The sequence below is a fragment of the Lygodium microphyllum genome, unplaced genomic scaffold (genome assembly GCF_053477565.2).
Source record: "Lygodium microphyllum isolate KBCC unplaced genomic scaffold, Lygodium_microphyllum_v1.1.10 scaffold_127, whole genome shotgun sequence".
NCBI lineage: Eukaryota > Viridiplantae > Streptophyta > Polypodiopsida > Schizaeales > Lygodiaceae > Lygodium > Lygodium microphyllum.
In genome coordinates, this window is record NW_028229610.1 from 59243 (window position 1) to 203421 (window position 144179).

The following is a 144179-nucleotide window of genomic DNA, read 5'->3' on the forward strand; positions in this document are numbered from 1 at the left end:
CTAACAAAGAAGAAAGTAAGGATCAAAAGCACCAACTCATGATAAAAGAGATTTTATCCAAGGAGATAAATTATAAGTTCAAGTTCAAATATTTGAGCTTCCTTATAGAAGGAGGGCTTATGTACTTCAAGACAAGACTGTGCATCCCAAGAAGTCAAGATCTCAAGAAGAATATAATTTGGAAAGCCCATGATTCCCCTTTCTCAAGACATCTAGGCTATGCAAAGACTCTCAATATTCTAAGAAGAAGCTTTCATTGGGAAAAACTCAAAGGGGATGTTCTTAAATATGTCATTGAATGCTTGAGTTGCTAAAATGGGTAAAGACTGAGCACGTTAATATGCCAAGAAAGCTGCAACCACTTGACATCCCGCAAATGAAGTGGGAATTTTTCAACATGGATTTTTTGGTTGGATTACCTAATGTCCAAGGAGGATACAATTCAATCCTAGTCATTGTGGATATTCTAACTAAGGTTGTCCACCTTATGCCTGCTAAAACCAACTATAAGGCTTTTGATCTTGCAAGGATTTTTGTGAAGGAGATCTTTAGACTACATGGATTTCCTGAAAGGATCATCAGCAATTGTGGTTCTCTTTTCACCTCTCATTTCTAAAAGAGCTTATTTGAGGCCATTAATACCCAACTTTATTTCAACACCACCTATCACCCAAAAACTGATGGGCAAATGGAATGGGTTAACCAACTGATTGAAGACATAATTAGAGCTTACTACTACAAAGAACCTAAGTGGTGGATACAACACCTACCTCTAGTGGAGTTTGCTTACAATGCATCCTATCAACAAAGCATCTAGATGAGCCCATTCAAAGCTTTGTATGGACAAGAATGCCTATCTCCACTAAAATTTTATGACCCTACCCTTAAGGTGGAAGCTTATAGAAGATGTTTGAAGAGATGAATGAAAAAGCTAAGGCTATTAGATAAGATATCCATGCCGCCAAGGATCAACCACAAGCATATGCTCATCTAGAAAGACAAGAACAAATCTTCAAGAAAGGAGACATGGTTTTTATTCATGTCCATCTCAAGAAGAGTTCTTTATCCTTGGAAAAATTCAAGAAATTAAGCCCAACATATTATGGGCCATACAAGGTTCTCAAGTGCTTCTTCTTCTTCTTCTCTCTCTCTCTCTCTCTCTCTCTCTCTCTCTCTCTCTCTCTCTCTCTCTCTCTCTCTCTCTCTCTCTCTCTCTCTCTCTCTCTCTCTCTCTCTCTCTCTCTCTCTCTCTCTCTCTCTCTCTCTCTCTCTCTCTCTCTCTCTCTCTCTCTCTCTCTCTCTCTCTCTCTCTCTCTCTCTCTCTCTCTCTCTCTCTCTCTCTCTCTCTCTCTCTCTCTCTCTCTCTCTCTCTCTCTCTCTCTCTCTCTCTGTGTGAAGCAGCAACTGGCCATGAACAGGACAAACATTAGCAAGCCTTTGGCTCAGGCTTTATAGCCTTAGTCTAAGGCTAACTAGCCTTCTACAATCATCATACATTGAAATACACTACATTCGAAGGTATCAGAGCATGTAGTGATGATGTCAAGACATTCTCTATCATCACGCAACACCGCAAGTTGAAGTCGATATTGTGATCAATGGCAGTGTGAACAAGAAGAGGTGGCGGTGTTTCGCTCAATGGCAGCTCAATCTATTCAAAGAAAAGTTTTCTTCCCCTTTATTTTTTTTAAAGAATTTACTAAGGCTTTTATAACCTTAGTTAACCATCCCTTATATGCCCTTTCACATGCAGGTCTTTTCGAAAAGCCAGGGCATTACACTCTTTTAGGGGTTATAATTTGCATCCATAGTTTTATTCATGGAGTGGTTGCTTTCCTTCATCATTAAACTACAATTCCCTACTAGTAGCATGCCCCTAACCCATCATCTTGCCCTCAATCCCTAATGTTTTTTCCTATTAGGATTCGACACCTTCAGTAATAACTCACTTTCATCCCTTAGTTGGGTTAGAGGCTTAACTCAGCAATTCCCTACTGGGCACCATTGGAGTGATCAGTCTAAGGATCCCATCTAAGGCACCCCCAATCCCATTGGCCGATGGTAGCCTCTTGTTGTATTGAGCTTCCATCTAGAGAGGGGGTCATATTCCTTGGTTGGTATTCATCATCGATGTACTTCATTGATTGTGGCACCCTTCTAGGTACCAATAAGGACCCATTTCTTATCATTTGTCTTAACAAGCGACCACTTAGGCAAAACAAACAAATATTTCATGGGCAGACAAACTTGGTCTGATATAGCTGGATATAGCTAATGTCGGTCATACATACTGACAGGAGAGTAATGGGAGCTTGATATTCTAACACTCCTCCTCAAGCTCAAATCATCTGATGAACTCCAAGCAGCTATCTGAAACTACTAAACTTATCTTTACCCAAAGACTTGGTAAAGATATCTGCAACATGTTCATCAGTCTTCACATGCATAAGATCTACTCTCCCTGCAAGAACCATCTCTCTAATAAAATGGTAGTGTATCTCTATGTGTTTTTTCATGGCATGGTAAACTGGATTCATTGCTAGGAGTACACTACTGAGATTGTCACATAATAAGGTCACTGGAGCATCCACCTGAATATCCAAATCAGCCATAAGCTTGAGCAGCCATGAAATCTCACTTGCTGCCAATGCAGCACCCCTGTACTCTGCCTCAGTGCTAGACAATGCAACCGTTGGTTGCTTCTTGCTGCTCCAGCTAATCATGCCACTTCCAAGGCCAAGAGCATAACCACTCGTAGATCTGCGATCATATGAGCATCTTGCCCAATCCGCATTTGTGTATCCAACTAGTTTACAGCCCATAATCTACAGTGGACTTAACATATCTCATAATTTGCCTAACAGCATCCAAATGTGGCTTCCTGGGCTTCTGCATAAACTAACTTATGAGCCCAACTGCATAACTCAAATCCGACCTAGTGATGGTCAAGTAGATCAGACTTCCAACCATTTGCCTATACATAGTCACATCCAGAATTTCAGCTCCAGTGCTAATGTCTAGCTTGACATTCTGATCAAGGGGTGTATCCAATGGTTTGCATTCAGCCATGCCATACTTCTTCAGCATTTCCATGGCATAATGTTTCTACATCAGCCATAAACCATTTTCAGCCTTGATTACCTCAATACCCAAAAAGTATTTCAATTCACCTAGATCTTTCATGTCAAATTCAGATTTCAGCATCTTCATTACATGCTGTATGCCCAAGTCATCATCACCAGTGATTATCAAATCATCAACATATATGACCAGCACTACCAAGCCACTGTCGATCTTCTTTGTAAATAGGCTATGATCAGCCCTACCAGCAATAAAACCCAACCTCTGCAAGTAGTTACTGATCCTAGCATGCCAAGCTCTCAAAGCTTGCTTCAGCCCATACAGTGCCTTTTTTAGCTTGCATACATAATGCTGAAAATCAGCGTGAACATACCCTTCTAGCTGAACCATATAGACATCCTCTGCTAAGTCACCGTTAAGAAATGCATTCTTAACGTCCATTTGCTGTAATTTCCATCCTCTAGCAGCAGCCAAAGCAATCACAGTGCGTATGGTTGCCATTTTGGCAACAGGGCTGAATGTTTCCTCATAATTAAGTCCATACTGTTGGGCATACCCCTTAGCAACCAGCCTAGCTTTGTACCTTTCCACACTGCCATCTGACTTGCATTTGATTTTGTAGACCCATTTCCAGCCAATGGTCTTTTTTCCTTCAGGTAATGGCACAAGATCCCATGTTTTATTTTCAGCCAAGGCATTCATTTCTTCATCCATAGCTGCACACCAGTTCTCATTTTCCACTACTGCTTCAGCATATGTACCTGGTTCTTTGATCTCCATCACTTTTGTCATGTAAGCATAATGCTTTGCAGTGTAGCCACTATATGTCAACCTGTCAATAGGATATCTAACCCTCTGTGAGTGTCTAAGCTGTGGTATACTACTCAATTCCCCTCTCTCATGAGGCGGAATGTACCTACTCTACCTTGCGCCAGGCGTATAGACAGTCGAAATACCAAGTTCACTATCTAAAATGTCAGTAGACTCATATCCAGAAGTCATCCTACCAGGTGTCATCATCCCAGAAACATCCTCAGTAACTTTCTCTTTTCCTTTGTCGACGACCATATCTCCCCCTCACTGACATACTGGTGTCAATGGACAGTGAGCTCCTCAATCTCCCTATCCATGGAGATACTGTATAACTACTAGGTCTTGTCATAGCAGTGCTCTGCTGCATATCACCTATAGATACATGAATGGAAGACATATCTGATGGCACTGTTGCCGGTGATACATACCAAGAACCCATCTCATCAAAAATAACATCCCTACTCACCAAGGTCTCCCTGGTAGAGGGATCATAGCATTTGTATACGTTCTTCTCTTGCAAATATCCAATGAAGACACACTTATGCACTTTTGGATCCAACTTCTTTCTTTTTTCATTTGGAATATGCACATAAGCAAGACAGCCAAAGACTTTCATGTGACTTACATCCGGCTTATAGCCATACAGCTTCTCAAATGGTGTCATCTCATGAATACCTGCAGTGGGAGTCTGATTCAAGATATACATAGATGTCATAGCAGCCTCAGCCCAATAATAGAGTGGCATCTTCTTCTCATTCATCATGGCACGAGGAGCTTCCATCAAGACCCTATTCTTCCTTTCAGCTACCCCATTTTGCTGAGGAGTGTAGCTGCAGGTAAGCTCCCTACGTATGCCATTTTCAGCCAGAAAGTTGTCAAACTCATTTGACACATACTCCCCACTGCTATTTGACCTCAAGCAAGAGATATAACAGTCAAATTCCTTTTCAACTTGCTTTTTAAATTGCTGAAAAACAACAAACACCTCATCCTTTGTCTTCAGAATGTAAACCCAAGTATAGCAACTGTAATCATCAATGAATGTAACATAATACTTCGAGCCTCCCATGGATGCATTATGGGCTGGCCCCCAAATATTAGAGTGCACTAACTGCAACGGACATGTACTCTGCCTTACATGCCTGACAAATGGCAACCTTGACTGCTTACCAAACTGGCAAGCATCACATACATGACCAATATCTGAATATTGGAACTTGGGTAAACCTGTAACAAGCTGGTTTTTTTGCATAATTTGCAGCCTTTGCAAATTCACATGCCCCACTCTCTTGTGCCAAATTTCCAAGTCTCTGATAGTGCCAGAACCATGGGCAAACATGGCTGAATTTAGCTCTGACAAGGTAGCATCAAGAGTAAACATTCTGTCATTCTTGTGACCATGAGCTATTAACTTGCATCCATTACCAAACTCTTCAATAAAGCAATCATGCTTGTTGAATCTAACCTGCAAGTGACCAACAGACAGTAGGTTCTTTGTAATCGAAGGAACATGCAATACATCATGCAAGTTTTTCTTTTTGCCATCATGAACCACAAGAGGCACTTTGCCTTTATGCTCAATGCTATGATGTGTGTCATCACCTGTACAGACATAGCCATTTTTTTCAGCCACCATATCAGTGAACCAATCACCATGAGGAGTCATATGGTTCGATGCCCCTGAATCAATATACCAAACTGCATCATCAATGAATTTTTCAACAACTCTGTCTTTTACATACTGCATGGCAAACAATCTATCTCCTGAAGTATCATCTGCCTGACTAGATGTAGCAAAATGCCCATGTTGTTTGCCTTTCTGATGGCCCTGCTTCTTCCGGTAGTCCTTGGCAATATGTCCATACTTTTCGCAGTAATGACAATCCTTATCCTTGTTCGGATTGTCAGATGGACACTGCTCTTGCTAGGAGCCTCTACCTCTAGGGCTAGATCTCCCCCTGTCTCTAAAGTTTCCACCACCTCTTGCATTCAATATCTGCTGATTGTTATTGCCATAGGATGCATTTTGCTTGCCTCCTCTGCCAAATCCATAGCCTCTACCACGGTTTCCATGGCCACGTTGATTGGAATAGAAAACTGCATCCTTGTTTTTAGAACTACTAGATCCTGCAGCCAAACCAAGCTTAACCTCTTCATGGATAAGCAATGCAACTAGCTCATTGAAATCACGCATTTCAGCCCGCACAGACACAGAAGTGTCAAAAGACTTATACTCATGCCCCAAGCCGTTCAAGGTCACAACAACCATGTCTTCATCTTCAACCTGTGAACCAATAGATGCCAACTGATCCGCAATGGTCTTAATCTCTGTGACATAATCCTATATAGATCTACTCTTCCTCTCCATGTTGTTGAACTTCTGCTTCAACTGTATCTTCCTAGCACTTGTGGTTGTGCCATAATACTGACCAAAATGTCCCATGCATCCTTAGGAGAGCTGCAGTTCATTATCTACATTACCATGGCATCTGAGATACATAAAGAGAGCCCGTGCAAGACTCTACGAGCTCTTTTTGTCCAAGCTCGATGTAATCGTCTCTGATCAGCCATAGGTCGATCTGGGAGCTTAGGTTCAGCTTCCGCTCCAATCACCAACTCGCAATAGCCTTTCCCTATTAAGAAGTTCTCCATGCATAACTTCTATATGGCATAATTGTTACTGTCAAGCTTTTCCCCCACTATCTGGGTTATGTTGTCAGTCCTATCTGCATTTGCCATGTTGTACTAGACACTATTTAGTCACTGCCTGACTTCCTGCAAGCCAACAAGTCACTCTGACCAACCTCAGTCCTTGACTGTTTATGACAGTTTTTTGCAACTATTCTCTGCAAAAAACTAGGGTATTTCAGCCCTTTACAACCTCAAAAACATCCACAAACATGTGGTATAACCCATAGGTACATCAGTCAGTACATAGACTTTGCAGGTATTGTAACTCTGTGTCATGCAAGCTTATTGCAGTAAAGAGAATACGCAGTTTGAAACTTGAAATTTTTCAGTAACCAGCAGTGAATTTACTGTCAAAAGCCACTTTAAAACATGTCATACATGCTCCAAACTTTCCCAAACATTTGCTAGTATATGTAGGCAATAGACATAGTCATACGGGCACAAAACAGTGCATATCCAGCAAGTACAGGTGACATAAATCTGCTCATAGATTGTATACAGCCAATAAACTTTCAAACCAAGATATATTTCAGCCCAATAGATCCTCAAGCCACTTCATACATATGCCACTATGTGTAGGGATCAATACATAACCATACGGGCATTCGCGCAGACTCTCTGTCTTCAAGAAGTAATGTCAAAAAGTACATGTACTGTTTATGACCAGCCAATACACTGTCCAAGCATTTTTTCTATGATTCAGATTTTAGTTTTTAAGAGCCTTCAATGCTCATCTCAATGCTCATAGCATTCAACAATCATATCCCGTACCATACAACTCCCTGTAGGTAACAAAAGGCATGTATTTCTTCAAGTCAATGAGTGTATGATGATGACAGTTTTATGACAGTTTTTAGCCTGTCATAAAATTTCAGATCTGAATATTTTATCAGTAAAATGCAATCCAAATGCATCAAACTCAGTACATATGCTTCATGAATGAACCCTCAGTTCAGTAGAGCTCAAAAAGCTCATCAAATGGCTTCAATGCTTCAAAGACTGATCAATGTATGCTGCCATGTTTCAGTAAACAGCAGCCTGTCTTCAATTTCAGATCTGTACTTCAATATTCCAGCTCATTTATCAACTCCAGACCAAGCATTGACATGTCAGATCATTAATATGTCTTCCCAAGCAAGCATACAAGCTCTAGATCACTCAAGTAGTGATTTATGTCTTCAGTAGCAACAGGACAACCTTCATTTACAGCAGGCGCAAACACGCCAGCAGCCTTGGCGGTTTCAGCAGAGCAAGTATACTCCACAAGGATAGTTGATGCTTGCTCTTGAGTGCTCAATGAAGCCTCTACAATGCTTCAAACAGGCCAGGACAACCCTCTTGTATAATGACAACCCAAAATGACAAAATGCATACCTTCACAGATACAATGACAGCCTGCACACTGTCAGCTTGCTTCTCTTCAACCACTGCCCTGAGTCTTCAGGTTGCAGGTCTTTCTCATAGCTTCATGCCTTCAAGAGCCCATCCATGATGGCTATGATACCAAGTTGGAAGAGAGAGGGAGAGAGACAATGAAATGGAGCAGCAACCTGACCTTCAGGTCGTTCATCATCTTCCATTATTTCATAGACTACTAACATAACATAAGTGTATACAATAGTACTAAGGTCCGTAGGACCATTCACACTGGGTCTAACACCACCGAATTATTTAATATGCTGGACACAGCTAATGTTGGTCATACATACTTACAGGAGAGTAATGGGAGCTTGATATTCTAACACAAGCTACATGGGTTACCAGAAGAATCATTAGTGATTATGATTCTCTCTTCACATCACACTTCTGGAGAGCTATCTTTGAAGCTATTGGGACTCAACTCTTTTTTAGCATAGCTTACCATCCTCAAATTGATGATCAAACAGAGCGAGTCAATCAAGTTATCGAGGATATGCTTGGGCACGCTGCTGTCGTGAGCCAAAAAGGTGGATTCAAAACTTGCCTTTGGTTGAATTTGCCTACAATGCTTCTTACCAACAAAGCATTCAGATGACCCCTTTTCAAGCATTATATGGTCATGACTGTTGAAGTCCCCTAAACTTCGCAGATCCAACCTTGAGGGTTGAAGCTTCAAGGCAGATGTTGGAAGAGATGGATGACCAAATAAAGTCAATAAGACAGGACATCCAAGCCGCCAAGGATAGACAAAAAGCATACGTGGATTTGAAGCGTCAAGATAGAATCTTCGAGGAAGGAGATATGGTCTTCATTCGCGTACGTCCAAAGAAGAGTTCTCTATCCTTAGGAGATTGCAAAAAGCTAAGTCCAAGGTATTGTGGACCATACAAGATCCTTAAGTGCCTAGCACCTAATGCTTATAGAATGCAACTCCCTGAGCGCCTAAAGGTTCATAATGTATTCCATATTAACCTATTGAAGAAGTATGTACCTAATCCTAACCATGTACTTGATTACCAACAAGTTGTAATGCCTAGTCAAGGAGTCCTTGAACTACGACCTGACAGGATCTTAGATATTAGGGAGAGACAACTGAGATCCAAAACCTTGAGAGAATGCCTCGTCCAATGGAAAGATTATCCCGAAGAGGATGCCACTTGGATAGATGAAAGCACTCTCAACCACCAATATCCCCAGTTCATCTCGAGATCAGGACATCTCGATTCCTCTAAGGGGGAGAGAATGTAACAATTCCGAGCCCTAACACCGCACTCCTCACAACAACCTCTCTTACAAATAATCCAAATGAAAATTGTTGGAACTATGGTAAATTTTTTTTCCCCCTTTCCTCCAGCCGACAGTCGAGCTGGAGGAGACGGGAATAGCAAGGGTGAGCAAGCTCCTTTTGCTGGAGCTTGTTGAAGGGGCAAGGGCATGCAGGATGCCGCATGGGGGCATGAAGGTCCCCTCCCTCAGCTATATAAGCTACTATTGAGGAGTGGGAGAAGGAGAGATTAACGTCGAGTGTCTGAGGTGAAGGCAGGGAGGTGGTCACCGGGAGGAGAGAACCGTCAGATTTTTGACGCTGCCGTTGAGCACTACTGTTGAGAGGGAGGAGCCAAGCACAATCACGCCACCATCTGCCGCCATTACGCTACCATATGTCGCCGTCGTTCCGTCATTACCCCCCAGCTGCCACCCTTTGACTGTCATCCACCCTTTCTCCATGTGGGCAGAAGCTTCTGGAAGCTTCTTGAAGCTTCCAAGGGGGCTCCCTAAGCCCCCTTTCATATTACACCCCCCCGCCCTCCCACAAATTTTCCTTGTGGGCTTCCACCTAGCCTTGTTCATGTGGGCTCGGTAAAACCTTTTTTCCGCCCACACAAAAACTCCTCTCTAAGATCTTTCACACCCCTTTTTTTCCCCCCCTTTCCTTTCCACCAAAAGAAATTTTAAGCCACCCACCCCCGAGATCCAAAACCCCCCTTTCCCGTGGACCCTCTCCAAGTTAAAAAAAAGCCATTAAGCCTTTCTCCCCCCCCCCCCTCACTTTCTTACTCAAGGATCATTTCAAACCTCAGGGTACCTTAGAACCCCTTTCTCTTGGCCTTCACAAGACACCCTCTTTCCCCCCCATTTCCATTTTACCAAAGGGCCTTTGAAGAGCTCACTTAACCCGGGAGTTAAGGCTTTTCCCCCCTTTTTTGGGTTCTCCACAAGCATTCACTAGCCCGAGTCGAAAACCCTTTCTGTGGGGCTTTGTTACTGCCTCTCTAGTAGGTTTAAAAGCCCATTTATTCCAAGACAAAAAGGCCCCATTTACGATGGCTCCTAAGAAAGCACAAGACGCAGCCGCAGGAGGATCATCTCCTAACATCCATGTGGACATTTCACCACAAGTCCAGGTTTTTTTCTTCCTAATTTCTGATTTACGTCATTATAATCGAATCGTGCATGGATCATTTTTGGAGATAAGATGCATCTTTCAATTTAAATACTTTGACTAATTTAAAGGAAAGAGCTCACGATGGAAGAATTCAGTCATTAGTCTTTTTCAATAAAATGAACAAAATAAAGTGAGCATAAGATTTCTATGCATTTCTAGCAAGTGGGTTTTATGCATTAATTAGATTAAGTAATGCCCACCTTTATAAATGGAATTATGATAGTACACTTCAGCATGGAAGGAATAAACCGCATATCATATTATTGAACATATTTTCTTCGAAATGATTCGTTATAGAAAGTTGCTAGAAACCATAGGAAATTGCTAGGGCTACATTTAACTCTAGGCAAGTGGCCTAAAAACTTAAATCAACAAAAGGGTGTGTAAGTTCAGCATACGACAAATTCATTTGGAAAATAAAGTAGAAAAAGGCTGCATGTCAAAACATAAAATCCTAAAGCTTAGTAGCATGAATCTTGTTTGCATGTTATAGGATGATCAATTGGAATTATGCAATAACTTAACCTATGCTTTGATCTTAACCCGAAAAGTTAGGGTTTATAAATCAACTTATACGTAGACAATGAATCATGTGGTTACGAAAATGGTAGTGTTATTATCTTCAAGATTAGACAAGTTAAATTGGTTTAAAACTAAACACCTAAAAATCGCGAGAAAGTCGTTTAGGAAGGGCTAATTCAATGTAACATATCCCAAAGAGCTAACTAGGATTTAACACGTTGAGGACGTGACCTAGTCGCTCGTATTGCCAAAGCTGAAACTCCTATACCCTAAAGACTTGCCCACATTCACAGAATGTAGGGACATTAGAACATACATGCAAGAAGTGATCTAGGGTTTTTCCTAAGAATCTCTCGCTAAAAAGATGAAACAATGTCGGCCTAATGCAATCAGGAATGGATTGTTATATCTAATCATGATACTGTGATTAGAAGACACCGTTGATGGGTAGAATAGTCCCACAATTGATGCAACACTTGTGCAACAAGTTGCAGAGTCGCATGATCTTGTGATTTGATCACAAGGGAATGGCCAATTCCTCGAAATGAGATTGGCAGATTCTTACGCAAGTTTATCTTGCAAGAGGATGAATAATTGTCCTGATATAGTACCTTTCTTGGGTAAAGTGACCAAGATACGGGGATTAGATTTTTGCTTGGAAGCAAAGGACCAATTAATAAATTGAAATAACATATTTACTGCTAATAGCACTTAAGGTTTTGGTTAAGTTGTGTTAGTAGGGTACGGCCCTTACCCAAGGATACAAGGGTTAACAGTCAAAACTCTTGGGGATATTGCCAAGTCGCAATTGATCCCGGATCGAGTGCTGGGATGCATTGGGAAAGAAGGATTCACTCTTTAGCAATTGGGCAAATAACGACCAATGGAAATGATTGTGCTTGTAACAGTTTTAAGAGCACTGTTTTGCTTTGTTTGCTCAAAGAATAAAGGATAAATGGATATCTAATGTCTTAGGTTGAAGGCCTAAAGGGAGAGGCAGCTTCAGTTACCCCCGATTTCCTGCTTGACCCTAAGCAAGGGGGTTGTTAACCGCGCCGAGAAGGTAAACCGAACCCGCCGCGAGAGGTCTCTCTGTTGAGCACTACTTGGAGCAGGAGGACTCTTGGGTTCCAGGGGGGCTCTGGCCGTAAATCCCTCACCTTACGGGCCCTGTACAAGAGGCCAACGTGACTCGGGATTGGATCTCGAGGCCCGCATACTAGTCTATGGGCAGAATCTTGGATTAGTAATCCCTGTGGATTGTTGGATAGCCTTCGGGCGGATTATGGATAAGCCTACAAGCTGGACTTTATGTATTTCAAAGATAAATATGATAACATGTTGAAAAGGAACTTGTTTGACATTGTTTTCTATGTCAAGGGCTATGATTACGTGAAGGAACCAGTGCCTAACGGGCTAATAAAGGAAGCTGATTGATACATGTCCAACTAAATGTGTTAGGTAATTAAATAACTAAAATAACTTGAGGAAAATGCGGAGGATGTGGCCATAGGTCCGTCCTATGGATGGGTGGTCTCGGTTGGCCAGGAACTTTTCTCAATCATGATGGATAGCGAGAATATCATTTCAAAGGATACGAACAGAAAAAGGGCGCTGACCTAGAGTCTAAGTTATAAAGGATCCCGATTTACGCTGTTTTAGGGGAATGGAATGGGACTATGCCTTATGGCAGAGAGGTTGAGCTTCCCATCCCTCTCGTTTCCCATTCTCCTTGAACCAAGTGCAGCGTGAATCCTAGAGTCTAAGTTATAAAGGATCCCGATTTACACTGTTTTAGGGGAATGGAATGGGACTATGCCTTATGGCAGAGAGGTTGAGCTTCCCATCCCTCTCGTTTCCCATTCTCCTTGAACCAAGTGCAGCGTGAATCCGCTTCGGACCTGGCGTTTCTGCGTAAAGTAGTTCGCTCGGGTTCGACTCTAGTTGCCGTTAGGAAATGACAATAGAGAAAACTCTAATTCAGGTCGGTCCTAAGTGGGAACGGCCGGAATATTTCCGCTACATGGCAGACGCGGAAAGTCCTAGATCACAAACCCCATAACATTCCATGGGAGTGCCGGGGCGGAGCTTTCTAGACATCCTTTCCGATGGACTACTAAGACATGTCCTGAAGATAACAGGTGGACACGTTACAGTTGGTATCAGAGCAAACCAACAAAGGATTTGTTTTTATGAAATCTTAATGAGATGAAGTAAAGCAAATATTGTTGTTCCAAACATTTTCTTACTTTCAATGCTGTCTTGCAGAACTATGAAGCATGAAACACGTTCTCAGTATTCCGAGTCATGTTTATGACTGCGATGCATTCCCCGGATTATCGACAAAGGGTTGAGATGATGAACATCCTAGAGCGTATCTATAATCCATCGCCTTTGTACATGGAACAAAGATGGACGGGTACCTTAGGAATCTACTATATAGCTGCCCACCGGTTTGCATACCTATAGACCAACCTAAAGAGGATCAAGTGGTTGGAAGACCTAAAAGTCGTGAAGCTATTCATTTTTGTGGAAGCTCACGTAAATTCAACTTTACATATTCGAGGTCGGAGGGTTGAGCTAAATATATATATGAGGAAGTGACCCGTGCAATCCCCGCCGATAGGATCAAGGTGTTGGGGCGCCATGAGAAGAATGGGTTCCAAAGGAAAGGATATCTTGATCTTCCAATGTCTTACCGATTCCTGAAGATCCATGACACGAAACCATACTATTATCCAATTCTTGTAGATAAATGTAATACAACACTATTCTCCCCAAACTAAATGTAAACAGTTGCCCTATCATCGCAAGAATGTTGTATTCCGAAAGGGCTATGCCCATATAAATATAATAAGACTTCTTTTTATCAATGTCTGATTGTGCATGAGAATTGATAAAAATTTAAGTGGTTAGATTGCTTGGTTGATAGCTGAAATCGAGATGAAATATAAATCGTAACGATTATCGAGCAATAACGTTAAGAAACCTTTATCTAGGCACAACCCCAAGTACAAATTCCCAGTTCACCTCCTACATCAAGTACTGCTGTAATCTAGGAGAAGAAGTTTCTTCTCAAGCAGATTAAGCCGTCCGGATTTGACAGGAGAGGCAGGTCCGTCCAAGCAGATGCTGAAATTTGGATTGAGTCCATGGAGGATTACTTTGAAGCAGCTAGTACTACACCCGCCAACTAGGCTATGCTCGCCAAGCTAAAACTTACCGGCGAAGCCAGGCTTTGGTGGAAGCAATGGTGCAGAGATCAAGGGATCGCGGAAGAATCCATTACCTGGGAGAAGCTGAAGAAAGCCGTGCAGGGAAGATACTTACCACCTACGTATCGCATGCAGAAAATGGATGAGTTCTACGAGCTAAAACAGCTGGGACTCACTCTTGACGCATACTACTCTAAATTTGTCTCACTTCTTAAGTATGCGCCACAGATGGACATGACATAGCAGGTGTCAAAATTTTGTGATGGTTTAAACCTACCAGTGAATATCCGTCTCGAATCTATGCACCCATCAGATCTACAGGACGCACTCATTCGATCTGTGCCTATAATTCAGGAGGTGCAGGCTAGACCAAGAGGTAACAAAACTTGGTCTTATAATGACCCGAACAGAGGAACATTTAGGCCTCAAATGAAGAGTTCAAGGTCAGAATCAGGGACAAAGAAAGAAAGCAAGGACTAACAATGTCAACAACTTTGTTCCTACTCAAAGCAATGGCCGAAACCTCCATTGTTTCCACTGCAACAAGCCCGGTCATTTTAAAAGGCAATGTCCCAAACTTGGAGGAGGACATCACCAAGCACCTTTCCAAGCAACGTGCCGTGGTTAGGGAGCTGCTACCCGAGGCAAAGGAAGAACCGCCTGCATTGCCAACAGGGAGATCTGCGAAGAAGAAGAAGATCCGACCATGGAAGCAGAGTTTAAAAGGGCGACAGTTCATGCCGCTCTTCACAAGAAAGGGCCGAATCGCCAGTTCTCGATGATTCAGACACCGTCGGACTATCAAGATAAAGGTTTCAAGACCTTGATTGATTGTGGCAGTACACATTCCTTTATCTCACCAGTTTATGCAAAAAGATTAGGAATAGCCACAGTAGAAGCACCTATCTTGCTTGTGGATTTGGCAAATGGTCATGAGGTTACCTGTACCAGGCAAACTGCTAAGGTGAAATTCCTTCTGGGTGGAAAGACGACTTCGATCAAATTCAGAGTCATGAATTTAGGTATCCATGAGTGTCTACTCGGAATGGATTGGTTTAAACCTAATGACGCCCACATTCATTGTGGAAAGGGCCAAATTTCCTTTCAAAACTTTGAAGGGGATTTAGTCACAACTCAAGGTGAGGCTGGAGTGCCAAAAATTTAGTTCGCCAAAGCATCTTGGATTATAAAGGGAGTCAGAAAGGGACTACCTATCTACCTGATTAAGCTCAACAAGTTAGATCAGAAGCAGGATTGTAGTGAAGGACCTTCATGGCTATAGGAATACGCGGATGTATTTCCTGAAGAGTTGACAGAAATCCCGCCTCAAAGAGAAGTGGATCATGAGATTAAGCTAGTACCAGGAGCTGCGCAAATTGCAAAGAGACCTTATAGAATGTCCATACCGGAAGCAATTGAGCTGAAGGAACAACTCAAGCAACTGCTAGATCAGGGCTACATCCATCCTAGCAGCTCACCATGGGGAGCTCCAGTATTGTTCCAGAAAAAGAAAGATAGAACACTTCGACTATGTATTGATTACAGAGGGTTGAATCAATCAACTGTCAAGAACAAGTACCCTATTCCTAGAATAGATGAGCTTCTTGATCGTCTTCAAGGTGTGAAGATCTTCTCCAAGATTGATCTTAGGTCTGGTTACTATCAGATAAGGATCAAGGAAGAAGATATCCCAAAAACGGCCTTCAATACAAGATATGGACACTTTGAGTTTCTAGTTATGTCATTCGAGCTTACGAATGTGCCTGCCACCTTCAATAGGTTAATGCAAGATATTTTTAGGTCATATCTTGATGACTTCATGCTCGACTTCTTCGACGACACTTTAGTCTATTCCAAACAGGAGGAAGATCATGAGTCCCAACTTCGAATTGTCCTTGAGACAATGAGGGCACATAAGCTATATGCTAAGATGAAGAAATGTGCATTCTTCAAGCGTCAGATTGAATATCTGGGATTCATCATATCAGCGGAAGGAATCTCAGTGGACCGAGCTAAGATCAAAGATGTGCTAGAATGGCCAATACCAACAATTGTCAAAGAAGTACGCAGTTTTCTTGGATTGACAGGATGGTATAGGGTCTTCATCAAAAACTATGCCTTGATTGCAGCACCTCTGACGGACTTACTGAAGAAGCAAACTTCCATTGCATGATCAACTCCCGAACAAACTAGCTTCAAGAGATTGAAGCAAAGTTTGGTATCGGCACCTATCCTAAAGCTTCCAGACCTCAGTAAGGCATTCGAGATAGTCGCTGATGCTAGCGCACTTACCTTAGGATGTGTGCTCATGCAGGAAGGTCATCCTGTAGCCTACTCTTCAAGGAAACTGAAGAGTCATGAGAAGAATTATGCTACCCATGATCTGGAATTGTTAGATGTCATCCATGCTCTAAAGCTTTGGAGACACTACCTGTTGGGTAACAAGTTTACTCTAGTAACTAATCATAAGAGTCTCAAGTGGATCTTTACCCAAAATGAGCTCAACATGAGGCAACGTCGGTGGATTGAAGTGCTAGAGGAGTATGACTTTGAAATCAAGTACCGACCTAGAAAGGAGAATGTAGTTGTCGATGCACTCAATCGCAAGGCATTCCTTAATTCCCTAATCTTGCAAAACGCATCAACAGCTAGATCTCTAGCCACAAAGGTATCCATGCCAAACAACCCAATACTTGAATTAGCTAGAGAGGAAGCATGCCATGATCTAGCCTATCAAAAGATGCTAAGGGAGATCTCTATCAAGGATCAGGACCAAAAGCTGCAGGCTAAGTATCATGAATTCTATATCAATAGTGGACTCGTCTACTATAGAACAAGGCTATGTATACCGGAGAGCCAGTCACTTAAGCAGAAGATATTGTGGGAAGCTCATGATTCCCCTTTCTCAGGACATCGTGGCTATGCCAAGACCCTCAAGGCAGTTAGGAAGAGCTACTATTGGGAGAGGCTTAAAGGTGACATTCTCAAATATGTCACTAAGTGTTTGTCTTATCAACGTATCAAAGCCGAACATGTTAAGATGCCAGGGAAGTTACAACCACTTGACATTCCCCAAATGAAATGGGAATTCATCAGTATGGACTTTGTTGTTGGCCTACCCCAAGTTCAGGGAGGATACAACTCCATCATGGTTGTGGTTGACATGCTGACTAAGGTTGCATACATTATTCCAGTAAAGACAAACTATAAAGCCTCAGACATTGCAAGGTTGTTTATCAAGGAGATATTCAAGCTACATGGGTTACCCAGAAGAATCATTAGAGATCGTGATTCTCTCTTTACATCACACTTCTGGAGAGCTATCTTTGAAGCTATTGGACTCAACTCTGTTTTAGCACAACTTACCATCCTCAAATCGATGGTCAAACAGAGCGAGTCAATCAAGTTATCGAGGATATGCTTAGGGCACACTACTGTTGTAAGCCAAAAAGGTGGATTCAATACTTGCCTTTGGTTGAATTTGCCTACAATGCTTCTTACCAACAAAGCATTCAGATGACCCCTTTTCAAGCATTATATGGTCATGACTGTCGAAGTCCCCTAAACTTCTCAGATCCAACCTTGAGGGTTGAAGCTTCAAGGCAAATGTTGGAAGAGATGGATGACCAAATAAAGTCACTAAGACAGGACATCCAAGCCGCCAAGGATAGACAGAAGGCATACGCGGATTTGAAGCATCAAGATAGAATCTTCGAGGAAGAAGATATGGTCTTCATTTGCGTACGTCCAAAGAAGAGTTCTCTATCCTTAGGAGATTGCAAAGAGCTAAGTCCAAGGTATTGTGGACCATACAAGATCCTTAAGTGCCTAGGACCTAATGCTTATAGACTGCAACTCCCTGAGAACCTAAAGGTTCATAATGTTTTCCATATCAGCCTATTGAAGAAGTATGTACCTAATCTTAACCATGTACTTGATGACCAACAAGTTGTAATGCCTAGTCAAGGAGTCCTTGAACTACGACCTGACAGGATCTTAGATGTTAGGGAGAGACAACTGAGATCCAAAAACTTGAGAGAATGCCTCGTCCAATGGAAAGATTATCCCGAAGAGGATGCCACTTGGATAGATGAAAGCACTCTCAACCACCAATATCCCCAGTTCATCTCGAGATCAGGACATCTCGATTCCTCTAAGGGGGAGAGAATGTAACAATTCCGAGCTCTAACACCGCACTCCTCACGAGAACCTCCTCCTACAAATAATCCAAATGAAAATTGTTGGAACTATGGTAAAAAAAATTTCCCCCTTTCCTCCAGCTGACAGTCGAGCTCGAGGAGAGGGGAATAGCAAGGGTGAGCAAGCTCCTTTTGCTAGAGCTTGTTGAACGGGCAAGGGCATGCAGGATGCCGCATGGGGGCATGAAGGTCCCCTCCCTCAGCTATATAAGCTGTTGTTGAGGATTGGGAGAGGGAGAGATTGACGTCGAGTGTCTGAGGTGAAGCCCGGGAGGTGGTCGCCGGGAGGAGACAACCGTCAGATTTCTGACGCTGTCGTTGAGCATTACCGTGGAGAGGGAGGAGCCAAGCGCCATCACGCCACCATCTGCTGCCATTACGCTACCATATGGCACCGTCATTCCGCCATTACCCCCCAGCTGCCGCCCTTTGACTGTCATCCACCCTTTCTCCATGTGGGCAGAAGCTTCTTGAAGCTTCCAAGGGGGCTCCCTAACCCCGTTTCATATTACACCCCCCCCCCCCCCCCCCAACAAATTTTCCTTGTGGGCTTCCACCTAGCCTTGTTCATGTGGGCTCGGTAAAACCTTTTTTCCCCCCACACAAAAACTCCTCTCTAAGATCTTTCACACCCCTTTTTTTTTCCCCCCTTTCCTTTCCACCAAAAGCAATTTTAAGCCACCCACCCCCAGGATCCAAAAACCCCCCTTTCCCGTGGACCCTCTCCAAGTTAAAAAAAAAGCCATTAAGCCTTTGTTTTTCCCCCCTTCGCGTTCTTACTCAAGGATCATTTCAAACCTCGAGGTACCTTAGAACCCCTTTCTCTTGGCCTTCACAAGACACCTTGTTTCCCCCTGTTTCCATTTTACCAAAGCGCCTTTGACGAGCTCACTTAACCCGGGAGTTAAGGCTTTTCTCCCCTTTTTTTGGGTTCTCCACAAGCATTTACTAGCCCGAGTCGAAAACCCTTTCCGTGGGGCTTTGTTACTGCCTCTCTAGTGGGTTTAAAAGCCCATTTATTCCAAGACAAAAAGGCCGCATTTGCGATGGCTCCTAAGAAAGCACAAGGCGCAGCCGCAAGAGGATCGTCTCCTAACATCCATGTGGACATTTCACCACAAATCCAGGTTTTTTTCTTCCTAATTTCTGATTTACGTCATTATAATCCAATCGTGCATCGATCATTTTTGGATATAGGATGCATCTTTCGATTTAAATACTTTGACTAATTTAAAGGAAAGAGCTCACGATGGAAGAATTTAGTCATTAGTCTTTTTCAATAAAACGAACAAAATAAAGTGAGCATAAGATTTCTATGCATTTCTAGCAATTGGGTTTTATGCATTAATTAGATTAAGTAATGCCCACCTTTACAAATGGAATTATGATAGTACACTTCAGCATGGAAGGAATAAACCACATATCACATTATTGAACATATTTTCTTCGAAATGATTCGTTATAGAAAGTTGCTAGAAACCGTAGGAAATTGCTAGGGCTGCATTTAACTCTAGGCAAGTGGCCTAAAAACTTAAATCAACAAAAGGGTGTGTAAGTTTAGCATACGACAAATTCATTTGGAAAATAAAGTAGAAAAAGGCTGCATGTCAAAACATAAAATCCTAAAGTTTAGTATCATGAATCTTGTTTTCATGTTATAGGATGATCAATTGGAATTATGCTATAACTTAACCTATGCTTTGATCTTAACCTGAAAAATTAGGTTTTATAAATCAACTTATACGTAGACAATGAATCATGTGGTTACGGAAATGGTAGCATTATTATCTTCAAGATTAGACAAGTTAAATTGGTTTAAACCTAAACACCTAAAAACCGCGAGAAAGGCGTTTAGGAAGGGCTAATTCAATGTAACATATCCCAAAGAGCTAACTAGGATTTAACACGTTGAGGACGTGACCTAGTCGCGCATATTGCCAAAGCTGAAACTCGTATTCCCTAAAGACTTGCCCGCATTCACAGAATATAGGGACATTGGAACATACATGCGAGAAGTGATCTAGGGTTTTTCCTAAGAATCTCTCGCTAAAAAGATGAAACTCGGAACCCTAGGACTGACAATGTCGGCCTAATGCAATGAGGAACAGATTGTTATATCTAATCATGATACCGTGATTAGAAGACACCGTTGATGGGTAGAATAGTCCCATAATCAATGCGACACTTGTGCAACAAGTTGCAGAGTCGCATAATCTTGTGATTTGATCACAAGGGAATGGCCAATTCCTCGGAATGAGATTGGTAGATTCTTACGCAAGTTTATCTTGCAAGAGGATGAATAATTGTCCTGATATAGTAGCTTTCTTGGGTAAAGTGACCAAGATACGGGGATTAGATTTTTGCTTGGAAGCAAAGGACCAATCAGTAAATTGAAATAACATATTTACTTCTAATAGCACTTAAGGTTTTGGTTAAGTTGGGTTAGTAGGATACGGCCCTAACCCAAGGATACAAGGGTTAACAGTCAAACTCTTGGGGATCTTGCCAAGTCGCAATTGATCCCGAATCAAGTACTGGGATGCATTCGGAAAGAATGATTCACTCCTTAGCAGTTGGCCAAATAACGACCAATGGAAATGATTGTGCTTGTAACAATTTTAAGAGCACTATTTTGCTTTGTTTGCTCAAAGAATTAAAGGATAAATGGATATCTAATGCTTCAGGTTGAAGGCCTGAAGGGAGAGGCAGCTTCAGTTACCCCCGACTGCCTGCCTGACCCTAATCAAGGGGGTTGTTAACCGCATCGGGAAGGTGGACCGAACCCGCCGCGAGAGGTCTCTCCATTGAACGCTACTTCGAGCAAGAGGACGCTTGGGTGCCAGGGGGGCTCTGGCCGTAAATCCCTCGCCTTCCGGGCCTTGCACAAGAGGCCAATGTGACTTGGGATTGGATCTTGAGGGCCGCATACTAGTCTACGGGCAAAATCTTGGATTAGTAATCCCTGTGGATTGTTGGACAGCCTTCGGGCGGATTATGGATAAGCCTCCGGACTGGACTTTATGTATTTTAAAGATAAATATGATAACCTATTGAAAAGGAACTTGTTTGATATTGTTTTCTATGTCAAGTGCTATGATTACGTTAAGGAACTAGTGCCTAACGGGCTAATTAAGGAAGCTAATTGATACATGTCCAACTAAATGTGTTAGGTAATTAAATAACTAAAACAACCTGAGGAAAGTGCGAAGGATGTGGCCATAGGTTTGTCCTACTGATGGGTAGTCCCAGTTGGTCGGGAACTTTTTTCAATCATGATGGACAGCGAGAAGATCGTTTCAAAGGATACGAATAGAAAAGGGGCACTGACCTAGAGTCTAAGTTATAAAGGATCCCGATTTACGTTGTTTTAGGGGAACGGAATGGGACTATGCCTTATGGTAGAGAGGTTGAGCTTCGCATCCCTCTCATTTCCCATTCTCCTTGAGCCAAGTGCAGCGTGAATCTGCTTCGGACCTGGCGTTTCTACGTAAAGTAGTTCGCTCGGGTTCAACGCTAGTTGCCGTTAGGAAATGACCAATAGAGAAAGCCCTAATTCAATTCGATCCTAAGTGGAAATGGCCAGAATACTTCCGCTACGTGGCAGACGTGGAAAGTCCTAGATCACAAACCCCGTAACATTCCATGGGAGTTCTAGGGCGGAGCTTTCTAGACATCCTTTCCGATGGACTACTAAGACGTGTCTTGAAGATAACAGATGGACACATTACATCATCTCATGTCTCGATCTAGCATCCTCACTAGCGCATCTCAACTATAACAGTTACAATCTTGTGTACTCCATTTTTTATCTCTTTTCTCCGTCTTCTTTTCTCACTCCATCTTTGTGTTCTTTTTGGTTGTGCACTCACACATCCACAACTGCATCATATACAGGGGTCCGAGAGAATTGCTAGAGAAAATGGTAAGTGATGTGATGGAACATGTAGGATGGATGGCATCCTAGAAACCATCCTTTGGATAGGTTGTTTTGGATCATGGCTTTAGTTTCCTCCTTTTGTGCAAGGTCCTCAACATCGATGTTTTGCCTCACCCATCAAGATATCATCTTCTATGAAGATGGCCTACTTGATGAAGATAAGTCTAATTTCAAGTTAGGTAAGATCATAGATTGAGAGGACATACAAGTCCAAATTTGAAACATGGAGGACTTCCATTCCAAAGCTCCACTATAGACAATCAAAGAGTAACAATCCACACCACTAGGCACACAATGTCACCTACGACAAATAGCATGGTGCCCACACCACTAAGAGGCATGAATGATATGTCACTTACAATGAAGGAACCCTCCTAAGAATGAAGTTCTTTGAGCCAATCACACTTGTAAGTCATGTATCTCCAGGCACCACTATCCACAAGCCAACTTCAACCACATTTAAGGCTTCCTAAGAAGCCAAATAAGAATCATCCACCTAATGGATGTGAAGGGACATGAACTCAATCTAAATGTCATGTGAAGAGATAGACTCCTTCACTCCACCCTTTGCACCAAGATGAAGATTGAGGGTATTTTTACGACATTTCTCCAAATGTGAGGTCATCCTACAAGAAGGATACTTTGGAAAACTCTTACGTTTTTTCTCTTTATCAAAGTCAAAGCATGATTCCAATTTGACTTTCTTTCCTTTCTTCTTCTTTTGTCCTTTCATGGAAGGATTAGCCATAAAAAACAAAGATGACTACACGTGCTCCATCTAAACCCTTGAGAGATGCATCATGCTAAATCAAAATAAACTCCTCCTAGGTGATGGTATCTTTCCCTCATGAGATGAGAAGTATTACATAGAGACATCATATTTCAATGAAAGAGGATGTGACAACAGTGTCACAACCATGTCCTTCGACTAGATGATCTTACAAAAGGGGGGCTGTCATCTTGAATCAGCCCCATCACATTAATGTGGTCCTTCATAGTGGGAATCTTCGACACATTCCAATCATAGCCTCCTCGTGATGATCATTTGATGACCGAATGTCTTGACCTAGTATAAGGATGATAAGAAAGTCCAATTCTTGGTAGCATGGGGATGTATCTGATATGCATAAGAACAATCACCGTAGTTAAAGAAAAGAAAGAAACGAGCATAAAATTGAGCTTCTCCCCAAGGGTTGGTGAATTTTCCGAAGCATGTTACCAAAATCCATAGTAAGTTTCGAGGATCACATCAATCTTGCATGACTACATGGAGTAATTTGTCGCGTTCAACTTCTAGTTAGGAGAGAATTTGGAAAGAACCAGCACCTACACTTGAGGTGCCACAAGAGTGAGATGAGGATGTGTCACAAGAATGTGAATTTGTTATTCTTTGTTTGGCATTTAATTAAGTTAATATAAAGTGCAAATATGAGATGCACACAAAACTTGGCAAAGCTTTCCCATACAAGTAGAGAGAAGGCTATTGCAACCTAAGAGGAGCTCATTCCAACTAAGGATAACTTTTTAATGGGGGACATTGGAATATTAGAATGGCAACATGACAAAGTGTGCACGAGAAGGAGAGAGAGCTCAAGTACAAGAAGAAGATATTGCTTAGTAAGTTGCTCACAATCACAATTGGTACACTCTCTCTTACATTGAGAGTGACCCTTAGGGCTATTTAAATAGCCTCTGGATGGCTAGGGTTAGGGTTTCCCCTACCCCTACTCCATTCACACTCAACTACCCTTATCCACCCTTGGATACAGTGGGTTCACATGCATTTCTCTCAACACTCCCCTCAATGCTAGAGTGTCATTGGATTAGAAGACATATTAATGTTCCCCCCTCCTTCCCCCATCACATGGGATGCCTTTATAAATCATGCTACAAGAGTGCTTATAGGTAGAGGATTTAGAGATTTAGAAGAGTCGATCAGCAGATGCTATGAAGACAAAGTTGGCCTCTAATTCTTTTGGTACTTCAAGAGTGGTAGCGCATTTAACTAGTGATATGCCATGTCTTCTCACATTTTTTGCACTTCATTTTGTCATTATATTTCTTTCAGAAATTACTTACAATATGTTCCTTTTTATTGCAAAATGAGCATTTAATGGAAATGTTAGAAACCAAGAGTTGCTCACAAGCTGTTGAAGTAGATGTTTGACTAGTGTTTCCTTCTTTCCGATTTCTTTTCTCCTCATTCAAATAAGATTGGATGGTGCTTTCCAAGGTTGGATTAGGGAATTTGTAATAGTTATAAGGGTTGGGAACACCTTCTTTATAGCTTTCAAGAGAATTGCAATGGCAGCTTCATCATGAATTGGAGCTTGAATTGAGGATAGTTGTGCCATGAGCCCCTTCATGTGAGAGATGAACTTACCCAAGGAAGTCCTTGCTTATACTCCAAGCTAAAAAAATTAATCTTGAGGAAAAAATTAGAGTTCTTTCCTCTAGCCCCATAAAGCTTTTCAAGCTCATCCCATTTCTCTTTGGTAGTGGAGAGTTTGTTAATGTGATAAATCAAAGATTCATCTAGTTGAAGCATGATTATGGCTTGGGCTCTTTCATAGTCATCTACATCAATCGGGTTAGATGGGTCAATAACTTTGGTCCCTTTGATGAAGGGCTAGTAACCCCTTTTGTACTTCGCTAATATCTACCATGGATTAATGTTTTTCCATTGAACTTATGAATGTGAGATCTGGCATCGACATAAGCCATGGCCATAATAGGAAGGTCTTACTAATTGCACTAGGCAATGGTAGTGTCCAATCATTTACACAATGGCCAATAAGTGTCAAAGCAAATGAAATGATGTTTACATTAATAAGTAGCAAGCTCAATGTAATGGTCTACAAGATGAGATAAGACATTATGACAATGGTTTATGTGTTTATAACTAATGCATGGCCTTACAATGATCAAATGGATGGTGATACTTAAGCACTTATGGAATCATGCTTAAGGTCTTGAACTTTTTTTATTTTGGAAAATAATCAACAAGCACCGATAAACAGATTTATTATCAGTGCTAAGAAACACTCATTGCCAAGAAGTGAAGCACTTAACATTAACCCGATTGTACCCAGCTTGAGGAGTCACTTTTGGTTGAAGACACTCTAGAGTTTAGAGCTTTCAGGTCTGCAATGAACTCTGCAAAGGCTTAATTAGTGATTAAAATCACTCTTAGTAACTTCATTGAGAAGAGAACTCAAAAATGACTAGGCTTTGAAGCTTTGGCTATGGTTGCCTGCAAACACACAATTAGGGTTTGCTCTATGTGAGCAACAGACATGGGATTAAGAAAAACTGTCTGAGGTGAAGATAGCCCACTTGGGGGGCTACAAATGCCTATGGTGGCCTCCCTAATTGTGCCTTTAGCAAGTCGTGCCATCGAGCCACAGTGCACGCTACAAAATCTACACCAAATTCTACTCCTACTATAATGTCAAGCTCCACATGCCACAATGTTGGGATTTGAAGTGCTAGGCCATTGCACCCTGAGCTGAGAAGAGGTTGCCAAAAGAAACTAGGATGTGATATGCTCTCTTTTGCTCTCCCCAAGTCCTCCAATAGAGATGGGTATGGTAGTAGGTAGCTATGGTGGTTAAGAGGTATGACGAAGAAATGGCACACTCATGTGCACTTAGTGTGAGCTGGAGTTGAAGGAAGCTTGTTGGATGAGAGATGGCTCTGATATTGTTGGAATATCAGAATGGTAGCATGAAAAAGTGTGCACAAGAGGGAGAGAGAACTCAAGTACAAGAAGTTCTTTCTTAGTAAGTTGCTCACAAGTACAACTAGTACACACACACTCTCTTTGAGAGTGACCTTTAAATAGCCTCAAGATGGCTAGGGTTAGGGTTTCCCCTTCCCTCCGGTCCATTCACACTTAACTAGCCTTATCCACCATTGGATACAGTGGATTCATATGCCTATCTCTCAACACGCACACTCACACACACACATACAGACTGTGGATAGCAAATTCCAACCAGGAGGGGTCAAATGCAACCATCCAAGCGCATCCTAAAAGTATGCAATAGCATTTTTAGGCCTTCTAGGTATTGGTGGTAATAGCCACATCAAGGCAACTATATTTCTGGTGTCTCCAAGCTTCAAGCTACTTAAAAATTTGCTATTGGGATTAGGTGCCAACTTATTAGGCTTGGTTTTCACGACAAAAATTGGATATTTCTCTCATCTCGATATTCTCTCTTATTCTTCAGCCATTCCTCCAAATATATTAACAATTCTCAATCATTTGCAACAAAAAATCAGTCATTTAAGGTGGACAATAGTGTGTTTACTATTGTGAACCCTAATCTATAGTGATAATTAGGGTTTAGCAACTACCTTGGGACATGTGCAAAAGATTGAAGTCTTAGTACACTAAAATCAACAAGTGGAGTTCAAGGAATTGCTAGAGATTTCAAAAGCCAACACATCCCAATCAAATTTTGGGCTAGATTTAAACTACCAATGGTCGCAAACCGTAAATGAATCAAGGGGCAAACTGATAAGAAGGATTGTTGGTCATTTGTGCACGCAAGAGGCATTTGGATTAGCAAAGGAGGTTGAAGAATCTCAGTACATTCCATCCATTTGCAACTTAAGCTAGAGAAATATCACAAGCAGCACCAAGGTTTGGGGCTAACCAAGTATAGAGTGTCCAAGATTAAGTGGAATTTTTTGCATTTTATACTATGTGAATTTATTTGCTTGTTCAATTAGAGTTAAATCAGATCATTACCACAATTTCTCTAAAGTTTGGTTCCAATATGAGATGTCTCAAAAGATGATGGGAGAGGGAAACATGGATGGATAAGGAACATAAGGGAGTTTGATCATGATCAACATCTCAAATCCATGTCACAATCATGTTGATATTGACACCTTGATCCACACAATCATGCCAATTGTCCCACTTCCACATTAACTCCTTCAAAAACCTACAAAGAAAGAGATTTGTGTTTGATGAAGATTGCTACAAACAATCGCCAACAACTGAGTCCTCAATAAAGCCTCTATGCAAACGATCACAAACAAGCTGAACGAAGGGCTAAAAGAAGGTAAAATGTAACAAATTGTGGAGAATGCAACAAGTTGATTAATGTGTACCAAAATACACTTGGCAAAGGATACCATGTGAATGGGCAATACGGAAGCAAGGATACATAGAAGAAAAACATAGATGAGAATGGACACAAAAGACTAAGCGAATTCAACATAAGCAAAGCTGAACAAACAACCCCTTCATGTTGGACTGGCCAAGCTAGTGAAGATGATGAAACTGTTGAAGACGAGACAAGAAATCTAACTTAGGAGAGATGAGAGAGAATATAAATGATGGTTGACTTCAACAACGAGTGTGCTCTAATCACAATGAGCAAAAGAGTTAACCCTATAGATAGGGGAATAAAAGCTAAATGATTTATCTTGCAACCCAAAAAGAACTGATAACAATAAAACCAAAACATGCTTTGTAAGTTTCTTTCCAAATGAGATAAAATAAGAAATGCAAGTTACGAAGGGATTTCTAATCGTCGATGGAGATTTCATTTAGTTCTTGGACTCCATTACTCTAGTATTTATTATTGTCATGAGAGTTGATTATATGACTTGAGTCTAATTAAAAGCTAAATGATTTATCTTGCAACCCAAAAAGAACCGATAGCAATAAAACCAAAACATGATTTTTAAGTTTCTTTCCAAATGAGATAAAATGAGAAACGCAATTTTTGTCATAAAAGGATTTTTAATAGTTGGTGGAGATTTCATTTAGTTATTGGACTCTATTACTCTAGTATCTATTCTTGTCTTGAGAGTTGACTATATGACTTTAGTCTAATTTATGAGTTATCCAAGATATATCATGATTCATTTTGGATTTTGACATTATCACTTTGCTTTGGAATGAGAATCGTGTTGTTGCAACTTGACCCACTCCATATTGTACCTGGCCTATGTAACAGATAGGAGAGAAAACAAATGCTGCTGTACCATGTGGACTGCCAAGCACTATTGTATGAAGGGCTAGGAAACCATAGTCTCCGATGGACGTGCCTATGATGAAGGCTGCTATCACAAGGGGACTGTCCGAATGTGTCAGAGCTTCACACAAACTCACCAGACTCTTGCTGACACTCACAAACAGGAGATGAACTCAGAAGAGGATAGAGAACACACGTCTGCTAACATTCAAAAGATGTTTGACTCCTAGGCAGGTGGCTCATCATCAATACTTACATGAACCATGACCAAGCAAGCTGCAATACATGACAACGTTTTGTGCCTATCGAGTTCAAGATGCCTCAAGGCTTCATGAGAATCAATTCTCAGAGATAGTACCACTTCTTTGCAGTACCCAGCAGCCACTCCAGGTGACAGAATAGTGGGCAAACATTAGGAGCAAAAGATGGCAGATGTACCATGCAGCAGGTCAGCCAGTTCGTTGATTCAACTTAAGTCTGGTCAGCCAGGCCACAGGTCTGCTAGCTCACAAAGTTCAACCAGATATGCACTGCCCAGAGATTGAAAGTGGGGTGGAGTGTGTATCCTCAGCTCACTTCCAAGAACGCACACACTTACATGAAAAGATTCAAAGGCATCCTATTATCTGGAATCTGGATACTTGTGTCACTACACCAACGGGGTCACTACACCATCGGGGTCACATGTCAGGGTCTAGACCTTACATCTCATGGAGTAACAATGGCCTAGCCAAATATCTTGGAGATTGTAGACAGTGCACAGCTCTGCTTCCTCAGGTGGAGCACCAAACAAGCCAAGCAAGCCTCTGCCACAAAGCATCACAGGTGCTTTATCTACTTGCCTGTCACATACACTAATGTGGCATGTCATCAGCTATGTCCTGTATAGTACCTCACAAAAGCTTATAGTATATGCAGCATTGCATCATGGTCTGTTTTCAGTCTTAACATTAAAACAAAATGTTGGGAGAATTGGGGAATTAAGATGTAGGAAATCTCCCCCACACCACCATTGGTAAATAGATAGATGTGGGAATCAAGATACATGTGACCATGGCAAGGCTTGGAACGGCTTGCAGCTCTCATCATACCAAGTGCCAGTATTAGGAATATTGTGGGGCTTGCACATATCCACTTCTCCACATGTGGCCAAAAGCACTACAGTGCCAAACCAGTATTCTTGGTAGTTGGATCAATGGGAATAAGCTGCAAGCTATTGCAGGTACGAGGCTCATGCCCCATCACACAACAGAGCAGGTTTAAGCCAAACATGGACTTAAGAAGGGGATTATTTTGCACTCTCTTTTCCTGAAAGAGAATGGACAGCTACCCACATCCAATACAGCTCCAATGCAGAAGGAGCTAGGTTATCAACAAAATAGCTTGAGACAAAAGCCAAGTGCACTTCAAAAAACCTTGACCGTTATATTAAGACAATTTGAACAATCAAAAGCAATCATAGACCAGTTGTATGATACCATTCAGATGGTCTAAATCAGAGTGACACCTACATAGTAATCTGCAATATTTAGCTCCTCCACTTTATTTTGGTAATTGTAATTCAGACTTGCTGCTAGAGCCTCCACCAAAAACCTCAACAAGTCACTTCATTACTCAGAAAAAGGGAGCAGTGTGCTTTTTTAAGAACTGCAGTATCTACGGTTGATTTCAAAGAAACAATGCAGGTTGAAGCAAAGAAACGTTTGTATGCTGCTTATGTAATCTTCTTTAGATGCCACCAGACATACTCTACCTAGTTTTAATATCTATGCTGGTTCCCACTGTTTCACTAGAACCAAACAGATGAGCCATAACTCCCGTGGATCCTACAAGAAATACATCAGTTTTCCAAGCAAGGATTCAATTGAAATGTTTTCTTCAGCTGATTAATGGGCATTTTCCCATGGAATGTAGTAGGAAATGACGAATAGTCCCCATCTTTGTAATAAGCTAAATTGCAAGACAATATAGGAGGAAAAGTTGGGAACAATACACTGCACAAATCTCAGTTATGTATCACACATTAATACTCCATTTGACATTGAGAAAACGACTGATACCAACAATTGAGCACAAATGATTATAGCTAAAAGGTTATATCATATTTGGCATGAAATAAGGTTTACCTTATATACAATGAATGAAGGTGAAATATAGTCCCATCAAGGACAAAGTTTTATGCAAACATATATGTATCATTACCATTTCCTTCATGAAAATGCTGCTTCAGCAGCCAATTTGGAAATGCACATTGATCTTCAAAAAAATCATCTGGGTTGGTTGCTATACTGAATGTCAGTTAAGTACAGGGTAGTTTAGCTGTGATATGGATACCCCAACAGGTGTAAACACCTCGTCTAATGTTCAAATGCTTCACAACCTTAAGAGTTTCAGGCTCAGTATACACATTTGTGAATTGTGACGCCATTCTAGCTTATTATGTATATGTAAGACAACCCTGTATGCTTTGTGCAGTTTGCCAACTCCTGATGAGAACAGTAGCCAAGATGCCACTTGTATACAATGCTTGATATTTCAATGATCCACTGAAACTTAGCAGAAAATGAATGTTTATTTACAACAAACTCAGCGGAGAAATAACTTTCTTACAAATCTGATAGGTTGTCTACACAAAGGACAATTTGGTTTCTTTTGCTTCAAAATCCTGCAAAAGGAAAATACAACATACTCAACTCTCTCTCTCTCTCTCTCTCTCTCTCTCTCTCTCTCTCTCTCTCTCCATGCATGTGTGTGTGTGTGTGTGTGTGTGTGTGTGTGTGTGTGCATGCGCGCGTGCGCACATACATACATACATACATATGTTTCTTCTCAATCAGTAGATGATACTCCAAACAAGGATTTGTTATATATAAATTGTATCTATTGAGCTAAAAATGCATTAGCTTTACTAAAACAGCCCTAAAACAGCCCCAAAACATGCGTTCCTAGAGAGTGTCTGTGTCCCATAAGCACAAACCCACTTGGGAGGGCCCAAACTTTCTATAAATAAGTATGATGCCCTCCATTCAGCCCTCAATCTCGTTTTTGCAAGTTTCAAGTGTTTTCAGCTTGCTGCCCACACCCCTCTCGCGGAGGACATCGCAATCTCAACTGTCCCTTGCTGTCATCTACAGTCTGGCGCCAATTTCCAGCCCTTCACCTCCCGTTTGCTGCTGTTTCCAGCCAGGCGACTGTTGCTAACCACCTGCACAGCTGTCGTACAGCCTGCCACGTCAGCATACTGCTGCATTTGCAGGCCCCAACTACCACCAGCATAGTTTTCTCTCTCGACTGCTCTCACTGCAGTTTTCTCTCCTTAGCCTATCGCAGCAGATTTTCTCTCTCCACTCCTGTGTTTGCTGTTTTCTCTCTCCTACAACCTGCTTTTAGTCTTTCTCTTTCCTCACCTGAAATTTAGTCTCTCTCTCTTCTGCATTGTGGTCTGCATCAAATCCGGCCTTCCTTGGTTGTGTTTGCTAGTGTTCAACGTCCGGAGGCTGCCTTGCTGCTTTGGGATCCGTTCGGAGTACGACACACTCTCCAACTCATTACTCCTGCATTGATCCTTGAGATACAAGAGTTCGAGGTTCAGTATTCATTCACTGCATAGTGTGTTTACTACATGAGTATTGTATATTCAATAGTCATATCATTTCATTTATTCATTGTGTTCATTGTCTCTGAGTTACCCTAACTCTAATTGTGTACTTTTATCAATCTGAGCTTTGTCGTACGATTGTTATTTGTGTTTTTGTGTCAGGGTATTTCTTTACATAGTATCAGAGCCTAGTACTCTTTGAGAAACTTAGGCCTTTGATCTGAAAGCTCTTTGCAGAAGCAAGAATAAAAGTAGGTTCAAATGACTTCGAACACAACACCACCGATTAAATCTCCAGAACCAACTATGCCGAGAACCGAGCCAGAGTGGATAGATCAACTTGCTCCACAAAGTTCCAACATGGTGGAAGACACTTCGGACCAGACAAAAAAAAAAGTTATACAAGCTGTCCACTGAAGAATATCATGTGATCATGGCTTTTAAACAAAAGAAGATTGAGGAGCTTAATCAAAATATTGCCCTTCAAGAGAAGCTACTCAATGAAGGTATGCATGAATTTCTCTCTTCAAATGTTGTGCATAAATATGATGATATTGCAAGGCCGACGAGACCATCAAGGATGGGACTCTCTTGTTGGAGAAAGAGATCCGGAGTATGTTCCATTCTTTCATCCTCTTCTGTCCACTCCGGTGCAAGGTACTTTAGATTTTTCTTTTGTTCCTTCTTCTTTTACTTCTTCTGCTTTGCAATATACTGATAAAAATCATGAGGAAGAAAGAGTACAGTCCAGTGACTATGGAAAAGATTCTCTTGAGGACCAATTCTTGAATGTTAACACACATCGTGGGGATTATAAGAAAAAGCCAAGTACCTCTTCTTCTACCCTTCCTTCTTTTTAATTTACTTCTCAAGATCAGAATGAATTTGGTGTTCCTATGTCTACATCATCTTCATCATCATCATCTTTTTCAATCATTAAATGGTAAAAATGAACAAAATGCATTTGCACCTTTCACACCACAAAATGCATTGGGACATGGAAGCATTACCTAGTAGACCTTCTAGTCATTCTCTTGTGCCCCCAGCCAAACTTTGGACAGGGCTTCCATGTCCCAATGCCTCCATCTCCATCAACACCTTATGCAAACATTCATGTTCTGGTGCCTCCGCCTCAATCTGCACTCATTGGACTCTCACAGCCTGATTCTATTTACCCACCTCTTTCCCTTCTCCTTCCTATCAGCCACCTCCACTACCACTCACTTACCCTTTCTCCTTCCTATCAACCACCTCCACTACCACCCTCTTACCCTCCCCATCCATCTTACCCCACGTTCTTAACATCTCATGATTCTACCTCATCCTTAGCCAAGTATGCATTCAATGATAGACTCGTTTCAACAGATCAAACTTTACCACGTAGTCGAATCTAATGAGACATGTCCTTGACTCACAGAACCTATGGGATCTTGTGCAGGGATTGAGACCCCAACCCAATCCCACGCTTGTTTCATATGAGGTCGTCCACTCATGGAAGGCTAGGAATGTCTCTGCTATTATCAAGCTAATGCAACACCTATTGCTTGAGTTTCATTCTCAGCTTTAACATTTTGACCTAGCGTCAGAGCGATGGGTACACTTGACTGACCGTTATGCGGCTTGGGATAAGACTCGTCATAAAAATCTTAACCATGAGCTTTAAAATTTTAAAATCTCTGACCAGGATGACTTGAAAGTCCAATTGGCTGAGTATTAACGTCTTCTTGCCGAATTCTCCACTACGGGGACTCCCAAGTCCTCTAACGATCATGTCACACTATTTCTAAACAAACTCCCCAAGAAATTCTTCAATTTTGTGGAAAGTACAATTTTCTAGCCCACCATGTCCACTTTCTATGAATTTGAATGTCAGTTGTTACATTATGCACGGTTGTTCGATCAATTTCATATGAATACTACCTCAAGGGGACTCTTGTTGCTCATTCTCAGAAGGGGCAACAAGGGAAGGGTAAACAAAATCAAACTTCCACTCGAAAACAAAATCAGTCCGAGGATTCACAAGGAAACTCCCAATCACAACTCAAACACCGGTGACAAAATATACCTAAAAAGACTAGATATTGTCAACATTGTCAAAAGGTTGGCCATTTTGACAAAGAGTGCCAATCAAAGGCAAGAGGCACATCACCAAAACCTAAGTCTCAAACCCCCACCCCTCAATCGGGCAACCCCCAACAGGGGAGGCAAGGTGATGACAAGGGGCATTTTTAAGTTCAGACTCATATTGCCACCACTCAACCATCTCAATCGACAACGTTCTCAACTCCAGAGGGCTTGTCTGACTGGTCTGCAGAGGCCTACATTGTCTCCGTAGAGAGATCATATGCACGTCTCATTCATATCTGTGAGTTTCTTCCCGACGAGATTACCGCAGAGGCCCACTCCTCACAGTCGAGCACTTCAGCTCCTCTCTGGATTGTGGACAATGAAGCTACCCATCACATGACTCCTGTAGAGGACATCTTCCCTACCTGAGCCCCTGCGACCGCGCAAATCTGCATAGAAAACAACTCCTTGGTCAAGATTCAAGCTCAAGGTTGCATCAGTTTTGCCACTGACAAGCATCCGGATGGCTTCACTGGACAATGTATACCATGCCCCTGAGCTTGGGGTGAACTTGTTATCTATTCAACAGCTTTGCTAACTGTGTCGAGCTGTTTTCTTTAAAGCAACCACAGTTGAGGTCCTTGACTCTCAAACTGGTTTAGTGATTACTCGCGGTGAGGCACTGCCTAATGGTCTATACCACATGACACTTTCTGACCGAGCCGACAACCGAGGGTCCATGTTCCATAGCTTCCAAGCATTAGCCACATCTCGAGAGCTTACGAACAATGAGCGTCTTTGGCATTTTCACTTAGGGCATCTTGGTTATGACTCTCTTTATGAGTTGTCACACTGTGTGCTGGTTGAGAGCCTTCCATGCCTGAAGCTAGCTCGAGATGTCTGTAAAGCATGTCAGCTCGGAAAGCAGCACCATACCCCATTCCCTCAGCAATCCACACATCATGTTGAGGCACCTCTTAGATTGATTCATGTTGATCTTTGTGGGTTGACATCCACTGCCGCTTTGAACAGCACGCTCTACTTTTTTATAGTGGATGATCATTCTAGATACATGTGGATGTACTTCCTCAAGCATAAGTCAAATGCTTTCATATATTTTTTTGCTTGGGTACCGCTGGTTTATAACCAAATTGGACATCGTCTTGGTTGCATGAGGACTGATAGCGATGGTGAGTTGGGTCACGACTATTAGCATTTAGTATGCATCCTCAAGCAGTGCCCGACTACGGTTCTTCCTCAAAAGACCCTGTATGAGACATTCTTTGGCTCTCGGCCTATCATTTCCCACTTCAGAGTCTTTGGGTGTTGTGCCTACACACACAGACCTGATGATAAGATAGGCAAGCTCACCCTCCGAGATGATCTCCTTATCTTTGTTGGATATTCCTCTAAAGTAAAAGCCTATTCATATATTTTTTTGCTTGGGTACCACTAGTTCGTAACCAGACTGGACGTCGTGTTGGTTGCATGAGGAGTGATAGCGATGGTGAGTTGGGTCAAGGCTATTAACATTCAGTGTGCATCCTCAACCACTGTCCGACTACGGTTCTTGCTCAAACGACCCTGTATGAGACATTCCTTGGCTCTTGACCAGTCATTCTCCACTTCAGATTCTTCGGGTGTCGTGCCTACACACACAGACCTGATGATAAGATAGGCAAGCTCACTTTGCGAGCTGATCTCCTTATCTTTGTTGAATATTCCTCTTAAGCGAAAGCCTATCGATTATTCGATTCTTGGACAAATAAGGTGATCATTCGAAGGGATGTCATTTTTTACGAGAGAGACATCGTGCAATCCTCTATATCGGATTCGGATCCGATTCCTCCTTCCACATCATCGGAGATTGCGCCTACTGAGCTTGATCTACTTCCCACTCCTGGCATTCCTGCAGATTCTTCAACTCCCAAGTCCCCCTCCACGAGACCCGTTACCTCACTGGTACCAGCAGACCATGCGAGATTCGGGAATCCTACCACCGGATTCCACTCCAAAGAAACCTAGAAGATCTGCCTGGCTTGCTCCTCAAGCATCATTTGCATCGCTATTTACAACTGACTACATGGTAGGAGGCTCTTCAGCACCCTCAATGGCGACATGCCATGGAACAGGAGCTAGAGAATATTGACCAAAATGCGACTTGGACATTGGTGGATTGTCTGAGCCACAAGAAAGTCATTGGGACAAAGTGGATTTTTAGGACCAAGCTAAAAGCTGATGGGACTTCAGACAAATACAAGGCTCGCCTTGTAGTGCAAGGGTTTCGACAGAAACATGACATTGATTATGAAGAGACTTTTGCCCCTACTACGCAATTAACATCTTTTTGGTTACTGCTCGCACTAGGCGCTCACCATGGTTGGCCAATATATCAGATGCATGTCAAGAGTGCCCTCCTCAATATATTTTTGGAGGAGAAAGTCTATATAGAGCCCAGGTTTTCCTTCACGGTACTCGAGGGCTAGGATATTCCGCTTGCAGAAAGGTCTTTATGGGCTAAAGCAAGCACCGCGGTCTTGGTTCCACAGGATGCACGAGTTCTTATAGACTCACAAATACCATTCTACCCCTTATGACCCAAACTTATATGTTCGATCTAATGCAAAGGGGGTCAACTATATCCTATTGTACGTTGATGACCTACTTATCACAAGCTCAAATTTTGCTATCATAGCAGAAATTAAGGCCAAGCTTAGTGCTACCTTCGAGATGACAAACCTTGGTTTGTTGTCTTATTTTTTGGGAATGGAGGTAGTTCGATCTAGGGGCTGAATTTTCGTGTCATAGTAGAAGTACACACTTCAGCTCATGGAACTGTACACTTTGGATTCGACATGGCCAGTGACCTCGCCTCTTGATCCTACTGTCCACTTATTGAAATATACCCTAGGTCAGCCCTTTGATGCACATACCTATTGATCTGTTGTAGGGAAACTTCTTTGATTAATTCAAACTAGGCCACATTTAGCTTACTCAGTTAGCATACTCAGTCAGTATCTCACAACACCTAAGACGTTACATTGGACTGCATGTCTTCGTGTGTTGCATTATTTACAGTGTACTTATTCTTATGGCCTGACATATGGTTCTGGTTTATATTTGCAAGGGTGCACTAATTCGGATTGGGCAGGAGATCCTGACACCCAGCGTTCCCATTGCCGCTACCTCTTTACCTTGGGCACGGCTTCCATTTTGTGGTCCAGCAATAAGCAGGAGATGGTGGCGGCTTCCATGGCCAAGGCGGAGTATTGGGCTCTCTTTGATGGCACCACTGAGGCCATCTACTTGAGGAGCTTACTCGCAGCACTTCATTTTCCTTGTGACTCTCCCATCGTTATCTATTGCGACAACCAGATTGCTATTGTCCTTGCGGGCAATCCGATTTTACCCCACGAACGCGGCATGTGAAAGTCCACTTCCACTTTTCCAGAGAGTAGGTTGAGCTAGACACTATCCACCTAGAGTTTGTGCATTCATAAGATAATTTTGCAAAGCCGAACAATTGTGGCGTGAGGCCATGGAGAAGGGAACTGGATAGTTTTGGTTAAAATGGGACTTGGATGGATCGTCCTCGTCACAAGCCAATCATCGAGACAAAGTGGATTTTCAAGACCAAGCTAAAGACTAATGGTACTTTAGACAAATGCAAGGCTCACCTTGTAGTGCAAGGTTGCAAGCAAAAGTACGGCATTGACTATGAAGAACCTTCATATCTAACTCTTGGTTGAGATCATTTCGCTTATTGTTTGCACTCGCTGCTCACCATGGTTGGCCAATCTATCAAATGGGCGTCAAAAGTATGTTTCTGAATGGTTATTTGTAATACGAAATCTCTGTGGAGCAACCTGCCAACTTTTCTTTCACTGACTAGACTGGTAAGATATTTTCCTTGCGGAAAGCTCTTTATGGACTGAAGCAAGCGTCAGGGTCTTGATACCACAAGATGAACGAGTTCTTACAAATTCATGAATATCGTTCTATTTCCTATGATCCAAATCTATAAGTGCACATCACTAGCGCGGGGATTAGCTATATCTTGCTATATGTTAATGATATCTTACTCACTAGCTCCAATTATGCGGCTATCGCAAAAATTAAGCCCATAACTTTGCACTGCATTCAAGATGACCAACTTACGACTGTTGTTTTATTTTTTGGAAATAGAGATTGTTAGATCTGAGAAAAGTATCTTTCTATCACAGTAGAAGTACGCCCTACAACTGGTGGAATATTATTGTACTGATCAAATATGACCACTTGCCACGCCTCTAGGTCCCACTATCCATCTGTACAAGGATACCTCGGGTCAACCTTTTAATACATACTAGACCAGATCTGGTTGATTTATACTAGGCCAAATCTTGCATTCTCAGTCAGTTTGCTTAGTCAATATTTCAATGCACTTCAAATGTCTCATTGGATTGCTTATCTTTGAGTGTTAAGATATTTAAGGTATACCTATAATTATGGACTAACTTATGGTCATAGTTTATGCTTGCAAGGGTATACTAATTCTAGCTAGATAGGAGATCTTAACATCCCGCATTCCCATGGAGACTATCTCTACACCTTGGACACAGCACCCATCTCTTGGGCTAGCTGTAAGCATGAGACAATGGCAACTTCCATGACTGAGGTAGAATATCAAGCTCTCTTCAACGATACTGTAGAGGTCATCTAATTAAGAAACTTACTAGCCCCACTACAATTTCCTTGCAAGTCGCCTACAAACATCTAATGCGACAACCAAAGTGCCATTACCCTTGCAAGTGACAATCCCATCATCACCCCTCAGACATGGCATGTGGTGGTTCACTACCACTTCAACAGAAAGCAAGTTGAGCTAAGTACTATTCACCTACAGTGTGTTGCGTATAGTGACAATTTTGCAAATATTTTAACCAAAGAGATTCTACAGTATCTTCTACCACAGATTAGCTTGGATACACCCTTCTCTACTTCTTAAGATTAACAGGGGAAGGGTACTTCCCTTTTATTTCGTCTTCTAGTTTGAGAGGGTATAGTTGCCTTTTTGTAATAATAACAATGATGATATTTACATTTTTTCTCTCTTTTAAACATTTATTACTTTGTATTATATATTATAGACACTTGTAACTTTATTTGCATTGTCAAGATGACATGATTGTAAAAGGGCACTTGGGCAAGTGAACAATTCCCCTGCGAACAATTCCCCTACGAGAGCATTGTCCAAGTGACACCATTGCATCACATTCTATATGAGCATAACTACTTGCATTTCCTTTGCATTTCTCTATACATCAGCAATCTGTTTATGTAAACATGGATTTGTGTGCACTATGCATTTATCACCTTACATCACCCTTACAGTGGTCAACTCCGAATCCACCATACTCATAGCACTGCACATGGCAATCTCCAAAGGCAAGTTTTTTTCCCTTTGCTTGCATACTGGCCTTACTTATCTTGCTTGCTCTGGGCCACTGAGCAGCCAATGAGCATCCTTTGTCCGATGCCTTGGCCTCTCCAGGGTGATCACTTGGACTCCCTTGATAAGATAACCATTACCTCTATAGTCTTGGTAGACCATTAGGCACCCAATGTGCACCCTGTCCTATGTCCTAGATGTCGTGGGGTTGGACACCTTGGGAGAAAAATGGGCTTGAGCTTCTTAAGTCCCTTCCTAGTTCCAATGTTGGACCTAAGAGGGGTTGTTGAGCTAAAAATTCATTCCATATTGATTAACTCTTTAAAACAGCCCCAAAACATGTAAATTATCAAAAGTTTCATTACACATTTCTAGAGAGCTTTCGTATCCCACATGTAAAACCCTAATTTGGGAGGATCTTTCCATGTCTACAAATAGACAGGCCTCCCACCATTCAGCCCTAGCTTTGTCTTGTAGATTTCATCTATTAGCCCTCTTCCACTAACTGTCCAGCACCCAGTGGCTACTGCTATGTGGTCTACCATGTCGCCCAACCTTCCACTGTAGGTTTCAGCCATTAGACCTCTTCAACTAGCTGTCCAGCTCCCAATGATTGCTTCTATGCGGTCTACTATGTTACCCAACTTTCCACTATTGCCAATGATCAACTATTATCTTCAACCGGTTGTTTTTATGTTTTCAGCACTTTTCTTCATCAATCTCTACTCTAACTAGTGATTATTACACTCGAGATCCGTCTCCATTGGACAACACATATCGACATCTCCCTCAGCGTGCTCCCACAAGCCACCAAACCACCAACTATTGGACAGTTCTGCCCTTCAGCATCTTGTAGATTCTTTCCTTCATTTACAGCATTGATTCATTCACTTCAAAGTTCTCTTTCTTCTTTGTTTATGCCTGAGTTTTTGTGTTTTGCATTTAGGGTTTGAGTTTTGCATGCCAACATCTAAGTCTTTATATTTCAATCATGGTCATGCATTCTCTGTTTCCTCACTGCAAACCCTAGCATATCTTTAGAAATATCCCCTCACCTTCATCCTAGTTCAAAAAATAAAGTGAAGAAGCGTACGTCTTCTTCCACTATTACAACCGAGTCTATCTTCCTTCCACATTAATCAACTATAGGATTCTCCCTCAACTTGCTCATCTTCCCAGCAATCATGGCTTGTGGATAGTGCTCATTGCCATTAGCATGTAAGTGCAATCTCACAATTCGGGAATACAAGAGTTACCAGTGGAAGAGATTATATGTGTTCTTGTCCAAGGTTCCTCCCGTCGTGCTGTTACTACCGTTGTCGCGCCCTCGCGCTACCCCCCATTTCTCCCGCCTTGCCCCCCTGTGGTGCGTTGCGCCTCCCCTACCCGCCAAGCAATCCCCCCTTCTGTCCAACCCTCGTGCTGCCCCCGCCTCTCTAGCCCTACGGCCCCCTGTCCCGTCACACACCCCGCGTTGGTCCCGTCTCTCCCGCCTGCCCTCCCATGGCATGTTGTGCCCCCCTCCCTGCCAAAAATCCGCACGTCTGCCCCTCCTTGCCACTGCCCCCTACCACACGACCTCTCCTCATCCCCAAGCTGCCCCCTTGACCTCCCTCTCACTAATCGCCGCAAGCATCCAATGAGCCACTGCCACCTAGGACAAACGTCCCCTCCTCTGCCATTTCGACACCGCTACCTCGCCTACTCAGCTACCAGCACCTGTAAATAGCGACAGCCCAAAGCAATCAACCACCCCCTAGTTGCTCCCTCCATCTGCAACAACATCCCCCCCCACCCCCCCACCCCCGGTAGCACAGCACCTTGCTCAGTAGGTCCTCAACAGGGATGCGCAATGGAAACCTCTAGTCAAACACCGATGCATTCTGCGAGTTCCCCCCAATCAAACACCTTGCACATCATCCTTTCTGAGGAACAACTCTTAGCCATCGGTGCCACGGAGCTAAAACTGAAAGAAACAACAATCTTTGGTCAAGTCGTAGGACACTCTCCATCCAATGCCCAAACTTCAAGATTGGCACAACACAGATCGCGGAGGCAATTGTCATGGGTCAAGGGATCTTCATGGTTAGGCTCACCTCCGCAAACACAATTCATGAGCTAGTGGATAGCTCACCTTATGCCTCCACGAAGGGGGTCATCTATATGGTTCCCTGGTATAGTGACTTCACAGTGGAGGAATTCGCGCTCCACAACACGTTTCTCAGACGCCCAGTCACCCTTCTATTCCCCGGACTGGCAGTAGAGTATCGTCAGTTAGTGGAGGACTTTGGACGGCTCTTCAGCACAGTTCTTCTTGCCTCCTTCGTGGATGCAGTGACAGCCGCAGGAGTCCCGAAGGTACAGGTAGCTATGAAAGATACAAAGAACATACCTAGGTTTTTGGAGATCGAGGCAGGCAGACACTCCTTCAAGCAGCAAGTTATTGTGACTGGGCAACTTGGGCAGTGCCTGCGATGCCATGACTTTGGGCATCAGGCAATAGATTGCACGTGCTTCGGAGAAAAGGCGGCTCCGCCGGTAGACCCACAAGTGGATGCTAACGGTTTTACATGGGTCCAATGAGGACAGAGGGGGAGACAATAAGGGGGGATCTCAGTCAACCCCTTAGACACAACCACGCCAACAGAGAGTAGGAGGGCGGGCGACAGACCCCCGACAGAGCACACTGCAGCACCCCCCAGCTCGTCCTAGTCAACAGGCTCACAAACCTCCACCCTTGCCACCCACGGAGGCATCGCAAGCTACCCCACCCGAGATCCCACAGCCCCTATACCCACCCCCTCCTCATGGATCCCCCTCCCCCCCTCGACCCTATCCCACAACCTCCCCCTTCCAAGGCCACTTGCCCCCCCCCCCAAACACCTGCCTCATAGCTCCGATTACCCAACCATCCCCCAATCTTCCTCCTCCCCACCATCTCCCTCGCCGATCAGTCCCCCTGATCCTCACCCAGTACATGTAAAACCCCCCCCCCCCCAACCCACCCCTCGCCTTCCCATGGGGGTGACGAGCCTCATACTCCAAGATCTTCTCCTCACCAACACCCTAGCCCCCCCCCCCCCTCCCCACACAGCCACTAGCTTATCTGGCCCAACCACCTCTCACTCTTTCCCTAGACAGGCACAACTGCTCCCACCGAAGTTTTTCCACAATGATCCTTGGTCCTACTTGAGAGTTGCGAAGCACAAAGAGTTTCCGCTACCTCTAGAGGTGGGGATCTTCGTGGTCCGCAAGTCAAGGAGCGGCAATGTCCATTTATTTGCACCACCCGATGGACCAAACTGTGCTTTCTTCTTTCAGACCTCTCATTCAGGAGATTGGACGATCACACAAATAGCAGAGGAGGTGAGGGGCCAAGTTGCAGACCACGTCTCCCAGTGGATGGGAGAAAAGGACTAGCACTCTTTTCCCAACAGTGGTTAGGTTGCATGATGAACATTAACTGGTGGGCTCGAGCCGAGGTCCCACATCTGAGCAATATTTTTCGAGCCCCTCCACAGTGGAGTTCACCAATGGATGTGATTGAGTGGCCCTTCGCACAGGCTGCCCGCTTCTACCAATGTACAGAGTCACACCTCTCAGCCTAGTGCCTGATAGACGCCCTGACGGTACCACCTAGAGCATCTATTACCCCCATGGTCTGCCCAAGAGCCACCATGGGGGAATGGAGTTCACCTTCCAGGCCTATGGCAAAGCGCATTCGCATGCCCCATAGCTCTTCTTCTTCATCAACAGCTTCCACACCAAACAGATGCATGTTCGGTTAGTCACAGGCTTCCCGATGAGTTTATGCCTAGCATCCTGGAATGTGAATAGCCTCCACTACAGTGGGGCATGTGGTTCCAGGAAGTTGAGTGTTCGGCAACAGTTGCAGCCTGTCCTTGCAGGACGGATCAACATTTTACTTCTTCAAAAGTACAAGCTCACCCTCGCCCAAGCCCATTGAGTAGGGGAGGTACTTCCAGGCAGCTCACACACCTGGTGGGAGCACTCCTTCAGTGCCCACGACAGGAGTAGAGACGTATGCACGTCTATTGGCCCGAGGCTTACCGCTTGTGTGTGAGACCACGAAACAATTGTGGCAGGGAGGGTCCTATGGATCAAACTAGACATAGGGAACTCATGCCTTGGAGTCCTCAATGTCTATGCTCCTACGGAGGTTAGGACACACAGCAGGTTTTGAATGGAGATTGTAGCAAAACTTCAAGACATGGACTCTTGGATTATTGGATAAGACTTCAATAACCTGGAAGCCTTAGAGGACCAGCAGGGCAAAGACAGAGACTACCAAGGTATGGTAGGCGAGGAGAAGAGGCATGGGAAGTCTTCCTCCTCGCGGTAGGAGCACGTGATGCCTAGCAGGACCCAGCTTTTGACAAGAGGGAGAGGTCGCTGGACTTCTCTTGGAGATACAAGCGGCTAGGCGGAGCTCTCTTGGAATGGCTGGACCGGTTTTATATGGGAGAGTGGGGATGCTCTCGAGGAGTCAAGGTACAGTAGTTGGCTGGCACCACCTTGTCTAATCACTGTCCGGTTCTCCTCACACTTGATGCACCAATTTCAGCCCTTGGTACGCAATTCTATCGGACCCCTGACTCGATCTACAGGAGGGAGGACGTGAGGAGGCAAATTGAGCAGCTTTCAACTAGGGAGTGGGATAGGAGGGACCGGATCGCAGAGGAGGTTGCAAAGGTCTTAGCCAAGTCAAGTAGGATCTACCAAGAGGCAGCCCTACAAGCCACAAGCAGCAAAGCCGGGAGGAGGAGAGAGCACTCCGACGAGACCTAGCAGTCACACAGAGACTACTCCAGGAGGCACCAAGGGCCCCTTCACAGAGAAGGAATTAGCAGAGGCTTTCCATGCACAGAATGGGCACAAATGCCCGGGTGAGGATGGTCTTTCTAAGGCGTTCTTCACTACCTACTGGGAGGTGATAAAGGAACCCCTACTGCTGGCCTTTCAAGAGATTTTCAGCTTAGGAAGGATGCCAGGGAGTCTATCGGCAAGTCTTGCCAGTCTCCTCCCCAAAGGGGGAGACCGTTTGGAGCTATCCCAATGGAGACCAATCACCTTGTTGTCAATGGCCTATAAGGCACTAGCCAAGATGATCACTAGTCAACTCCGCCCCATGCTTCCAGACATCATTCATGACACACAAACAGGTTTTGTCCAGGATAGGAGCATGCTAGAGAATGTTTTCACCTTCTTCGAGGCGACTGAGTAGGCTCACCACAGTGGTCAGGGATTGGTTGTACTCCTCCTAGACTTCGAGAAGGCCTATGACAAGGTTGACTCGGACTTCTTAAAGAACACTATGGTGAGGTTGGGATTTCCCCAGGCATGGATCTGTAGGGTTTCTGCACTTTATAGATCGGCCACTAGCAAGGTTCTCATAAGTGGCAAGAGGGGGGAGGAGTTTCGACTGGAGAGATCCATCCAACAATAGGGCTCTCCTCTTGCCCCCTATCTCTTCTTACTCTTTGCAAAGGCAATGTCGTACTTCCTCCGCTCACATATGAGCGAACTACGTGGCCTTCGACTCCTAGTCAGGGAGGAGACGGAGCTGCTAGACTCAAAGTATACAGATGATACCGCCCTTTATATAGAGGATAATGAGCTGACGTTGGAGAGAGTGAGACTAGCTTTGGAGGTGTTTTACACTACAGCTGGAGCGAAAATCAACGTCAGCTCATTATCCTCTAGCAAAAATCGATTGGTTTTCTTACAGACCAGGACTCTAGCATGGAGTGAGGCGTCCACTTGGGGTTTAGATGGAAACCGTCTGATACTAGGGTTCCAACTGGGCCTTGACATCACTCCTGCCCAACAGTTTCTTCTAGTTTATGACTCTTTTAGGCAGAAGATGACCTACGTCTTTCCTTAGTGGGCCGAGCCCTGGTGGTCAATCAGGTCATCCTAGCAATGGCTTGGTACACAACCTCGTGTTGGTGCTTCTCCTCATCTTGTGTGGTTCAACTTCACCGCCTAGTGCGGAATTTTCTCTAGGCCGGCTTAGACGGTTCTAGGGATTCTCGGGCACAGGTGGCGTGGGCAACCATCATTTGGAATCGGTCTGAGGAAGGGCTTGGGATCATCGACCTAGAGTTCTAAAGCCTGGCCCTTTTGGGCAAGCTAGTAGTCTGTGGGCTCACACCAAAAGGGCAGACCTGGAAGGTCCCTTTGGAGAAGGGTCTCCAGGAGTGCAAACCGAGGCTCGATGGTGGTTGGAGGCCATCCTTGAGATGGATCTTCATGACTGCCTAGATCACACCACCCAGATCATCCTTCCTCTACAACCTACTTCGTGTATGGCAGGGCCTTCGCAAGGCCCTAATTCAAAGGTCCCCAAGATGCCAGGAGGAGACAAACCACCAGTCGCTGGTCTGGAACCCCCAGGTCAAAGATTGGGACGAGATACAGATTGGCGAGCTCCCCCACATCTAATGGGCTGGATAGGAGGATGGCCTTGCTCGTACTATCAAGACATGGCGAGAGGTGTACAAGATGGTGGATCAGGAGGTGTTGCAATGAACACCAAGTTGTCAGCGAGGAGTTAAGGTGAGGAGAAGAGAGATTGACTCAGTGATCCCTGAGGAGTGGCTTGGACCTCCCGGTCTGAGAGGCAGCGGAGCCTAGTGAGGTATGGGCCGCTAGATTCTCACCGGCAGATATCCCTTTATAGGTGACAAGTAGAGTGGGTGGTGCCTCCTACAAGATTTTTTTCACTGTGCAAGATGGGGGGGGCATTTTGTCCTTGACAGAGCGCAACAGGATAAGGAGATTGTTGTCCTTCCTTGAAGGAGGATTCGTGTGGTTGGTCTCCAGGGGAAGACCTGGCATCTGGACCCTTATGTGCCCTAGGAGGAGTTCTGAGAGTGGCACCTCTGGATATGGGAGAGCAGACCACTAGATGAGCTGAAGTGGGACCTTGGAGAGTGGCTATGGCTGGCCACAGCGGTCGCCAAGACACCATTGAGGTTCCTGGAGTACACAGCCAGGATTGGTACAGGATTGGTAGATATGTACTGATGCAAGAGGACATGGATTTGGCGCCTTCGCGTAGCAGATACTAGGCGGAGCACAGTATCACGGATGCCTTTTGTCAAACTTTTTGGCGCCACCTGTGGAACAGCTGAAAGCTGAGAATGGTGTCATATTTCCTTTGGCTTTTGGCACATGGAGGTCTGGCAGTTGGGAGTTCGTTGGCCCAGACACAACAGGATGAAGGGTGTAAGCGCTGCCCACAACAACACTTGGAAACCCCAAAGCACTGCCTTTGGTCTTGCGAGGCGGCACAACTCATGTAGAGAGCAACCTACCGTATTCTCCGCCGTGTAGCACCCAGTCTTGGATGTATCTTGTGGGGGGCTTTTTACTGGCAGACAGTTAGTCAGGGCCGTCGCCTTTTGTACAAGGCCAAGATGCAAGACACAATTTTCATCATTGAGGCTAGGTCTTGCGCAGTGGTCAGCTTGGAGGCTTTACCCAGCTGCCAAGTACTGGATCCCACAGCAAACACTCAAGAGGTATGGGAGATCATAGGAAGTCTTTCAAGATGGCACATCTAGAAGGCACACTGTCAAGAGGTCTTTGGCGAGCAGTGCCTTTTAGTACAGGTGACTTAGACTGAGCTTTGGACTTCCATCATCCACTCCCTCCCCGGCTGGTGGGAACAGTTGCAAGGCAAGTCTCAATCTCGTTAAGAGCTCCCTCTTCACTTTCTGCGCACTTGGGGCGGCCAGGACCTGTTCTTCATGATGCAGGCAAGCAGCCCCAAATGGCGATACACCCCCCCCCCCCCCCCCCTCAATGGCTTTTTGCCCCCATTCCCCCTAGACCGCCTTGAGAGGCTTGAATACATGATGGATTTGTGATTCATCAGCTCCGGCTAGTCTGTTGAGCATGAGCACTCCATTGTAATTAGCCTTCTGAGTAATATATTTAGCCACATTTTACTTGCAAAAAAAAAAGAGTTAGCAATGTACATATGCTAGGCGCTGAAGTACATATCTTGGGTGCCTAGACCTTCTATCAAAGTACATTTCATTTTGAAGCAAGTGCATTGGATGTGGCTGGCTAGTATTTTGAGCCAAATTAAATGCTGGCTGATTGGTCATTATTGTTGCATTATTCTTGTCTATTTACTAGTTTGTCTCCTCTGAGTTCACTTGTGTTATTCAACAAATACTCAATGCACTGCCTCCATTGGAGTTGCTAGCATGGTATCAGAGCCTATGTCTCTTGATTTTAGTGCTGGCTGCTTCTGTGTTTGACTGCTGTTTTTGGGTCTCATCGTGCAGAGACTGTTGCAGAAATTCATTCAGTGAAAAGTGAAGTAAACATCACTATCATTACGAGCATGCTCCTTTTCTTAACCGCTAATATCACATTAGAATTGTGGTGTGCAACAGAGAAAAAATGGAGGATTGGCACTGCTTATCACCTACTTGTTTGGATACATGTAAGATCTACGCCTCACATTTTCTGTTTGGATACATCTAAGATGATCTACATCTCACCTTCGCTGTTGCCTTGCATATGTTGATCCATTATTCTATAGGACAGTCAGCTTTGAATTTGGTACGCTATGGACAAGGCTTTGGTCTCTCTAGAAACTTTGGAGTCTCTGCAGCCAGAGACTTGATCCCCTTGCTAGGTCTCTAAATCGATCACTTCATGCTCGCTTTCAAATAGAGGATAACCCTCAACAAGAACTTTATACCTTCTACCATAGTTCTGCAGTCCTTTGTAGGGAACACTGCTGAATCACTATTGGGCACTAGACTAGCAAGTTAATCTGAAACTACAGTTGAAAAGTTGTGTGAAGGGTCAGTATGTGTGTTTGGTAATGAAGAGGACTATTATTGACAAGAACTATCAGGCTAAGGCCGTTTTCGAAAATGATTGTTCTAGGGTAAAGGGGCCAATATAGTGACATCTAACAATCCTCCGTTATAAAAGAAAATTCCAAGTGAGTTGCATAAATGTTTTTTAATGGTCAAACTATTTATATTATATAGAGCTCAAAGAAAAAATATTGGGATATTTTGATATTGTTATCAAGTAGCCTTAGTTACAAATGAAAGGTTCATAAAAGAGGGATAGTGAGGGGCCAATAGAGTGACACTCGAGGATGCATTGCTTTAGGGTTTTACAAAATCTAAAATATGAAAAATTTTACATGGCTCAATTGTTTGACTTAAGTTAAGCTCATTTGTAATTTTAAAATTTTCATATTATATTGTTAAGTGGCTAAAAAAGCCACATCTTTCTTGTAAAAAAACTTACATGGCTTAATTGTTTGACTTAAGTTAAGCTCACTTGTAATTTTAAAAAATTCATATTATATTGTTAAGTGGCTAAAAAAGCCACATCTTTCTTGTAAAATTGTCTCTCAATTGCTACTTTATTGGCCCCTTTACCCTAGCTGCAGCTAAGGTGCACCCATCATCAGGCTATTGTGGACCAGCCATCTAACAATTGCCTGCTATGACCAAGTTATTTCACAATTATCTTAATTGATACAACAGAGCCCAGGCATAAGCTTGAATCCTTGATCAAAACTTAAAAGAAATGATGGCAGAAAAAGAACACTTACTTCATACTGCATGAATAGCATGTTGCACAATGCCCACATGGATCAAAGAAACAATTTCTGTATCTTTCAAAACATATTATACACATGTACTCTTCCATGAGTTCACCCACTTCTTGATCAAAATCAACAGGCATATTTGAAGATGAAGTCTCTGAAAACTCATTTCTGACCAACTTTTCTTCCTCTTCTGTGCCACTTGTAAGAGCGGTTGCCTCTACAACAGGCTCTTGGCTCTCTTGTGAAGTTTCAGTCTCGTGAGAAGGCCTACAGAACACTAGCAAAATCAACATGACAACTGCCATGGCCCCTGCAATATAATACCAAACGGATACTTTAAATGCAAATCTGTCCTACAGCAAAACAAGTTAGGCTTAAACAGCATGTACAATATAGGCAAAAATACTGTCTAGTGATACGCCACTTACCCCAAAATATAAGGTAAGTAATCCATCTCTGCTCAAATGCAACACCCACACTCCATGTGTTATTGTCTTCTTGCAGGAGTCTTGCACCTTCAGTAACCTTTTCACAGGCAAGATAATAGATGTTCTTGTTAAAATTGAAACTTTGGAGTACATTATGCCTAATTTACAGTGTGCGTCATCTCATGAAACAGCTGTTGTTCTATGCACACCATTCCTGAGTCATTGGGCCACTACGAAACAAGATAGAACTATAACAACTTGCAGCAAGTACATGCTAGAGCATTGGTGTCTAAATCTCTGTACTGAGATGCAGGCATGCATGCGTATAAAATCATTCAAAAATGTACTAATCTACCCACCACACACGCACATGAGTCATGTTGATTAGTGTACATGCAAACATGAATCAATAAAATAGAAAGATGAATCTTCTTTACTCAATTTATTGAACAACAAATGCTTCCTCGTTTATTAAGAAAGAAAAAACGAATCTTCATTAGAACACAAGCTGGAAAAAGAGTATCAACTTGTCCCCTCATGGTTGAGTGTCACAGGGACATGTATTCTTTAATGCTTAGATTTGGCAATATTATTGTGCACATGTGAAGTGCAAGTCATGGTGACGACTTAAGTAACCCAATTGAGCAGTGGGTGACATTGGCAAAAGTTGTGTAAAGTAATGATGGGTAGGTACATGTGGGTGCCTCGTGCCAAGTTGGGTCTAGGCCATTAATTGGGCCATTAAAATATCTAGTGGCGACATTGGAGCTAGGCATTAATTAATTAATAAATGCTAGTCCTAAGCTCATTCATGTTTGGAACAACTTAATATTCCGTGGGGGTTAGCACATTGAATGTAATTGGGCACTAGCCCATTCTTGGGCAAGGAAAAATGAAAATTTAATTAATTACACTACTAATTGTTTGCTGAAGACTGCCACTTGGCAAACTTGCCCATGCAAGCTGAGAGAGGGCTGTTTGGAACTGGCTGACTATGGAGGAAGCCATTTAGAGGCTTAGTCAAGAAGGAGGGGCTGTTGAATGTTGTTGGTGCATTGTGGGGCTGCCGGATTAGCTTTGAGACAAGTGATAGCTGATCACACTGCCTGACAAGACAAGGGTAGGAGGCTTCCTTTTCTCCCTCAGTGTAAGGTGGGAATAGAAAAGGAGGGCTTACCAATCGCACCAGAGTTCTACCTCCCTTTCAAAGCTGTTGGCACCATCTAAATTGCCAATAGAGCTATCATTCAAAGATAGCCTTTTTCATCAACTTTCTCTCTCATCCAATGACATTCCCTCAAAAGTTCTCAGAATATTCCAGGCCCTCATGAAGAATAGCAATGGTTTTTCTTGTTGAAGCCCTAATTTACAGCAAGAATTAGGGTTTCTCAACCACCTTGAGACCCGTGCCCATTTACTATAGGCCCCATACCCAATGTAGCCACTAAAGACAGAATTTGCAGCTGATCCAAGCCTTGAGCTGAGGTCAGCCCACATTTATTGTGGCCCGCATACAAGTGATTGAAGACCCAATTGCGCCCAAATTGAAGCTCAATGAAGGGGCAATTTAAATCCAAGAGTTGTTGGTCATTTATGATAGCCGTTGTATTGAAGATTGAAGAAGATCAGTCCATATCTCAATGTACTTCAACCTTTGGCTATATGAATTAAAGAAATACCGCAACGGGCGCCAATTGCCGGGGCCAATCAAGTGTCAATTGTCCAAGATTAATCAGTAAAGTGTGTTATTTCAGATTTATGAATGCAGTGCTTGCTGAGATTTGATCAAAATCAGGTCATCTACAACCCATGTCAAGAAAAAAGGTCGGTTTCATGGCTCCATTGCCAGGATACATCAACTCCCTTGAGTAGATGGGCCTAGGGCACTTATGTACAAGCCAATGAATTTGCATACTTGTTGAAAATGTAATCAATTGAGTGAAAAACAGCAAGCATGTCATCATACACTGATTTGGATTCAAGTCATGATGATGCCTCACAATCTTAAAGTTCATAAAGCATTGGGGAAATTGCAATGCCTAACTTTGGAATATGGGCGGCAAGCAAAGAACGTGGATCTTGACAAGAAACGAGTCCCATGGGAGAGATGGTCCTATATGTTATCACCTACACTAGAAGGACCTTGGGCTGTTGTCACCTACTCTAGAAATGGTCCTTGATGGCTGCAAATCACATCACCAACATCTCCTTACTCTCTAACAACATCCTCCTCTCTCACAATGGCTTGAATCGACTTCCACCAACCCCTAAAAACGTTTTCCCTGCTTACATGGGCAAGTTTTGCCAAATGACAACCTTCAAATCCCACTTTCCAACATTATCAAACTTATTCAATTAGTTTTCAAAATATTAATTTTGAAATTAAATTAATAATTATTCTAGTGCCCCGAAAAAAATCCACCAACCAATATTTCAATTGGCTCGGTCAATTTGTCTTCAAGTATGCTTGAGTAATTATTGACCCTTAGACTAGCATTAATTAATTAATTAATGCCTAATCTCTAATGTCACCATTGACATTAGTGGCCAATAAATTGGTCTAGACCCAAATTTGACACCGAGTGCCACCTGATACCTATCAAACATAACTTATGACAACTTTTCCCTTTGGCATCAACTAATATCTTGGGATCGTGGGTCCCATACTAAAATAATTAGTTTGCACCTCACATATGCAAGTCACATTAGCACATTTGATTAACTTTTAATCAAGTGCTAGGCAAAGCATTAAAAATTCATGTCCTCGTGACACAGATGAATGGGACCAACTTTAGGCACTCTTTAGCTATTACAAAAGGCTTTACAACTAAGAAAACTCATGTAGAGTGAGAAAAAACCAGCTCTCTTTATAAAAAAAAGAAGAGAGCTAGCGCAAAAAGAAAAAGTGAAGTAACACAAGACAAGTGTTCAACCACATATCATGAGTTGTAACAAGGGATAGGACACCTCGAAGCTCGTGTGACAAGTATCATGATACTTGTCTCTTCTCTATAGTCTTTCTTTTTAGGCTAAATACTGTCAAGAATTTAAAAAACCAAACTTAGTAAGCACTCGAAATTTACTATTTTTTAATCGTCATCCCTATTTTTTATGACTAGCGTTTTTAGATCAATCCAAGACTCTTGAAATTTAGAAATCTCCTGAAATTTAGGGATCCCCTAAAATTTAAGAACCCCAAAGTGCGTATCATTGAAAGCTCTTTACAAATACATTACAAAAACAGTATTGAAATCTTTACATGGGCTTTCTATGCAAAGATCTGTGCATTTTAAGCTTTCAACCTATACATGCACATTGTACAAACATTTCATGATCATGCCACCTTGTTGATTATAGCTATCTATTCTAGCGCATCTAGCCTATGCTTCAAGGCATCAATTCTTTCTGTGTGCGAGTGAGATTCTGATATGCTTGAGTTTCAATCACATACCCAATTAAGTCATATAGGTGAAACTGTATGCTATCTCTTTTTTAATCCACTACATGCATCCACCATAACCTATGACCACTGATCAATAACCAACTCTAATGTACTTTTTCATGTATCTAGTAAGTGCAAAAGAAACAAATTGAATAAACAATGAAATATGTGAAATAATAAAAATGATATAAATTCGTTTTTTATAATGTTATGACATCCCTCTGGCTGGCTTTTATTCAGCTACCTTAGCTAAAAAGCCTCTTTATATAATTGAAGAATGCTTGGGTAATCCTTCATAAAATTTTCATCTATCCATGGCACACCTGCTACATGTAAATTTTAAATTTTCACAAGAATTTTTGTGTCACAAGGCCCCTTCTTGTGGTTCGACCCTTGTGAAACAAAGTGTGTTCAAGTTCAAAGAATTGTTATGTTTCTTCGACTTCATGGGGATCTTCAATAATGGGTTCCTATAACTCTAATATTATATAAGGCTTCAACAAACTTACACCGAAAACTTCTTGTGGTTCGATACTTGTGAAACAAAATCTATTCAGCTTCCAAAAGCTGTTCTATTTCTTTGCTTCTTACGGATCTTTAATAACAGCTTCCTCTAGTTCTAGTCCGATATTAGACTTCAACAAACTTATATGAAAAGCATTGTCTATTTTTCGATGAGTAGGAAGATCAAGTCAATAAAAAACTTATGGTGGCCTTTTGGCCTTTCTAGGGAAAGTTGATAGTAAAGATCTTCCAAAAAATAATCTTAAATTTTTTCCAAGAGTTTAAGTTACTCTTGGTTTTCATTATTCTTTTCATATCATTGACATGAAGTAAACAACATTAAACACAATCCTTAATTGCTCTAGAGACTTTACACTTATCGTATTTCCCCTAAGTTTTGGTGTGAGTGCTCCCTTATCTCATGGACACTTTTTACCTTCTAGCTAGGAAAGGGTTTTTTCCCTGTGGAAACACCCGTCAATGCATGTGGTACTTAGTACCTTAGGAATTGTACTTTCATTCATTCTCACGTTTTCGGCATAAGATCAACATAAGATCAAGATTCACGAAGAATTAAAGCATTCTCTTCCTTGTTCTGAGATCGGTATTGGTAAATATAACCTTCCAACACTCTCTTCTCTCTTGCTATTCACTTGTTTATTGTAAGTGTGTGTGAGTGTATACGTGTTGCTGAACCCTAACCTAACAATGGTATCAGAGCATACCTCTTCTCAAAGGCCACCTTGCTTACGTAGCGCTATAGCCGCTATTGAGCCTTCAACTCGGCTCCTCTCTCTTTTCTCAGTTTGTATACCACCATCAGTTCAAGCTTAGTTTCCTATTGCATTCCCCGTATTGCATGCCATCAATTCATCTCAGCAACACCGGCTCAAGTCTGCACTGACAATCCATTTCCTTGTTGAATTGTCAAGGCAACCTCGTTAACCCCTCACATCACACAACTCCATCCTTTCCAACTCCTCACGTCACACATTTGCCTCATTTTCTACCAAATAGATCACATTGATTAGATTCATCAATTTCTGTCATGCTTGTCAACCCCGACCAACCACCACACACCTATCTACCGCAACCAATCTGGCATCAAACACGTCACACTAAATCTGACACCCGCTAGTCTGACACTCAGCCAACATCCATTTTCTACCTATGCACATGGTTCCATCTTTCCATAAATATTTTTCCATTAAAATATGCAACTCACAAATCTTAATCAACATTATGATTTTATAAATTACTTATGTTTGCATGCAATGCCCCTGTGGAACACAAGATTAGGAGATTTTGCAATACCAAATTTTTTCCAATTTTCTTTCAAATTTCTTGGGCTTTTGTCTGAAAATCCTGAATCTCACAAAAATTTTGGACATTTTGCACTCTGTGTTCATCTTGCACTGATATTTAAGGTTGTTTATATTCAAGCTCCAATTTCATCAAATTTTACTAACTAAATTTGCAGCTTTTGCAAAATTTTTCAAAATTCATTAACATTAAGACCAATTACACCTACATTGACATTTACACACATTGAATCCCTTTTGATTGAAGATTCCTCATCAACACCATCAATTTTTTGAAAATTTGACATTTTTTTATCTTCACTTTGCTTTATTTTTGTGTTGCAACTGCATTTGTACTTAGAATTGCGACTAGTTACAAAAAAACTAAAAATTTCAACAAGCAATGACCAGAAAGAATGATTTGCTCAACATGCTTTGGAACTCGAAAAAATTAGATGGTACTAATTATCCCAAGGATACTAGCCACCATGTATACCCACATGGATTAATTAGTGTCATCTAATTTGTCCGACTCTCTAAAAATGTTGAGTAAATCATTTTGCACAACCATTGCTTGCTGAAATTTTTCATTTTTTGTGTAACCAAATACTGTCCCAAGTATAAATGCAATTGTAACACAAAAATAAAGCAAAGAAAATACTAAAATCTCACAATTTTTCAAAAAAATCAAGGCATGGATGAAAATTTTCCAGCGAAAAGGGCTCCAATGTACACGAATATCAATATAGAAGGTATACTTAGCCTCAATGTCAATGAATTTGGAAAAATTTCACAACAGTTGCAAATTTAGTCAACGAAATTTGGTGGAATTGAAACTTGAACATGAAAAGCCCCAATTTTAACACAAGATTGAGCAATTTCTACGCATTGAGTGTAAAATCCCCAAAATTTTTATAAGATTCGGGATTTTCAAGCAAAAGCCCCAAAATTCTAGAAAATTTTTAGCAAAATTTTAAATTTGTTGCAAAATCTCAAAATTTTATACTTCATAAGGACATTACGCACGAATAGGAGCAATTTAAAGGATCTTAACGCTGATTAAGATTTGGGAGCTGAATATTTTAATGAAAATTTTACTAGACACACAAGGTCATATGCGCAGGCAAAAAAAGAATTGTCACCTAACTGTCATACCAACATACATCAAATTCAACATGACGAGTCTAACAACGGACTGGCCGAGGCAAACAAACATATCGCAGCTAGTCAAGGCAAACAAGCATCACAAAAGTTGACAAGTCTTGACAAGCACAATCTATTTAGCAAGAAACGACGCAACTACGTGATGTAAGCAGCAACAAAACATGCAACTACGTCATGTGAGAAGCTAACTAGGCTTGTCCTGATGATTCAAGAGAAAAAACCATTGTCCATACAGGCCTGAGCCAGTACTGCTAAGACAAATTAATGGCACATAATATAGGGAACATAGCAAGCAGTTGAGCTCAAACTGCAGGTGGTGGCATGTAAACCAAGAAAAAGGAAAGCAACTGAGCTTGAGACTCAATGGTGGCTATGGCAACATAGGATCAAGATGGCAGCTAAAAGGTATGGCTTTGATACCTCTCTTGGGTTACGGTTCAGCAGCACATGCACAGTCACACACACTCATAGTGAACAAATGAATAGCGAGAGAGAAAAGAGTGCTAGAAGGTCACATCCACTATGTGAGAAAGAATAAAACTACAATCCCTAAGAGACTAAGTACCACACTTTCTGATAGGTGTTCACACAAAGAAAAAACCCTTCTCTTGCTAAAAGTTATAAAGTACTCATGAGATAAGGGAGCCTACCAAAACCTAGGAGAAACACAATAAGTGTAACATGCTTTACCTAATACTTATTACAGTAAATGGGGATACTCTGGCCAACACTTCTCCTCGAGATAAGTACCCTTGCCATAGTCTAGGCACTTGGGCTTTTTCTCCTTTTTTTCATCCTTCTTGTCCTCTTACTTCTTGTCCTTGGCTTGTGTCTTCTTCTTCTTTCCTCCACTTGTACCTGCAATAAATGCCTTGGTAAAGCCTAAACCACTAGCCCCAACCTCTCTGAGTTGTTCCTCATGCTCCAAGACAAGCAATGAAAGCTCCTCCCACAAGAGTATCTCTTGAGTCCTTGATGTGATAAGGCTGGTGTAGAAGACACCGAACCGAGGAGATGGCAATTGAGTCAAAAGGATCATAACCATGTCTTTAGAGAATATCATCTGACCAAGAGAGGCAAGCTCGCGTCTCATGTCCTTGATCTTCCTGATGTGCTCTTTCATAGAGAAGAAATCATCAAGATCAAGGTATAATCAAATACGATCCATTCGATCCGTCCAGTCCGTGGACTTAGTACGATACCCAACATACACAAAAAAAATATCGGATAAAGTTCGATGTTTCGTACGGTCATTAAAAAATGCATAGAAAATTAAGGGTTATGCTAGTCAATATTACTTGTTTTAACATGAGAATCGCTACCCATGAGGTTATATCCATCCAATACTAATACAATTTACAAACCACAAATATCTTTGCTTTCATTTTCAACCACCAATCATGGACATAATGAGAGGTTGAGACAAAATGTAAATCCAAGACTCTACTCACAAGTAACTTCCAAGATCCAATTTTATTTATAAGATTAAAGATATATGCAATAGATCAAAAAAAAAGCTAGTTGCAGTGATGGACCACAGTTCATGGATTACAGTATAACAAGTCAGAAGTGCCAAGTGGCAAGTACAAAAAGTAGTAGATAGTAGATACAAAAAGAAACTTAAGGCTAAGACTTAAGGTGAGCTATGTATAATGGAAAGGTTTCATAAAGAGACTTAGGCATTGTAAGAGAAGCAAAGAATATAGAGATGTAGATAGAGGCAAGGGAAGAAAAAGAAGAGAAGGTAAAGAAAGAGGAAATAGTAGATGGAGAGAGAAAAGTAGAAGAGCTTGTAAGAGAGAGGTAAAAGAGGAGGAGGTAGTAAATGAGGTATAGGTAGAGGTAATGAGGAGAAAGAGAAAAAGAGTATAGCAAAAAACAACTATTCTTTGAACATGAAGTTTTTTTCTTTTCAAATGGACAAAAATTGGACAGATTGTACACATCCGACTGGACTGGACAGATCATACTATATGAATCTGTACACCAACGGAATGCAACCAAGATCAAGATTGAGCATTCACACCTTCTTCTCAAGGGAAATCTTGTGGGCAAACATCTTGTGCTGATATAAAGATGCAAGCTTTTTCCACACTACCGCTACAGTCTTCAACCTACAAACATGTACAAGGATAGAATCCTACAAACTCATAAAGAGAAAGGATCGGGCTCGAGACTTGAGCCAATCCCACAAGGCTGCACGGTCCACAGAAGTCCCATCAACTCAATCCTTCATAGGGCTAGGGATGAAATCTAAAACAAGAGCCCAAAGATCAAAGGTGTTGAGTATGCACTCCACCTTACACGACCACAACGAATAGTTCAAACCATCGAGTTTATCTTCTTTAGGTAACGAGAATAAGATAGGCACTTGTACTAAGGGTATCAAAGATGGCATCTTCACTGAGGATGGAGCCTTTTGTGAAAGATGAATAGAAGGGAGACAAGTGCAAAAGAGGAACTTCTCTCGTCGACAATAATCGCGATAATTGCATCTTTGCTAGGAAGAGTATCTAGAAAAAGCTCCTTCTTCGAGTCATCAAAGCTCGTGAACTGGTAAGACATTTTCAATCCTGCGCTCACCCAAAATTCTGTATTTATCAAATTAAAAAATGTTGTCTGTCACCAAGAAGTTGTCGCCTACATAGAGAGTAATTGCCCACAATAGAAAGCTGTTACTTATACCCAGGAAGCTGCTACCGATAGCAAGATGCTATCGCCTACACCAAGGAGAGGTCCCCTACAAAACGCAAATTTGTGTTTTCTGCAAAACCAAGAAAGCTAGGGCCACCTAATGATTGGACAAGGTCGCCTTGTCCTAGATGATGTAGCCTAGTCATCGAAAGGGTCGACTAGGATCTAAAACACCTATATGCGTCATAAACGTAGTAAATGCAGGCTAAAGATATGCATTTTGAAGACCTAGTCTACTCCTCCGCGATAAAAACCTACTCTTCTGCAAAAAATCTCTAAACTATATCCTCACTTAAGCAATGATACCATGTGAGAGTGCGCAACGGAAGAGAAACATGAACACAGAGAGAAGCAAAGAGAGAGAGAGAAAGCAAAAGATTAAGGAAAAATACAATACTGACGGAGGAAGAATGCACATCGATACTCAATCACGAATGAGTAGTGTATTAATGAGTGAGAAAGAGTAGAAAGCTCAAGGTGAACACACTAAATAATGCCAAGGTTATGTGCTAATGTAGCACAAAGTGTCTATTTATAATAAATAAAAACCCTAAAAGCTTAACCATCATAAGAAACCCTAAAATCAACCCTAGCCGTAGTATTAGCGCCTAAGTCACTAGGGGCAACAACTGCATTTAATGGCATCTAGGGAGCACAAATCATGGATCAAAGGGCATCGACGTGTAGCCCACAAGAGACCCTAAATGCGTTCATATGAACTTGTTACGGCCTTTTCATGATGATGTGCTAGAGGATTTGTTTGCTGAAATTCAACCAAAGATAGAGGAGCTAGATGAGATTTTGGTGCCTGAATTGATTTTGGCACATAAAGAAAGTAAGATTAGAGGTAGTAAAGTTTCCAAGAGGTACTTGGTGAAGTTCTAGAACTACTCACCGATGGATGTCAAATGAATGGTAGAGGGTGATGTAAAGAAATACTAATCTGCAAATAACAAACACATTTGTACGACAAAGCATTAACTAATAAAGAACACAATTAGGGTTAGGGTAACTCAAAGACAATGCATTAACATTGAATAAGATAATGAATAAACAATGGATAAATATATGTACAATGCTCAATGCAGCAAACACACTATGCAAAGGTGAAATACTAAACCCCAAACTCCATGTCTTAAGGACTGGGGCAGAGAGTATGAGCTAGACAGCGTGTCATACTATGATGGATCCCGAAACACAACAAACAGCTTCCTAACATGTTACGCAACAGCACACACAACTTAGGAGAGGCTAGATCAGTGCCTGACAGAGCAATAGGGAACAGAATCAGCAAAATGCTGATCAGAGGATGATGTGGCAGCTGCACAACAGGATGGAACAGCAGATTGCAGATCTGGCTGACATAAGGTAGTGCTAGCACAGAAAATATAGGGTCTGCAGATGATGTCAGCAGCTGGCAACAGCAAGGAGAAGATAAATCCAAGCCCAAGTATGATCTGCAACAGTAAACATGACTGTTCTGATGATGACAGCAGGCTGGAAACAGTCACCAACAGCAGCGAGGTGCTGGACAGCTGGACAGCAAGCACCTGATGATGGATGGTAGTAGGCAACAACTCGAACTGAGATATCCTCCGCAAACAAGGTGTGGACAGTAGAAAGAAGACAACTACAAATTGCAAAAACAAGATCGAGCTGAGCGGTCGCTGGGCAGCCTCTCTATTTATAGATGGATGGGTCCTCCCAAATTAGGGTTTGGCTTATGGGACAATCTCTCTAGGATTGCATTTCTTTTTAATATATATTTAGTAATCTTGAGTTTGGGGCTGTTATTAAGAGCTAATTAAGTTTAGAATGCATTTTTATCTCAATAGGTGACTTGGCAAACCACCCTCAATTGTTGCACCTTTACCTTGAGGCATTTCAGCTAGAGCCAACTTTAGATCGAGCTCTTTCAAGTTCAACAAAGCAAAAGGTCCAAAGCATTGGCTAATGCTTGAGAGGGAGGTAGCAGTTCCACTCCTCTAGTGATGGATAGCTTATGTATGTAATGGATCTTGGATGTATTCAACATGCATCCAAGGTACTATTTGCTCGTAGTATGTTTGCCATGATGTCACTATTCAATGTATAGTCACTGTAGTTTGTATGCAAATGGGTATGGTTCTCACTCCAACTACGAGACTATACATTTGCATTAATAATCAATGATATTCAGCTAAGTTTTATTGGACAGCAATATTATGTAATGCCACTAAGAGTTCAGCCATGGTTTATGCTTAGTTCATACTTTACTATGGTTGCATGGTTAAAACGCTTGTGGTACAAAGTTATTGGATGCATCCTATGTGGATCTAATAGCAGTTCTAATTCATTTTGGTTCAGTTATAACTTAATTATATGGCCTATTTGGTAGTAGCATAGTGAATAGTACCTGGCAACGTTCTTAGACCATCATGCCTAGGCTTTTTCCAATTGAGTACATGTGCTTGTGTCACATTGACATACAATCGGGGACGATTGCAAGGATTTCAAGGGGGAGGTCTATCATAGGGACGTGTATTTTTAATGCTTAGCTTTGGTATTATTAAGTTGTACACATGTGAGGTGCACTTCTGAAGTGGAAGTCGATTAAGTCATGGTGATGGCCTAAGCACCACAAGGGAGCAATGGGTGGCATTGACAAAAGTTATATAAAGTTATGCAGCATGCTAGCATGTACCTATAGGTGCTTGGTGTCAATTTGGGTCTAAGCCATTGACTAGGCTGTTAAAATGTCCAATGGTGACATTGAGACTAGGCATTAATTAATTAATTAATTAATTAATTAATTAATTAATTAATGCTAGTCCTAGGCCAATTAATGTTTAGAACAACTTAATGTTCCATGGGGGTTAGCATACTAAATGTGAATGGGTACTAGCCAATTCTTCGGCAAGGACAAATGAATAATTAACTACTTTTTAGAAATTCAATTCTGAAAATTCATTAATTAATGCTGAAATTTGACTTTCCAAGGTTGCCACTTAGCAAACTTACCCATACAAGTTGGCATAGGTTTTTTTTGGGTTAGCTGACTATGGAGGCAGCCAATTAAGGGCTGAGGGAGGAAGGAGGAGCTATTGCATGTTGTTGATGCATTCTAAGGCTGCCAAATTAGCTCTAAGACAAGTAGCAACTCATCACACTTCATGACAAGATTGGGGCAGCAGGTTTCCTTTTCCGCCTCGGTCAAAGCCATGGTAGAAGGGGAGGGCTTGCTAGTTGCAATAGAGTTTTTACCCCTTTCGAAGTTATTGTCACCATCAGAATTGCCATCAGAGCTACCATGTGAAGATATGCTAGGGTTTGTAAAAAGAAAACATAGCATGTATGAACACGACTAAAACACAATAATGCAAAAATGCAAAATGCAAAAACACAAACACAAATAGAGAAGAAAGAGAACTCTAAAGTGAATGAGTCAATGTCGTAAACAATGGAGAATGTACAAGATACTCAAAGGTAGAGAAATAATAGTCGGATAGTGATGTCCACCACGGACAATTCTCGAGTATTGTAACCACCAATTAGAGCTAAAAATGGAAGGGCAGCTAACTGCAAACCAAAATGCAGCAGTTTGGAGGGCTGGAACTGATAAACACAACAATGTACCACCTGGAAGATGACATCAGCCAATCACTGCCAATGAAGTAAAACTAGGCAATAGCTAATAGAGGCCAATCAGGTGTTGGCCAGCCTATGCAACAACCAAATGCAGGCTGGAAACTAACGCCAACGGTGCCAAACCAACGGGCAGTCTGTTGCAGCAATAAATGCAGCAAACAAAGGGAAACATCAAGGTAGGTGCCAGCTGAGGAAGGTGTGGCAGCAATCACGAGGGCTGGACAACCACTAAATGATGTGGGCAAATGACTAAAATTGTGCAGAAGAGTGATGACCTGCAAAAACAGGATAGATTGAATGGTGGGCCTATCTATTTATCAATGGGTGGATCCTCCCAAATTATGGTTTGGCTTATGGGACACTGAAACTCTCTAGGATCATGTTCCTTTTTAACGAAAGTTTTGATAATTACATGCTTTGGGGCTATTTAAAAGAGCTAATCAATTTGTAATGCATTTTTAGCTCAACATATCACTCAAAAGAAACTCTTTTCAACAAATTTTCTCTCCCTGTCACCAGGTGGTGATACTTTTTGCAGTTGCTTTCCTTATTTAATTATATAAATATTTTATTTTTCTTTTCTTTAGTTGCTGTTGCTTTTTACTCCCATGGTTCTCTTGGAATAAGCTGGGATCTTTACATGGCCAAAAGAGGCATCCATTGGAACAAATTGGACTAATGGTTTGTCTGAGCCTTAGGACTGGCAATGAGCCTAGCCAAGACAGAATATGCACATGTAAGAATGCTCACGGAATAAAAGTCACTCTCACTGAGCCACATTACACTTTTTGATGTGGTTGCAATGATAAAAGTTGCTCGGAACAACTCGAGGAATGCAAGGGTCACCATCCCTAAAATTTAGGGAGTTACTATTTTTGGACCCCAGAATCTGTTCGCGTCATTATCTTTGTTTTTACACGAGGATTAATTTCTTTGGTCTGTGCCGAGGTTAAATTTTGCACCAATCATGGAGAATTTTAGACCGGAAGGTTTAAACGGGAGAATTGTTACATGTATGCCATGTGGCACAAATTCCCAAAAGAAAGAGAGAGAGAGCATTAAAAAAAAACGTAATAGCCATAAGGAGCAGATCTGAGAATGAAGTTTTGGAGGAGCTGAGGGCAAATTGCTGCAGCTTCATCAGCCATGGAGAATACTTCGTTGTCTCTGACTCATGTACGGAGGTAGAGCTTGCTCCCTTTGATCAACTCTCTCTTTATTCTCATAGGAAATGCTTTGCATGATGGGCCTATTCCATCGAAGGTATAGTTCTGTGTTTTCTTTGCACTTCTGCTGAAGCAAGAGCCTCACTATCCAGGTTCAGGAGCAACTATTGGCTTCTCCAATGCAAGAACTAAAAGGTATGTTGTTTTGGACATGCTGGACAGTAAGAACAGTGAATTCAGAAATCTACAAATTGCAATTCTGCACATGAATCATTGAGTTTTGGTCACAAAAAATGCTTTCCTAAAAGGGATATTGTTTTGGGCATGCTGGACAGTAGAAACAATGAATTCAGAGATCCCCAGACTGCAATTCTGCACATAAATCATTGAGTTATGGTTACAAAAAATGCTTTCCTAAAAAGGGAGGTTGTTCTGGTCATGTTGTACTGTCCTTATGCAGCTGGGATTTACTCAAAAAAGATGAAAACCAACGGTTCTCAAGTTATGTATTTTGGAACATTTCATTTTTGTAACTTTCCATCTTTTAATTGATAAAGAAATACCGAGAAGGGCGCCGGTCTTCGGGGCCAATCTGGCATTGAGCGAGAGAGTGAGGTCTCTATTTGTGTGTGTGTGTGTGTGTGTGTGTGTGTGTGTGTGTGTGAAAAGACTAGGTGTTAATTGAAGGAAGTACCGCTTTATGTGAGTCATAGAGTGGTTTCACTCCCCTCACCAATTCTCAACATATTCTAGTCCCTAGTGAAGAGCAGCATTGGTCTTTCCTGTTGAAACCCTAATTTACAGCTACAATTAGGGTTTCTCAGCCACCTAGGGATCCATGCCCATTTACTAAAGACCACATACTCAGTGTAGTAGCTAAAGATAGAATTTGCAGCTCATCCAAGGGGTGAGCCCTTTCTCCATTTATCGTGGCCCACATGCAAAAGATTAAACCCAATGCTCAATCAAAGGGAAAATTCAACCCAAGAGTTGCTGGTCATTTATGAAAGCCATTGCATTGAAGATTGAAGGAGATCAATCCATATCTCAATACACATCGACCATACAAATTAAATAAATACTGCAAGGTACGCCAGTCATTGGGCCCAATTGGGTGTCGGTGGTCCAAATTAATCGGTGAAGTGTGTTATTTCAGATTTGTGAATTTAATGCTTGCTGTAATTTGAATTAAATCAAGTCATCTATCACCCTTGCCAAGAAGGAAGGCTAGCTTCATTGAGTGTAGTAGTTTTGATTTGATGAAAGTAAACAGGATCAAGGAAAAGCAAGATATCACAGGCTAATTATTGCGAGATTGAATCGAGGAACACTTTGCTTTATGAATGCTTGTTCATTGACATGTCAACATAAAAAGGGCTTTACTTTTCATCATATCTCCCTTCTAAACCAACTGTCTATGCTAAGGCATGATCTGTTCATATCCCTCCTTGTAAAAAGTGGGTTGAGTGCACATGACCATGCTAGATGTTTGGTCACCTATATAAGAATGAAAAGCGCCACAGTTTGGATCATATCTCCCTTCTAAACTGACTGGTTATGCTCAACACTTTGATCTGTTCATATGCTTCCTTCTAAAAGTGGGATGATTGCTAAATAGTCAGGTATGCACACTTGAAAAAAGCAGCTCGTAGTTACATGAAATTTAGTATGACTGAATATATATTTGAAAAATACCATTTTCTCTACTGGACAAGACTACCCCTTATTTCAATGCTCACTGAAGACTCACAACATATATATCTTGTTGGAGAAATACTTTTAATAAGCTCCTGAGACATTTCTGGTGCAGATGTTGGAAGAAATAGTTTATTTAAACAGCTTTTACGCATTCCTATGCAAATTAATATACTCATCAAAATGCATGGGGAAATGCTTACATAAATATTTAAAAATCTTTTAAGCGTTCCTATGAAAATTAATATGCTCGTCATTAAGGTGAATGAATCTTGGCATTTAAAACTCTCTGATGAATGCCCAAAATATCTAAGAGAGACGTAAGCATTTCATCAGAAACATGGGGACTGACCTAGACATGTGGGATGGACCATACTGCCAAAAGTCCCTAATGGCTGATTGTAATCACTAGAGTCCAGTTTTCCAGCGGCCAATGGCAGTTACACCCCCTTGCAACATGTACTTCCTATCATTGAAAGGAGAAATACTTGAGCGCCTTTAAATGATCTAGCACACATGGAAAAAAGTCATTTCTTTTGCCAGCAAAAGCAGCCCTTTTGGCTATGGATAAAGCTCTTAAGACAATGCATCTCGACATTGGATCTTGGGAACCCACCAGTTGGAGCATAATGATGGACAAAACACATAGATATAAAGCAAGCATCTGATAGGCTGGCCAATATATGTGGATTGGAATGATGCATCTGAGCATCAAAACTTCCTGATGACTGAAGTAATTATTGAATCCCAGGTTTTCAGCAGCCATTGGCAGTCACTTTCCTTCATAAATCATACTTTCTCTCATTGACGGAATCAAAACTCTATGCCCTTTCCATGTGATCCTGGGGACAAACTGATTGTACATAGAGTGAAGCAGAATACTTTGCAGAGGAGGAGGTTAGTATCTTTCCATGTGCCTCCACCACAATTCAAATGCTATGCTTGATTCCCCTCCACAGTTCTTAAATGTGTTCTCAAGTCTTTTGCAAAACCCATATTGAGGGACTCAAAAAGTGTGTTTATTTTGGGCATCAAAGCATCAATTATCCATATGGCAATTTCTGTCTGGAGCCACTTAGATTGTTGCCACCATGCTATAGAAGTTCTGCAAGTTTCCCACAGTTGGACACAGGAACATACCTCTACTTTGACATCAAACTATATCTCAAAAAACAGGGACCAGAGGTTTGCCAGTGGCAGTGGCAGTGGTGGTGGCAATGCACTGAAGAGAATGGCAGGCAAGATTGTAAGTCTCCTTAGAAGAAGGGTCACACTGAAAAGACTTGCTAGAGAAAAAGGAGGACAAGGCTTTATGTGATCCAGGCAGGCAGATTCCAGTTCTGCTTTTGATGCTGACACTAAGCCGAAGCATTTTCCAGAACCAGCAATGTATTAGTCAGGCAAGTACCCTATCATATAGGAAGTAATAGCACTGCAAGATAGAGTATATGAAGTGCTTCAACGATGTAAATGTAAATATTTGAACACTCGAATAACTCAAAGCAACACAGTTTTCTTCAAACAGGCACACTGAAGGAGACAAAAACTGGTTAATAAAACTTCTGCAAGAAAAAAAACTTCCAAGCTTAAAACATGACAGTATCTCTCACTATATCCTTACAAAAATTAAAACAGGACATTCAGGCTAAGACTTTTTTCCAATAGATTTTTGGTTTATACCTGTGTTACTTGTGGTGATGTTAGTAGCAATACATCACTCCCAAAAAGCTTTAAATGCACAGAACAGGTCGAGGATGCCAGGTAGCACTGTGATGTAAAGTTCTCTGTGTTGTGTACTTTGCTATTGAATGCAAACTGTAAGTTCACCTGGCATCCAAAAATACTGTTTGTGGTTTGAAGATTTTACGCACCCAGATCAACAAGAGCAGCTTGCTCTTCAGGGTTCAAAATCTCTCAAATTTTTAAGGAAAATTCAAGATGTTTTAAATTACCTGCACATCTGAAGAATGAAAATTCCCCAAACTTAAGTAGTAAGTATGATCCCTTTCAACTTCATAGTCAAGAGTCCCAGCACCTAGCAAATACAATGCGGGCCAGATTTCAATATACACTGTACAAAACTACAGCACAAACACGATCTAGCAGCATCCTCAACAAAAATCCCTTAGAGAATGATTGAATGTTGTTTGACTACCTTGAGCAACCTTTCCAGAGGATATTGGATCAGGACTGGTAGGATCTTCAATCCATTTCTGCATGTTCTCTTTCCCTGCCAGGTTTATGCATAAGCCAGTGATACAGCTTTGAATCTGAATGGGGAAGGTGAATGCAGGGAGAAGGAACAGATTGCTTGCTTACCCTGAATTACAACAAGAAGCAACTCAAAGCTTGGATCTGAAATGTTGTATTGTATTCCAACCTGAGATCCTCTATTCAGCCAAACAGCCCACTCCTACAGACAGAATCAAATGACAGGTCAGAAGCTCTCATGACACAAACTTCAAAGATGTCTCACGAGTTAGCTTCATAAAACAGTCTCCAGCAAACATTTTTCAAAGACAATCAAATGTTACAAACAAGTAGATCTTAACAGAGTTACTAGGTGTACCTGGTGTTCATTGCTGGGAATAATTGCATCATGAGCTTCGATCCAGTTTATTTCTTGGTCCAATTCAGGAGGTTTAGAGAAACCATAGATAACAGGGCCTTCATTTTGTAATCTGTTGGTTACCTGAAGTGAAACTGTCACTAGAGACCTAAATGCATGTTCCTTATGCAGATAACATGTCAACAGCATATCTTCTAAATCAGAAGGTAAGAAAGCAAGCAGAATACTCACAACAATTTCCCTTACAAACAAAGGATTGGCTCTATATACATGCGAATAATTTGGCCCCATCTCCACGTAGTCTGAAGCATAGAAGCTCAACAGCAACCACAGCGATCCTAAGGCACATGACACAAGTTCATATGTCAATTCTGGGCAGCTAAACACTTATCACTTCGAAAGAATGTTTGTTAGTCGACAAGCTGGCACAACTTCCATTAATGTTTCTAAAGTTTCACACAGCCTAAGTCAAAAGCAATCACAAGTTGAAATTCACTTAATCTTTTCGATAGCCATAACTATTTAATACCACAGGATTCATTTGTAACTACAACAAAAAATAAGCATAAGCTGACTTTAAGGTGACACCTAACAAGAAAATAGGGCAAAAAAGGTTCAAATAGTCTCCTCAGCAATTCATTCAGAATGCTTAACTTCACCTTGCTGCATTTAATAGACATCTAAAAGAGGCAAGTAACCTGTTTAGCAATTCAAAAATGTTAACAAATAGTAGCCACCAACCATTTATATGCTGCATTCACAGTCTTAGGAGGAACGCACACATGCCTTCTTGTCACATGCACCCAAGGTTGGGCAGGGGCAATTGTAAATACCAATAATGTGCATGATACATCCTTGAACATTCTAGATGACACCCACAGCATCCGCCATTGACCATTGACCATTTTGGCATTTAGTCACTATGGCTAGAAGTCGGGACAGTTAAGGAGTCTTGTATTGTGAATGAGACCCAAGACTAGGGCAGTTAAGAAGTCCTATAAAAAAGGACTCAAGGCTCATTTGTACAACATCTATTGCAAGATCCACTCTTCGACTCTAGACCATCGCCAGGCCACAGCTCTATCCATACATCAAGATGGTGTAGGCTGCTGGTATGGGAGGTCAGTCCTTTTGATGGGAGCTTGACCCTGTATGCTGTGGGTGCCCATCCAGAACAGAAGTGTTAGATTCTCAGACATCATGGATGTCATCTGCAGCATTGGTCATTCAGCATCGACAATAGCCTATAGGTCACAAGGTGAATGCAACTTAACAGTCAGGACAGTTAAGGGGTCTTGCTGCATGAATATGTCCTAAGGCTAGGGATATTAAAAAGTCCTATACAAAAGATTTGGGGCTCATTGTGCAACCTCTCTTGCAAGATTCACTCTTTGACCCTAGAGTCTAGACACTAGGCAACTCCATCCACAATTCCACACACGAGATGGTGTGGGCCGATAGCATGGGATGTCAATCCTTGTGATAGGAGCTTGGCCCTGTATCCTCTATGCTTGTGTGGCTTGTGGCATGTAATGCATGCAGATTGGACATCTATGGGGCATTTCAGTGCATGTAATTCCCATTAGGATCATTTTGCCGTAGGCCTTGGTATGATTTCTAAAGCCATGGTCCTGGGTTAGATCCTTAGTTGCATGTCACATGAGCAATAGATGTGAAATGTTTGAGAGAGAAGCATAAGTTGCATTAGATGCATTAGAGCGCAAGTTTAGACTTCAGGATAATTTAAGTGCATGAAGGTGTGCACTATCTTTTCTATAGTACACATCATTTTATGCAGCTAAAGTTCCATACTATGTATCCAGACAAAAAGGCGGCCCTCCAATGTAGCATGCACGTATTCCTGCTGCAAGAACATATTTTGTTTCTACTGCTAGTTTGCACAGTTCTCTTGCTTGGCCATCCATGGCAAGAGGGCTGTGCTCAACACATGGCTGAGGCAAACAAGTGAAGCGTGGAAAAGGAGCAAAGTTGCTGCATTTGCTATTCATGGAGGAGGAAAAGCTGTGTTTTCAATCTTTTGGAGCAGATTTTGAGTTTTCATCACCTTTGATGGTTGAGACAGGTTCAGGACAAGCAATGGAAGCCCTAGCAGGCTGAGTTATCGAAGTTAGAAGGGCCTGCACTTATTTTTGTGCAAGTTATTTAGGTGACAATGTCTTCTAAGATCAACATGCAGTTTCAGACTATTATGTGTTAGCCTGCCTATTTTAGCATGTCAATCTGTCATCTCCTGGTTGTGAACTCCTATCAGAGTCTGGCAGGAGACAGAGGAGATCTGTCAGCTCATTCAGCTTTTGTGTGAGTTTGCATTTCCTTCTTGGGTGGCAGGCAGCCCATTTTAGGGCATTTTCTGCAGGTTGGCCAGATTTAGGGCCAGTTGGCCAGTTTTGAGCCAAATGGTCAACCAGATTTGAGGGGCAGGGATATAGCAGCCCCCCAGTCACTCACATACACTCTCTTCTGCAGATTTCAGCACTCCGTCTCCTGTTCCTCTCCAACATTGATGCTGCCATTCATTTCAGCCTGACCTGGTGCCCTCACCAATGCTCCAAACTGGGTGCAAGGACTGATCAGTCCACATCATTGTATTTAGCATTCATTTCAGTCAGTGCAGTATTTCTTCTCTCTCTCTCTCTCTCTCTCTCTCTCTCTCTCTCTCTCTCTCTCTCTCTCTCTCCGTGTTCCTTCTTCCGTTGTCCACTCTCAAATGGTATCATCACCTACCTGAGAGCACGGAGGAGAGATTTCTTACAAAGGAGGACACCGGCCATCAACCCCCAACCTTCCACCATCAATTGTAGTGGAGGCGACCATATCTAGACACTCCCCACCTTGCGTTTTGCTGAGGCGGCATCGTTTGGAGGAGGCAACCACATCAAACATTGTGTTTGGCTGCAGGCAGCATCCATACGAGGAGATGACCTCATCTGGCATTGCATTTGGGTATAGACATCACCTGGGCCAAGGCAGCAACATCTATGGTGATTGGTGACAATTTTTTGTGCAATCGGCACATTCTCTTTATGTCTTGTGTTGCCAATTGCTTGGTGATTGCAAATTCAGAAGATGTCTTACCAATTCTCAAGCTTTGATGCCTTGGAGGAGGAGCTCCTTTCTCAGCACTCCTCTCAGTAGAGACCTGAATATCATGAGTTTCGTGATTGCCGACAGGAGTCTCCTTGAACCCATCCTTCTTTTGTCCATTTATCTCAAAGGGTTCCGTCTACAGTGAAGGCTCCGTCGGAGAAGCCTCCATCGGATGTTCGTAAGCCTTCTCTGATTCCCTCTATTCAAGTGCCTACACTCCCTTCTTTACCCAAGGAAGACAAATTGGATGGTTTCAACTATTCATAATGGTCTTGTAAGGTGAAGTGTATCTTTGACACCTTCAACCTATGGGAGCTTGTTTCTTCACCAATTGCTCGTCCCGAGGACCCTGATGATGGAACCTCCATGGACTATGCAGCCTTATGGGATCGGCTCAACTCTCAAGCCCGATCATTTCTCTTCATGAGTCTACAAGATTCTATTCTTGCATGTTCACAGGTTGCAAACTGCAGTGGAAGTGTGGAAGAAGCTTGCGTATTTGTATCAACACGAGACTTTTGCCCACAAGATTTCCCTTGAGAAGAAATTGTGAATGCTCAGTTTTGATGATTCTTCTTCCATGAAGGAGCATATCATGAAGATGGAGGATATGAGAGGTGAGGTTGCCACTCTTGGACGGACAATCTCTTCTGAGGATATGGCGATGATTCTTCTGACTTAGCTGCCATCTCCTTGGTTCAATGTTTTCTACACCAACCTCGTCACCTCGAGAACCCGCAACAAACTCTTATGGAAGGGGCTTTCACCGCTTGCCTTGGAGCATGATGAGCGACTCAAAGAAGTGGGGGCCAGTGGTTCTGGCTCCACCAAGGCTTTTAGTGCAACTACAAGTGGTGGGAAGAAGAAGAAGCAGAAGGAAAATGCCAAGGACAAGAAGGAAGAAGACACGAAGGATTCGAAAGAGAAGAAGCCCAAGTGCCCACACTATGGAAAGGGCACTCATCCCGAGGACACATGTTGGCAAAAGTACCACCATTTAAAGCCCAAGGAGAAAGATTAGAAGGCTATGGTTGAAAAAAAAATTGGCCTGCAAATAAAATGCCTAAGGTCAGATGGAGGGGGAGAGTACCTCTTTCTGCATGTGTTTGTCGAGGAGGATACCACCCTTGCTTCTACCACTCAAGAGAAGCCTTGGCTCGTGGATAGTGGTGCTTCTTCTCACATGACCTTCAAGAAGGATTGGCTTCAAGACATCCGTTCTAGAGGGGACATACTCACCATTGGTGACAACTCTACTATTCCTGCTCGAGGCATGGAGATTTTACCTTTATTCTCTGACAGGCAATCTTCTTCCACCAAAGTTCTTTATGTATCGGATTTGGGCTTTAGCCTATTGTCTATCCATGGTCTTACACAACTAGGTACCCAAGTTATTTTTACCCAAGATATAGTTGCCGTAGAGGATGCTTCTACAAGTGCAGCTCTTTGGACAGATACACAGGAGGTTGGGCTCTATAAGCTCATAGCCTTAGTCGTGCGGTCTTCCCATGAGCTTGGGCTACTTTGGCATGGGCATCTTCATCTTGATGCAATACGGCAGGCTTCGCATAAGAAGATGGTGGAGGGACAACTTGATTTCCCTCCTCTTCACACTTTATGCCCTAGCTGCTTGAGGGGCAAGCAGCATATGCGCCTCACCCATTGGTTGCCTCTAGCAAGGCTTCTTCAACATTGGAATTGGTGCATACCAATCTTTGTGGACCTACGGTCATGGCCTCCCTTGGAAAGGCCAAGTATTTGATACTAATTGTGACAACTTCAATCGTTATGTGTGACCTTACTTTCAGGAGTACAAGAGCGAGGCATACTCCTGATTCTGCAACTGAAAGGTGTTTGTAGAGACGCAAACTACTTCCAAAGTCCATGGCATACAAGCCAATCATGGTGGCAAGTTTACGACTCACCTCTTTTCTCAGTTTTGCACGGACAATAGCATTCGGGTGGAGTATTCCCATCTGAACACACCATCAGAGAATGGTGTGGTGGAGCGTGCAAATCAGACCATGCTGGAGATGGCATGTTTGATACTAGGGCATAGAAGTCTTGCTCATTCTCTTTGGGGTGAGGCCGTGGCTACTGCAATTCACATCCACAACCAATCTCTGACTTCTACTTTACAAGACATGACTTCATATGAGGCTTTCTTTGGGAAGAAACCTTCTGTGTCTCATTTTCGCATCTTCGAATGTGATGCATTTGTCCACGTGGACAAGAAGAAGAGAAAGATGAAGCTCGACTAGAAGTCAAGGAATCTTATCCTTCTGGACAGTAGTATGGACAGCCTCAGACAAAAAATGTTTGGGCATATTCTTTTTAGCCATTAATGCCCGTGCAACTTCTGAAATATGCCTGTTTTTTCTTTCTGCAACACCATTTTGCTGTGGGGTATACCTGCAAGTAAATTTCCTCTTTATCCCATGAGTCCTCAAGAAGCCACAGAACTCATTAGAGAGGTACTCTCCCCCTCCATCTGATCTCAAGCACTTTACTTTTAAGCCTGTTTCTGTTTCAATAGCTGCCTTAAAAGATTTAAAGTACTCAAACACATCACTTTTTTCCTTCATAAAGTATACCCATAACTTCCTTGAATAGTCATCAACAAATGTGACAAAGTATTTGCTGCCACCAAGAGATATATTCTGTGTAGGCCCCCAAATATCTGTATGCACTACATCAAGTATTTTTCTACTCACTTCTCTGTCATACATGAAGGGTTGTCTTGCCTGCTTACCAAACTGACATGCTTCACAGACTTTATGCAATTCTGCAACTCTAAATGAAGGCAACCCTGTAACCAATCCTCTGGATTGCATTAATTTCAGCCTTTGCATTACACCAGTCGACTTGAATGCCATCTCCATTATGTTGAAGGTTCATGAAGTTCAAGAAGGGCAATAGGGTAGTGATCTTGGTTTTCATCTTTTTGAACACAAGTTTCTATTTTCATCCAAATCTCACTTTGACTTTCTCGTTTTTTAAACCTAGATAGAAATGCATTTTTAATGGTCTCATAGTCCAAATTTTGTCTCTTAAATTTCAAGATTATCTCAAAGTCAAGCAACCAATTTCAATGGCTTTAGACACGAACATGTAGAAGAGGAGTTGGGCAATTCCCATATAGAGATATATATATATATCACATAGAAGCTTAGCTCTTGCAAAACCATGGAGTGCGCTAAGAAGAAGAGGCATTGAGCTTCAACTTTGGGGACTTGCCTTCTTCCCCCATAATACATGCAATAGATTCGATGTAGTTCTTTCTCTGTCAACTATTTGTTTGTCTTCTCTTCGCATGATGAAGAAGGGTGGGCAACAAACTTGCTCTTTGGAGAAGAAAAAGGGAAGCCTTTTGGAGTGCAGGAAGGGGCCTCAGAGGTTGGGGCTACAGCATGACTGTTGGGATAAATGCCCATTTGACCTCCGTGTATAGTACACGCACATTATTTAGCTGTACACGTGAATGCACCCTTACGTTCCCTAAGTATAAATGCATTTTATTCTTTATGTACCAACACATTGTTGGTACAATTAAATCTAATCGTACTTTCACTCTCCCTCTCTGACTCAAGTCATCACTCTCACACTCACTCCTCGAACTGTTGCACATCCCCAACTAAGTTCCAACAATTGGTATCAGAGCTTAAGGTTTCGCGTGTTTCCTAAGACCAACAACAGGAGACGAGTAGTGGGCAGCAATCAAGCGACAATCAAGTCATAGTCGACGGGCTCACTACGAGGGTCACAGGCAGGTGACACTGCAATGTGTGGCATGCAGGCAACGTGTCGAGCAGCAGACGATAGGTGGGCAGCAATCGGGCGGCAGTCGTGGCAGCAGTTGGACAAACGACGCACAAAGCCGGAACCATCGTGGCAGCTAGTCGACAATTTTCCACAAGGACCAAGCGCCAGCAGGTGATGACCAGGCGTGACAACCGTCAGTGCGTCAATCACGCGACGGGGCAAGTTCAACGGAAACCCACCCCCCTTTTTTTTAACAAAAAATTTCAAATTCCTTCTATCCCTCTCTTTGACAGGGGTTCACGACCTCAATTAAATTGGGAATTTTACCAAATTTGTCAGAATTTCACTCTTTTGAGTAAAATTTCTTGACATTGGATCCCAAAAAATTGGAGCTTTTCATGTATTGGTAAAATTTTTCTCAGTTGGGTCAGATTGGCTAACATTTATGCACTTTTGGATTTGAAATTTTAGGGCTTTGTGCAAAATTTGGTAAATTTCTACATTTTTGCCCCTGTGGTGGCTGGTTCATGTACAAATAGCAAAGATTTATTACTGTTTGAGCAAGAGCAGCAGTGTGTTTGTTGGTTCAGCTTGTGTTTCTACAGTTCAAGGGCATTTACTCTTGTGTTCGTGATAAAACGGCTGTAACTTCTTCCAGTTCAGACATCAAGAGTTTGATGGAAATCAAACAGTTTGATGGTCATGGCTTTGACCTTTGGAAAGACAGTATCCAAGGCATATTGTTCCTAAAGGATTATGAGGATGCTTTGCAGGAAGATAAACCCGCACAAATATCTAATGCAGATTGGGCCAAAGTAAACAAAAAGACTGTGGCTTACATTAAGATGGGTGTCGTTGATGACAACTAGACAGACATTAAGGGTTTAGATACATGTTATGCAATATGGGAGAAGCTGAAAACTACCTATGAGATCACCACACCTATTAATCAGGTGCATTTAATGCACAAGTTGGTGAATATGCGATTGGATGAGTCGAAGCCTGCAGCTGAGCACTTGAGTGCATTTACAGGCATTTTAAATCAGTTCAAGGATACAAATATGGATTTTGATGATAAGTTGAGGGTGATCTTTTTTATCATGACACTACCTAACTCTTGGGAGACCTTGGTGGTTTCTCTCAGTAATAACCCCAATCTCTCATATGATGGGGTGAAGGGTTCAATCTTAAATGAAGAAATTAGATGTATCTCTAGTGGAGAAGACAACAACTCAGCTTATAATGTAAGAGGCAGCCTGTGAAAAGAAAAATGCAAATGCAAGACAAAGAAATAGAAGCAAAAGCAAAGAAAAAGAAAACAGTAACGTTACTTGCTATCACCGTGGTTGGAAGGGCCACAAGAAACCTGATTGCAGGTATTACAAGAAGGAACAAGAGAGAGAAGAATGCAGGAGACAAAAAGAATAAGGAGGATAAGATAGATGCATCTGAGGTAGCCAATGGCAAGAAAAAGGCCAATGTGGCCTCCAATGTGGTCATAGAGGAGCTTTCAGATAGAGAGGCAAATGTATTATGTGCAGTTGATTATGATGCCCTTGTATGTCACATGCAGGATATGCATATTACTAAGGTTGATGTATGCGACTGATGTACTTTTATCAGTTGATGATAGTGTCACTCAAACTTGGATTGTAGACTCTAGTGCCTCTTTCCATGTAACTCCTTGCTTGGAGTGTTTTGGTATATTCAATGCAGGTAGTTATAGAAAGGTGTATCTCGAAAATAACCATGCTTGCAGCATTGATGGGATTGGCACTGTACACTTGTCTTTAGACAATGGGCAAGAGCTTGTGTTGAGAGATGTCAGTGGCATTAAAAAGAGTTTATTTTTTATTGGTCAGCTTGACTTGCATGGTTACACTACACTATTTGGTGGTGGTTTGTGGAAAGTGAAAAAGGGTTCCATGCTGATTGCAAAAGGAACCAAGAAGGGCACTTTGTATTATTTGCGTTGTAAAGCTTTGAATGCCAAGTTTCTCGCAATTGCTAAAATTAGCAGTCACTTGGAATTATAGCATAAGAGATTAGGCCATATGAGCCAAAAAGGACTTGATGTCCTTACCTCTCTGAAGAGGGTTGATGGAAAGGGCTCTAAACTTGACTTTTGTAATGAGTGCCAGTTTGGAAAGAAAATAAAAATTTCCTTTTACTTTGGTGTCTCTCGTAAGTCCAATGTCTTGAACTTAGTGCATTCTGATGTATGTAGTATGCCCATGAAATCGTTGGGTGGTGCTGCATATTTTGTCTCCTTTATTGATGATTGTTCCAAAAAGATTTGGGTATACCTGTTGAAAAAGAAAAGTGAAGTGTTTGTTGTTTTTAAAATTTTTCATGCATTTGTGACCACTCAGACAAGTACAAAGCTAAAATGCTTGAGAACTGATAATGGGGGTGAGTTCACATCTATTGAATTCAAGTCTTTTTGTGACTTGCATGGTATTAAGAGGGAGCTTAAAGCTCCTTACAAGCCTTCTTCAAATGGGGTGGCTGAAAGATATAATAGGAATTTATGTAAAAGAGTGCGATGCATGTTGTCCACTACTAATCTCCCTCATGAATTTTGGGGAGAGGCACTCAAAACAGTGCTTCACATTTGCAACCGCTCTCCAAACAAGTCCTTAAATAATGGCATCCCTAAGGAGGTTTGGTCTAGCAAATCAACCTCATATGACCATTTATGCAGATTTGGATGTGATGCTTTTGTGCATGTTCGAGATGAGCTGAGAAACAAACTTGACCCAAAATCCACCAAAGGCATCTTCATGGGCTATGGTGATGAGGGTGAATTTGGCTACAAAGTGTGGTTACCTTAGTGCAAGAAAATTATTCACAGCCGTAATGTTATGTTTAATGAGGCAAAATTGCTGAAAGGTACTTTAGCCTCTAATTAAGATATGAAAAAGGTCAAATTTCAGAATTTGCAGCCACCTTTTACTTCAAATAATGAGCCTCATGGTGCTGTACCACAGGCTGAAATTGATGATCAGCCGGTTACTTTTGAGCCAAATGATGATGGACAGCAAATAAGAGCACAAGGTGGTCATGGACAGCAAGATAGACTTGCTGGTTATGAAAATGCAAGCACTGGTAATGAAAATGAGGGTGCTGTACAGCGTGAACAGCATGCTGAAAATGGCCTACAACAGCCAATAAATGCTGAAAATAACATACCTCCAGATGTGGACCCAATTCCTGAAAATGTTGATCATTGGGTACGTAGGTCTACACGCATAAGAAAGCAACCACATAGGTTTGACCCCTCCTTGCATTATGTGATGCTTACAGATGAGTGTGAGCCTCTTACATACAAAGAGGCCAAGTCATGCAAATTCAGTAGTAAGTGGGAGCTAGCTATGCAAGAAGAGATTAAATCTCTATATACAAATGATACTTGGGATCTTGTGTCGTTGCCCAAAGAAAGGAAGCCTCTTCCAAACAAATGGGTTTACAAAGTAAAGACAGTTGATGGGAAACCCAAGTACAAGGCAAGACTGGTTGCTAAAGGGTATGCACAGAAGGAAGGGATTGACTTCCAAGAGGTCTTCTCACCTGTTGTGAAGATGACCACTCTACGTGTCCTTTTTGCTCTCGCTTTTGTATTGGACTTAGAGCTATACCAAATGGATGTAAAATGTTCCTGAAAAAGAACAGATGGTGTGTAAACTGGAATGCAGCCTGTATGGGCTGAAGCAAGCACCACGGCAGTGGTACAAAAAGTTTGACACTTTTATGCTATCTCATGGGTTTACACGCAAGCATGCAGATCATTGTTTGTACATGAAAAAGGATACAGATGGCAGCCCCATCATACTTGTTTTTGTATGTGGATGATATGTTGCTAGTTGGGAAAAGAAACACTAGCTTGGATGCTGTCAATGTAGAGCATATTTTGGGCATGAGGATTTGCAGAGATAAAATGCAGAAATTGCTGTTTTTATCTCAAGAAAAGTACATTGAAAAGGTACTGGACAGATTTAACATGGCTGAAGCTAAGCCTTTTCGGATACCCTTATCTTCTTATCTTAAGATTAGTAAAGCCAACAGCCCAAAAAATGACGTGGAAGCAAATGCTATGAAGGGAGTCCCTTATGCATCAGCTTGTGGCTCTCTTATGTATGCTATGGTTGCTACTCGTCCAAACATTGCTCATGCAGTGGGAGTTGTTAGTAGGTTTACGTCAAATCCTGGCAAAACACATTGGGAGGCTATCAAGTGTATTCATCGATACCTAAAGAGTACACAAAGAAAGTGTATTTGCTATGGGCAAGGTGCACTTAGTTTGCAAGGTTATTGTGATGCAGACATGGCAGGTGACTTGGACACTCGTAGGTCCACCATCAGGTATGTCTTTACAGTTGCTTGTGGGGATGTTTCTTAGTGTTCCAGGTTGCAGAACATCGTCGCACCGAGTTCTACTGAAGCTGAATACATATTAGCTACTAAAGCTTCTAAGGAAGCTACATGGTTGAGCAGACTTGCAAAGGATCTCGGCATATCTATGGGTATTGCAGTTTTGAGATGTGATAGCCAGAGTGTTGTGTATCTGGCTAAGAATGCCATGTATCATTCACGCAAAAAGTATATAGATGTGCGATATCACTTCATCAAACAGATTCTAGAAGATGGTCTAATCACATTGACCAAGATCAAAACACAAGAAAACCCTGCAAATGTTCTCACTCAAAGTCTAAGCAAAGCTCAACATGAACATTGCATATGACTAGTGGGAATTGGTTAGAGGTTCACTTCGGACCTTATAAGTGGAACGTTATTGGGATAAAGGCTCGTTTGACCTCCGTGTATAGTACATGCACATTATTTAGTTGTACATGTGAATGCACCCTTACGTGCCCTAAGTATAAATACATTTTATTCTTTATGTACCAACACATTGTTGGTACAATCAAATCTAATCGTACTTTCACTCTCCCTCTCTGACTCAAGACCTCACTCTCACGCTCACTCCTCCCCGAACTGTTGCACATATCCCCAACTGAGTTTCAACAACGATGAGCTCCAACACACAACCACGAAAAGATATCGGCTCTATGACCCGACGACACGGAAGATTGAGGTGAGAAAGGATGTGATCTTCAATGAGGCTACAGCCTCCGAGGATCCAATTGATGGCTCTCTTCTAGGTGATACTTTGTCATCGACTAACCCTCCCCCACCTTCAATACCTCTTCTTCCTTCTAGGTTGCCTCTTAGCACCCCTCCTTCATCTTTGGCTCCTCCCCCTTCTATTCCTCCTCCTCCTTTACCCTCTACCCCAGCTTCCCTTCCAAAGGGTTGGTGATGTCAAGATATGCTAGGGTTTGCAGAGAAAACATAGTATGTGCAAACATGATTGATACAAATAATTCAAGCAAAATGCAAATGAAAAAGAAGAATTAATGTTGAATGAAGAAACTCAATGAACAAACTATATATGTGAGGTATCATACAATGTCTGCTCAAGAAGTGGAGCGGTGTCCAACAACCATTTCTCTCATAGGAGTGGGATGAGGAGAGTGTTGTTCTCCAAAATGGTTTCCAAATGCAACAAGTCACCAAGCTTGATGCTGGATGATAAGGATGATAAGGATGTGAAGCTATGCCAGGGTTTGCATGTGGGAAACAGAAACTCTCTAGGACTATTCCCCATTTAATAAAACCCTTGGTAATTTACTGTTTTGGGGTTGTTTTAAAGAGCTAATGAGAGGGTAATGAATTTCTAGCTCAACACCCCCTCTGAAGCCCAAAACTAGAACCAAGAAGGGACTGGAAGAGAAGCTCATAGGTGACAACTCTCGGGTCCCTATCAAAGGAAAAGGTGATACAATTGATTCAAGATGGGCAGAGTGGTACCAACACATCAAAAGTTCTCTATGTAATGGGTTTGGGATATCATCTTCTTTCAATGAGCAAGATGTGAGCTCTTGGTCTCACGGTTGATTTTAATAAGGACTCTTTCTGAGTTCTTGATGGAGATTCTCAACAATTTCCTGTGCAAGTCATTAGGAGGATGGAGTCTACAAGATCCAGACTTCATCAACCTTTACTTCTCTTCTTCTCTCTTCTCAAAATCAGCCCGAGCTATAGCATGCTCAGTTTAGCCACCTCAACTCGGAGTACCCTAGAAAGACATCTCGTGGTCAGCTTGTGAGTGGATTGCCAAAGATTAGGATGAGCCACCTGCTATATGTCTTACATTCATAGCAAGTAGCATAGAGATGTGATTCCTAGCAAGGCTTCGCATAAGGCTAAGCAGCCTTTGGAGCTTGTTTTGAGGGACTTATGTGAATTGATGCAAACGGAGTTTCTTAAAGAAACTTATACTTTATGCTAATTGTCGATGATTTTAGCAAGATCACTTCAGCATTAATTCTTAAAGCTGAAGTCAAAAGCATTCTCTTAATTTAAGGATTGGTTGATTTTTCAAGAGAAAAAGTCTAGTAGCAAACTCTCAAGTCCTTACAGTCCGACAAAGGGAGTTTCTCTCCAACAAGCTAGCTAGGTTTTGTGCTCTTGGTACTCACCAAGAGTTTGCCAACATGAACATGTCAGAGTGCAGCGATGCGGAAGCGTAGGACAAAAACTGAGAGAGTGAACACAGAGAGAAAAGAGAGAGAGAGAAAAAAGAGACAGTGTAAACACAGAAAATCTGCCGTGTAATATGTTGTATAAGAGTGTAGAAATACACAAGGGGGCAGAGGAAATATCTGCGTATGTCTCCAACTTGATGACCTCAATCTCTGTCAGCCCGAGCACAGTCTGTCTCAGCCAACACATCTTCAAGATCAGAATCTGAATAATGAATGCTGGAGTGAGACACGAAACCGGCTATAAATAGCCGAAAAAATAGGAAATCCCAGCACCAGGTCGGCTGTATTTAATGCAGCCAACTGCTGACGTGGACTGCATGGACTGCCGTACTGCTCTAACTGTCCAGGAAATGACTGGTTAACACCCCCTCTCAGATCCTCGATGGGTGAAAAGACTGAGGGATCTGGAATGCTGCCAAAGAAGAGCTTGGGGAAGCACCTTCGTAAACAAATCTGTAAGATTATCCTCCATCTTGCAATACTCCACATCAATGGTCCCATCCAGAAGCTTCTCCCGAATGAAGTGATACTGGATCTCAATGTGCTTCGTCCGGGCACGAAATACTGGATTCCATACCAAGGCAATGCAACTCTCATTGTCACACCGCAGAAGAGTAAGACGAGTCTGGGGGCAGCCAAGCTTCTCCAACAATCTCCGAAGCCACACAACCTCACATGTGGTGGAAGATGCAGCCCGAGACTCTGCCTCAGTAGAAGAAAGGGCTACTATGGGCTGCTTCTTGCTACTCCAAGAGATAACACCTGTACCCAAGATAAAACAGTAGCCTGTAGTAGACCATCGATGGTCGACATCGCCAGCCCAATCCGAGTCACTCCAACCTGCAAACACCAAATCTGTAGCATTTGTACCTGCCGGATAAGAAATCCCTAAGTCAAAGGTCCCCCTCAAATACCGAAGAATCCTCAAGGCAACCTGCCAATGCACCTGTTTGGGTTCCGTCATGAACCCTGCCAAAAGACCCACAGCAAAACAAAGATCAACACGAGTGTTGAGAAGCCAAATCAAGGATCCAATCAAATGACGGTAGCGTGAAACATCACGAGATAATCTGAGTGTGAAGTGGCCTTCCAATTTGGATCCATAGGAGTAGTAATGGGCCGACAAGTCTCCATTGTGAAAGTCACCAAGAGCTCCTGAATGTACCTCTGCTGAGAGATGAAAATCCCCCTCTGAGACTAATAAATCTCCTAACCCAAGAAGAAATAAAGAAGCCCCAAATCCATCATCTCGAATGCCTAAAGTAAAGCTGTCTTGGTCTCTCAGACCTTCTGTGCATGATCCCTTGTCAAAATCAAATCATCAACATACAACACAAACAACACACGACCAACCTCGAAAGTGTGCACATAAAGCTGTGGATCGGCCGTGGAGCACCGATATCCCAACTTCGACTGAGGAAATGAATCCATCTTCTCGTTCCATGCATGCGGAGCCTGCTTGAGACCATACAAGGACTTCTTCAACCTATAAACTTTTCCATCCGAGAATCCAAAGCCACGAGGCTGCTCAACATAGATCTCCTTCTCTAAGCATTCGAAAATCTGTCCTACATTCATACGAGAAGGAACCCCTAAGGGGCTTAATACCACATCAACCGGTGTACCATTTTGCAAGTGAGGCATATCCCGTCTGGATAATATTTTTGATACAATGCCTTTGTTGCCATGCCTGCCAGCTATCTTATCAACATAAATTTTTTTAATCGAGAATATTCTATGGAATTGCGAGAGAGAATATCTAATCTAGAAATATTTGATTCTCTTTTCGATCCAGTCGCCATACGAGCAGTGGGGGCAAAAGTATCATGGAAATCAATGCCTGGGCGCTGAGCAAAACCTTTAGCAACAAGGCGAGCCTTGTGCTTGTCCAAAGAACCATCGCTAAGGTACTTGGTCTTGAAGACCCACTTGACACCAATCACCTTCTTGTGAGAGGGACGAGGCACAAGAGACCAAGTGCAATTCCTCTCAATAGCCTCCAACTTGGCTCCCATGGCCTTCCGCCAACGATCAGACTGCAAAGCCTCCTTCACTGAAGTGGGCTCTCGATCCTGCATAACACGGGTCAGTAAACAATAGTTGGAGTAGACAAGCTCCAAATAATGTGCCTGGTTTCTCTGTGACCTTCGCAGTCCATCCTACGGTTCCCACTCCTCAGGGACCCCCTCGATCCCTGAATCTCGGAGGGTGTCACAAGCCCAACGAGGAGGAGGACAAACCTCTCCCCGTCGCTCTCCATCTGCTGAAAACTCAAGAACATCAACCGACCGAAGCTCCTCGGGGGTAGCCGGTGGAAGAGAAGACTCTGAATCCGAAGAAGGATCTCCATTAAGAGGCTCTGGCTCCAAAGGAACTGTCTCGAGAGCCCAACTCTCCCTTGGATCTCCAAGGACGGGGTGCTCCTCACCCCCCTCTGTGATTGGTACTTTCACGAGTGGCGTTTAATGGTACCTAACGCCGATCTAATGGTCAAACATGGCACAAAAAGACTCGGGAGTGGAAGATGTCTAGCCAATGTAATTATTGGCCTATCAAATTTTTTTTTTAATACCGAAATAATTATTAGATTAATTTTTAAGAATTAGAGACTGAAAAGTAATATTTAATTATGGATAATGTTGGAAAACCCATTTGGAAAGGCTGCCACTTGGCAAACTTGCCCATATAGGCTGGTAAAAGACTAAAGAAGAGAAAAAACGAGATCATTCTTGCTGTAGCAAATGTGGGAGAGCTGTGAGCAGCCATGGCCAGCCTATTTTCAGCCATTGCAGCCAGCCACGAGTGAGTTTTGAGGAGGCAATTGCAGTTTCGGACCCTCCACAGCTAGGTGATTGTATCCAAGTACAAAGTAACTGCTGATTTCAATGTGTCACCTGTAGGCAACAACATTTAATGATGTTGTGGCAAGACAGCAACTGCTTTTGACCGATTTTTTAGTCATTCTTCATGACAAAACTCTGAATTTTCTCTCTCTACAGCTTTCTCTCTCATCTCCCAATCATTTCACAGTATTGCTCCAAAGATCTCAGCATTTGGACCCTTGGAGGCTGAGAAATTGCAAATTTCTCTACTATAAATCCTAAATTTACAACAGAAATTAGGGTTTGGCAATAGCCTTGAGAAGCATGCCAGAAATTGGAAGCTCCAAGACTTGGATTTTCCAAGGTTGAAGGTGAATTTCAACTAAATTCAGGTGGAGAACTAGCCAACCATTGAATTTGGGGCATTTCCATCGTCTATGAAGTGGGTGAAGGCCAATTAAGTGCCCGAACTAAGGGGCAAATCAGATTGAAGACTTGCTGGTCACCTTGGACAGCAAGGGGAGTTTGGATTGCAAAAGGAATCGGGAGAATCCATTTCTAAATCTTATTTTTCAATAAAGCTAAAGAAATACCGAAAGGGGCACCAATTTTGGAGCCAATCGGGTGTGCATTGTCCAAGATCAATAGGTAAATTTGTATTTTCAGATTTGCATTTATTGTTTGCTGCTATAATTAAGTTGTAATCAGGGATTTACCACCCATCCATGAAAGGAATGCTAGTTTCATGGTTCCATTGCCAAGATACCATCCAATCCTTTGAATTGGCGGGCCCATGGTACTTGATTGCAACTTGGTACTATTGCATTATTGCTGAAATTATTCTCAGGAGTGAATTACAGCAAGCATGTCTTCACATGGTGATACGGGATCAAGTGGAGAGGATGCATCACTCCTTGGTCAATCACATGGTGAAGGGGAAAATGCAATGACTGATATTGGGCATGGTTCTCAGCATGGACAGCATGCTGAAAATGTGGAAAATGACCCAAATGTTGGCACTTCAATGCATAAAGAGACTGATGACCAGAAAGGGGTTGAAGAATTTGATCATAGCTTCAAGGATCGAATGCGTACAACAACAAATCTTTTTGCTGAATTGGCAAAGGATCCCCAGTTTACTCAATTCTTGAATGCCCCAAAGAAGGACAGCAAAGGCAAAGAGAAGAAAACACCTTCTATAGCTTCGAGACAGCCATAAGTACCGAAGGAAATGCCCAAGCCTTCTTTAGAAGAGCCCAAAATGCCTAATGAGCACAAACAATTGGTATCCATGGGGTAGCAAGTGCAAACGCATGGCCAACTTGGTAGTATCTATCTAAAACACCCTTAGCACATTTGTACTTTCATATATATCTATCTAAAACCTAAAGAGGTACACTAGTCTTTTGTACCCAAGAACGCCATGCTCACTCTCTACTCTGCACTCTCTCTCTCTCTCTGTTGTGAGGAAGCATTGCATGTCTCGATCCTCGCGCTCTGTCATAACAAACTAGTATCAGAGCAAGCAAGGAGTACACACTTCTCGAGACGAAGTAGGTTGCAAGCTGTAAGAGACGTGGTTGAGGCGACCAGCAGGCTCATGCCACACACTGCAAGAAACAGTCGAAGGCTAGTAGGGAGGTCGTGGGCTGTAGAAGGCGGGCTGTTGGAGAGAGTGGGCTGTTGGAGAGTACGCGACAAGCGACAGTTGCTACAGGTCGACAAGGCAATAGTCATGACGGCTAGGTGGCAGGCAACAGTTGCTGCTAGAGAGCTAGCGACCAGCGTAACGGGTCTGCGAACGAGTGTGTGACAGGTCATGACAACAGGTCAATGGACCTCATCATGTCAGCCTTCAAAGAACCACAAATTCGTTTTTTTTTCCTTCAAAATTCTCCTTGAATTTTTCCTTGACCTTACAACGTTCATGCGTGTAAGCACAATTCAGGAGTTTGGGCAGATTTGTGCCAAAAATTTGGGGATTTGTCTAGATTTGATGCGAGCAAGACATAACAAAGATATTTGTCTCAGAAATTGCAAGAATTTGTGACATTTTGCCTCCAACATTTGGGGCTTTTCATGTACATGAAAGAATTGGGCTGAAATTTGCCCAATTTCTCGACATTGATGCACATTGGACCCCGTGCAATTTGGGGCTTTTGCTGTTTGGACGAAATTTGTGCGCCATTTGGTCATTTTATGTACATGTGGATTTAATTCCATGCAATTTGGACATCTAGCACTTGGAAAAATTTGGGGGTTTTGCTGAAACTGCTCTATTTTGGCAAAATTGCTCTATTCTATACATGTAAGAGACAATGCACATGTATGGTTGATGCTTTGAGTACAAAAATTTTGGGGCTTTTGACCGTGTGTATCAAATTTTGTGCCAGTGGGTGCATGTATAACAGAAATTACAGCTAAAATTTGGGACTTCTCATGTAATGAGATGTATTTGTTCTTGGAACAACTATAATCAATTGTGGAGTGTTGTAGCACAATGTTTGGTGCTTCTAAAAATTTATTTGCAAAACCTAAAATTTCTGCTTTTACGTGGTTATTTATTGCTGGTTGGTACTTGTTTGTACCTTGGTCACTTGTGTGATAGTTTGGGTTTGCATTTGCTGAATTTTTTGGTCACATTTGGGCTGAAAATCATGGCTGTCAGCAGTGACAACAGTCATCTCATGCACATTAAGAAGCTTGAAGGAGCACATAACTTTGTAGTCTGGCAAAAACAGTGTTATAATAACCTATTGCAGAAGAAGTAGGCAAAGCCGATTAAGACCAAAGGAGCAAAGCCCGCAGATATGGAACAGGAAGACTGGGATGAGTTAAATAAGCTTGCACGCTCAACCATCGAGCTATCGATTTCTCATGCCTTGTTGTTTAACATTGACGGTTTGGATTCTGCCTATGCTATTCGGACTTGACTGAAAGAACTGAATGCACAAAAGAGTGATGCAAGCAAAGTTTATTGGTTGAAAAAGCTTATGGATTTGCATATGAAAGAGGATACAGCAATGTCTACTCAATTGAGTAAGTTTAACTCCATTTTCAGCCAGCTGGTTGCCTTGAAGTTCATGATTGATGAAGAATTTAAGGCTACGTTCTTGCTTTGCACTCTGCCACAGAGTTAGGATACATTCAAGACTGCTATGAGCAATTTTGATGCGATCCTTTTGTATGCCGATGTAGAGAGTGCTCTACTCATGGAAGAAATGAATCGACAAAACAATGCATCTAGTAAGTCTTCCAGTGCTTTACATACTAGGGGCAAATCACAACAAAAAGGCAAATTTGATAGCAAGGGACACAGTAAATCACGTGGTAAGGATGTTGAATGCCATCATTGTGGCAAGAAGGGTCACTTTAAACATGACTGCTACAAATGGAAGAAAGAGAAAGGAAAGGGCAAGAAGACAAATGATAGCAAGGAAGAGAAGAAAGAGAGTTAACCTAAGAAGAGCAATGTTAAAATTGAAGAGGTGAATGTAATTACTCATGGCAATGACAGAGGGAATGACATACTCTTTGTTTCTTCACACTTTAGTACACATGCTTTACTTGCAGATACGGATGATGTCATGCATACATGGATTCTAGATTCAGGTGCTTCCTTTCATGTTACCCCTCATCGTGAGTGTTTTTCTGACTATACAGAGGGTCGACATGGTGTTGTCCATCTTGGGAACAACTATGCATGTGACATTGCAGGCATTGGTAGTGTGCAGTTGCAATTTCAACATATTTTTGTCTTCACACTTCAGCATGTACCTCAGCTCAAGAAGAGCTTGATTAGCACAAGGTAGCTACATGGCGATGGATTTCATACCACCTTTGGTGATGGGAAATGAAAGATTTGTAAGGGATCTAGAGTGATTGCCAAATGTTGTAAAAGTGATACCTTGTATCCTCTCCATGTATCTAGTGTGCGTCACCATGTTGTTGCCGTGACCGAGCAGCCAAGTGTTTCTTTGTGGCATGGCCAATTAAAACACATAAGTCAAACTGGAATGAAAGTGCTTTCTCGTTTGGGTAACTTGCATTGTCTTCGTTATGCTAATTTTGAGCATTGTGATCATTGTGTTTATGGTAAACATGCACAGACGTCTCATAAGAAGTCTCTTCGCTGAAATCTTCTCCTCTAGAGTTAGTACATTCCGATGTATGTCAGATGCCAAGGTTATCTTTAGGGGAAAAGAAATAATTTGTCACCTTTGTCGATGATGATTCACGGAAGGTATGGGTTTACCCTATTCGTAGCAAGGACAAAGTGCTTGACGAGTTTAAAAATTTCTTAGCATTGGTTGAAAATCAAATTAATAAGACACTTAAGTGTCTTTGCTCAAACAATGGTGGGGAATATGTGTCCAAGACCTTTCAGGCATTTTGTGACAGCAAAGGGATAAAGAGGGAGCTCACTGCCCCTGATGATCCACCCCAAAATGGAGTTGCAGAGCGTATGAATCGCACCATACAGGATAAGGTCCATACAATGCTGTCTCATGCTGCATTACCCCATGGTTTTTGGGAAGAGTCTGTTATGACAACCGAACACGTGATTAATCAATCACCAAACATGTCTTTTTTTTTTGTGGGGGGGGGGGGGGAAGAGGAGCGGGGGGGGGGGGGGGGGGGGGGGGGAATTCCCCAAGAAGCGTAGTCGAGCAAGCCACCTTCGTATGCACACTTAAAAGTGTTTGGCTGTGAAGCATTTGTGCACATATGTAAGGAAGAACGTAGCAAACTTGAGCCAAAGTCCTATAAATGTATTTTCCTAGGATATGGTGATGAAGGTGAAATGGGATATAGATTATGGGATTCCAAGAAAAGAAAAGTAGTACGCAGCAATGATGTTATCTTTCGAGAAGATCGCATGCACAAATAGCCCAAAAGAGCAGAGGAAGTCCGTAGGGTTATATTCCGGGAAGAAATACCTTTTGGACAACAAAATATGCCCCGTATACAGCAGCAAATACCTGCTGTAAATGAACTTGCAAATGCAGAAAATAATGCTGGAAACGATCAGCCAGCCATTGCCCATAATGATAAGCCACTAAATGTGCAGGAATAGCCAGGACAGCAAGCTGCTAATGCTGATTTGCAGGCTAAATGCCAGGACAGCAAGCTGAAAATGGAAATTTGCACGCTCAACAGCTAGCAAACAATGATCATTGGGTTAGGAAATCGTCTAGTGCTACTAGACAACCTGATAGATTCGTTCTTGGTGCAAACACTGTGCCTGATTATGTCAGGTTGACAAACTGTGGTGAACCGTCTTGCTTCAAGGAAGCAATGGACAGACAGGACAGCAAAAAATGGTATAAAGCCATGTTGTTAGAGATGGAATCTCTTGAGAAAAATAACACTTGGGACTTGGTGTAGTTGCCTAAAAGATAGAAAACCCTTCCATGCAAATGGATTTACAAGATCAAAGTCACTTCTGGTTCCTCCCCAAAGTACAAAGCAAGATTGGTTGCGAAGGGGTACAACCAGGAACATGGAGTTGACTTTGATGAGATCTTCTCTCCTGTAGTCAAGATGACTACATTGATAACCATTTTGGACTTGGTTGCAGCTGAAGATATGAAGCTCATACAGATGGATGTGAAGACTACATTCTTATGTGGTGATCTGCATGAAGACATATATATGCAGCAGCCTGAAGGGTTTGTGGCAAAAGGGAAAGAGAAGATGGTATGTAAACTCAAAAGGAGTTTGTATGGACTGAAACAAGCACCAAGAGAATGGTATCATGAGTTTGATACATTTATGCAATCTCAAGGTTTTCATAGAAGTCAAGTGGATCACTGCTTGTACACCAAGAAGGCAGCAGATGGCAACTTGATTATCTTGGTTTTGTATGTTGATGACATACTTATTGCTAGCAGGGATACTCATGCCTTGGACTCACTGAAGCAAAGTCTTCATGGCAACTTTGACATGAAGAATCTTGGTGATGCAAATCACATTCTTGGTATGCGAATACTCAAAGATAGGTCAAAACGATTACTCTATCTATCTCAGCAGAAGTATATCTCCAAGGTTTTGCAGTGTTTCAATATGGAGGGGGGAAAACAATTGGGGTTCCATTGCCTCCATATGTGAAACTCAATGCACACGACAACCCTACATCTGATGATGAGAAGGCTGAAATGGCCAAGATACCATATGCTTCAGTTGTTGGCAGTTTGATGTATGCTATGGTTGCTACACGTATTGACATTGCCTTTGCAATGGGAGTGGTTAGCAGATACATGGCAAACCCTAGTAAAAAGCATTGGGAAGCAGTGAAAGGTATTATGGGATACCTCAAAGGCACAAAGAATTTGTGCATCTGCTTTGGAAAGCAGAAGGCATCTGTCGTTGGCTTTACGAATGCAAACTATGCTTGTCATGCGGACTGCAGAAAGTCCACTTCTGGGTATGTGTTTACTTCACAGGAGGAGCACTCTCTTGGATCTTCGGGCTACAAAAGTGTGTTGCATTGTCTACTACAAAGGCAAAGTATGTGGCTGCCACTGAGGCATGCAAGGAGACTTTATGGTTTTCACGTCTGGCGGGAGAGCTTCGCATTACAGAGTTAGTCAGAGTGCTATCATGCTCGCACGGAATCCCATCTTTCATACAAAGACGAAGCACATACAGGTGAAGTATCACTTCATTAGAGATGTACTTGACAACAAGAGCATTGAGCTTGTCAAAGTGCATACAAATGATAATCCTATAGATCTTCTCACGAACGGTTTTCCAGCAGAGCGGTTTGCTCATTGATAACAAATGATGGGAGTTAGATAGATATATGTATTTCAGCTTTATACATACCTAGACTTAGTTGATTCTTTTCTCCTCTAAGGCACATTGCCTTTAGGTGGGAGACTGTTGGGAATAAAGGGCCATCGTGCCTTTTATATCTACACGAGTGTAAACACACCCTTAGCACATTTGTACTTTCATGTATATCTATCTAAAACCTAAAGAGATACACTAGTCTTTTGTACCCAAGAACGTCATGCTCACTCTCTGCTCTACACACTCTCTCTCTCTTTGCGATGAGGAAGCATTGCGTGTCTCGATCCTCGTGCTCTCTATCATAACAGTGTCAGCACCCCTAGGGACTGTTGGAGCACAAGGATTTGGTGTTGGTCATGTAGGTGCTTCAAATAGTGCTCATTTTTATGCAAATACAGCCAATGCACCCTTTTTGCAGCAGCCTAGTTATGATAACTTGACTCCCATAGGTCCACCGAAGGACTATGATGAAGGTGACAAAAGCATGAAGTTTGAGCCTTTCAATGGTGCACAAGATAGGCTGAAAGCACTTGTTTTTATTCAGCAGTTTGATGCAACCTATTCTGGAGGCAACTTCACAGAGGCATCTAAGATCTACATTTCTTATTCAAGGGAAGTCAACTACCACTTGGGTCCAGTTCAAGCAAATGTTTGCTTCAAATTGGTTGACAAGTACCTTTGAAGTAGACATTATGATAGCTTGGAATTAGCTGAATTCCAAAGACTGCAAGAACTTGGATCAGTATAATAAGAAGTTTTGCGATGCATTGCTGCCCAATTACTTCTTATTGCACAGTACCCCTCCATGACCAGGTGGAAAAGTATATTTGTGGTTTGCCAAAGGGTATTCGGGATTTTTGCCTTAAGTCCACTGTTTCCAGCATGTCTCAGCTTATAGAAATTGCTACTAGCCTACTACAGCCAACACATTGGTGCGTGAAAAGGATGTAGGATTCCACGATGATGATGCCAAGTCACATGTCAAAGAGGCAAAGGCTGAGAAAAAAGCTAAATCTGAAAATAAAGCTGAAAATCAAGGCAGATCTGAAAATAGGACTGGAAAGAGGAACAAATCACAAAGAAAGAGTGGGAAAAGTGATGCACAATGTAAGGAGCTAATGGCTGCAAATAAATGCTATATTTGTGAATAGGAAGGGCATATGGCATGCAGCTGTCCTAATAAACAAGAAGCTGAAAAGGATGATAATAAGGGAAAGAAAGGCAAACCCATTGCTGGTTTAGTGCTTGATGTAGTGGCAGATCAGCCTAATCAAGATATTGTTGGTTTAGTGCTTGATGTAGTGGCAGATCAACCTAATCAAGATAGTATTGAACTTTGCAAGACATGGGGCAAAATGAGAGATCAACATGCATTGATTTTTCTTGATCCAAGGGCACGATCAAATTTCATCTCTCTTGATATGGCAGCCCATTTAGGCATCAGAGAGGATGAGATGGGGCCCATGGGTAAGATTGATATGGCATGCAAGGGACATGCAAAGCCGGTCACTCCTATCATTGGAAAGCTTCGTTTGCACATTCAAAGTTATGTGGACAACGAAGAGTTCTTTATTGCTCCATTGGAAGGATGTGATGTCTTGCTTAGTATGCCTTGGTGTCATCGTGTACATGTAGTGATTGATACTCATGATAAGATTGTGACCCTTTTCCATAAAAGTAAAGTTCATACTTTGGATGTAAAATTGAAAGGGAAATCTGTCCCTATCATATCTGCTTTTGCTATTTCCAAAGTAATGAAAAATCATCTTTCAGCTTACTTAGTTTCACTAAGGATAAAAGTCATAATGGAAATGTTGGGAATGTGACTACTTTGAATAGAAATCGCATGTCATTTTTATAAATGTATGCTGATTGCTTTTCTTAGTCACTTCCGAGACACTTGCCACCTGAAAGGCCTAAGGATCATAACATAGATTTGATCCTTGGGAATAGCCCACCTAATAAGCCACCTGACACGGTTAGTGCAGCCCAACAAGAGGAGATTATGAGCCAAGTAAATGAGCTGTCAAAGAAAGGGTTGATTCAGCACAGTTCATCTCCATTTTGCTCTCCAATGCTTCTAGTGCAGAAGAAGGATGGGTCATGGCGTATGTGCATTCACTATCGTGATTTGAACAAAATCATGATAAAGAATAGATTTTCAATCCCTAGGATCGATGATATTTTGGATAGATTGCACGAAGCAGCCATTTTCAGCCGTATAGATTTGAAAAGTGGTTACCATCAGATTTAGATTAGGCCTGAGGATGTATCCAAGACAACATTCTAAACATCTTTTGATTTGTATGAGTTTCTTGTCATGCCATTTCGACTTACGAATGCTCCTACCACGTTTAACAAAATGATGAATCGCATCTTTCAACAGCATAGGGAATTTGTGGGCACTTTCTTTGATGACATGATTGTCTTTTCGAAGAATGAGGCCGAACATTGCAAGCACTTGGCCATAGTATTCAATGAGATGCGTAGGCATCAGTTGTTGATTAATGACAAGAAAAGTGAATTCTTTTTGCATGAAATTCACTTTTTGGGCCACATTGTATCAAGTGATGGCATTCGTATGGATCTTGCTAAAGTTGAGGCAATTTGCTCATGGCCACATCTTCGAAATGTTCATGAGATCCATAGCTTTATGGATCTATGTTCATACTATAGGAAGTATGTACGGAACTTTGCTGAATTTGCTTCTCCATTGCATGCATTGCGGAAGAAGAATGTGTCATTCAGATGGACAGCAGTGGAAATTTCAGCATTTGATGCATTAAAAGAAAAGATGACTTCAGATCCTGCGCTTGTATTGCCTGATCTCAAGAAGTCATTTGTTCTGCAATGTGACGCATGTGGAAACAGCATTGGGGCTGTATTAATGCAAGATGGCCATGTGGTTGCTTATGAGAGTCGTGTTCGCCATGGTGCAAAGAGGAATTTGCAGGTCTATGAGAAAGAGCTCTTGATTGTAATTCATGCATTTTCCACATGGAACCACTATCTCTTAGGGGCTGATTTCACAGTGCAGACAAACCACCGGACTTTGCGCTACTTTTTGACTCAGACAAAGTTATCTGAGAAGCACATGCAGTGGGCAAACTTTTTATCTATGTTTCACTTTCAGATTGTGTACATAGATGGCAAAAAGAATGTAGTGGCTAATGCACTGTCATGTATACCTCAATTGTCGGCTATCAGTATGGTTTATAACACTAAGTTGGATCCCATGAAGGATCAGTATGCTGCTGATTTTGACTTTGGAAATGTCTATGATCAGCTTTGCGATGGCCATAGGCTAATCATTTCGTACTTCAAGAGGACTTTCTGATAATGCATGGACGATTGTATGTCACAAGCAATTGAGAGCCAAGGTGATGACTGAGAGTCATGCTCCTCCTTACGTGGATCATAGGGGTATTGATGCCACAATTAAGGCAGTTGAGCACTTCGTTTATTGGCCAGCTATGAGGCATGATGTTGAGCGATTTGTCAGGACATGCATAGTATGCCAAAAAGTTTAAGTATGATAGGCAAAAGATGCCGGGTTTATTGCAGCCCTTGCCTATTCCTGATAGGCCTTGGCAGAGCATTGCTATGGATTTTATCTTTGAGCTTCCACACACACCTACAGGGAATGATGGGATATGGACTATCATATGCAAGTTCAATAAGCAAGCCCACTTCATTCCAATGAGAAAAAATATAAAGGCAAATCATAAGGCACGGCTTTTTATGCAGCATGTGTTTAAGTATCATGGTATGCCAGAGTCGATCATTAGTGATTGTGACCCACGGATGACAAGTTTCTTTTGGAAAGGATTGTTTGAGAACATGGGCACAATGCTAAAATTCTCTAAATCCTTTCATCCACAAACTAATGGTCAATCTGAGAGGGCAAATTCCACAATGTTAGATCTTTCGAAGTGCTATGTATCAGACCACAAAGCACAGTGGAAACAGTATTTGCCATTGGTTCAGTTTGCATACAACACCACAGTGCATAGTTCCACTGGTAAGGCTCCTTTTGAGGTGGTAGAGGGTGGTAAGAAAGTACCCCCTATTTTGCACACAAAAGATAAGATCTTTGAGGCCGATTGCTAGGTGGAAAGCATGGATGCAACTTATCAGAAGGTTAAGTATGCGCTTCAAAGATCACAGGATAAGCAAAAGAGAGCAGTTGATCGTCATAGGCGTGCTTTGCACTTTGCAAAGGGCAATTATGTATTGCTATGATTTGAAAAGGCACGGCTGAAAAAGGTGAAGGGCAAAGAGCGATTGTATCCAAAGCTATCTATGAGATACTACGAGTCATTTCAAGTGTTGTATAGGATCAATGATGCATGCTATAGGCTGAAATTGCCTCCACATTGGCGGATACACAATGCCTTTCATGTGAGCTTGCTTAGACCTTTTCATGGAGATGTGTCAAAGGATGTATCTACTGAAATTCAATCAAAGGTTGAAGAGCTCTATGAGATATTGGTACCAGAGCAGATCATGGCACACAAAGAGAGGAAGATCAAGGGTAAGGGTTCCAAAAGATACTTAGTGAAGTTTCAAAATTATTCACCAATGGATGCCAAATGGATGGAGAAGGATGACTTGGCAGACTATCCTCAATTGTTGCAGCTTTACCTTGATGGTTTCCAATTAGAGCCGACTTTAGTTCGGGCTCAATCAAGTTTAGCAAAGTAGAGATCCAGAGTATTACTTAATGCTTGTGAGGGAGCTAGCACCTCCATTCGTCAGTAATGGACAGCTCTAGAAGTAGTGGATCTCAAATGTATTCAACATATATTCAGGGTAGTGTAGCTGAACAGTATGTTTGCCAAGAGATCGCTATTCACTGTACTAGTCACTATGTTTGGTATACAAATCACTATGGTTTTCACTACATCTCTAAAACTGTACATTTGCATCCATTATGCTCGGTGTGTAATCAGTTATGCTTAGTATGGCATTGGTTATGCTTGGTGTAGCATCAATTAATGATCATCAAGGGCTGATTATTGAATGTTGGTTTTCGGCGTATAATCATTAATATTCAGTGGTATTCAGCTGGTTTTGTGGACAGCAACATGTCTTACGATGCCATTGATGTTTCAGCCATGGTTTATGCTTGGTTTTCGCTATACTATCGTATGGTTTTGCCAGATGAGTTGAGCTCATGAGAAATGGACATGTCACATGATAATCTAGTAATGTTTGTTGAGATTCTTTGTGAGTCTTATATTATGTTATATTGGCTGGTAATTTTCAGCATATGTTGGGCATATGGAATGGTTGAACAGCAGTGCGCAACGTTGTGTTGACTATGATGCCCTATGGAAATTCCAGTGTAGTACTTTGCTTTTGATGCATTTGGTAGTGCAATCGAGGAGGATTGCAAGGATTTTAAGGGGGAGGGCTATCATGAGGACATGTATGCTTGGAACCTCACTTAACATGTGGATTAATTTCTAATCACATGATTAAGTAAATGTTGCATATGTGAGGTGCAATTGGGGTTTGTTGTGCTAAGAATTGCTCTTAGCCACTTAAACAGCCCCAAAACATGCTTATTTTAGCCAAAATCCTAAAACGGGGAGAGGATCGAGAGAGTTAAGTGGGAGAGGATCTAGAACCCTAATTTTCTATAAATTGGCAGCCAGCCCTCCACTCTTCCCTTAATCTCATTTTTACAGGTTTCAAGTATTATCAACTTGTTGCCCACACCCCGTTCGCGAAGGACATCTCAGCCCTTGCTGTCCATCACTATTCCCTACAGTCAGGCGCTTGTTTTCAGCCCTCCACACGCTGATTGGTGCTACCTCTACCTGGCGACTCTCTCTTAAAGTACGCGCCACAAATGGATATGACATAACAGGTGTCAAAGTGTTGTGCTGGGTTAAATCCACTTATAAACACCCGCTTGGAATCAATGCACCCAACGGACCTACAAGACACACTCATTCGAACTGGACTAATAATACAGGAGGTGCAGACCAAGCCAAGGAACAACAGGACTTGGTCTAACAGGGATCAGAACAAGGGAATGTTTAGGTCTCAGGCTAAGAGAGCGCAGTGCCAAAATCAGGGACAAAGGAAGAAAGCTAGGGCCAACGCTGTCAACAACTTTGTTCCTACACAAGGTAATGCCCACAATCTCCGTTGCTTCCATTGCAACAAGCCTGGTCTCTCTACCTACTGCGCCTAACAGTTTTTCTCTCTCCTCGGTTGTTGCCAGCCTCCACATTGCTTGCGTTTGCTGTCTACCTCCCTCTACAACCTATGTTTTCTGCACACACTCTCTCTAGACTGCAGTCTGCATCAGATCCAGCTAACATTGCTGCGTTTGCTAGTGTTCGACATCCTTAGCCTTGCTGCGATTCGGGATCCGTTCGGAGTACAACACACTCTCCAGCTCATTACCCCTGCCCTGCTCTTTGAGATACAAGAGTTCGAGGTTCAGTATTCATTCACTGCATAGCGTGTTTGCTGCATGAGCATCGTATTTTTAGTAGTCATATCATTTCATTTATTTATTGTATTCATTGTCTCTGAGTTACCCTAACCCTAACCCTAACTGTGTTCTTTTATCAGTCTGTGCTTTGTCGTACGGTTTTTATTTATGCTTCTGTGTTAGGGTATTTTCTTAAATAGCATCAGAGCCTGGTACTCTTTGAGAAACCTAGGCCTTTGATCTGAGGGCTCTTTGCAAGAAGCAAGAACAACAATAGGTTCAAATGACTTCGAACACATCAACACCGATTCAGTCTCCAGAACAGCCTATGCCGATAACCGAGTGAGAGTGGGCCAATCAGCTTGCTCCACAAAGTTCTGACATGGTGGGAGACACATCTGAGTACATTAAAGAAAAGATAGGCAAGTTACCCTCTGAAGAATATAAACTGATCATAGTTTATCGACGAAAGAAGATTGAGGAGCTCGACCGAAGGATTGCCCTTCAAGAAAAGCTTCTGAATGAAGGTATGCATGATTTTCACTCTTCAGATGTTGCGCGTAAGTCTAATGATGTTGCAGGGCCGTCAAGATCTCTATCAGAGATGGGCTCCCCTTTTGAAGAGCAAGATCCGGAGTATGTTCCATTTTTTGAGAATCTTCCGTCCTCTCCAGTGCAAGGTACTTTTGATTCGTCTTTTGTGCCTTCTTTTACCTCTTCTGTTTTGCAATATACTGGTAGAGATCATGTGGAAGAAAGAGTCCAATCTATTGACTACGGAAAAGGTTCTCTTGAGGACCAATTTTTGTATGTTAACACACGTCGAGGGGATTATAAAAAAAAAGCCAAGTAACTCTTCTTCTGCCCTTCCTTCTTTTCCATCTTTTTTACGTAATCAGAATGAATTTGGTGTTCCTTTCACTTCATTACATGGTGCATCATCATCTTCACAGTTTCATTTTCAGTCTTTAAATGATAAAAATGAACAAAAAGAATCTGCGCCGCATACACCTCACTTTCAAAACCCACCCATCCCACCACCTTCTTCCATTGCTTCACCACTTCCATTTACACCATTTATATTTCCATTTCAGACACCTCATGTCGCACCGCATATCACATCGGGGAGTTATGGAAACATAGACACATACTTTAGGACCTCATTCTTCCCTCAGCCGGGTGGTGTTCCACCTACATCATACACACTTTCGAGATCATTGCAGCCTAGGTATCCCACTCAGTCTTTCCCGAGTGTGGATCAATTGCCTCCACAGTTTGTCTCCATGGCATTGCCTAGTGGACCTTTTGGTCATACTGCTCTGTCCCAGCCTCACTTTGGACAAGGCTACCGTGTCCCAGTGCCTCCACCTACACCAGCACCTTATGGAAACATTCATGTTACAGTGCCTCCACATGTGCTAAGAATTGCTCTTAGCCACTTAAACAGCCCTAAAACATGCTTATTTTAGGCTTATTTTAGCCCAAACCCTAAAACGGGGAGTGGATCGAGAGAGTTAAGTGGGAGAGGATCTAGAACCCTAATTTTCTATAAATTGGCAGCCAGCCCTCCACTCTTCCCTTAATCTCATTTTTGCAAGTTTCAAGTGTTATCAGCTTGCTGCCCACACCCCGTTCGTGGAGGACATCTCAGCCCTTGCTGTCCATCACTGTTCCCTACAATCAGGTGCATGTTTCCAACCCTCCACACGCTGATTGCTGCTGTCTTTGCCTGGCAATTGACTATTGATCATCTGTACTGATGTCGTGCAAGCTTGCCACGCATAGAAACATGAAACGGGGAAGGGGGACGGGAACACCAAACCTAGGGAACAGGGATATGGAAACAAGAACGGCATTTAAAAAATTAAAATTCATGAAAAATAATAATATTTCACTCATAATCCATGTGGACTCTGGAGTGTTAAAACTTAAAACCAAGGTATATAATCCACAAGGACAAATCATTTTAAGTTTTAACTTTAAGATATCATGCATCATTCTAAAACTACTCATTAGAAATTGAATTGCAACTTACAAGGCTCAAGAGGTAAGCTATTCAATTATAAATAATAAAATCCATAATACATATGACAAAAATGATAAAACAATGAACAATAAACTAAACTTTAAAAGTCTAAGCTAAAAGAACATACCTATGGTCCGATTGCCAAAAAACTTAAGATTACAAATATGAAATTGAAGTCTAATCTTTGAAAGAACATGCTCATTGCCCCAAAAAAGACTACAAATATAAAGTCTAATCTCTAGACTGAAGCAAAATGCGGCATGCCAAAATAGCCCAAAGGGCAACTGCAAGACTCAAGTACAAATATAATATCGGCATGGCACAACTGTCAACAGTCCAAGTGTCACACTATCATCAATGATCATAATATCATATACAATGTAAATGTATCATGAGACTCATGATAAGTAAACTAAATCAAAGATCATGATCATGATCTGAGGCTGCTCTAGCTACTCCTGAAGTGCCAACCTCATCATCATGTGTACCATGAATTGCTACATCTCCCTCAACATCAGCATGTGTCTCCTCTTCTTGCTGCATCTCCCACTCTGTGAATGGATCAGGCTTTGTTATCATACTATTACATAACATCTTCAAATTAGCACTAACGAATACTAGATCGTTTGCCCTCTCCACACCAAGATGGTTCCTCTTCTTTGAAGCAATGTGAGCGTATGTACTCCACAAAGCTAACTAACTGACTCAAAATACACATGGTTAGTTGCTGCAACTCAAGACCATCAGAACCATAGTCCTCCCATCACAAAGCTACCCCAATCTTACAGCAATCCTCCTGTGTATCCCCACAACCAAAAGAATCCCGAAAGGTCCTATAACATGAAAGCCGATCTCTGATCTTTCGTCTAGTGCCATGATCAGGCACTAGACAAGACAATATAAGTCTCCATGCATCCATAACCTCGGTGTCATTCTCCTGACCCTTGCCCTGGAACTCAGGATCCACAACAAATGCAGCTGCATGCATGGGTGAGCTATAGGAGTTTCACCTCGTCACAACTAAATGGCGTATCTCCTCATACGCCTCATCATTTGGTGCCAACTCCTACAACTTTTCATTCAACCTATCCATAGCCTCATATACCTTGTCAATGCAAGGTTGCATAGCATCCATAACCCTCAATAAATGTACAATAGGTGATACCATAGCATCTATCCGCTTTACATCATTCCAAAAAGTGGAGTTATTTGCTTTCTCTAAGCATAAGATACCTGTAGGAGTATCTGCCAATGTTAATGAGGTAAACTCATCATTAAGAAATAACTGCCTCAAGACGCCACTGCATTCTCTTAACCTGCCTAGCATCAAGAAGTTAAAGGCAAATCTGGTATCAGAGTATTTTAAAAGTGTCTTCTTCGAACGCAAAGAGAAGTGATGGCGAAGAAACTGGTGATTCAAAACAAAGCTAACCATTTGAGCTCCTTGCTCTATGGCAGGTGCAATCCATGACAGGTTACCAATATCCTTTAGTAGGTTATTCAAGCAATGAGCCATATAATATGAAACTGTGATATACGGATAATATCCTTGGATAATAGCACCTGCTACCCTATTTGCGAGCTCTCCATCCGCAACAAATCCCACAGCATGCTCTGGGCCAGTAAGCTCAACACCTGTAACCCACTCTGCTGCAGGTATATCTGCTAACTTTCCTGTCCCCGACGCATCATGTAAAGATGTGACATACATTTCTCCACGAGAATAAGCAACCATACCATGAATGGATCGCTTGCGTGTATCACTCCAACCATCAACAATCAAGGAAACTCCATTTTCAGCCCACATGCGTAAGGTCTCTGATAATGGAGGTACATACGAAGGGCCATACTCACCAATCTTCTTGCACATCAATTTAAAATACTCTGACCTGACTGCACGAAATTGAATGTGGTCAGGATAAAAAAAGCGTGCCACTGATGTATCCACCTCTTCCTTCTTCTTGGGATCCCAACTAGCATCAAGTGTGCTCTGTCTACGTTCAACATGTGGCACTATTGATGCCATGGCCGATGCAAAGCTTGCAGTAGATGTGGAGGTAGCACTTCCTAATATTGACCTTGCCCTAGATACATATGATGGGGATGGTGTCACAAAAGTTGCAGGGTCAACTGCAACACGTCATGGTCTAGATGCAAGATAAGCTTGTTGACCTGCTACATGGTCACGAAGCTCCCTTTGCTTCTCCAAGGTCGCATTCGGACAAAACTGTACCTCTGAATTTGGCTTATGTAGGAGATGATCTCGGACCTGATTATGCATAAATATTAAAATGGAACAAGTGGCAATTGGTATTCCATATTCTAATATTTAAGTAACTTTGAAAAATTAAAATCAATAAAAATTTGAAATACAAATGCTCGACTCAATGGATTACCTTGTTTGCTCCAGTAGTTCACTTGTATGGGCAAAGCTTGCAAGTCCATGGTCGAGATCCTCCACCACTCAATGGGCGGTCAACATTTACTTCTTCCCACCATGACCAATCATCGGACCTTCTTCCTCGACCACCAACCCGACGAGCGGGGCGGGAAGATGAAGGCATTTCAGGCTGAAAATTAAAGGCTCAAGAGTCGAGAGAAGGAAAATTTGAAGACTCCAGAGAAGGGAGAAGACTCAATACTCAAGAGTCAAGACTCACTCAAGAGTCGAGAGAGAAGGGAAAAGGAGAGAAGGGAGAAGAAGAAGAAAAGAGGAGAACTTGGAACTTGGAGAAGAAGGAAGACTCAAGAGAAGAGGAGAAGAAGGAAGAGAAGGGAGAAGGTTCAAGGAAGAAGAAAAAAGAGAAGGGAGAAGTGAAGAGAAGGTAGAAGGAAGAAGAGAAGAAAGAGAAAGAAGAGAAAGAAGAAGAAGGAAGAGAAGGAAGAGGTTGGAGGTGGGAGGAGAAAGAAGAGAAAGAAGAAGAAGGAAGAGAAGGAAGAGAAGAAAGAAGAAGAAGGAAGAGAAAGAAGGCGGCTAGGATTGGCACAGGCTGCAGCGCAGCACGGAATGGGGGGACGCAGGCGACCTGGAGCGGGAGCAGCGGCACTGGGCGCAAGCGAATTGGAGCGGGCGCAAGCGATATGGAGCGGGAGCGGGACGTGGTTGCAGATCATCTAGGCGCGATCAGCGGGCGGCCAGCTGCGGGTAAGTGGTGCCACATGGTGTTCCCTGTCCCGTTTCAGACAGGGAACATTCCACCAATTCAACACGCGGTCCGCAACGAATTCGTGCCGGGGACGGCAATTCCACGTGCTGAGGGGCCATTCCGACCATTTCCTGTCACTATGCAACCACGTCAGCAAACTGCTGCGTTTGCACGCCCCAACTGCCGCCCTAACAGTTCTCTCTCTCTTGCTGCAATCACTGCAGTCTTTCTCTCACCTATCAGCTGTCGTCTGCAGTTTTCTCTCTCCTCAACTGCGTTTGGCAGTTTTCTCTCTCTACCTGCTGCGCCTGACAGTTTTTCTCTCTTAGCTGTCGCTAGCCTCCACACTGCCTGCATTTGCTGTCTACCTCCCTCTACAACCTATGTTTTCTGCACACTCTCTCTCTAGACTGCAGTCTGCATCAGATCCAGCTCACATTGCTGCATTTGCTGGTATTCGACATTCGGAGGCTGCCTTGCCGCAATTCGGGATTCGTTCGGAGTACGACACACTCTCCAGCTCATTACCCCTACCCTAATCCTTGAGATACACCAGTTCGAGGTTCAATATTCATTCACTGCATAGTGTGTTTGCTGCATGAGCAACGTATTATTAATAGTCATATCATTTCATTTATTTACTGTGTTCATTGTCTCTGAGTTATCCTAACCCTAACTCTAACTATGTTTTTTTATCAGTCTGTGCTTTGTCGTACGGTTTCTGTATATGCTTCTGTGTTAGGGTATTTTCTTAACAGGGTTAGAGTAAATTTATGAGCCCAAGACCCGAGAAAATCATGGGTTGTCAAAAGCAAAAGTTGCTATAAGTTATGTTGCATAGGTACTTGATGGTATCTAGTGTCAATTATTGGCCTAGGTCATTCATTTGGCCATAAGTGTCAGTTGGTAACACTAGATATCTGGCGTTTTAATGCTACCTAACGCCGATCTAATGGTCAAAGATGGCACAGAAAGACTCGGGAGTGAAAGAAGCCTAGCCAATTTAATTATTGGCCAGTTAGATTATTTTTCTGGGCACCGAAATAATTATTATATTAATTTCCAATAATTAAAGACTGAAAATTAATATTTAATGATGGATAATGTTGAAAAAACCATTTGAGAAGGCTGCCACTTGGCAAACTTGATGTGAGCAGCCATGGCCAACCTATTTTCAACCATTGCAGCCAAGCACGAGTGAGTTTTTAGGAGGCAAGTGCAGTTTCGGACCCTCCACAACCGAGCGATTGCATCTAGGTACAAGGTGAACTGATTTGGATGTCTCAACTGTAGGCGACAGCATATAATGCTGTTGTGGCAGGGCAATAACTACATTTGACTGAATTTTTAGTCATTCTTCGCGACAAAACTCTGAATTTTCTCTCTCTACAGCTTTCTCTATCATCTCCCAGTCATTTCACATCCTTGCTCCGAAGATCTCAGCATTTGAACCCTTGGAGGCTAAGAAATTGAAAATTTCTCTACTATAAACCCTAATTTACAACGAAAATTAGGGTTTAGCAACAGCCTTGAAAAGTGTGCCAAAAATTGGAAGCTCCAAGACTTGGATGTTTTAGGGCTGAATTTCAACTAAATTCAGGTAGAGAGCTAGCCAGCCATTAAATTTGAGGCATTTCCATCGTCTATGAACCCTTGAAGGTTGAGAAATTGCAAATTTCTCTACTGTAAACCCTAATTTACAACAGAAATTAGGGTTTAGTAACAGCCTTGAAAAGCGTGCCAAAATTTGGAAGCTCCAAGATTTGGATTTTTTAGGGCTGAAGGTGAATTTCAACTAAATTCAGGTGGAGAACCAGCCAGCCATTGAATTTGGGGCATTTCCATCGTCTATGAAGTGGGTGAAGGTAAATTAAGTGCCTGAATCAAGGGGCAAATCGGATTGAAGACTTGCTGGTCACTTTGGACAGCAAGGGGAGTTTGGATTGCGAAGGGGATCGGGAGAATCCATTTGTAAATCAACTTCTTCTTCAATAAAGCTAAAGAAATACTAAAAGAAGCACCAATTTTGGGGCCAATAGGGTGTGCATTGTCCAAGATCAGTAGGTAAATTTGTATCTTCAAATTTGCATTTATTGTTTGCTGCTGTAAGTAAGTTGTAATCAGGGATTTGCCACCCATCCACGGAAGGAAGGCTTGTTTCACAATGGTACAATGAGAATGAATCATGAACCATACAACAGAGAACCACCAAATAGAACTCTGATTACCCAAGCACTGCGTGATCAGGTCACCACCAAGGTGCCTCCGAGAGAACCTGATGTCGAGGTCAATTGTACTAGGTCTTGAAAATAGAGAAGATGATAGCATATCTCTGTGTTTGTCCCAATGTCTCTCAGTAGCATACATGACCATCCTATCAATGCCTCTGGAACATACATGACCATGGATTTCCACCTTTGGCAAGACCACCAAAGTGTCTTCTCATGTGAGGTCAAGACTAGGAGCCAAGCCCGCTCTCTGTCAAATAAACAACCCATCATGAACATGAATGTCAATCCTAGCTCCAAGATTTGAACATGCCAACCTTCAATCAATGCATCAAGGAAGTCCCTCTCTAGATCCTTTGCATCAGTATAAATGTATAGATGAGGCGCAAGTGCCCCATCTCACCACCCTCTCACACTTCCTCTCTGGCACTGGAGAGTCATGAGGGATGCGGTCATCACCACCACTAGAAAACAGCTGAGGAAGGGGCCATCAATCCATTCCCGCAATCCAAAGAAGCTGATCCTTTCCGCACCTTGGACATCTCCTTGGTAGGAGGATCAAAGTAGGAGTCTGAGGCAAATGATGACTCGTCGAAGGAGCCCACATCCCACTTCATCTTCTTCTTCTCCTTTTTCTTGAAAGCCACATTATCCAGCTTATTAAATTCATTTTCAGAATATTACTTTTGAAACTTAAATTAATAATTATTCTAGTGCTCAAAAATTAATTTAACCAACCAATAATTAAATTCGCTAGACCAATATCTTCCGAGTATCCCTAAGCAACTATTGACCCTTAGAACGGCATTAATTCATTAATTAATACCTAATCTCTAATGTCACCACTGACATTAGTGACCAATAAATTGGTCTAAGCTAAATTTGACATCGGGTGCCACCTAGTAACTACCAGGCGTAACTTATTACAACTTTCGCCTTGGCAGCCACTACATCCTCGGGGTCCTTGGCCTATTACCATGAAAATAACTACGATGTGCATCACATGTGCTAAACAACCTTGCATATTAGATTAATAGCTTAATCAGATGTTATCAACAAGATTAAAGCATCTCAAAATGACACACGGTCCCAAGGATACAGACTTTATAATCCCATTTCACGAGAGGTATACATGAGTCGAAATGTTCAATTCATGGAGTTTCCAGCTATAGAGGGGGATATTAAACACCTTGTACTTGGAGATCCAAGTGACAATGGACGCCTCAGACGGTGCCTTTGGAGCCTATGCCTCATGAGGCTCCAACCTTTGTGGAGATGAAGATTATTTCACCATCGAATTCACTCATTGAGCTAGCACCAATAGATATTCCAGAGACTTCAATAAAGACAGAGTGGTGAGAAGAGTATCGACCTCCTCGTTGGACACATGATACATTCCATGATGCAAGTATTGAGGGAGTTCCTGAGGAGTGGCAACCATAGAATAACCCACAGCAATCTTAGAGAAACTAGCCATACTCCAACGAGCTTGTTTGTACTAACTATTGCTTAATGTCTTGTGCCATGCAAGATAGGAAGCCCACCTCCGTAAAAAAGGCTTTACAATCACAGCATTGAAAAAAGGCTATGGAGCAAGAGTTGGATGCGATCAAGCAAAATGGCACTTGGGATCTTGTGCCATGGCCCGTTCATTGGAAGGCTATTGGAGCCAAGTGGGTCTTTAAGACCAAGTAGCACAATGATGACACTCTAAATAAGCACAAGGCACAACTCATTGCAAAAGAATTCACGCAACAGCCAAGCATGGATTTCTATGATACCTTTGCACCTACAACTCAAATGGTTACCATTAGGGTTGTTCTTACCTTAGCTAACCATGGGAGATGGGCAATTTATCAGCTCGATACAAGCTCTGCATCCCTTAACACAGATTTGAAAGAGGAAATCTATATTGAGCAGCCTCCTGGCTTTTCCTCATCAAATGGCAACGTGTATAGGTTGAAGAGAGCCCTTTATGGCCTCAAAGAAGCTCCACTTGCATAGAACGAGAAGATAGACTCATTCCTCCAAGTAAAGTTAGGATATCAACATTCTTCTACTAATCCCTAGTTGTATATCCACACCTCAACTAAACAAAGCATTGTTCGTGCTTTATATGGATGATCTCATTTTGAAAAGTAACCATGCCCAAAATGTTAAGCAAGACAGGAGGCACTACATGAGATGATTGAGATAACGGATAGCGGCTTTCTCCACTTCTTTCTAGGTCATGAGACTTAGCACACTCCAGGGAACTTACATCTTCTAACAATGATACATGTACAAGAGCTTTTGACTACATTTGAGGTGGAGGGTTATAAAGCTCTCACTACTTCCATGGATCCGAAATGGAAGGCCACGGCCCATACTGATTCACCAGCAGCAAATGCTAACTGCTACAGGGAGTTAATAGAGTCATTGATATGGCTCCTTAATACTCGGATTGATTTATGAGTGAACACAAGCTAATTCATTGATAGGCTGCTATGAGAACCTAGGTACTTATTATCCAACAAGTAACAGAGATTTAGCCTTGGTTCCATAGGGCTAGACAAATTCAGATTGGGCTAGAGATGTTGACCACAAGAGGTCAACAACAGGATATTGAAACACTTTGGATGCAAGTGTTGTTTCTCAGAGTAGCAAGAGGCAGCCTACTATTGCCCTATTATCTACAAAGTCGCAATACCGAGTAGTGTCTTCTTCCACAAGTGAGATAGTCCAACTTAGGTGATTGTTAGGACAGCTTGGCTATCCTTAGATAGGTCCTACTACACATCATTGCGATAATGAGAGTTGCATTATTTTGGCAAGGAATCCCATATTCCATGCTAGGTCAAAGCACATTGAGATACAATACCATTTCATTCGGGAGAAGATACAATACCATTTCATTCGGGAGAAAATCTTAGGTGAGACCATTGATGTGGTGTATTGCAAGACAGAGGACAACTTGGCACATTTGGTTACGAAGCCTCTTTCTCATGCCGTTCTTCGACAACACTCTAGATCCCTAAGCCTTATGCCCCGTCTAGGATCTAAGAGGGGGTGTTAGAGATTTATTCATCCCCTAGACAGGCATTGGCAGTTTATCGTTGTATAGTTAATACTCTTGAGCACAATTATGCATTTCTTGTTTTCAGGTCAGACAGTTCTAGGCAGCCGCCACATCATTTCCAGCATTTCCGAGCAATCAGGCAGGCCAGACAAGCTGCATAGGATGCCATGTGGCAATCACATTTATTGCACAGCATTTTATGCATTTGCTCCTGGGGATACATTCAACAGCCCATGTACACATCTGCCTTCTTCATCTCGGCATTCATCTACTGCAGATTTCTGCGTTCTGCTGTCTTTTCTCTCTTTCTCCCTCTTCTCTGATGTTCATTTGCTTGCAGTCCGGTCATACACTTCTGCATTCACTGCACTCTTAACACCAGGAGGTCCTTTCTAGATCTATCAATGGCATGGCATTGATAGAGTTTGTGCGTAGCTGGCATTATCATGAAATTTTATTGACAACACAAAGCAATCAAGTCTACAGCTAACAGGGTCCAATGCAAGTGTTATAGGCATTCAATCAATCAACACATTTGCGGGAGGAAAGATGGATATGCACCTACAATCTGTCTTGGCTCCTATGTAACAGCACTCTCAAACCATTAGCACACCATACTAGCCCTCACACTTTGGTGTTTCTTGAATTAACCAACTCCGTGGACCACCTCAAAGACCATTTATTACTTGCTCTCTAGACTCTATTCACAATTATTAGCACAGATCGATCATAACGGATTCTCTGCCCTTGCAGATAATCCAACATCCAATTCTTTTGATCAAAACTTCCTCCGCAAAGGACCCTCAAACCAAAACCTCACACTCCCTTGTCAGCATGCAAGCAATCTGTACTTTATTTATATATTTGGAAAAGCATTTCAAGTACAGCTGCAAAAAAGAATTAACAAGAGAAGCATAAAGGGAAAGATTCAAACTGCAGGTAGCTACACGGCACAGACATATCTGGCAGATACTAGGCTAAGACCAGAAAGCTACACATCACAGTTGTATCAACCAGATACTAGCCTAAGACCAGAAATCCTTGCACTACACTTGCATAATGACTAGAAATGGATGCCCATCATACTAGAGCACTGGGAGTAGTACTGGAGTATACAATATAAAATGAAAACAAAGATACTGTGAGGGCATGCTTTTGTAGAATTCTACTATCTCTATCAAGCGAAAACTCCTTGTATAAATCCGAAATGTTCCACAATTCATGTATTGCTTCACAAACTCAAGGAATCGGTGTCCATTTTGCTTCCAGGTTTCTTGATGACTGAAAGTTTGGATTTCTCAGTTAACTCTCCCCAAAAACCTCACAAAAAGAAAGAAATGATGCCAGTATTCAAAGGCACAGACACAGCACAAAAAGTTGCACACTGATACCAATGACTCATGCATGTACCGTGGATAGCTAGCATTCAAAAACTTCACAAGATGGAGGAACGTAAGTACCAGCTAGCAATGTTGCAAAAAAAAGTATGCCAACGGTACCAAAAATCCATCTACTGGGGCAGGACCTTCTTCGGCGCTGCACAGCTCGGACCCTGTTCATGTGGATAACGTACGCTCGTGTTGCAGGATAACAAAAACTGGAAGGAGCCATTGTTACCGGATGATCACACTTGATGCTCATTCTCAATATAGAGCTTCTCGGAGCATAATGACCTTGACTCCTGCCGAGAACTGAACTGGGGGTTCAAGAAATGGCTGCACTTGCAATTAAAAGCTGAGAGCAAATGGCTCCTGATCAGCCAGCACCAATATTCATGGGCAGGTGTACACACTCCCCTATCCTTGTGGCTCCAGGAATGGTGAATTCAAGGTGGATGTTGGCTTTCTTGTCGATGCGCCGACACTCTGGTACCTGCTGATACAATTTGTTATCACAAAAGCTAGATTATAGCTCTCTTTCTTGATGCACCAATGCTCTGCTACCTGCTGATACAGGTTTTAGCTCTCTTTCTTCATGCACCAATGCTCTGCTAGCAGCAGCCAATACAATGTTCTGCTTTCATGCAAGCTGGATTTTTGCCTTTGGTGAAGCGACGCACCAATGCTCTGCTACCTGCTGATTACAATGCTTATGTTGTCAAACGGGCTGGAATGTTCTTTTGTTGATGCAGCGAAACTGTGCTGATCAATACCTGTTGAAATACCGAAATTGAGGAGGTTCTCAAGAGATCGATGCGAGAGTGTGAGCTTCTGAGAGACGGGGGTGAGGAACCCACAGACAAGGACTCGTGCCAGGAGAGCCTGTTAAAAGGGAAACTTCAAACGAGATGGAAGGGAGCAAAGTCCTTGAACAGGGGAGGAGCTGAGCTGTCCGAATGGAAGAGACGGGAGGAGGGTGGAGAAGGCAGAGGCACACGCGATTTACACCGGTCCCTTCTGGTGTTAACTTCTTAAAGAAGGAAGAGTGCGACAGAGGTAGTGGCGAGTGTCTCTCTAGAGAGAGAGAGAGAGAGAGGGAGGGAAGGGAAGGAGAAGGCCCCAAGGCCCCACTCTTCAGGAAGCAATTCTATTTCCATTTGAAAATCAACCTCATGAATCCTTGTCACATCATTTGTTATCTTTAAGCATCGTTCATTGGTAGTAGCATTGCCCTTATTGTTAAGTAATGGTTAGCACATCTAGCCCATCCTTAAAAGCCCTCCCACATGCACCACCACCATAGTGAAGGGCAAGTGAACTTTTTCATATACACCATGACATGTTAGCAAAGATTCCTTCACTTTGATTGAATTATGGTAGCCCCCTAAAACTATCGGGAAAATGTGTGTTCAAGGGTCTTGGAGCTGGGCCGCATCGAGGGGGAGTAGGGGTATTGGGAACTTGCCAACCCCACTCCCACTTGCTCGCACTAGTAGAGAGTGGGAGGAGTAGGGTTTCAGCACCCCTACTAACACAAGAGCAAATCGCAAGTTTAGCAAGAGTTTTGTAGTTCTAATGAATGAAAACTACTTTGCATCTATCCACAACAAATGAAATGAAGCCAGCATGAAATAGTTTGATGATCACCATTTATTGTTGCCCGTTACAATCGAATTAATGAGCCCTTTGCATGCTAGTGCGATTGCAAGGAAGCCCATACTCCTTCATTAACCCTATTGACATTGGCACAACCCAACCCTTACCACTCTTAAGACTAGTAATTCACAACACATGGCTTAATCTCGTTTGCCTTTTCTAAGAAAGTGATTTATTTCTAAACAATAACTATGAACTTTATGTGCACCCAATTCGCTAATTTGAGAAGTGTTGGTTGATAAAAAGTTGGATTGTAGCCTTTTACCACAGTGCATCATGTGTAAGGGTCAAGAGGTACAATTTACCCCTAGTTGTTAGGTAGCACTTTGTAGGTCTTTTCTTCCTTTTTTAAAGGACTTAATTTTTACAATTGTAAACATCAAAGATAAGCACAATAGAAATTAAGAAAACCAGCCCCGGTTAATGCTCTAACATGCAATATGTGCTCTCTTTTTTTCTTTTAGCATTTTTCATTTATGAGCATATGATATTGTTCAACTTCAAGTACTCCAATGTTTCTTGGTTAAATCACTTCATGTTAATTGAAGTTCTAGATAAATCAAGGTCATTGTTGATTTTCCTATTGAGCTTTAGGAGCCTCATTTTCATTTTATATATCTTATTTAGTTGATGCCACAAGATTGGAACCCAAATGATCATTGTGCTTTGATAACATTTTGGTTTCATAAGCTCAATTGATTTTTTCTCTACAAGTTAGAAAGTTTGCAAGTTTTAGAAATGTTATCCCGAAATCCATGTATTGTCATGCTTTCTTGTGTGACTCTCTCTTACTCCAAAGAGCCACACAAAGCTACACTCACTATCATGTTATCGATTGCACAAAGAACAAATTGCAAGTGGATTTTCAGATTGGAGGACAAGCAATCATCATTTTTGTATTTTTTAGGCCTTGATTTACATGTAATCCTATGGCTCGCAATGTTTGTTTCTAAATCAATTACACAAAGAAATAACTTTTCCATTGTATAGATCAATCCTTGTGATTCTTCTATGCAAGATTATAATACTTTCTGTATTATAATTGTGTTGTTATCACATTGCATTCTCTTTTGAATGCAAACTACTTGTTTACCCCACAATTTATGACTCCAAGAATTCACAAGACAAAAAATCCATATATGACGGTTTGATAATTGTCCCAACTAGAGTCTCTAGAAGGGTGTATTAAGGATCAATATGATGGTTTGATAATTGTCCATCTAGAAGTCTCCACAAAAGGTTATTAAGGATCAACGTGGTTTCAAAGTCTTGACCTAGTCTCCATTAGTTAGTTGTTAGTATATAAGTCATTACTTTTAACAAATGTATGAGATATGAACCCAAATATCTGAAAACATTCGAAACCCTTTTGCATTCACTTATTTACAACTTTGCAATTCAATAGTGAGCAAAAATGTTACAAGCTTTTTTGATGTATTTAGAGCTTCAAAACAATTTGCGAGAGTTTATGCGCGTCTCTCTCTTTCATACGCATGCATACACGTAGACTCTTGTCAGTTATCTACATGGCAATGTTTTAGCAATGCCTTCTTTAATTCGTCCATTAAGATTTTCACTCCATCTTCTCTTCCTTTTTTCTAGACCATATGTGAAATCTTGCATTCTCTGAATGATAACATTAAAGTTTGTCCTTGTGCTACTATGTCCTTAGGACACTTAACTGTATGACAAACAAGAAGATTCAAGAATCTTCAAAAGTCCATGCCACTTGTCCTTGTCAAAGAGTCCTAACTTCAATAGGTAGCCTCTATTTACAATGTGATTGCATAGTTCATACAAATTTATGGAGAGGTTAAAAGCCATAATATCCCTTATGGCTTTCCCAAACACAGTCATGCATGCATATAATCATATATGCATGAATGATGAGCGCGCATTGATAGGTATACAAATGTACATATACACATACGGGTACATACATACTTGCATGCATGCACTCGTGCTTCTCATAGCACACAAATCAATGGCTACCAAATTCTATTAGTTATCACATTGCTTCCTTGCCTACGATCTAGCACATGTGCATGAATCCTTGTGTAGAGAATTTATATGACTGTTGTTTAAACACTACATAACTACAGCATAAATAAATAGGAGGTAATTTGCAAACTTATTCATTGGCTGAAAACTAGATCTCTCCTTTTCAATGTATGTCTCATACGTGGCTCAACATGATTCTAGCAATTGACATTGTGATCCTTCCATAAGAGCTCTTTAATGCCATACTTTTAAGTTTCTCCCACGAGGTGCCCATGATGGACTATTCTAGTCAAAAGTGTGCATTCAATGAAACCTAGCAACAAGTCAACTCATGGACATGAACAATATTTGTCCAAAGAGTTTCACTTTATGTTGAAACTTGGGTTCACAATGGATTACATCAAAGCATGAATATCTAAGAGGATGAATACAAAGAGAATACAAACCATATTTCCTAATCCCTTGTTGCTTGCACGTCCTATTGTTCTTTAAGCAATGGGAAATAGTCTACATGAATAGAAGTATCTATTCCTCCCTTCACCCCTCATCTCTCTCTCTCTCTCTCTCTCTCTCTCTCTCTCTCTCTCTCTCTCTCTCTCTCTCTCTCTCTCTCTCTAAGTACACACCTATCTATCGACTCCATTCATCCATATATCTACCTATCTTTGTGTGTGTGCATGCGTGTGTCACATGTGTGTGTGTGTGTGTGTGTGTGTGTGTGTGTGTGTGTGTGTGTGTGTGTGTGTGTGTGTGTGTGTGTGTGTGTGTGTGTGTGTGTGTGTGTGTGTGTGTGTGTGTGTGTGTGTTTTACAAGTGACTTTATCAAATAATCATGGTTACATTTCCTAATCAAATACATATGGGGGGACAATGAGCCATCCTTAATAAAAGAAATAATCAATTGGAGTCATGAAGCATGATGAACATTGCCTTATACCACACTTTTTCACAACATAAAATTTGAGGATTGTCTTTTCCAAACCATAGAAATAAATACACATTGAAGAGGTGATCTTGTTTCCTGATTTTAGGTTAGATTTAATGCAAAAGGTTGTTTTGTTGAAAAACTTTAACAATAAGTACAAGTTGGTTGCAAAAGAAAATAGAGTTGGATGTATGTTTACTTTGGATGTTGGAATTCCTAGGATAAATGCTATTATGTATGCAAAAGGCAAAGGCATGGTTGCAATCATTGAGGTACATCGCAAATGCATTGGACATGCAAATTTGCAAAGGATAAAATTGATATAATTGAAAGGGTTGGTTATAGGTTTGCCTACATTCAAAGTTGCATAATTAAGTAAAGTTTGTGAAGCATGACAATTTGGGAAGCAAGCAAGGCAACTATTTTTACATGACTTTCAAAAGAAACTGAAGATACTAGTTACTAAGGACTAAGAAGTGCCGACAAGTTATTGGTGTTAGGGGACCACCACAATCGTTATCCCCTTCACACCATGTGGATAGTACGTAGTTTGAAGCAAAAGAAGACATAGCCATTGTGGAATACAAAAGTTTCCTTTTAGTCTTTACATACATTGATCCAATTGTCTTTGCAAATAATCTTGTAGTATGAAAGTTGCCATAGCTTGTGAGAAAAAAACTATCATATGGGTGTATATTTGTTAGACTTATAGAGTTCTTAAGTTTTCATGGGATTGGAGGGTTTTCTTTGGCTTCTAGTTATATTTATTGGGTAGAACGTTCATAGAAGAATTGCAACAAGTAGTGGATTAGTGGGTGGATCAAAATATTTTATAGACTCATAAGTTAGCTAGTAGGGCAACTATAAAGGGGCATATATAGTAGGGTATATAATTTTCAAAGGAATAGGATTAGAGTAGTATAGACATATGGATTAGCTAGTGGAGTAGTGAAATTCTTCATATGGGTGCATATTTATTAGATAATATGAGATTGGTGGTTTTTTCTACTTAAATTTATTGGGTAGAATGATCATCAAAGAATTACTAAGATTATTGAGTGAGTAAGCTGATGGGTAGTGGATTAGTGGGTGGTTCAAAATATTTATAAACTCGCAGATTAGTAAGTAGGGTAGCTACTTTAGGGCTTCTATACTAGGGTATATATTTTAGAGGAATAAACTAAGACAATGAATTCATGTAGCATAAACTTATGGATTAGCTAATAAAGTAGTAACTTAATAGTAATTACTTCCTTAGGACATATCTGATAGAGTATAAATAATCTAAGTGTGTTTGTACTACGAGTGATCATCTAAATGTGTAACTAGAACATGTGTGTGTGTGTGTGTGTGTGTGTGTGTGTGTGTGTGTGTGTGTGTGTGTGAAGGAGTTAAGTAAGGCCAAGTAGTAAATGTGTGTGTGTCTATGCGTGTTTATTAGAAAAGAGGGACAAACATGTGATTGAAAGGAGAGAGACGCAATGGTAGCTAGACCATGTACTCGTGTAACTAGACTAGTAAATTAATAGTGTTTTCTATAAAGTATAGTTTTATTTAAGAAAACTAAAGCATAAGGAGATGCCTAGAGGATTTGGGGGAGTACAACTAGGAGAGAAGGGTGAATGTATTCATATGAGTATTCATATGATGGAAGAGAGAAGGATGGATCGAAAGGAAAAAGGAGCATTGATGCCGTTACCTTGTTGGAAAAGGACTAAAAGAATAGTTGAGAGCGCCCAAGTAAGCCTTGCCACTTCTTTTAAGGGCAATTGATGTTGAGAGATGCAATCTTTTTTGGAAGGGAGATAATGGGTATATCATGGAGAGAAAAGGGAAGGCATGTAGCTAAGTGAGGGAGAATTTTAGGCTTTATATAGCCAAAGGAGGCCATTCATTCATAAATAGCCCATGCTAATGGCAAAGTGTTTGGCCCAAGTAACCAAATTTGGGCATTGGAGTCATGATTGTTCCTTTAACTGTCAAAGCATCAATCTAACCAAAATTGATTTAAAGACGATGACATATTTCTCATTGGCCATGGTAGTCGTTTGATCATTTGGAAGTTGAACTCATATTGTCATGTGGAGTCTAACTTTTTTTTAAAATTAAATATGTCCATCACACCATTGACCACATGTGTTGTGCTTGTGGTATTAGGTGTGCATCAGATACATAAGTTATGTGACTAACGCGCGTGCGTGCATGTGTATGTGCGCGCGCGCGCGCGCGCGTGTGTGTGTGTGGGTGTGTGTGTGTGTGTGTGTGTGTGTGTGTGTGTGTGTGTGTGTGTGTGTGTGTGTGTGTGTGTGTGTGTGTGTGTGTGTGTGTGTGTGTGTGTGTGTGTGTGTGTGTGTGTGTGTGTGTGTGTGTGTGTGTGTGTGTGTGTGTGTGTGTGTGTGTGTGTGTGTGTGTGTGTGTGTGTGTGTGTGTGTGTGTGTGTGTGTGTGTGTGTGTGTGTGTGTGTGTGTGTGTGTGCATGCATGCGTGTGTGCATGTGTGTGTGCGTGCACGCGCGCGTGTGAAGGTGGATAACCATTTTGATCAAAAAGCCCAAATCATGGTTTACAAAATCCAAAAGTTTTGATGTAGTGATCAAGAGTTTGAAGAAAAAAGCCCACAAAAATATCTACATACAGCTTAAAGAGGGGAGGATTTAGTCTCATGTGAGATAGTTCTTAGTAACTTACCAGATTCTTGAATACAAGAGTGACAAGCTAAAAGGGTAACAAAAACATGGCATGTCCTACCAGCAAATACATTGTATTATATCCTAGAAGACCTGAATCATTAGGTATCCTAGGAGGCATATAGGCATATGAAGGTTCACACCATGTAGCAAGTTGAAGCAAAAGAGTCCTACTAGGACATTGAAGTGGTATATCTCATTTGTTTTCAATTCTATATTAAGTAGGATGGATTCTTTCTTGTGGGATGCATCTATGCTTGAAAGTGGAAGATCTAATCTAATTTCTCCTATTGTAATGCCATACTAAAGCGAATTTGTGACTATGCAATTGACTATACTAGTACAAATGGTGTACTAGTGGTGATGATGAGTACTAGTGCTAGGTTGTGTGTGCAAGTGTATCAATGTGCCCAAACATGCTATTTGTCAATGCTACTTGTCATGCATGCACGAGTGATGTCTCAATGTAATTTATGTGCGTGAGTGCCTTATTGTATGTGAACAAGTGTGTCTAGACTAGTGTGCACAAGTGTTTTGGCTCGTGGTAGTGTGCTTTTTCCTGTGTGAATGAGTGCTCTCTGATCCATGTAAGAGCTCACATGCTACTAACAAACTAATGCACAACTAAGTGCATGAATATTTTTAATGCTATTATTTCAATGGATTCAAGTGTGGCAAAAGAAGTGTAATTTAGGGGAGTAGATTGGATAGCATACCACATAGGACACACTAGTGTTGTCCAAAGATTAAGAGTTTACAAGTATGGACTAAAGCACATAGCACACTGTGAAGAAACCACATGGCAAGGGTGGCAAAAACCCCACACCCATTGTTTCCATGTTGGTATTCGTAAGGACTGTGTGTGTGTGTGTGTGTGTGTGTGTGTGTGTGTGTGTGTGTGAGCAAGAGAGGAATAATAAGGCTAATTGGTATGTGAGTGTGTGAGTGAGTGAGTGAGTGAGTGATTGAGTGTGTGTGTGTGTGTGTGTGAGTGTGTGAGCAAGAGAGGAATAATAAGGCTAATTGGTATGTGAGTGAGTGAGTGAGTGAGTGAGTGAGTGATTGAGTGTGTGTGTGTGTGTGTGTGAGTGTGAGTGTGAGCAAGAGAGGAATAATAAGGCTAATTGGTATGTAAGCAAGCGAGAGAGTGAGCGAGCGAGCGAGCGTGCATGCGTGCGTGCGTGCGTGCGTGTGTGTGTGTGTGTGCGTGTGTGCGTACGTGCTAGCTATCAATGATAATCTAAATGTGTAGCTAGAAACGTATGTATACATGTGTATGTGTGTAAGTGTGTGTTAGTATATGTATATAATTGTGAAGAAGCCAAGTAAGGCCAAGTAGTAAATGTGTATGTGTGTGTGTGTGGTGTGTGTTCATTAAAAAAGAGGTCCAAACATGCAATTAAAAGGAGAGATAGGCAATGGTATGAGGGCAAGCCTAGGATCATATGGCAATTAGACCATGTACTATCAGTGACAATCTAAATTTGTAAGTAGAATGTATGTCTACGTGTGTATATGTGTCTTAGTATTGTATATAATTGAAGAAGCCAAGGCCAAGTTGTAAATGTGTATGTGTATTCATTAGAAAAGAAGGCCAAACATGCGATTGAAAGGAGGGATAGGCAATGGCAAGAGGGCAAGCCTTGAATTATACGGTAGCTAGGTCATGTACTCATGTTGCTATTAGGCTACTTGCTTTCAATCTATTAATGTGGGACTTGGAATCCCACTCGGTGATATCCATGTGCTCCATATAGCTTTGCATGGATCGTGATCCATTTCTAAGTGCATTACTTGATGTCTAAAAAGTTAGCATGAGGTGAAGCATGGACCTAAAGTTGTTTAATATAATATGGTTTTTAAAGGAGTGAGCATGAAAGCACAGGAGTTTTTCATGTGGGCCTCATCTTGCACAAGCTATGATACGTGTTATTACCATTATGATAGTTCTACTTATGAGGGCCTTTGATTTCATTTTGTTAGAAGAGTTACTAGCTAAGATAGATAGGAATTTCACTTTCATAATCTATTTAGGTGATTAAAAAAGATTGAAGTCACCTTGAAACTCTGATACCATGTGAAATATACCCAACCCTAAATAGTAGGAAGGGTAGTTAAATTGCACATGAAATGTACATGACCCTAAATTGTAGAGAGGGTAGTTTGATTGTCATCTAACAACTCAATCCTAGTTGCCATCATTTGTGCTAATCATGAGCATGTAGATTTAGGTGACTAGGTGGTCCCTAGGTTTATAGTGTTAGGCCTTGGATTGCATAATCTATTTAGTACTTTTATACCTTAATATTGTGTGTATACTCATAGGATCAGCATGTATAAAGCAACTTTAGATGTCATATAGCTTCACTTGAAGTGAAGGTGCTTGTTCTAGGTATCAGGAGTTGTAACCTTCTAGATTTTTCATGGTCATGATTGAGAAAAATCTTCAGGATAGTGCCAAAATATGGTTGCTAATGTTTGGTTCTATCTATCTGTGTTGGTTTTTGAAAAACTAATGTTGTCTATTTTGAGTTATTCATTTAAGAATGGTCATGATGACAGTAAACCGTGTGATATTTTTTAGGACAACAGTTCTACATTAATGAATATAATATGTATTTCATGTTTGCATATCATTCCTAAATATTAAATGTTTAAAATGGCTATAAATTGATTTACGAAGTTATTTATAGCAATAGGGTAATTTCAGGTAGTTTGATGTTTTTGTTGTGGTCTTGAGAGGCCATAACACTTTGGTGATCCTACTAGTTTCATGGGCATAATTCTCATGAGTTAGGCATCAGGCATGGAACCGATTTCCATGGGTAGGATGCTAATGGCAGTAAAGATGTGCAAGGTGCTTTTCATGGGTAGCATATATGTCAGAAAATTATCCATATTTGTCAAATATTACTTTAACAATAAGGAGTTGATCCCAGGAATTAAGGGAAGCTTTTGCAAGACAACTATAGCATGAAGCATTGTTGAATAGTATAGGGGAAGTGCGAGGATTAGGTAGGCTAGATGAAGAATAGTTAACAAATGATGATCACGACTTTTAGGATGTGGGTACCTCTGCGGGTATTGTAATGATATACCATTCCCCTACCAGTTTCGCAAAATCTCTTCCAACTCCTCCAAGCATACCAATCCTCTCATGTGATGAGGAAATATTATTGCTCCCAAAGGATCAAGATACTCCTCCCAAAAAGGTACTTGAAAGATTACAACATTTAGTATTGGGAAGAACAATCTTACTATAGAGTAGAGTTCCAGTAAAGAAATCTTTAAAGTTTAACCCTTTACACCCTTGAAGAAGCCCAAAAGGCAACAAAATACAATGAATCCAAATCAGTTGGTCAACCCAAAGGTGAGAGCTTCTAAGTTTTCAGGTAAGAAGAAGGAAGACCCTAATTGCCATGTGGCTTAGCTTGAAACAACATGGACAATAAGTGGATTTAATCAAATGTATGGGGAACAAGTCAAGAAGTAGTAGTTTGCAACTACCTTGTAGGGGAAATCCATGGATTGGTTTAGAAGTTATGGCATGGCATCATTTAATACATATGATGAGTTAATGACTACATTTTTAGGTAGGTTTAGGAAGGATAAAACTCATGGAGATATATTGAGGAAGATCAAGAAGATAAAGCAAAAGAACATGTTAGTTGAAGATTATGCCCAGAAGTTCAAGAATCTGCCTAATAGGCTGGATGTTGTTGATGCACCATCTATGGAGATGCAAATCACTTATTTCATGAAGGGTTTGAGGAGTAAAATCAAGAACCTAATTGTTAATGTGGAGTTGGTTCAAAATGGTACATTAGATACCATGATTAGGGTTGCTATGTGAGGGTGGAAAGGAGACTAGGTACCTCCTGATAAAAAACACGCAAGGATGATGATTCCTTGGATTCGGATACTGATGAAAATTTAGATTTAGGATCAAAAAGTGACAGTGAGGATGAGGATATTGAGTACAGTTCGGAATCAGATGATAATTTCAGTGACTTAGATGATGAGGAGTCTAGCAGGAAGAAGCACATGAAGAAAAAGAGGAAATAAGATTCAGCCAAGGCTAAGAAGAAGAAGACAAAGGATAAATCTAAGAAAAAGACAAAGGAGAGTAAATTGGATAAGAAGATTGAACAAAAGCTAAAAGATTTAGGTCTTTTTGACATCAAGAGGAAGGAAAAGTATTATGAAATATGCCAAAGGAATGGCCATGAAACCAAGGCTTGTTGGTACAATGCTAATGTCAGGATGGCATAGTAGATGCCATTGATGCAACCTAGGCCAAGACCTATGCAGCCAACTATAGTCAATCAGGTTATTAATGACACAATGCCTGAGAGGCCCTTCAAGGGACCTAGAAGAATACAAGCAATATAGTCTTGGGGAAATTTTGAGGCACAACTATGAACAACTCAAATAGGAGCACCTATAGGAGTACCTCATACATACCATCCACCTACCCACTTGTAGTAGTCCTCATAGAGCTGGCTGTCTAAGATGAGCAAAGGCAACTTCTTGAAGGTACATGTGTTGCTCGTTATAGGAAGACTCATCAAGAGAAAGTTCAAGAAAGGGCAGAGGAGATGTCAAGTAACTTGAATGCTATAAGTATACATGTTGAATGTGATCGTTCTAATTGCATTAAATTAAAGGACTGTCTTGATGAAGCTATGGTACTAGCTATTATACTGGAAGCCAAGTAGGCTTGAAACTTGATTGGCAAGAACAAGAGAAAGCTAGGAAAAAGGAAACAACGCAAGTTAGGAAGTTGCAAAAAGTTGTAGGGAAAGCAATATCTAAGGAGTTTGATGATCAGGAGGGTTGAGGTGCCCTGCATCCAACAGGATCAATATCCTAAAGCCAGGATATTAGGAAAATTTTAGGAAGGAGGTTTAGAAGAGCTATTTCAAGCTCTAGCAAAGTGTTCCTTGCAACTAACCTTGGAGCAAATCTTGGACTTAATACTAGAATTCAAGAAAAAGTTGCTCCTAAAGATCAAGCAAAAGCAACAAGAAGTTCTTGAAGATAAAATAGTTCAGGATCAAGTAGTTCCTGAATGTCAAGCAATCATACCAACCTAATAAGAGGTTGTGGATTATCATGTGCACATTATTCAAGTTGAGTATGCAAGGAAGTAGAATAATGATATCTTATTGGATGGGGGATTAGGAGTCAACATACTTCTTAAACATGCATATTTGGCCACCAAGCATGAGGAACTCCTATCAACCCCATTTCAAGTTAGGATGGTAGACCAAAGGAGGTCATAGCCATTGGGTATTCTTAAGAATCAACAAATCAAAGTGGCTGGTAAGTTTTGTTGCGCTAAGGATGTTAGAAATTAGGGATTCTTATAAAATGCTTTTGGGAAAAATGTGGTTTAAATTGGCCAAATTGAAGTAGGACTAGGGGAATGATTATGTATGTATGCCTAGAGGACTCCATGAGATTATATTATCAATAGTTAATCATGTAATCTTGAAGAGTTATTCTAGACCTGTGGTAGCTCAGATTATCAACCTTGTAGATAAAGTGGAAGATGATGATGAAGAATTATTCTTGCAAGCAAATCCTTTTGTAGTTCTAGCATTTGAGATAGATGTTGATAGTATTATCTAGGAGTATTAGGATTCTCCCACAAGTGATGGAAATGCAAATTTGGGATACCAAACTGTTCATTTTGTAGGCCAAAGCCACTCAAGTTAGCATTTAGTTAGCCATCTTGAAGATCAGGAGCAACCTAACTTTCATTAGGAAAAAAATGAACTCACAAATGGGCCCTTAAAAATAATATAGTTTAAGATGTGGGCCTCTTGGATTGTCCAATAGAAAGGCTAGATGTTGAATCCATAGAGGGTGAATCTTCTCTCTCAAAATCTTGGGTTTTCTATTAAAAAAAGGGGTAATGGGGGATTAAAAAAAGGGAGAATGAATAGTACACAAAATTTGAGTTTCTCTCACCTCGTATTTCCCCCCCTTTTTTGGAGAATTTTCAATATCGGTTTTTTTCCCTCTCATAAAATCAGTTTAACCCAAAAGTTGAGCAACATACCACTTTTCCTCTCTTCTCTATACTCGTGAATTTTTGTCTCCATTGAGGCTCCCTACTGAGAGTAATTAGGGTTTTGAGCAATCTGCTTACCTCTGCACTTTCTTCTCCACGCAGCTTGAGATTTTGGGCAAAACACAGATGCCCATCTCTCTTTGCATTTTCTCTTGTTTGCTATTTTTTCAATAGGGTTTGATGTCGTTTCTTACTGTTGTTGTTGTTTTATTACAGAGGTTGTTTGAGGCAGGAGACAGAGGTGCTCATCTCTCTCTCCTTCCTTTCCCCCCTCTCTCTATGTGTTGTTTCTCTTTTATGTTGTGTTTTCAATAGAATTTGATGTTGGTTCTAATTGTTGTTTTCTTGTAGAGTTTATTTGGAGCAAGAGGCAAAGGTGTTAATCTCTCTCTCTAATTTTTTTTTTTCTAATATCTTTTCAATATAACACAATGTTAGTTCTAACCCTTGTTGTTGTTTTGTTGCAGAGATCATTTTGGGTGACATTGCATAAGTGCTTATCTCTCTCTCCCTCTCTCTTTCTCTGTCTATGTTTCCTCTTTTCTACTGTTTTTTCAGTATACCTTCATGTAAATACTAACTCTTGCAAAATTGTCTTTTGCAGATATCAATTTGGGCAAGATTGGATAGGTGCTCATTTCTTTCTCTCTCCCGTGTACTCACACAAACTATCTCTTTCTTCCTCTATGCATTATCCCTTTTCTACTATCTTACAATAGGGTTTGATGCTAGTTCTAACTTAAGGATCAATTGTTGTTATAGCACTTAACACAAGGTAGAGTAGAGATTTTGTAGCTTAATTTACAGGTAAATCTATCATATTTTGTGGTGCCAAAATTTATTCATTTAATTAGTGACTTTTATATTTGATGGGATTGATGTTTTCTTATGTCCATTTGCAATGGGTTTTGATTAGCAATGATTCAATCTTATCTTCAGCAAATCATCTTATAGGTAAATTGGCCATGTTTTGTATTTCTTCTATTCATGCAGTTATCTAGATATTTTTTGCTAAAAGGGATTCATGCGAGTACTTTTGTTAAAAGGGATTCATGCAGGTGTTTTTTTGTACATACAGGTATTGTACAAGGTTTAGGTCAAGCATATAATTCTCCATCAACTATTTTGATGTGGTGAGTGATTCCTTTGTGTTGGATGATATGGATATGTTGGAAGTCAATGGTTCAAAAATCCTCTACTTTATTGGTCCTATGTGTCCATTTGGATCTCCATGCCAATTGGCAATGATCCATGAAACTCTTGTATCATATCATCCATATAACACGCAATGTGTTGAGTCTTAGAATATCTCAGGTGTCAATCCAATGTGCCTATTAAGATTTGCATGCCATGTGGCTGCTATCCTTGTAACAACTACTCTATAATATCCACATTTCATACAATGTATTGAGTCAAATTAGACTCCTCTTCATTATAATAAAATTTATTTTGGCAAAATTCTCTGAGTATTCTTGTGCTATTATTTTCATTATATTTCATGTAAATGGTATAATTAAAGTGATGTCTTGAAATTAAACCTATACTTTGTGTTGATGTATATATCCACATGTGTTTCGATATCGATGTTTATGTCTGTTTACAAAAGTGTAAATATCTCTTAATGCCATGTTGATTTGTATGGCATATTGATGATTACTAGACAGACTTAAAATGCTTATTATTTAGGGGTTAATACATACTTCTTTACATCTAATGTGTAGGTTATAATGCTTGAGAGAAGAACAAGCATTCTCTCGATAGAAGTACATAATAGAAAAGATGAAGAAGGAAATTGGATCACTGATACGTATCATTGCTCATCTTGGGTACATATGCATCCAAGTATGAAGGGAGCTTTCAAGGTGAAAGCATCTACAATTGCAGATGTATCAAAGCACTAGAAGGGTAAAATTTTAGCTCTTAGACAAAGAAATGTTGATTCTCACCTTGTAACAGAGTCGTTTGTACAACATGTATTCATGCAAAAACAAATACACATTGCGCCCACTGTATCCTTTCAACGAAACATTGCAAACAGTAAGTATTGGCAACTCATTGAGAATGAGAACTTTCATGATACCTATGTAACAACTTATCTTGTATTTACAGAAGTATACCCTTCGAATTGCTGTGAGTGGCAAAATGTTGAGAGTTTCATTGGTTCTTTTAAGTGTTACCACCTCGAAATTGGTAGATTTCTCTTTGAGGGGCGTACAACTAAGCAACTCGCAGAGGACCTTGTTTTTTTCTATGACTCCAAGTACATATTACCCAAGGGGAGTCGAGAAAATGGAACCCTTGAGTATATGCACATATCGAATCTCAATAGCATAGAATGCCCATTGTGTAGTAGCGACATTTTGCACATGTGTAGCACAAAAATTTTAGCAGACATATTGAGTTCTATGAAGCCAAGCACCAGCTCAAAGAATGTACATCTAAGCTGGTTCATACTGATTGCAATTTTTGCGCACATGTTCAAGGAATGTAAGGGTGTGAGACGTACCAAAAGCACGTACGTCATACAAAATACATCAGAGGATTATGTAACAAGGATTCTAGGCAAAACTTGGACATAAAAAATAACTCACAGTCCTGACACAGTGGAGTGTCGAGTCACAACAAGGGACATGGCTTTTAGGTAAAAATTTTCTCTCTTAGTTGACTATTATCTTACTTTGGGATGAATCGGCTAACTTTCCTTTCCAATTACAGGTACTTTGTCGCACGACAAACTTTATGCCTAGTGTTCAAGTATCGTAGATGGAGGATGCTCAAGGGTAAATGGTTGTGCCTTGATTAAGACATGCGTGAAAGTGCAGCTGTGGATATTACTGTCATTTGTGAGGGCCGCGAGCCCCAAGTGTTGCAAATGGAGGATGATTGTCCCTTGAGTATAATGTGCCAGGAAATTACAATGTTAATGCAGAATCCACCTGTTAGCTTCTATTTTAAACTAGATGGTAGGAAAATTCAAAGCCGAGCTGAGGATATTATTACCAGCGGAAAGTGTGTGGCTCCACATATTTTAGAAATTGTAGAGTCTCCCTAAAAATCCCAACACCACAAGTTGTAATATCCAACACTTGTAAATTTTTGGTTTTTTTTTTGCCAATAGAATATTGTCTCTTACAAACTTGCAATATTTAAAATTATGGTATTTATGCAAAATCATACACTTGTTATACACTTTCCACATCAACACATTTACATATGCATGTAAACTTTACAAAGATGTAAGTAAAGCCATAACTAAATATCGTATGCGAACAACCCTTAATGGTTTAAGACTTAAGGTTTTTAAGGTAGAACTAGTTTAGTTCTTGTTTCATTGTTTCATTTCACACTTTCTCTCTTCATCTCTTTATATCCACCACATCCCTCCTACCTGCTACAATGGATGCTCGCGCACACTTTGATGAGTGGATCCACGAGACTATCTTTGCCAACCAGGGTGACGAGATATTCCAAGTTTTCTCTAAGAACTTCAACCTTGAAAGCATGCTCTCATTGCTGGATTCCCCCCTTCAGGTTTTGGAAGACTTTGTGAGCAACATTGCTACATGCACATACTCCATCGAGGGATCCGACATGACTTGGGTGCCTCTGAGACAGCTCATGGTATTTCAGGCAGGGAAGAATCACCAAAAAGTGGTGAATAGGTTTCTGGCCCATGTGGATCCTTCGCAAAGTATGCACTGTTCCCATGGGAAGTGCACCAGGTACATCACCTTTGGATCTCGTGGAGTGTGATTGCGCATTGGCAATTTACCTCCTTGCATTGGATACACCCCTAGAGGAGGAGAGCGATGAAGATACAACTCCACAGGTTGTTTCTATCACATACACGGGAGAAGAACCGATTGAAGAGGTTATAAATGTTGAAGAGGAACATCGAGTGGTGACAGAGCAAGGGTTGGCTCTCATGGTGTCATCTTCTTCAGAACAGCCACAAGTCGACAAATCCAACCTTGCCTCCTTGACACCCATTGAAGTAGATGGTGTGCAATACTTACTTCTATCAGATGTACTGCAATACTTGGAAATGAAGGAAGAAGAGTTGTTTTCTATCCTAGTCAGGGATTCAATGGAAGACCTGATCGATTATGATTACATGGATGTGCATCCAACAATGGCAGAGATTGGAAGTTAGGATGGCACAATCTTAGATACTGTGAGCGAGATTATAGCAGCACAGGAGCATATTACCTCGGTTGAAGAAGATTACCTTGTGTCCGATGCTGAATTTGAAGCACTACAGCATGATTTGTTCGGACCAAGGCCCCAACTTCCTACCAAGGAGTTTGTAGATCCCTCTACCCAAAGAGGTGCCTCCTTGACACACGAGAAAATGAAGATACAAGATGATCTGCAGAAGGTGAGATTTCTAACTACCATATATTTTTATGCAATGAAACTTGGTGGTAGGGTGTGTTAGTTCCCCCGGAGTCCACCGGTGAAATCTTGGCCACAAATGATGCCTGCAGCTGCTAGAAAGTGGCTCCAAACACTAGACTTTAGACAGGGCAGTTGCAGGCATCATTTTTTGCCAAGATTTCATCGGTGGACTCTGGGGAACCCGACGCAATCTACCATCAAGTTTCATCACTTTTTGATAACTCTAGGTTAGTCATTAAATATATTGTTTGATTTGACTTTGTCATTCAGGACATACTTTATATAGATGACTTTGCATCAAGGCAAGGAGGAGCTCGACATGCGGATCGATGCAAGGATTCAGCTCTTAAGGAGTATATCGGTAACCTTGTTACAGTTTGGTGGTCTTCCATAAGAAGTGCTCACCAGGAGGGCAAGAAATAATCATGAAAATTCGAGCTTTGACCAAGTTTGGACCTTTTCGAGCGATACATGTGACATCTAGCTTGGAGAAGGTGGTGCTAATCAAGCAGTCAAAGCTTCTTTATTTGTTTGATCAAATGCGGGGTGGAACTATGTGTGTGCTTGCAACATTAGGCGACCTCGCTAAAGTGTCGGATCCACTTCTCCTGAAGAAAGAGCTAAAGGGGGAGCGCATCATTTTTGAAGCAAAGAAGGAACTTATATTTTCATCGGAAGCTGGCCCCTCCTCTCCACCAAAGAAAAAGCCAAGGAACAATTGAGAGTTCTTGTTGGCTATCGGCTTTTTGTATCTACCATCACTAACAACCATCACATCTATTTTTCTTGATGAATATAATATACTTTACTTTGTCCCTACAAATAAATATTTATTAAATAAATGTGTGGTTCGTATAAGTGTGACGATAATGTGTGGTACGTGAATGGCGCATTTGCATATGTTAACATAATTCAACGCATAGTACTGCACTTGCAATTGTGTAAGTGTGACGATAATGTGTGGTACGTGAATGATGCATCTGCATATATTAACATAATTCAACGCGTAGTATTATACTTGCGATTGTGCATAAGCAATAATGTAACTTGTATCCATACGTATTACTACTTTTGATGCATTCCTACGTTAAACAAAAATTAAGAGTCATGTATTTCAAGAAACAAAACAAAACAACTTTACTCAATTATTTGAATTCAGTACATATCGCATGAGATATTATGTATATATAAATAAATATTCCAATGTGGTAGAGTATACAAAATTTTTTGGGCTTCCAAGATGTTATGGCGCTGTAACACTCATTACAAACATTGCATCACTAATCTAGTCAACTATGGCAAGGTCCCCTTGCGGTGTTGAAGCCGAATGATAAAGTTTGTGTATTTGTCTGTGATTATAACATGCTTTGCATGAATGGTTGCAAGCTGTGTATCATCGAACAAGTCGATGAGAAACCCCTCTATAGCGGTTTGTAGGGCCTCCATGGCTGCAGCAGTCCACCTTCCTGCTGGTGGGCCATCCTGAACTCGTGTCCAAAATCTTCCCATCCCTTTCAGCTCCAAGTCTTGCATGACTTCTCGAACAACTTTATGAAAATAACTTTTTGGGATGAGAAGTTCGTATCCGCGTTGGATTTTCCTTATCTCTCGAAGGGCGACAGTGCCCGGTTTCCATCTCCTCTTCTTCTGTGTTGGTCCTTGTGCTCTACGGGGAGCACTTGTTGCTGCACTAGAGGAGGCTCCACCTTGTGCTCTAGGTGGCGGGCCTTGGTGTAATGTCTTCCCAGGGCCAAAATGGCGACATGCTTGCTTGCTCTGTGCCATGCAAGCTCAAGGAGGGCAAGACGGAGCAAAGACAGAGGTTGGGGATGTGAAAATCAAGATGTAAAAATGAGAAGAAGAATGAACTTTTAATCTATTTAAACCCCAAAATTGGGTTAATGGAGCTTCATACGCACTGTCCATCATGTGATCGTAAATCCATAACCTTGTATCAGAATGTGACGAAACTTCACATGTGCACTCATTAGCAAGGAAAGTGGCTCCAAACACCAAACTTCTGACCAGGGATCTGTAGGCACTTTCTTTTCAAAAAAAAAAAAAGAGCTCTTGGCCATCTAACGAGTGCGCGTGTGAAGTTTCGTCGCATTTCGATATAGTTTAGTATTTTAAAAATTATCCCACGCCAAAATTATAGATGGATTGATAATTGAGAAATCAACATCGCGACTACTGGCCCTTAGAAACTAAGCACCACATAAACTATATAGAGGCATTAGGAGTAAATTCTTCAACAAGAAATGGCAAATTTTTGCATGTTATTCCTATTGAAATTGACAGTGCTAACAAAAACTGTAAGTAAGAATTGAAAATATAGTGAAGATGCACAGTCAAAGTTGAGAGTGAAGGACACATGTAAAATTTTAATTCATATTTAAGGGCGCATACAATAGTTTTGCACTGGGACATAGTCATATGTCCAATGCATGAGGATAACACTATGCCAAAAAAGATAACATTGCAAACTGTGTTCATTCCATTGGAACGAATGCATCCTTCACTGCTTGAAGATTTCTTACAAGTTGGAAGTCCTTGGGAGTTATAGTGATGCGCTTCGCATGTATTGCACAACGTTGAGCATCAGTCATCAAGTCAACTAAAAAGGCCTCTGCAGCACACTGTAGAGCATGAAGACATTCTTTTGTGAAGTGATTAGGTCTATCCTGACCTTGTGCCAAAAACCACCTCTTGTTTTCTGTGCAGTAGAGGTATTGCACAATCTCATGAACAAGTCTCGAGAAGCTCGCCTTCGGAATGATGAGATCAAAAGAGCGTTGATACCTTCTAATTTCTCTCAAGGCCACTGTACCTGACTTCCACTTGCGTTTCTTGTGGGGATGCTGAGGAGGACCCTTGTGAGGGCGACTTGAGGAAGGTGGATTAGGTTGAGAAGGGGGTGCATCTGAGCTAGTAGATGCTCCAAGGGGCTGAACACGATATGGGGCTCTGAGCAGAAGCTTATTTGCAACTACCTTAGACCTAGCCATCTTTCTTGCACAAGAGATGTGAGAACTCAATGAATAAGATAGAAAGTGAAACCCTCTTTTATATAACCCTAAACTATGAGACTCATTCACATAGATGCACACTCTCTCTTTCTCTCTTAAACTATGAATTGCATTCACACTGACTCACATAGTTCATCTTACTATCTTAGCTCTTTTCGAACCCATTTGATGCCTTGTCGAAGCCTTGTTTCTAGCCACTTGGCATGGTTTTCTTTGGCACTTGAGGCTTCATAACACACTCTTTTAGTGATAGGACGTGATTCCATCATGTCTGTAGCTGATTCATCAGCACTTTCATTTGCTCTCTTTTGCGAGAGTTTAGCTTCATCCGCTACTATAATCCTATACCACCAAGATAGCAATTGGATCATTGGATTGGTACCATTCACCCCTCCACCATGATCAGTTTTTCTTTGGTATGCACCACACGCTATCCAATGTGAATTTTCCATCCCTTGTGTGGACCAAATTTCGATGCTTCCCTTTTCTGTAAAGCATGGCCCATGTCCCTCAAGGATATGCTACAAAGACACATATCACACATGAGTAAAAATATGCTCAATAGTTTATACAATTCATACAATTTTAAAATATTAACTTAGTACGCACCATGTAATGTGTGATAGAGCTTTTGCCCCATGCTTCCACCATGTTTTCGTAGAAGCTATGCACAACATTGATAAATTCTTGCTTATCTTCATTGTTAAATACCATCTTGCGAAGTAAGGGAGCCAATTTGTTAAGACTTATCCAAACCTTAGCTTTGGCCAATCTTGTTTGTCCTCCATTACTTCGATCATGAACTGCAAAATGTAACTTTTTCCACCCATCGTAGTCTTGCGGCCTACAAACCATGACGTTCCCTTCCTCATTGATGGGTACTGAGAGAAACTTCCTAGCCTTTGCTCCTCCAAAGCAATGATTTTTTTGGCAAGTTACCAGATTTTCCTGATCTCTTCTCATCTTTTTCAATCATCACTTGATGCTTGTGTAGCCCAATTTCTGATAGCACTCGCTCCACATTCCTACACGTTGCAATGGCTTCATTTTCTGGTTGCATCCTATAAGCAAAGCAAATGTATTCATGTACAAGTTTCTCCATGATTTTGACAAAAGCATGCAATGAACAAATGTGAATACGATCCAAGGGAATGTTGAAGATGGGCTTTCAAGTGGGATCTTCTCTATTGTGCGTTGGTGCAACACTTGTCACCTTTTGCCAATTCTTCTTTTCGTTCTTTCCTTCCATCCTCTTTGTCAAGTAGCAATGTAGGCATGGATTCTTTGTATTTGCACCATTGGAGATTCCACACATGCATTTTAAAGTTTTCAAGTCTCTTGCAAGATGCCATTCAACCAAGTATTGACCATACCCTTCAACCGAGAGTATCTCACCATGTTCCTGACGATCGATGATGCTTGGAATGCTTAAAGAATAGCTGCAACACCTCAAATGTTTCCTTAGGAACTTCAAATGCAACGAGCCACCACACATGGCGCTTAGATTGAACACTAAAGTTCCCTGGGTTGTTCTTGTCGAATTGTAAAGCTCTATTCATTAGAGTTACACTAACTCTTTCAAGCTTTACTCCTTTGACAACCTCACTTTTATCTAATTTTATAAAAAACTACAATTTACCATTACATTCCTCAACATGCATATTATAGTACATTACCATTGCCGACTACACCTTGTTCAAATCTAAATAGTAATTATTGAGTTCGGTGAACTTCACCTCATATGCATTTTTGGTCCCAACCTTTAGTGTTTCCACACATTGAACATGCATGGGACTTCCTATCAACTCCAAAACCTTTGTATTAAGTTATCGTCGAGCCTCTATTAACATTGAAGGTTGAGGAAGAGGCACAATTCTATTTCTCTTCAGCACATGACCAAACCCACCCTTCACACCTTTGAATATCTTTGAGTAAGTCATTGTGCTAATGCTGGCCCTGTCACAAATAGATTGTGCATCCACAGCTGAGAACTCATTTGACACATCTTTTAATGTGCACTCAATCACCTTTTCCTTCACAACCTTAAACTTACGATTGCTCAAAGTGTCTTCCAGTGTACTTGCCTTCAGCAATCTACTAATACATGATTCAACCTCACCCTTACCTAGGTTCTCTTTTTGAGCTACCTTACATGCTTTGATGCGTCGCTTCCACTGGCCACTATTCACAATTAACTCATTGATTGGCTTCTTCTTTCGTTTACGCTCCTGTGTTAGCTTGCTGTTGATCTTTCTCAAGTCTTCCAATTGTGCCTTTGCCTCCTCGTATGAGATACCAATGTCATGGATAGTGTCCTGCATTGAAATAATTTGATTGTTTTGTTGAATTACAGTGTCATTTAGTTGTACCACTTGTCCTATGAGCTGTTGTATATGAAGTTGATGTGCAGCGATCACATCATGGCAATTTTTTATGGTTGCCTGGCAAGTTGTAAATACTTTGAACACCTAATCATTGAGCTGCCTAGTATAACCAAGTAACCCATTTTCAACCTCGCACACATACTTCAACAAATTTGTGATTCTTGAGAAAGTTGGAGGTCTATTGTTTAAGGAGTCAATTAGGTAGATTCCCCCATCAACCCACAAATCCACATGTTTCAATCCCATTTGCCTGTAACTCTGTAAAACTTGAGGATTGACACTGGTATGCTGGGTTCTTTTGAATAATGGGGCATATTCAATCTCTACCTCAATATGCAACTCCTTCTTTACTGTATTCATTTTAGTATTAATAGAAACGGGAAGCCTACTTGGTTGTCACAAGAGGTAGTGTGGAGATGCACAGAGAGGCACACAAAGGTGCCAAGGGAAAGGAGGGTGTAAGTAATTCACTCTGTTAATGAAGGTTGCATAAACATAGAGAAGAGGTCACAATAGAGCCGTGAGAGAGTATAGATATGGGGGGAAATAGCTCAGAGGGCAGGGATGTCCAAGACTTTTTGTATTTTAGATATTTCTATTTTGCCTCCAAAAACATCTCCAAAAAACACGAAATTTGACCAGTTGGTTTTTTAAAAAAACCAAAAGCTAGGATATAAAAAATCCCCAAAATATCTTAAAAGGAACTTTTGAAATTTTATTTTCCTTGTTCCCGATTAAAAATTCCATTACCTTGTATCGACTAATCATTTTGCATTGAAAACGAAGCACCACACCCCCGTAACTAACTCCTTTTTGAATATAGAATTTGGTTGGAAAAGACTGGGAGAGAGAAGGAATCTGAGTATATCTTTGTAGATAATATAAAAAAGAAAAAACGAGATTGCAAAAGTGGAGAGAGAGGAGGATTATTTTACCATTCTTCTCTCCTCTTTTCCTTGTTTTAAGGAGGAGAGAGGGGGGGGGGCTAAAAGGCCCATTTGTGAGTTCATTTTTTTCCTAATGTAGGAAATGACAGGGATGAGAAGCGTAAATTAATTCAAGACTCAAGAACTGGTCATCTTGAAAATGGATTGAAAGAGGAATCTAAAAATCAACAGTCTAAGGATTCTAAGGGTATGGACAGCCTTGATGGGCTAGAAGAGGAGGGACAGAAAGCCATTATTCAATCTGAGCAGAGGTATCAACACACTATGAGAAGATCAGCAAGAATAGTTGAAGATGAAGTTCAGGAGGTCAACTTGAACGAGCAAGAAGAGAGTAAACCCATTAAGATGAGCATTTATGTGGAAGAAGCTTTCAAGAAGGATCCTATCGAATTATGTCAGGAGTTTCAGGATATATTTGCTTGGGATCATATAGATATGAAGGGGTTTGATCCGCCAGTAGTGTTATAGCATAGGATCAATCTAAAGAAGGATGCTAGCCAATATTTCAAAAGAGATATTGGATAAATCCAATCAATATATGCCAAGCAAGTAAAGGGGGAAATTGACAAGTTGCGGAGGGTTGGGTTCATCAAGCCAGTAAATGAGGTGACATGGTTATCTCCTATTGTGATAGTACCTAAGAAAAATAGAAAGATCAGGTGTCTGGATTACAGGAAATTAAATGCAGCTACAATCTCGGATCCTTTTCTAATACTGTTTACTGATTCCTTGTTGGATGATGTAGTAGGACATGAGATGTATAGTTTTCTAGATGGGTTTTTAGCATACAATCTGATTAGGATGCATCCGATTGGCATGGATAAGATTGCTTTTAGTATAGAATGGGGAGCCTTTGTCAGTATCGTAATGAATTTTGGCCTTAAGAATGGACCCCAAAATTTCAGGGAGTTGCATATAAGACATTCGGTCCATACTTGACACCTTTTGTGCGAGTCTTCATTGATGATTTTTGTGTCTTTGGCAAGAGGCAAGAGCACTTAACTGTAGAGTATTTACTAAAATTGGATCCAACTACTTTGTCAGATGATGTAGTACATGTAGATGTTCAAGTTGATGGTTTTGATCAAACTCGACATGAAAGGGATCTTGATAGCATGTTTGATGGGGACAAAGATAAGCAAGTCACTTACAAGGATATGATACAAGTTGGCTATGAAGAGGCCTATCCAAACAAATTGCTTCAGAGTTTGTGAAACAGGACAATAAAGATGTGTCTTGTTGATGTAGTAAATGCAAAAAATAGGGTAATGTGGATATATCTAAAACTGAAGGCCATATGCATAGAAAGAAGAAGCAAAAAAGTGGTAAGATTTGGTTGCGGAGTATGCCTATGTCAAAAGAGAACCATCAAGGTGCTTCTCTTGATTCTCAAGTTCATAATAAGGATTAATTGATTGATGAGCATGTGGATACTCAGGGAGTTCATGCTCCATCTACTTTAATGCATTCTAGGATGGATGGTTCAATAGTTGCTAGTGTCATTGATATAGTGTGGATGTAATGTAGAAAGTGATGGGTTATTTGTAGTAGCATGGTCAAGATAGTATTCGGTCTGTAGCTATGGTAAAACAGTTTCATGTTGAGCTCTGTATTGAACAAAATAAATGTGATAGTTTGGCTAAATAGCTACACGAAAAGTAGGTTAAATTTGATTCATTGGAATCACAACATGTGGAGAAAATTGTAGAAATGCAATAGTTGATAGATAAGGGTAAAATGCCTAATACCTTATTCAAAAGATGGACACATGAGCTTTGAACTAAATGTATGGCACAGATGGAAAGTTTCATGGAAATGTATGTCAAGTTGACCATAAACTAATGTTTGAGAGATTTCAACCTCTTCAAGAGGTGGAAAATCAAATTTTGTAAAATCTAGAAGTTGATATGAATGCTTTTGTGGTCTTGAAATTTGAATTTGAGGATATATGAAATGATTTAGTTGTTGATGTTAAAAATGCATGGCAAATTGTGGTTGAAAAGTGTGGTGGTGTTATATCCAGGCCATATAACATGCTTAAAGATATCTTTGTTTCAATAGAAAATGATGCATTGGTGTAGGAGAAGAATGCATTGGCTCAGAAGGTTCATGATTTGGAGACTAGATGTTTGGATTTGATTGTTTGCAAAGTTGGAAAATGCTGTGGAAGCAAAAAGACAAAGTGATGACTATGTGGCTTCTTTGTTGCAACAAACAGTTTGTTGACAAGGATGACATGCTGCAAGAGATACTTCATGAAGTTAAGGTAGAGGTTAGAGATGTGGACCATGATTCTTCTATATTGGCTATTGCTCATTCAACCAATTATGGAACTTTCTTTATGCATGGCTATTATACCCTATGTATCTAGGCATAGTTTTTAGTTTGTAATAGTTGCACTTCCTGTTTAGCTTCATCACAATTACTAGTTGCATTTTGTTGGCACTTAGGACTAGTTATACAATTGTAGAGGGATTTGAGTATCCTAGAGGGGATCTATTCATTGCTACTCGGTGTGGCTTGTCACAAGGTGCAAAGTCTCTGGCAAGGTATAACCATGTTCTCTGGGTTAGTCTTCATGTCATTTAGATTTCATACTTCAGATCATTTAGCTGCATGCTGGTGGGTTCAGGTCCTAACTATCCCAATCATCCATTGGGCTGTGCCAGGTGTTAGAGCTTGGATTGCATCATCTATTTAGTACTTTGATACCTTAGTACTTATATGCATGTATGCTCATAGGATCAACATGTGTGAAGTGACTTTATATGTTATATGACTTCACCTGAAGTGAAGGCGTATGCTGTCTTAGGTACCAGGAGTTGTAAACTTTTCAGATTTTTCATGATCATGAATGAGAAAAATCTTCAAGCTAGCACTTGACTATGGTTGTGCTAATGTTTAGTTCTATCTATCTGTATTGGTTTTCGAAAAACTAATGTTGTCTATTTCGAGTTATTCATTCAAGAATGGTCATGATGATAGTAAAGTGTGTGATATTTTTCGAGACAATAGCTCTGTATTAATGAATATAATATGTATTTCATGTTTGCATATTGTTCTTGAATATTAAATACTTAAAATGGCTATAAATAGATTCAAAAAGTTATTTGTAGTAATAGGGCAATTTCAAGAAATTTGGTGTTTTTTGTGTTCATTTGTGGTCTTGTGGCTTCCTAATGACTCAACTATGGTCACTATCAGTAATCTAATATTGACCTAACATGGTCACAATTTCATGAGCCATCGGGGACTCAAGGCGGGCAAGCACTATACTTGGTTCAATGAGAGTGAGAAATGAGGGGGAGCTGAGTGTCAACCTCTCTACCCATAAGATATAGTCTCACATCAGTCCCCTAAAAAAGTGCTTAGCTAGTTCTAACACTTGATCCTAGGAATAGTCATGTTTTTTGATCCTTTTCTAACTCAATGAAAGCCATCGACTGATTAGGTCCAGCTTGAAAATATGGGAGGAGCGAGAGGGAGCTTAAGCTCTTGCAAGACACAAAATACATAGAGAGAATGTATACAAGATAGAAGTTGAAATCCTAGTCTTTCTTCTTCTTCTTCTTCTTCTTCTTCTTCTTCTTCATTATACAAGTCTACCAAGAATAAAAGAGAGTCTAACATACATAACATACAAGTGGTCCATAGTGTGAACATGCTAATTAGAAAGATGACTAGATAGATATCTTGTAACTTGGGTAGGTGGACTAATTGGTGTTCAGTTATAAAATTATCATTGGGATGATATGCCGATGTAGGTACCAACCATGTTAGTGATATGAATGTGAAAATGATCATCCAATTACATGACTATCAGCTCGTGTTGAGCCTCATATCTCAATACTTCCCCTCAAGCCAACTCCATGACTTATACTCTAAGTAAGCTTCGAAAACACTGAAGCTTTTTTGCTCCTAGGGCCTTGGTGAAAATATCTACAACGTGCTCCTCTTTGCGGACATATGTGAGATTAATGTCACCTACCAAGACCCACTCTCTAATGAAATGGTAATGAATCTCAATGTGTTTTGTACATGCATGAGACACTAGGTTCCTATCCAATTATATACTACCCATGTTGTCACAATAAATGATAACTCTCTTGTCTATATGTATCCCCAAATCATCAAGTAACTTTCACATCCAAGCTACCTCGCATGTTGTCGTAGTTGTACCCTTGTACTTTGCCTTTGTACTCGGATAATGTAATAGTGGACTATTTTTTATTGCTCCAAGTCACAGTCCCACTCCCAAAGGAAAATACATTGCCACTAGCAGACTTCTTGGTAGATACATTGCTTGCTTGATCTGCATCATCAGTATAACCAAATAACTACACCACCAAGTTAGCCTCCTAAAAGATACCATAATCCAATGTGGCCTTAATGTACCGCAAGGTACTTCTCATACTATCCAAATGAGGCTTATGAGACACTTACATAAACTAATTCTCTAAGCCATCTTTGTAGCTACAATCTAGCCTCATGATAGTAGTGAAGATCAAACTTCCCACATCTTGATGTACATTGTGGGATCCTTTACTATCTCACCCACGTTAGCACTTAGCTTCAAATTATGATCCAATGGCACTAAGATTGGCTTACAATCAGCTATACCATACTTTGTCAACATATCCAGGATGTACTGCCTTTGTGAGAGCCATATCCCCTTTGATGTTTGTATCACCTCAATGCCAAGAAAATACTTCAGCTCTCCCAAATCTTTCATCTCAAAATTTTTCTTGAGAAGACTCTTCATAAGCTCCACCTCTTGCACATTATCACCCCCAATAATCAAATCATCCACATGCAAGGCAATCACAAGAATGTCCTTGTCACTCTAATGGCCATAAGGTAAGTGATCTGCATTTCCAACATGGAAACCAATAGAGACAATGTATTGTGCTATCTTGTCATGCCATACTCTTGGTGTGTGTTTCAGCCCCCCTATACAAGGCTTTGCATAGCCTGCACACATAGTCAAGGTGAACCATCCTCTCATAACCTTATGGCTACTTTATGTACACTTCTTGCAATTCACCATACAAGAATACATTCTTTACATCCATTTGATGCAAAACCAACCTTTTGCTACAGCTTTTACAATGATAGCTCTTATAGTTGCCATCTTTGCCACAAGAGTAAATATCTCCTCATAATCAATCCCATAAGTTTGTGCATAACCTTTGGCAACCAATCTTGCCTTATACTTGCTTAAATTACCATCTGCATTATGCTTTACTTTGTAAATCCACTTGTATCCTATAACTTCTTCCTCTCACGTAGTGGTACTAAATTCCAAGTTTGGTTTACATCCAATGCAACCATTTCTTCATCCATAGCTTTCTCCCAATGCACATGACCAATAACTTTCTCAAAACAAGTGGGCTCAATTGATTTTATAACCTTTACCATATATGCATAACAGTGAGGAACATAACCATCATATGTCAATATGTTTATAGGATATCTTACTCATTCACCTTTACACTTGCAGAACACTTTCTGATCCTTTTATATCAGCTTTGCTTTTCCTTACACCATGCATATGAATAATTGGAAATGCCAAACTTCTCATCCATACTCTAATTTGAGCCATTAAACTCACCATATACATGTGAATAGCCTACATAAATATTTGGCACACCAAGTGACTCAAACACCTTTTATTTTTCCTTGTGTGATGCATTTTTTGTACTTGTATGAGTGCTATTTGCACACAACATGCCAATACAGGGTCTCTTAATAAATCTACTAGAAGAGGACTCTTTTGGCCACTCAATGTGTGTGTCTATTGAATCATATTTTTTGCAATTGCCTTTCCTTTTGCATTTCCTTTTGCATCTACTACAACAATTTGTTTTTAGTCATTACCGCTGATGCATCTACACTTATTGCACTTATCATATGTTGCATGTCAAACAACTTTTCACTATCAACATGATTATTGGTAGATGCATAATTGTTATGCTATCTTCTCCCATTTTGTTATTTTCAAGGTAATCATATGAAATATGACATTTTTTACCACAATTATAGCATTCCTTATTATCATAACTTGCATTTTGTCAGCCACGTTGTCTATGGCTTCCCTTGCTTGGAGTCAGATCTCTACCAGTTGTATATGACTATTCTTGCGAGTCATGAGATTGCCCTTGATTTTTTCCATAATGGCCATCACTACAACCTCTACCATCGTGACCTCTACCTCTACTTGTGTTATAATAGAGTATCTCTTTTGCACTATTCTTGCTTGTTGAGTTGTTGAGCTTTACATGAATTGGGCATCCACTACATACCTTGGTGATGTGGCATGATATTATTTAGTGGTGTGTTAGGTGACCGACATGAGGATACTTTAGTGATTCTATAGTTGGACTACACCCACATAGTCCGCCATCCTTGGTTATGGCACATTTATTATGCCACCTCTTCTTTCTTCCCTATCAAGTTCACACTTAGTGACAACATGTACATATATTGTGGTACATTCATATTAGTCTTTTATTATATTGTGGACTTAGTTATTTTGTGTGGAAGAAGAAGAATAAGTTTTTAGTCATATTTTTTTCTTATGTTCTCAAGTCTCCATTGCTTTTGTGTGTATGTGTGCTCTTGAGTGCTTCAACACTCTCCGCTCTTGTTTGTTTTCATGGTATCAGAGCCATCCCATGGTTGCATGGAGCTGGATTGAAGGCTCGGTAAGGACATTGGAGCATGGAAGCAAGAAATGGATAAGAAGCTCTTCTTCCTTGCTCGATTTGCCTTAGGTTATAGCCACAAGAGGCTCCTAAGGCTAGCAAGGCTATAGTCTTTGATTGCAGTGAAACTTGGTGAATAGGAAGAATAGTGTACCTATTATAGATCAAGGCCCTAAGGGCTTATTTTTTGTGATTTTTGACATTTGAGATCATTTCAGTCTCCACTTTGAACCTACAAGTGATCCTGATAACAATTTTTGGGTATACTACAATTTTAGCTATGTTTATCATTTAAGGGTGTACATGTTACAAATTTCAAATCTGTAAGGTTTGAGGTATTTTTTGGTTGCAGACATAAAATACATTTGCATACAGATTGCAAATTGAAGTTATTGTTTTACAACAATGAAAAAGGCAGTATTTTTAGTTGTGGTGCACTTGGTATCAACTTACTTGTTGCAGATTGCAAGTTTTTGCAAGGTTTTTTGTTTTGTCAAAATGTCTGACAACTTCAACCAGATTGCTAGCAAGAAACTTAATAAGAACAATTATCCTACATGGAAGTTTAGGATGACAAATTTCTTGAAGGTCTAATGTGTTTGGAATTATATTGAAGTGGACATGGTAGTAGCACTTGAAGTTCATGCACGAAATGCTATAGGAAAATTGTTAAAGACTAAGAAAGATTAGAAGCAAACACAAAGTAAAGTCATGTATTGACTATTTGTTAGTGTCACAAATAGCATGATGGGCTACTTTTGCAGGAATCTGAAACCCCTACTATGGCATGAAAGAATTTGGCAAGGTTGTTTGAAGTAAATACAAAGGCCAAAAATCTGTAGCTCAAGTCAGAGCTAAATCAAGTGAAAGGAGGGAACTTTGTCCACCATTAATGATTATGCCTTGAAGATCAAGAGTATTGTGGAAGCTCTATGATTTATCAGTTTGGTAGTTAATGATAATGTTTTTGTGTGTGCATACTTAGATGGACTTGGAGATGAGTACAAGAGCTTCAGATCATCTATGAATACGAGGGATAATATCAGTACCAATAGAGGTTATGATGCACAACAAAATAGAGGAGGACAATCCTAAGGAAGGGGGAGTTAAAGAGGACAAGTTGTAGATTTTAAGAGGCTATAGAATTCTAGTGATAAGAGAGAATGCTGGCACTGTGGTAAAAAAGTCCATATTTCTAAAGATTTCTTCAAAAAGAAGATTGAAACTAGAAATGGAAAAAAGCAGCAAGGTAAATATGCATCTAGTAGCAAAAATAATGATGACATGATTGAACAATTGTTTATTAGGCAGCACTTGAATACTATGACTATTGATGGTTTACCAAAGAATGATGTATGGTATGTAGATTCATGTGCCTCTAACCACATGACTTCTCATGGAGAGTGGTTTAGAGAGATGTGCAATTCGGAGCCTCTGAGCTATGTGGAGACAGGGGATGATATAGCTCACCCCATTACTCATGTTGAAAACATTCATTTGAGTATGCATGATGGCAAAACTAAGTACTTGGCTCATGTGCTGCATGTACCAAATATTATAAAAAATTTAGTTTCTATTGGTAAGATGGTAGAATAGGGATTGCAGGTTCGGTTTACATTTGATGATTGTTATGTAAAAGATATAAAAAATGATTGCAGGTTAATTGCAAAAGGAAAACATGATGGCAATTTGTTTACTCTTGATGTAAATCTGCTTGAAATGGATGCTACCATGTTTGCACACAAGATTTAGGTATTGTGGCTGATATTGAAATTTGGCATAAGAGAATTAGTATGTGAATGTGTAGCGATTAAAAGACATGCAGTCAAAATAGATTATGGATGGCTTGCCTAAGTTTAGAGTTGATGGGATGCACAAAGTATGTGAAGCATATCAACTTGAAAAGCAAGCAAGGTATGTGTTTCCACATGAAAAGCATGTATGCAAGCATCCACTTGAATTGATACATTCTGATGTATGGGGTGCTACAAAGATTGCAACCTTGAGTGGTTGCAGAGACAATGTTTCTTTCATTGATAATCATACTTGCAAAGTATGGATTTACTTCATGTGTGAGAAAAGTAAAGGCTTTAAGTCTTTTGAAGTGTTTACTCACTTTAAAAGCTTTAAGGCTTTGGTTGAGAAGGAGACATGACTGCATATTAAATACCTAAGGTCAAATAGAGGGGGAGAATATCTCTTTAATGGGTTTTTTTATTTTTTGTAAAAAAATGGTATATAGAAGTAGTATACATGTAGATACACTCCATAGTAAAATGGAGTTGCTCATTGAAAAAATAGACATATTGCAGAGATGGCTTGTGCATTAATGCTAGAAAGAACCTTGTCTCATTACTATTGGGTTGAAGCAATTGCTACTGCTATATACATTATGAACATGACATCTACTACTACTGTACATGGTATGATACCCAAAGAGAAGTTTACAGGTAGAAAGTCAAACATGTCCTATCTAAAAGTATTTGGATGTATTGACGAGTTGCATAGTAAATTAGATCCCAAAGATGAAAAATGTGTATTTGTTGGATACACATTGCCATTGTACATGGTATGATACCCAAAGAGATGTTTACAGGTAGAAAGTCAAATATGTCCTATCTAAAAGTATTTGGATGTATTGACGAGTTGCATAGTAAATTAGATCCCAAAGATGAAAAATGTGTATTCTTTGGATACCCATTGCTATTGTACATGGTATGATACAAGTCAAATTTGTACGTCTGAAAGTATTTGGATGTATTGATGAGTTGCATAGTAAATTAGATCCCAAAGCAGAAAAATGTGTATTTGTTGGATATTCTCTTTAGTAGAAGAGATATACATATTATAACCCTATCATATGTGAGTTGAGAGTTAGTACGGATGTTGTTTTTGATGAAATGATTAGCTGGTATAGTAATGTCCAGAATGCAATTGGGGTCGGTGAACAATTCTTATCTATTTAACGATCACTAGGCCAGACCTAAATTATATAGTTGGTTTGGAGAGTCACTTTATGCAGTTTCCATGGAAGCCACATTTGCATGCAATGTGGCGCACATTACGCTATGTCAAGTCCACATTGGACTATGCCTTATTCTATGGTGCATGTATACCATTAGACTTGCATGTTACATAGATGCAGATTGGGATGGTAGTATTTTATACACAAGATCTACCAGTGGTTTTACATTTTCCTTTGGTAGTGATGTTGTTACTTGGAGCAACAAGAAACAACTGATGGTTGCCTTGTATAGTACTATAGAGGTAGAGTACAGAGATGCTGCAATTACAACATGTGAGGTAGTTTGATTACATAAGCTACTTGGTGATTTGGGGATGTAGGTGGATAAGAAGATTATCATCTATTGTGATAACCGTAGCAGCATTCAATAGGCTAGGAACCTAGTGTATCATGCACAGACCAACACACGTATAGAGGTCAATTACCATTTCATTCGGGAGCGGGTTCCAGTAAGTTATAATTGACTTGGTTTATGTTAGCACAGAGGGTCAAGTTGTTAATATTTTTACCAAGGCCTTGGGGGTTGAGAAGCTTTAACGCTTCCGGACTATGCTTGGAATTCATGAGCTCATGGTTAGCTCGAGGGGGATTGTTGAGATGTCAAGCTCTACATGAGTTGGCTTTTTTACTTCTTCATTCGACATCTAATTGGTCTCCAATTAAAATTTTCATGCTTTTTCGACTATCAGTGTCCCCACCCACATGTCATGTGAAAGCTCGGTTCTTATCTTGTGATGCATGCCATTGGATCCACCATGGTGCATTCGACACATTTGTGTTCTCCCCGCTCCAGTTTGATCAACTTCAAATTTTTTTACCCCATCTTGCGCTTATGCACGAGATTGAGGGGGGAAACTATAATTCATCTTTCAATTAAATAAAAAACAAACACAAAAACAAAAGAAAAATAAAATAAAATAACCCCTTCCTCCCCCAATGGCTCGTTCTCATTCTCCTTCTTCTCTTCTTCTTCTTCTTCTTCTTCTTCTTCTTCTTCTTCGTCTTCTTTCTCCACTTCCTCCTCCTCCTCTCTCCTCTCTCCTCTCTCCTCCCTCCTCCATTGCCTCCACCCCCTCCCACCCATGGCTCGTGGCCTTGCCACCTCTGCTGTCGCCACCGCCTCCACCACCTCTGTCTCAGCGACACCGCCTGGTCACCCGTTTCCTCCTCCTCCTCCTCCTCTTATTCTTCTTCTCCTCGTCCTTCCTCTCCTCCTTCCTTTTCTTCCTCTCCTTGCCCTCTTCTCCTCCCCACCACCACCACCTCCTCTTCCACCCTTTCACTCCCCACCCCTGTTTTTCATCCCCATCTCCCCCCCCCCCCCCAACAAACCCCATTCCC

The 144179-nt window shown here is 41.2% G+C and overlaps 1 protein-coding gene across 3 annotated transcripts; it reads right to left on the reverse strand.

Moving 5' to 3' along the window:
- Positions 1-30395: 30395 nt before the first annotated feature.
- On the reverse strand, positions 30396-110091 carry LOC148008529 (E3 ubiquitin-protein ligase APD2-like). Of its 3 annotated transcripts, none has more exons than XM_087674196.1 (11): positions 109778-110087; positions 109086-109698; positions 67853-67959; positions 67622-67744; positions 67372-67465; positions 67208-67282; positions 67005-67087; positions 66733-66879; positions 49460-49556; positions 49035-49341; positions 30396-30984 (listed from the first exon to the last, which is right to left on the reverse strand). In XM_087674196.1, exons 2-11 carry the CDS (start codon positions 109264-109266, stop codon positions 30906-30908), a joined length of 1293 nt encoding a protein of 430 aa, XP_087530322.1. In that variant the 5' UTR covers positions 109267-109698; positions 109778-110087; the 3' UTR covers positions 30396-30905. The 3 variants fall into 3 exon arrangements, with proteins under 3 accessions (XP_087530322.1, XP_087530323.1, XP_087530324.1); XM_087674197.1 differs by having other exon boundaries at positions 109086-109701; XM_087674198.1 differs by lacking the exon at positions 30396-30984 and having other exon boundaries at positions 49112-49298; positions 109086-110091.
- Between the last annotated feature and the right edge of the window lie 34088 nt (positions 110092-144179).

Coding starts and splice junctions, on each gene's coding strand:
- LOC148008529 (XM_087674196.1), bottom strand. CDS start 109,266: ATGAGCATCAAGTGTGATCATCCGGTAACAATGGCTCCTTCCAGTTTT. Junction 67,088..67,207: donor CTCTGGAAAGGTTGCTCAAG/GTAGTCAAACAA, acceptor TGTATTTGCTAG/GTGCTGGGACTCTTGACTAT. Junction 49,557..66,732: donor CATCACCACAAGTAACACAG/GTATAAACCAAA, acceptor GCCTGTGAAAAG/GTTACTGAAGGTGCAAGACT.